The sequence below is a fragment of the Esox lucius genome, chromosome 8 (genome assembly GCF_011004845.1).
Source record: "Esox lucius isolate fEsoLuc1 chromosome 8, fEsoLuc1.pri, whole genome shotgun sequence".
In the NCBI taxonomy this organism is placed as follows: Eukaryota; Metazoa; Chordata; class Actinopteri; order Esociformes; family Esocidae; genus Esox; species Esox lucius.
The window spans coordinates 24,941,309-25,070,926 of record NC_047576.1 but is presented as its reverse complement, the minus strand read 5'-3'; the positions used below and the strand labels follow the sequence as shown (position 1 = coordinate 25,070,926).

At 42.8% G+C, this 129,618-nt stretch overlaps 3 protein-coding genes across 4 annotated transcripts; 2 read left to right on the top strand and 1 right to left on the bottom strand.

Annotated features, from left to right (window-relative positions):
* Nucleotides 1-63,332: 63,332 nt before the first annotated feature.
* Nucleotides 63,333-71,664, top strand: LOC105011881 (aquaporin-4). Its single transcript, XM_010872317.5, has 5 exons — nt 63,333-63,675; nt 64,427-64,907; nt 68,933-69,097; nt 70,051-70,131; nt 70,274-71,664. The coding sequence occupies exons 1-5, from the start codon at nt 63,584-63,586 to the stop codon at nt 70,526-70,528; spliced, it is 1,074 nt and encodes a 357-aa protein (XP_010870619.2). The 5' UTR covers nt 63,333-63,583; the 3' UTR covers nt 70,529-71,664.
* A 3,470-nt stretch (nt 71,665-75,134) lies between these two features.
* LOC105011882 (BTB/POZ domain-containing protein KCTD1) lies at nt 75,135-100,230 on the top strand. 2 transcript variants are annotated; one of them, XM_010872319.3, is made up of 5 exons: nt 75,135-75,212; nt 96,452-96,636; nt 96,780-96,924; nt 97,806-98,111; nt 99,191-100,230. In XM_010872319.3, exons 1-5 carry the CDS (start codon nt 75,204-75,206, stop codon nt 99,350-99,352), a joined length of 807 nt encoding a protein of 268 aa, XP_010870621.2. In that variant the 5' UTR covers nt 75,135-75,203; the 3' UTR covers nt 99,353-100,230. The 2 variants fall into 2 exon arrangements, with proteins under 2 accessions (XP_010870621.2, XP_010870620.2); XM_010872318.3 differs by lacking the exon at nt 75,135-75,212 and adding an exon at nt 93,126-94,739.
* Nucleotides 100,231-109,004: 8,774 nt separating this feature from the next.
* taf4b (TAF4B RNA polymerase II, TATA box binding protein (TBP)-associated factor) lies at nt 109,005-128,963 on the bottom strand. The gene is made up of 15 exons (XM_010872320.4): nt 128,225-128,963; nt 127,086-127,219; nt 126,867-126,968; nt 126,133-126,291; nt 125,617-125,739; nt 120,444-120,533; nt 120,110-120,274; nt 119,039-119,174; nt 115,773-115,866; nt 115,489-115,658; nt 113,238-113,368; nt 112,666-112,791; nt 112,135-112,191; nt 110,803-110,910; nt 109,005-109,459 (listed from the first exon to the last, which is right to left on the bottom strand). The coding sequence occupies exons 1-15, from the start codon at nt 128,751-128,753 to the stop codon at nt 109,316-109,318; spliced, it is 2,268 nt and encodes a 755-aa protein (XP_010870622.2). The 5' UTR covers nt 128,754-128,963; the 3' UTR covers nt 109,005-109,315.
* Nucleotides 128,964-129,618: the final 655 nt, after the last annotated feature.

Sequence of the window (129,618 nt, the reverse complement as noted above, 5' to 3'; positions counted from 1 at the left end):
AGGATAAATCATTGATGCACCTTCTACTCTCTCTCTCGTCCATTACAGTGGCTCCACTACTCTGTCACATGGTGTAAAGGTCTAATACATTAGTTGCCAACTTGTGTGGTTGTATACCACCACATCCTCGACTCTGTCTTGTATGGTTCTACACTACTACACCTTCCAGCTCTCCATCTTGCATGGTTCTGTACTACCACGTCCTCCAGCTCTGTCTTGTATTGTTTGATACTACCACAACTTCCAGCTCTCCAACTTGTGTGGTTCTATACTACCACATCTTCCAGCTCTCCATCTTGTATGGTTCTATAATATCCACATCTTCCAGCTCTCCATCTTGTATGGTTCTATACTACCAAATCTTCCAGCTCTCCATCTTGTATGGTTCTATAATATCCACATCTTCCAGCTCTCCATCTTGTATGGTTCTGTAACATCCACATCTTCCAGCTCTCCATCTTGTATGATTCTACACTACCACATCTTCCAGCTCTCCATCTTGTATGATTCTATACTACCAAATCTTCCAGCTCTCCATCTTGTATGGTTCTATAATATCCACATCTTCCAGCTCTCCATCTTGTATGGTTCTATAATATCCACATCTTCCAGCTCTCCATCTTGTATGGTTCTATACTACCACATCTTCCAGCTTTCCATCTTGTATGGTTCTATACTACCACATCTTCCAGCTTTCCATCTTGTATGATTCTATACTACCACATCTTCCAGCTCTCTATCTGGTATGGTTCTATAATATCCACATCTTCCAGCTCTCCATCTTGTATGGTTCTATACCACCAAGTCTTCCAGTTCTCCATCTTTACTTCAGCTCTCCATCTTTACTTTTCTACAACATTACTACTACCAACTCACATGCTCAATTTGTTCCACTACAGCAGGCCACCTCAGCATCTCCAGGTCCACACTCCAGAATCCTAGGCTCTGGAAATTCTGTCAATCACCATTTTTTCAGTACTGCCTTAAACCAATAGGACTAGCCTTAGCCCCTTCCTGCCTTTCTATTTTATGTACAGTATGCCTACAGTATCTTGTGTTGCACTGATGTACAGTAGTCTTGACTCCTGTAATGCTAGTGACTTTGTAAAGTATCTTTGATAAGGGCTATATAAATCCCATATAGTAGTATTATTCCACCAGCGGTTGAGTTTTGTTATCGTCTCTCTCAAAATGATGGTTCCATCATTTTATTTTGGTTAGTGATAATACGGGTGTTTTTGTCCTGTATGTGTTCTGTATGTGTGTCTGTGTGCTATGGCTCTCCGTATCACAGTAATAACAGTTTCCTCCAGTCCTTCCCTCTTCCACTGTGTGAAACATTGAAAGGAAATCTAATCAGAACTGCCCCCCGGAGAGACTAGTTCATGTAGAATTTATCTGACAGGGAATGCTCATGTTAACATGTTCTCTTAGGAGGCTGTGTGTATGGGTTTTTGTGTGTGCATGCACGTACGTAGGCATGCGTGCGTTTGCGACAAAGCATGTGACAGTGTGTGTGCTTGTGTGTGAGTGACAGAGATGGTAAGCCATCTCATAGTCTTCGTTCCCTCTCTGTGATTTTAATGAGTCCATATTAACTGCCACAATGAGTCCATATCTGCCATTTACAGCTTCTAGACACTCCCAGTCCTTCCATCTAAATGTAGTTCTGTTAATTAAATCCTCCTTCTCCCCTGCACCTTTAATCTCCCTGCTTTCCTCTCTTCAAGTTCAGGCCTCTTCTCTTCTATCTCTTCCTCCTCTGGCTGAAACTCTTCTCCCGCTCCTCCTTGATTTTCTTTCTGCACTCTGTTCTTGTTATCTCCTTTTGTCTCTCCCCCTTCCACTTTGCTGTCCAATCCACACTCCCTACTTTTAAATGTTGGATCAAATATAAACTTAAGAAATAAACACCGATTCCAATCCATACCTTTCCTTCTGTTACACTTTTAGTAATCAATATTCAGAATGATCTCTTAAAGAGACATAACAAGGTTTGAAGTTATAGTTTTCTTGCACACACTGAATATGTGCAATTCAACCCTAGAAAACACACATGCTTAGTCAGTTTAGACCTTACGCTATAATATATCATTATTTTATGATATTCATACAATGGATCATTTAGCAATTCTGTTTTAAGTTTTAGGATCTATGTAGGTATACAAAACATATATAGTCCCTTGCCAAAGTATTCAAAACCAGAATTAAAAATGGTACATTGACATTTTGTGCTGTTTGATATTTTATTTTAAAATAATGACACTGAATTGAAAAGAAAACTCAATAATACTGCTTGCATAAGTATTCAACCCTAAAATAGTAACATTGGGAAGAGCCATCTTTCAGATCAATAAGAGCTTTAAGTATTTTGGTAAGTATGTACTGGCTTTGCACACAGTGTCAGAGCTATTTTGACAAACTGTTCTTGTCAGATTTGATCTAGGTTGTTCAGGTTGGTTGGATAATGCTTGTAAACTCCACTTTCCTCTATTCTCACTAGGATTGAGATCAATAGTTTTACTGGAGCATTGTAGGACATTAACCTTTTGGTCATTGGTCTAATTCAAGGTTGCTTTGGCCTTGTGCTTGGTATCATGGTCCTGCAAATTTCCTATAAAGCTGCTCTTTCCATGCTTCCTTCAATTTCACCAAGATGCTCAGCCCTTGCTTATGAGAAGCAGCCCCACACCATGAGGCTGCCACCACAATACTACACAGTAGGCAACACACATAGTGCTTTGGATTTGGCCAAAAAGCACTATCTTACCACCTTATCATCTGACCACAAAGTATTTCCCCACATTGCAACTGGGTCACATACTTTCAAATTATACTTTTTGAGTAACGGTTTCTTTCTTGACACCCAACAATAAAAGCCAGATTTATGCAGAGCTTTTGATATGATTGATATGTGGACCATTATTCCACTGTCAACCAATGAACTCTGTAGCTCCTTCAAATTGTTTATTGGCCTTTTTTGAAGGATAGACTATTCTAAGCAGTGCTTATGTGTTGTGATGCAGCTTCCTCTACCTGAGATTTGCTTGTTGGGATATCCAAACACTTGGATTATATTTTGTATTCTTATCTCAATTATGGATTTGTATTAATTGATGACTAAATTCTTTAGAATGCTCTTTGTTACTCATTTAACAGTGGTTTTATCCAGAAAATGTGACAGCCATTTGTTTTATCTGCACAGGAAGCCACTGGGTTTGAATACTTATTCTAGCAACATATTTCTTATTTTTCTTATTGAAAAATTTCCCAGTCCCAAATAATTTAATTTGAATGTCAGTCTTTTAAAATAATTTATCAAACAGAAAGGACTTTCAATGTCCCATTTGTAATTCAGTATAAAGACTGATAGGTCAGTGGGTTGAATGCAAGGCAAGGAACCTTTTTGAAATTAGAGTATAATATGCATTTGTATTGGTGCATAGAAACACATTGAAAAACACATTATCATCATCATCTTCCGCTTATCCGGGGCCGGGTCGCAGGGCCAGCAGTCTAAGCAGAGATGCCCAGACTTCCCTCTCCCCAGACACTTCCTCCAGCTTTTCCGGGGGGACACCGAGGCATTCCCAGGCCAGCCGGGAGACATAGTCCCTCCAGCGTGTCCTAGGTCTTCCCCGGGGTCTCCTCCAGGTGGGACGGGCCCAGAACACCTTCCCAGGAAGGCGTTCCGGAGGCATCCGAAACAGATGCCCAAGCCACCTCAGCTGACCCCTTTCGATGTGGAGGAGCAGCGGCTCTACTCTGAGCTCCTCCCGGGTGACCGAGCTTCTCACCCTATCTCTAAGGGATCGCCCAGCCACCCTGCAGAGAAAGCAAATTTCGGCCGCCTGTATCCAGGATCTTGTCCTTTCGGTCATGACCCAAAGCTCATGACCATAGGTGAGAGTAGGAACTTAGATTGACCGGTAAATTGCTAATTTCGGCCGCCTGTATCCAGGATCTTGTCCTTTTGGTCATGACCCAAAGCTCATGACCATAGGTGAGAGTAGGAACTTAGATTGACCGGTAAATTGAGACACGCTCTTTCTTCACCACGACAGACCGATACATTGACCGATCCATCTGTCAATCTCCCGTTCCATCTTTCCCTCACTCGTGAACAAGACCCCTAGATACTTAAACTCCTCCACTTGAGGCAGGCACTCTCCACCAACCTGAAGTGGGCTAGCCACCCTTTTCCGATTGAGGACCATGGCCTCGGATTTGGAGGTACTGATTCTCATCCCCATTGCTTCACACATGGCTGCAAACCGTCCCAGTGCATGCTGAAGGTCCTGGTTTGAAGGGGCCAACACAACAACATAATCCGCATAGAGCAGAGACAAAATCGTGTGGTCCCCAAACCTGACACCCTCCGGCCCCTGGCTGCACCTAGAAATTCTGTCCATAAAAATTACGAACAGAACCGGCGACAAAGGGCAGCCCAACATGCACTGGGAACAAGTCTGACTTACTGCCGGCAATGTGGACCAAGCTCCTGCTTCGGTCGTACAGGGACCAGACAGCCCCCATATTCCAGGACCCCATATTCCTGAATCCACAGGATGCTGTGAGGGACACAGTCGAATGCCTTCTCCAAATCCACAAAACACATGTGGATTGGTTGGGCAAACTCCCATGAACCCTCCAACACCACGTAGAGGGTATAGAGCTGGTCCAGTGTTCCACGGCCCGGACGAAAACCACACTGTTCCTCTTGAATCCGAGGTTCTACTATCGGCCGTATTCTCCTCTCCAGAACCCTGGCATAGACTTTCCCGGGGAGGCAGAGAAGTGTGATCCCCCTATAATTGGAACACACCCTCCGGTCCTCCTTCTTAAAAAGAGGGACCACCACACCGGTCTGCCATCCCAGAGGCACTGTCCCTGACCGCCACGCGATGTTGCACAGGCGTGTCAACCAAGACAGCCCCACAACATCCAGAGACTTGAGGTACGCGGATCTCATCCACCCCCGGTGCCTTGCCATTAAAAAATAAAGGAAAACACATAAGTTCCTAATGTAATGCCTCATTTGGAGGGTTTTGGGGTCGAACCATAAGCCATAGGAAAGATACAACTTTAGCAAAGAAATACTAGACAACAATAGACTTTTATTGCAACCAGTAAAAAACAAAGCAAGCCAAGTTTGTAGTGACTGTGGTGAGCTAAGGAGGGGGCTTGAAGAGCAGCTAATGAGGGCCAAGGCCATCTTTGTTGTGAGAAGTGGTCAATACTTGGTTCCTGTAGACAATGTTGTATGTGATATCAGCATGTTGAGATGGGCCTACCCCTAATCTTATAACACTTTGATAATCCAAAAACGTATGCCAGGGCCCAATTTGCAGATCTTAGCTCTGCATTTAACAGCTGCATTTAACAGCAATGTGATCCCAGTACCTCTGGGATCCATTTCACCATGACTTTCTGTTAATTTCTGGAACATGATATTTCGTAGCTGCAATGAGATTAGCAATATGGCATTGCAATATCATTTGAAGGGCTTTCTGTTTATTATAACGGCAAAAACATTATAACAATGAATAGTCAGGCAGAATTTCAGAATTATTAACCATGCATGCCTAGTACTGTGTAGAACAGGACACTTAGATTTTATTCAACTAGCTAACTGGCAAATCCAGCATTATCTGTCTGGATTTCAAGCCCTGCCTTTATATTATTAAATTCTGTGGTTAGTCTGGGCAGACTGGAACATAAATATATTTCACAGCTAGAATCTGTAGTAGATCATATGAGCTAGAGTAAAACAGTGATGTCGCCAAGTTAGGTATATCTTTTGAAATAAAATCTCAAAATAATTGTATTTGCAAGCTATATGAGTTATGGTTTGGTTCACTGCTGTTATAAGGTATTTCAGTCAGTAGGGGTGGCTCAATCATTTTCAATAGATTCATGGCGTTGAGCGGAATTCTACTTAACTAGCTATATTATATTTTGTGTTGGCACTATGCTGTCGTGTCCAGGTTGAAATTTGAGATGATACCATAAACCCAAGTGTGTAAATACAGTGACATATTTAGAGGCAGGGCTGGGTATTTGATAGACATGTTAGCTAACAATAACTAAGTGAATTCAGGATTCCTCCAGAAAACACAATGCAGCATGCTACGGTAACGTGTTTAATCATAGATCGTTGCAAATCTGAAAGTATTATGTTGGTATCCTAGAGACGTTTAACTTTGTCATATATGTATATAATTATAATTTTATTCTATTAAATGTGCACTGTAACACTGTGTGTAGCTTAATTTCGGGGCCACAGATGGCTTTTGGCAACGCATACCTAAAGGCATTCTCCCAACACTAATTGCTGCTTGAGTGGTAGCACAGAGTAATGTATTCCTTCTGTCCTGTAAAATTAATTTGTACAACCTGGGGCTATACAGTAGAATCCCGTTTGCATCTGTTTTGCTGGTTTATTTGCAGACAATTTTAGCTATCAGCTATTGATCTGCTTGTTTTATTATCCCAGCTGTTAGCTAAGCTTGTCAGTGAGAAGTAACAATGCACATGATGTCACTGACCTGACAGTTTCATGATGTCAGGGCCCATCGGTCAGTAGGGAAGATTACAAAATGTTTCTAATGTTTCTAGTTGGAACATGCTTAATGATCATCTCAGGTTAATAAACAGATTTGCAATTTATTTGTTGTTGCAGTTCCACTAATGATATCATTTGAAGGATATATGTTACAACATTTAGGTTGTAAATGATATGGTTGGATTGATGATATCATATCCCCGGTCTGAGTGAGATGTCAAGAGGATCACTGCTTTGACAGCTCTGCCTCTCCCTGCTGTTTTATTTAAGATCAGTGTGTGTGGGAGGTTGTCAGTAGGAGTCCCTCATGAACTTAACAGATGGGCCACATTTTCAAACATACACACACACACAAACACACACACTATAAAGCACAGATTGGATATTTCCTAAATCAAGACTGAATTGTGTGTGTTTTGTGAATTTGAAAATGATGTTCTTATTTTGAAGAGAGTGTTCATCTACAATACTGGACAGTGGCAATTTGAAACACAACAACAGAAGGATGGGTCAAGTTAACAACAGATTAATAGATCTGTTACTTATGTCTACTGTATGTTAATAAGTAATTCAGATAGCAGACACAAGTAACAAGTAAAGCAGTAAGGAAATTCCTGCGGTCTTATAGAACTATGTTATTAATATTTACATATGTTTCAGTTTGTTAGAAGAAAGAGTCTGGCCCCAAGGACTTTCAATAATATAGAAGACCTTAAACTTTTTTTCAGAAGAGGAGAAGGCGATTCTCTCCCATAAAGTTCAGTTGAGGACGGGTTAGGAAATAGGTGCTTTCACCATTCTCCTCTACACACACACACGGGCACACTGTTCACTGAACAGCCCTCTTTCTCACTCTTCCCCAACTTGCTCTCTCTCGTTCCCCCACTCTCTCTCTCTCTCTTCCTCCCTCTCCCTGCGTTGTCAGAGTCTGGCGGGCGGGTGTGCCTGCTAGGGTTTAGTGGCTTGATGCCCCGGGTCCTGTGCAGGGAGTACAGGGTAGAGGGAGCAGTCTACAGGAACAGCCTCTAGGATTTATCTCCCCAGAGCAGGTGTGAGTCTGTGTGTGGGTCTGTGTGTGTGTGTGTGTGTGTGTGTGTGGGTGGGTCAGTGTATGTGTCAACCATTGCTAAACCCTGAAGGCATGAAAGCCTGAGCAGAAGCTTTATCACAGAAGGGAGGGAGGGATGGAATCTAGTGGAGAGAGTCAGAAAGGGGGAGAGAATGAAAAAGGGACAAATAGAGGGAGAAGAGAAAATGAATATGCCAAGAGCAGTTATGCAGAACAACAGCTCCTGACTATATACTGGATCTTTATGTTTGTTAAATATTAGAGGCAAAAAATAATCAATATCCTAAAACATAACTTATCAAAATTGAGAAACGACAAACAAAAACAAATTAATTGTGTGTCTACCAGAGTGTGACCTGTTTCATACTGGGCCGTTACTTGTCCAAGTCAGTTAGTGTCATGTAGCTTCAACCAGTAATATATTTTTGCCAGTGCGTCTGAACATTTTGATAGCAGCAACATGTCCTCCATTGCCGTTAATGATTCCTATGCAGATGTCCACTCAATCAATCAAATGTATTAATTTGTAAAGACCTTTTTACAACAGCAGTTGTCACAAAGTGCTTTTACAGAAACACCCGGCCTTAAACCCCAAGGAGCAAAAAACAGTAGTGTTGAATTTCAGTGGCTAGGAAAAACTCCCTAAGAAGGCCAAATTTTAGGAAGAAACCTAGAGAGGACCCAGGCTCAGAGGGGTGACCAGTCCTCTTCTGGCTGTGCCAGGTGAGATATTAAGAGTCCAATTGGAATAATTAATAAATGCATGTGGGCTAAATCCAGAGTCTATTTAAATCTAGACTAGGTCAGAAGAATGATCAGATGGACAAGGACAGGGACAGCAATGGGCCCCCAAACCTGATACTCCGCAGGTGTGGACCAGGACAATGTGATTTGTTGACACCACAAGGAAGTAATATGTACTAGGATGCATAGTTTTGTATTGTCCTGGTACAGCAGGCTTGCCTCATTTGGAGCACAGACACAGGCTTGCTGTTATTGCCGTCAACTGGGTTACTATTCACTGTCCATATTTAAGTTCATCCTTCCCTGATGTATTTTTGCTGTCATGTTCCGGTATAGTGTTGTTTTTGTTTTCATGTTGTAGTTTCAATTTTGTTATATTTTCGTTCTCTATTAAAAGTCCTCCCTTCGCCTCTAGCCTGAACATTACAATAATTCTGTATGCTGATCAATAACCAATGTTTGTTCATTTCATTATTTCTTTCTTTACAGAACTTCATTTAATAAGGAATTGGCACACAAAAAAGCGCTAACATGGTGGCCGTTCTAAAACTTAGCCAAAATCGTTCATAGGTATAGCTTCAACTGTTGCCTGGTTTTAACCATAGCAATCAGGCAACTTAGACAGAATGAGCAACACCAGCAATAGAGAATGTCCCCCAAGTTGAAAATGTTTTTTCCATCTGAAAATAAACCACAGAATGGAAAAAAAATATTGCTATAAACTAAAGCAGCTCTCTCTATCAAAGTTGGACATTGAGCTTAGGGATTAGCTTCCCACATACACAGAGACTACAGGATCAGCTCAAAATTTGCACATGTGATGTTGCAAATGCAGGATGGAAGTAGGGTCAGGTTTAAGAGATGGCGGATACATCTTTGTTGTGTCCCAACCAGAGAGGATGTCTGTCTTGTGTAGAATGTAGGTGTCGTTCCAGTAACTATTTCAGGTAGCTACTAAGCAAGAGGGTTCAGGGCAATCTTAGACTCTAGATGGTGACAACTTTTGAATTTCCTATTGAGTGTTTAAAAACAAGTTAGGTGGCTATCCAGTTAGCTACAGTATAGGTCTGGTGAGTGTGTTTTTACTTTGCAGCAGAAGCCAACATGTCTGTGTAAGAAATAAAATAGCAAGAGCTTGAATGATAAGTGCTTAAACTGCTTTTACTGGCTATGGTACAAAAACAAAACAGTGAGAATTGCATTTTTCTCTTGCTCCACCTATGCAAAGAAGAAATACATTTTATTTATATATATATTCTGTTGTCTTTTCCAAATTTTTATGACTTGCATCAGTGCATCAACCCCTCAACTTTCACGAGATAGCTTTCCTTTAGTGCTGCAGGAACCAGCATATGTAGCCAGCGCTTGTCTTGTGATAAAATAAGTGCAGGAAGTGACAAATCACACATTAGAATTTTATGTGTTAATTTGTAACGCTGTTTTCGGATCGTTCTAGTCCAAGTCAAGCACTGAAGGTAGCACAAGATAGGAATCTCAACAGTGCAATCATTACGGAAGGCATTTTCTGAAGGAGGATTTTGTTGCTTATCCCTTGGTGGAACAATTGGACATAATTGGGGAGTTTGTGGGAGACAAGGATTTTCTTCTGAGAGTAAACCTGATGCAACCATGTGCAGGCAACATATAAAGTGAAGGATTTGACTATGTCACAGAACACAACATAGTATTAATGGTACTCTTACATAATGGAAAGACTTTTCAATGTTCTTCAGGAATTGATGACGACAAGAAAACCTACAACTACCACCTTTACAGATTGGCAGGAGTTCTGTGAATCAGCCGATGGGAACATTGATGAATACACAGAATCTGTCTCAGCACATACAGCTCTTTTAACAGCTCTTTTAAGAGAGCACTACACCATTTTTTTTCTTTCCAAAGAAGTTGGAAAGGAATGTTTTGAGCGAGGAACAGAAGGGTTAAAATTAAGAGACCACTGCAAATTGAACGCTTCGGTTCCTCACTCAAAACTTTCCTTTTCAACTTTTTGGATGTTGTGGTCTCTTAATTTTTTCCAGGGCTGTATCTCCAAACGCATTGACAATGTCGTCACAAGGGCCAACCAAAAGCCCTGGGTAAATGGTAATGTTCGTGCTAAGCACAGAGCACGGTCCTCCGCCTATAGCTCTGGAGACCTGAAAGCTTTGAGGAGATATGACTTACGGAAGGCAATCAGCGATGGAAAAAGAATACAAGGATAAGTTAGAGTCCAACTACCACAGCTCTGACCCCAGACGCATGTGGGGAGGACAGCAACACATAACAGAATACAAAGGAAGAAATAGCAATGATGCTCATCCCTGACGAGCTCAACACCTTCTATGTATGGTTTGAGGCGACCAACACAATTCTTTCGGTGAGGATTGCTGAGGACCAGGACGACTACACTCTGTCCCTTACCACAGTTGACGTGAGGAGAGTTTTTTAAAAAGTGAATCCACGGAAGTCACCAGGGCCAGATGTTATTCCAGGCCATCAGGATTTGCGCTGACCAACTAGCGGAGGTTTTCACCTCCATATTCAAACTCTTCCTGTGTCTGTCTGTAGTCCCCTCCTGCTTCAAACAGACCACCATCATCCCTGTACCGAAGAAACCCTACATAATCTTCCGGACACGATAACCGTCCTGTTGCACTGACTTCCGTTATCATCAAGTACTTCGAGCAGCTGGTCAGAACTCACATCTGCTCCACCCTTCCTGACACCTTGGACACCCTTCAATTTGCATACCATCCCAATAGATCTACAGATGATGCCATCGCCTTGCCAACAAATCTGGACTAGGCGACACATACGTGAAGATGCTGTTTGTGGACTACAGCTCTGCATTCAACACTATTGTGCCCACCAAGCTTGTTCCTAACTTCAGGACCCTGAGATTAAACAACTCCCTCTGCAATTGGATTCAGGACTTCCTGACTGGCAGACCCCAGGTGGTGAAAATGGGCAATCTCACCTCCTCTGCACTGACCCTGAGTACTGGTGCCCCACAGGGCTGCATACACAGTCCCCTCCTGTACTCCCTGATCACGTATGACTGCGTGGCCAAACACAGCTCCAACATCATCCTCAAACTATTAGTAATATTTCCATAAGTAAAACAAAAATGTATTCGTTAGTGCACTGTTACTCGCTAATGGCAAAGACTAGCATAGAAAGAGGACGGAAGATATGTAACAGCTCATTTCAACACAACAGCACAAGGATTTCGGAATGATTGCGCTGGTCAACATAAGCTAAGTTTAGAAATTACGTAGAGAAGTTTACTTCAGGGAATTATAGTCTTACATTAGGTATGCTATGTTGCTAATTAGCTCGTACACATTTGTAGGGGTAATTTATGCAAATATGTTGACATTCGTCACCTTGTTCTGATGCATCCCTATTGTTATCTTCCCCTGTTATTTCTTTCACCAATTTTCTTCACCTTGTATGTCATCTATGGGCATGTTCTTTGACATATCACATGATATGTGATTAAAGGTAGAAAACCAGAGCTAGGAAACAATCATGGGTCTGACAAGCTAGTAGTTCTGTTGGTTTAGCCACTTTGTCCAACAAGGTGGTGCAATTATTTATGAATACATTTGTTTATTAACAAATTATAGTTGTTTATGATTTTTCTCCCTCTTCATAAATAATTGCTATTTCCTTAGCTCTTAGGAGGAGTACAGGAGAAGCTTATCTCACAGCCTTATCAGACATTCATACTGTGATTATATTACATTCATTGATTGCACCTCCCTCAATCATTCGGCTCCTCGCTATGGTTTTCAACATTCTACAGGTGCTACAGCCTTGGGATGGTCAGAAGTAACACCGGCTGATTGTCATTTTGTGTCGGAGCTTGAAACATGATTAAATTACAAAAGTTGCAAATATTTAGTAGAAAACTTTGCCATCATAATCATGTCATTGCAATAATTTAGATAGACGGCAATGCCCAAATCTTAATCAGTGCTCATTGAGGATGCATTGAGCAGAATTGATCAACCACCAATGTGTTTTCAGTCTGGCATAACCGTGCTAATTATAATGATAGCAATAGATATCACCAAATATTCCGTCACAATTTCTAACATCCAGTTGATTTTCTAAATATAAGGTAACAATCCCGCTACAAAAGGTATCAACAAGGTATGAGTTGGATGAGAAGAGTACATACTGCATTTGGCATGTTGTTGTCTCTTATGTCTCAGTTGTCACAAAACCCACTCCTCATGAATTACTTTATTAAAAGTTCATTTGTAAAATGATAGCTCATTAACAGTTAGCAATAACATTTCTGAATGCTTTATCTTATTAGCATCAGTGTTCATATTTTGCAGTTATTTTGCCCGCTGGTCTGAACACAATATCATGTTAGTGTTGTAGATATGATAATTTTTCACTACCTCACATACACTCACCTAAAGGATTATTAGGAACACCATACTAATACTGTGTTTGACCGCCTTTCGCCTTCAGAACTGCCTTAATTCTATGTGGCATTGATTCAACAAGGTGCAGAAAGCATTCTTTAGAAATGTTGGCCCATATTGATAGAATAGCATCTTGCAATTGATGGAGATTTGTGGGATGCACATCCAGGGCACGAAGCTCCCGTTCCACCACATTCCAAAGATGCTCTATTGGGTTGAGATCTGGTGACTGTGGGGGCCATTTCAGTACAGTGAACTCATTGTCATCTTCAAGAAACCAATTTGAAATGATTAGAGCTTTGTGACATGGTGCATTATCCTGCTGGAAGTAGCCATCAGAGGATGGGTACAAGGTGATCATAAAGGGATGGACATGGTCAGAAACAATGCTCAGGTAAGCCGTGGCATTTAAACGATGTCCAATTGGAACTAAGGGACCTAAAGTGTGCCAAGAAAACATCCCCCACACCATTACACCACCACCACCAGCCAGCACAGTGGTTACAAGGCATGATGGATCCATGTTCTCATTCTGTTCACGCCAAATTCTGACTCTACCATCTGAATGTCTCAACAGAAATTGAGACTCATCAGACCAGGCAACATTCTTCCAGTCTTCAACTGTCCAATTTTGGTGAGCTCGTGCAGGTTGTGCGTGTTGTGGCTTCACAAATGCTTTGCTGCATACCTCGGTTGTAACGAGTGGTTATTTCAGTCAAAGTTGCTCTTCTATCAGCTTGAATCAGTCGGCCCATTCTCCTCTGACCTCTAGCATCAACAAGCCATTTTCGCCCACAGGACTGCCGCATACTGGATGTTTTTCCCTTTTCACACCATTCTTTGTAAACCCTAGAAATGGTTATGCGTGAAAATCCCAGTAACTGAGCAGATTGTGAAATATTCAGACCGGCCCGTCTGGCACCAACAACCATGTCACCCTCAAAATTGTTTAAATCACCTTTCTTTCCCATTCTGACATTCAATTTGGAGTTCAGGAGATTGTCTTGACCAGGACTACACCCCTAAATGCATTGAAGCAACTGCCATGTGTTTGGTTGATTAGATAATTGCATTAATGAGAAATTGAACAGGTGTTTCTAATAATCCTTTAGGTGAGTGTATACACTCCTTAAATGGACAGCAATATTTTGCTTAAATTAATTTTAGCAACATTTTCAATCTGTGTTAAATCTCCATGGCAAGGTATCTCATAGTGATGGGCGGAACGACACTTTCCGAAACACAGAGACAATCAAAACATTTGTGTCGAGGCTTTACGAAACATTTGAAAACATTTACTCATCACTGTCATTAAAGAAAACAAATCTAAAGACCATCTGGATGTGATCTGGAATATTCTTGCTCAGTAGTCAACAACACTACGCATTATGTCTCTAATTAAGTTGTTTAAATTGAAACATTTCCACATCAATTGCTAAATAAGTTGTTTATTAGAGATTGGTGTTTGAAAGTGTTGGCACCGATCAACACAGGTGCTCTGGCTCCCGGAGAACTGTGGAAACCTGCATGTTGCATACAAGCACTTTAAAATGAGTACTATCTGGGCCAAATTTAAACAATTGTTAGACAGCTAACTCTAACATTCTCTCAGTAATCTCACATATTTCTCTCTTGCAACAAATTGACAGAATTAATTCAAAGTTGTTGGTAGGATATTGCCACATCATTTTCAAAACTTGAGACAGTCAGGTGTTGGACACTCAACAGACACTGATTTCATTCAATATCACATGACAAAGTGTTTTGACACCTGCCGTCACGTGACCAGAACTGTTTTGGGAACATTGTTCCAATGCAGTGAGTGTTGGAACAGTGTTGAAAAGCTCAAAACAGTATTGAGCGTGTATGCATAGCAGCCCATCACTACTTGAGACATTGTTCTGATGCAGTGACTGTCGAAAAGACCAGAACAGCCCATCACTAATTCCCAAAATGTTTTTTGGATGATGTTGACAGAGCTATATAAGATGCAGTAAATGAAAGGAAGGGAATCATTTAAAAAGTTTTGTTTCAAATTGAAAAATTTCACCAGGATTTGACCTTACCAGCTGAGCCACTGCTGAATTTCACTTGCGACATCAATACTGAAATTGTTACTTTGTCCATTGGAGGTCGCGATGAGCACTGACAAATTACAATAGACAATGGAATATATCTATGGTTACTACTGAAGAGGCAGCCTTACAACGTTGACGCCACTCATTTGAAGTAGTGGGTAGTTTTCAGAACCTGAGATGGTTAATTGTTTGTGACGGAACTACACAGGTTTTGTTCAATAAAATGTTATCTTTTGACACCCGGCGTCACGTGATCAGAGTTTTTTCTGAACGTCCAAAAACGACAATAAATCCTTGCTCTACACACCTGTACAATCTGTCTTTGCATAAATTAATGGACAGTAATGCAAAAGTGAACAGGTGTGAGGATATAAAAAAGAATTTAACAATCGGGTGCAGAAGTTAAATATTGTAACTACAATCAAAGAGCACAAAGAGCAAAGAATGTAAGGGAGACTTTTTTAAAGTTACTCTGAACCCATGCTAAACCCCCTATAGTTGATACGTACCAGTATGTGTACTCCGACGCTGGTTATGGCACAACAACAATGTCTTTGAAAACAAAGGTTTACAGAGCCTGCTGCTGTAGCCAGACTGTAGGCTACATTCCCAGATATTTTGTACTTTTCACCCCTACTGAAAATCTAATAAATTTGATTATCCATGACATAATTACCAGACATATTAGAAGGCAAGCTAATGTGATAGCGAGTAGGTTACTAGTAGTTGGCTTAATGCAAAGTTACAACAAATCAGTATTAATCATTATTTTTTCCCATAAGTGCCGCCAACTATATTTAGATGCAAACTTAATTCAGCACTCAACTTTCAGAAATGTAGCTAGATTGTTTGAATAACGGTAAGTAGGACTGACCTTATAATAAAGTATTGCCCTCTTGAAAGTCGAACACGGGAGGCCCACGTGAAAGGCTGTGTCGCTAACCGTTACACCATAGAGCACTAAGTTCAATGCGTTTCAGTATAGCCTCTATCCTGAACATATCCATCTAATTAGCCAGTAAAATAAAATTTCAGGTTTCAGCCAGCAAAGTTTTTGTCAATACAGAATAATTCACAATACATATTTCGCTTCGCCTGCGAGGAGATACAAACTCAGGGTCTACAGTTCACAAGTCCACTTCTCTAACCACTAGGCTATTTAACAAGGGGGCAGTTAGTCAGTCAGTCACCCAGTAAGAGACATTCTCTCTTTACAGCCGGCTCCGGTTACGCGGTCCAGCAAAAACTAGGTTCTAAGCAAAGAGACTAAGATTAACTAATGCTATGTCTTTGTTTAGTTTTTTTTTTTAATAACCTTAAAATTATCTCGGCCCTAACTAAGAGCAATAGTCTGGCTTGTTTATTTCTCATCAGTGAAATAAGCCATAAAATACAGTGGGGCAAAAAAGTATTCAGCTACCAATTGTGCAAGTTCTTCTGAGAGAACTTGCAAAATCCAGAGAATCTCATTGTAGGATTTTTTATGAATTTATTGGTAAATTCCTCTGTAAAATAAGTATATGGTCACCTGGATTTCTGGCTCTCACAGACCTGTAACTTCTTCTTTAAGAGGCTCCTCTGTCCTCCACTCGTTATTAATGCTACCTGTTTGAACTTGTTATCAGTATAAAAGACACCTGTCCACAACCTAAAACAGTCACACTCCAAACTCCACTATGGCCAAGACCAAAGAGCTGTCAAAGGACACCAGAAACAAAATTGTAGACCTGAACCAGGCTGGGAAGACTCCATCCATCCATCTTCTTCCGCTTATCCGGGGCCGGGTCGCGGGGGCAGCAGTCTAAGCAGGGATGCCCAGACTTCCCTCTCCACAGACACTTCCTCTAGCTCTTCCGGGGGGACACCGAGGCGTTCCCAGGCCAGCCGGGAGACATAGTCCCTCGAGCGTGTCCTAGGTCTTCCCCGGGGTCTCCTCCCGGTGGGACGGGACCGGAACACCTTCCCAGGAAGGCGTTCCGGAGGCCTCCGAAACAGATGCCCAAGCCAGGCTGGGAAGACTGAATCTGCAATAGGTAAGCAGCTTGGTGTGAAGAAATCAACTGTGGCCATAGGCGCCGATTTATGTTTTCCTCCGTGGGTGCTCATAGGCGCACGCCATTTATATATATATATATATATATATATATATATATACACACCTATATACCTATATATACACACCTATATATACCTATAAATACACCTATATATACATATATAAACGCCCTACGCACACCTATTCATTTACTTATTAATAAAGCCGTAAAGTAGATCTTTCAAAATTTACCACTTATCACAAATCCAGGATTGGAGATGAAAAGTTTAACTGACACGTAGGCCTAACCGCGATCAGTTCATGGGAAATTAATGTTTTGCGCTATTATCTAAATATCGATTAAAAAAACGACACATAGTTTCTGGGAGTTTCTCCCTAATTTCTGCTACGAGTTTTTGATAGTGGCATTTTTTCATCTGAGAAACACTGTGATTGGTGGATAGGGAGCACCCGGAGCAGGCGACTGGTTATGTCGCTGTCACTAACATCGACATAACCAATCACAGTGTGACAGACGCTTTACATATCACCAACGGCAAGTTTAATTTTAAATGAATGTAGCCTACTGGCGGACTGGCGGTCTGGCACACGTGGGTGCTCGTGCTCGGTATTTTCGTGGGTGCTCGCTATTTTCCGTGGGTGCTTGCAATTTTCCGTGGGTGCTCGAGCCCTGGAGCACCCACGGTATCGGCGCCTATGACTGTGGGAGCAATTATAAGAAAATGGAAGACATACAAGACCACTGATAATCTCCCTCGATCCGGGGCTCCACCCCGTGGGGTCAAAATGATCACAAGAACGGTGAGCAAAAATCCCAGAACCAGTGAATGACCTGCAGGACCTAGTGAATGACCTGCAGAGAGCTGGGACCAAAGTAACAAAGGCTACCATCAGTAACACACTACGCCCCCAGGGACTCAAATCCAGCAGTGCCAGACGTGTCCCCCTGCTTAAGCCAGTACATGTCCAGGCCCGTCTGAAGTTTGCTAGAGAGCATTTGGATGGTCCAGAAGAGGATTGGGAGAATGTCATATGGTTAGATGAAACCAAAATAGAACTTTTTGGTAAAAACTCAACTCGTCGTGTTTGGAGGGGAAAGAATCCTGATTTGCATCCAAAGAACACCATACCTACTGTGAAGCATGGGGGTGGAAACATCATGCTTTGGGGCTGTTTTTCTGCAAAGGGACCAGGACGACTGATCTGTGTAAAGGAAAGAATGAATGCGGCCATGTATCGTGAGATTTTGAGTGAAAACCTCCTTCCATCAGCAAGGGCACTGAAGATGAAATGTGGCTGGGTCTTTCAGCATGACAATGACCCCAAACACACCGCCTGGGCAACGAAGGAGTGGCTTCGTAAGAAGCATTTCAAGGTCCTGGAGTGGCCTAGCCAGTCACCAGATCTCAACCCCATAGAAAATCTTTGGAGGGAGTGGAAAGTCTGTGTTGCCCAGCGACAGCCCCAAAACATCACTGCTCTAGAGGAGATCTGCATGGAGGAATGGGCCAAAATACCAGCAACAGTGTGTGAAAACCTTGTAAAGACTTACAGAAAACGTTTGACCTCTGTCATTGTCAACAGCGTGTAAATAAAAAAGTATTGAGATTAACTTTTGTTATTGACCAAATGCTTATTTTCCACCATCATTTACCAATAAATTCATTAAAAATCCTAGAATGTGTTTTTCTGGAGAAAAAAAATCTCATTTTGTCTCTCATAGTTGAAGTGTACCTATGATGAAAATTACAGGCCTCTCTCCTCTTTTTGAGTGGGAGAACTTGCACAATTGGTGGCTGACTAAATACTTTTTTGCCCCACTGTATGCTATCTGCCGAACCCTCCTTTCCAGTACCTTTGAGTGGACTTTCCCAGGGAGGCTGAGAAGTGTGATATACCTGTAATTGGCACACACCCTCTGGTCCCCCTTTTTGAACAGGGGAACCACCACCCCGGTCTGCCACTCCTAAGGCACTTTCCCTGACTCCCACGCAATGTTGAAGAGGCGTGTCATCCAAAACATCCCCTCCACATCCAAAGTTTTCAACATTTCTGGACGGATCTCGTCAATCCCCGGAGCTTTGCCACTGTGGAGTTGTTTGAATACCTCAGTTACTTCTGCCATGGAGATTGACAATGCTTCCCCATCAGCCTCCAGCTCTGCCTCCACTATAGAGGGTGTGTTAGTGGGATTTAGGAGTTCCTCAAAGTGTTCCTTCCATCGCCCAATTACCTCCTCAGTTGAGGTCAACAGTGTCCCATCCTTGCTGTACACAGAGGGGAAAACCGACCACTCAGGTTCAATAACCCCAACCTCCACAGGGATGCCAGAAACGCTCCGCCGGAGGTGTGAGTTGAAGATCTTTCGGATGGGGGCCTCCTCCAGACGTTCCCAGTTCACCCGCACTACCAGTTTGGGTTTTCCCAGTCTGTCTTCCCCCACCCCCTGACCCAACTCACCACCAGATGGTAATCGGTTGACAGCTCCGCCCCTCTCTTTAACCGAGTGTCCAAAACATGCGGTCTCAGATCCGATGACACAACCACAAAATCAATCATGACCTTTCTGCCTAGGGTGCTCTGGTACCACGTACACTTATGAGCATCCTTATGTTCGAACATGGTGTTCGTTATAGATAATCCATGACTAGCACAGAACTCTAACAACAAACGACCACTCAAGTTCAGATCAGGGAGGCCGTTCCTCCCTATCACAGCTCTCCAGGTGTCTCCATCATTGCCCACGTATGCGTTGAAGTCTCCCAGCACAATTATGGAGTCCCCTATTGGAGCCCCATACAGGACTCCATTCAGGGTCTCCAAGAAGGCCAAGTACTCTGAACTGCTGTTCGGGGCATATGCACAAACAACAGTCAGAGATCCCCCCCCCACAAACCGTAGGCGTAGGAAGGCGACCTTCTCATCCACTGGGGTAAACTCCAACATAGCGGCACTCAGCTGGGGGCTTGTGAGTATCCCAACCCCTGCCCGGCGCCTCACACCCTGGGCAACTCCAGAGAAGAATAAAGTCCATCCCCTATCCAGGATTCAGACCCCAGCGGTTCCTCCCATGAGTGGTGGGCCCATAGGATGGAAAGGGGGGTGCCACGTTGCTTTTTCGGGCTATGTCCGACCGGGCTCCGTAGCAAACCCGGCCACCAGGCGCTCACCGGCGAGCCCTCCCTCTGGGCCTGGCTCCAGACGGGGGCCCCGGGCTTCCTCCGGCCAGGGTAACTCTTCCTCGTTTGTGCATAGGGGTATTTTGAACCATTCTTAGTCTGGCTCCTCCCCTGAGACCACTTTGCCATGGGAAACCCTACCAGGAGCACTAAGGCCCGGACAACACAGCCCTCAGGTTCATAGGAACACACAAACTTCTCCACCACAATAAGGTGATGGCTCCAGGAGAGGTTTAAAATATCAATGGCTCAAAATAATGGAGAAATATTTTCTGGAACCGCTTGTTAGCAATCCATAGAGCAAAAGGTGGCAGACAATGAATTTAAGGAGAGAGAGATTGGCCATAAATCTCCAATTTACCCCTGTCCCCTACATATCTGCTTAAAGTGCAAGTATGTAAACCCGTTGTCCCATATTGCTGATGACACTACCAAGAGTGACTTTCCCAGAGTGGCTTGGGGTTTAATAAATGCATCAACTTCAGGACATACTCTTGACATGTATAATCGTCCACTGTTATATGATACATTTTCATTTTTAAACAAATAAACATCATCAACAATTGAATATTTAAATTCCATTGTCATATGTATCACAACTTGAAATCACATGTAAACTAATGAACATGTCATACCATTAGGTACATTATCCATTCTTTTGTGTACAAGTTCAAAAATAACACAGTGCCTCATGGAATTCCACTTCGTTAGACGCTTGCTATCAGAGTGTTAGACGCTTACTATCCATGTAGACTCGCTTGAAGGGTTCACCAGATGGTCTAATTAGCCACTACACCCTGGCTCACCCTCACAAATGGAGGGAAAGGGTGGACTGGAGGATGGAGGTGTTCATTTGGCATTTACCATGGGCCTCAGTTGAGTTAGGGGAAAGACTACCCACGTTTTTTTGTGGCCCTTCACAGTTGCCATGGCCCTCTGCTGGTGTAAGGAAGTAAAAATCCTCAGAATCCACAGTTGCCACGCCCCTCTACTGGCATAAGGAGGTAAAAATCCACAGTTGCCACACCCCTCTACTGGCATAAGGAGGTAAAAATCCACAGTTGCCACGCCCCTTTACTGGCATGAGGAGGTAAAATTCCATAGTTGCCATGCCCCTCTACTGGCTTAAGGAAGTAAAAATTATCCGAAACCACTGTTCATTGTCATTCAAATGAGCTACACAATGACTTTATAATTCTTTTTTTATTCTCTTAAATTAAATGACAAATTAAATGCCATGTTTTCTTGTCAGCTGGGAATGTTGTTTGAGGTGTTTAATACAACATATACCATATTGCATAGCTATATAAAAACAGGTTTCTATTCTACAGAGGCATGTTTGTAATCTCTATTGACTGTATTTACCATCTGCACATTCTGTACTTACTAATATCTATCTATACTTTTAGTTGCAGGATGAAGTTAGGGTAGGGTGTGCTATAATCTTGGTTACCTATGACATAAATATATATAAACGAAAACATCTGGAGGGGTTTAATTACCGTTATTGTTAAGTCGGGCTTGGCTCCAATGTGAAATATAATATAATAGTAATGTGAAAACATTACTTCCGTTTCCCATTTATTCAACACACATGAAAACGTGAGGTGCCATGAGGATCTATGAGGGCGTTCTATGCTCATATGTGTTCAGCACAATAGCCTGAGGAAGAGGTAATTACACGCCTTATGTTGATAGGGATCCTTTATGATAGAAAGGCCTTTCAGGGCCCAGGGCCTGATTGCCACCCACTGCTACTTCTTTAGACACTTTTCCCACAATTGTCTTTAATGGTTGCACCTGCAGTTATGATAAAATCATAACTTTTTTAATCTTTAGGAAGAAGGAACTGAGATTATGTAAAAGTTGTGTCAGTGTAGGGCTGCATCAAATTAATTAATTAATGAATGTGAAAGTGTGTTTAGTGCAATGTTCTTCTTGACTGTACATTTTTCTAAACTCAATCAACCCTCCTCTACACTGACACAGTTAGAAATATTCATAGCATTATGCGGGACAAAGTACTTTCTTTTTTTATTTCTATTGAGAGAAGATATCAACCTGAACAACCAGTGTAAAAGGAGTGCACAGTATTTAGGTTTCCATAAGTGCACTAACCACAATTCAAATATTTTGTTTTATTAGTATTGTTCACAATAACAGTATGCTCCATTTTCAATCATGTTGTATAGTCGTCTTCAGTAGATTAATGTGTTGCTATGCTGTAGCAGAGAAGGGAATGAAAGTGTACATACTGCTGCCTACAGGGCAAAAGTATTAGCAACACTGAACTATTGGACAATTTGAGAGGATAGGGTAAGGAATGATTCAAGCCTACTCTTCCCTCCTTGACCAAATCGGCCACGTTCGCCTTTGACTTTCCCCACCAGAAACCATCATGACATACAGGGCAAATACCAAAACCAAATCTGAACAAACAATATTCAACATTCATTGACATTTAAATAGCATGCTGGCCAATTTGACCTACAGATAATGGGTTGTTATTTTGGGGGGGCCTAGAGCTTTCCTGAATGTTGACTCTGAGTCATACCAAATCACGTGTTTCTCTACTCTAGGATTAACCCACAGATAAAAGGGAAAACCCAGTTTGGTAGTGAGGACTAGCAGCGTGTCAAGCATCTCAAACAGAACCAATTCAAATTCTTGTTGATGAGTGAGCAATTTGAATGAAATTATTCAACAACATGTGTACGTGTCCAATTATTTTCAAAGACTTGCACACACAATACATTGGGTTTAGGTGAATAATGTGTTCATACAATCTCTCTCTTGGGCTTAAAAAGAATGAGTTGTTGTTGTAAAATATATGGTTTCCTCTCCCCAACCATAGTTGAAGCAATATATAGCCTACAATCAGTACATTTATTTTTTTTGGTGGCACTTTAGTTCTTTCATCCCATGAAAGAGCATCCTTACCTGGTCGAAGGTGGGCAAATTGGTCAGTAGCATCTGGAAGATATAAAGGATGCTGTCTGCTAGAGAAGCTGCTGGGTTTGCTTGTTGTGAGGGCTGGGTTCGCCTGCGTGTTTTTGGTTTTGTTACGTTGTTTCTGTGCTGTCTTGAACGTAGCCTGCTTTCCTGTATTGACATCCTGATTTATTCACACAACAGGCCTGACCATATCCGTCACGTCAGCCGAGTACTACAATGCCACCGGGAGCTTCAGCTGTACGTCAAGGCTGAGAAGAGCAAGTTTCACGTTCCCTCCTTCACTTTCCTGGGCTTTGTGCTGACTCCCGGTGGGGTCTGCGTGGACCAGAACAAAGTCACCACCATTCGTGAGTGGCCCCAGCCAAAAACATTGAAGGAGCTCCAACGCTTCCTGGGCTTTGCAAATTATTATCGCAATTTTTTCAGGAACTTCAGTGCGATAGCCGCCCTCTTTACCGCCATGACCAGACAAAAAAACAAAACCCTCCAATGGAACCACTCTGCCGTGAGTTACCGGCCTTGGAGGAGCGGAGGCATTGGTTGGAGGGGGCTCAACACACCTTTTTGGTCCTCACAGACCACCATTACCTTGAATACCTCAAACAAGCTAAAAGGTTAAATCCCCATCAGGCCCGTTGGTCTCTTTTTTTCAACCACTTTCAATTCCCTGTCACTTATCAACCCGGTAAAAAGAATGGAAAGGCGGATTCCCTATCCAGACAATACGACCTGCCCACAAGCACGACCGAACCAGAGGGAGATTCGGACCGTGATAGAAGATGGTTTAATCCCATTACCACAGCTCCCTAATGCCATGGACATGGCTGAATGCCTACTCCAACAGGTTTTCCGCCTGTACAGCATAGAGTGTCAGATAGAGGGCCACAGTTAATTTCCCAGGTCTGGAAGGCCTTCTGTGTCCATCTGGAGATCACTCTCAGTTTATCTTCCGGCTACCACCCCCAGACGAATGGGCAGACAGAACGCCTGAACCAGGAACTGGGGTGATACTTACGGCAACAGTGGGCACGAAACCCGACCGACTGGAATCGCTACCTCCCCTGGGCTGAATATGTGCAAAATTCCCTCATTCATCGCCTAACCCCATTCCAATGTGTTTTAGGGTACCAACCTCCACTGTTTCCTTGGGATTCCAGTTCTGTCCCCGCGGTCGACCAGTGGTTTAAGCGCAGCGAACAGGTCTGGGAGACAGCGCACCGGCATCTGGAACTGGTCTCCAGGGCCCAGAAGAATTTTGCTGATCCGGCGCCCACCCCTGTGTTTCACCTGGATCAACGGGTGAAACAGCAGTCGACCCGGGACCTCCGGCTCCGTACTCGGTGCAAAAAGCTGAAACCCGGGTACGGGTCTCCAGTTCCCCCGACAGAATCGGATCAACTCCACCTTCCACGTCTCCTTTCTCGAGCCGGTGCACTACAGCCCGCTGCATCCTCCCGTCGCTCACCGCCCTCCTCCATCGGACGTGGGCAGGGAGCCTGCTTACGCTGTCCAGGGCCTTCTGGATTCCCAGCGTCGGAGTAATGTTTCACCGGGAGTGGCCGGATCGACCCGCTCCTCGCACTCGGGGTCGGCCACCTGGCCGGACTCCCCGTCCGTCTTCCCTGTCTGGTCATCAGGAGCTTCCCGTGGAGGGGTACTATGAGGGCTGGGTTCGCCTGTGTGTTTTTGTATGTTGTTTCTGTGCTGTCTTGAACATAACCTGCTTTCCTGTATTAGTCGTCATTAGTTTCACCTGTGTTTCTGTTCATCCGCCCCCTCTATGTTCCTATTTAGTTCAGTCCTGTTTTTAGCATAATTTGTGAGGTATTGTGTTTTCACCACTTTACTGAGCCCTTTCTGGTCTAGCTTATTCAAGTCCAGACCACTGCCTGTCCGTTGGTATGTTTCACCTCCATTCTGCTCTAGTCCTTCTGTACCTCCGCCTGATCTGACCTGCCTGTGAACCAAATTATTGCCTGCCCTATTTGTCTACGTTTATTATTAAACATAGCGCTCTGCGTTTTGATCTTCTCCCCTGTCCATGTATTCCTGACACTAACAGGCAGTTACTCTAGTCAGCTGGACCACTCAGCTCTTATAGTTTCCAATAACTTTAAAAGCGCAATGTATGTTCTGGAGCAAAAAAATGCAACAGAAACTCAGAAGAATCCGATTTGTAGTTGTTAGAAAAGGCGATTCTTGAGAGACCATACTCACTCTTTAATCCTTTTCCCGCCCCTGTGTAAAAAGGAGTTGTGTAAGCAAGTGGGGACTTCTACTATAATTCTAAATCCATGAACTTTTTGGAGAATGGTGACGAATCGGGTCGCAACTCAAGCCGCAACATTACTTTTTAGTCTGATTGCATGTACTGACTATGATGATTGTATTACACAATATCCACCACTATGCGTTTCATGTACTGATTCCAGTACATCCAACAAGTGTGAAGTAACTAGACAAAATTTTACCTTACACTTATTTTACACTATTACCTTGGTGAATGAGAATACTAGCCATTGAGACATAACTTTTCAGAAATGTCTAAATTATGTAAATAAATATCAGTCAAGCTTTGTACATTAGCTAGCTAGTTGTCAGAACACACTCACCCTGACCAGCTAGCTACCTTGCTAACCTAGTTAACTATCCAGGCTTGCTATGTTTACCAAATGTCAATATATGAATGGCTTCTTATTGAGGCAGCTACTTAGGCTCCAACTAATTCAGAATTGGGTATATTATAACGATTCCCTTGCCTCATCGCACTTTAGCAACTCCTTGTGTCTTGGCCGCCTATGAGCTCAGACCACGTAAAAGTCCAAAAGGGGCTGAACAAATCTATGGTTTGTTGAATTTTGAAAGCTTTTGATTCTATTTGGCATAAAGGACTACACTGTTATTGAAAGGTATGGAGTAGGTAAAACATGATTACATATAGTAATTCAATCCATGTCAATATGTCCATATGGTCACCTTTAAAATTGGCAACAAAACGACACAATGATTTAACCAGGCACAAGAATTTTACCATGCATCTAATCTCAGCCCTGTGCTGTTCAATAGTTACATCAACTAATTGGCCGGTATTCTTGAAAAATCAGTCACTGGTATTAGTATCCACAATTCAGAGGTTAAATGCCTGCTCTTTACAGCCGAGCTGTACTGGCTCTCACCCAGCAGGGCCAGGACCGGCTAGAGCAGTACAGCCAGGCTACGGCCCAGGCAGTAAACCCCAAAAAGACTACAGGATTTTCCGGAGAAGATCCAGCTCTTAGGGAGTTAGGTCTAAATCCTTAATTGGTACAAAATATATAAAGCACTGCACACACTACAACTATGTAGGTTTAAAAATAAGCTCCACTGGACACCTAAATGAGACACGAAAGAGAAGATACGCGAAGCGTTCTATTCCTTAAAATCCAATGGAAATGGAAATACCAAGAAACTTGTGGTCAAAATGAATGAGTTGTCATTTAACTAATTGCATTTAATGGCAGTGAGTTATAGGGTCCACTTGCAAAACAAGATTTGACTCAATGGCACCAGCACTCCAGTAAATACGGATTGCGGAGTCCTGTAAGATTAATTCTGTCCAGAGGATACCTACAAACAATGCAGGCAGGGCAGAATTAGACAAATATGCACTAATAGCAATGATATACAAGAGCAAGTTCTAAGCATCTAAAATAAACTGAACCACAATTTCACACCCTGCAGTACCAAAGACTTCATTTTGTATGCTGTAGTTGTCCTGGGGCCGACCCACCAGCATACTGAACCCTTAGGATCAGGACATCAATCAGAATAAACCCGACTACAATGCAGAACAAAACTTCATCATCCACTGGAAAACACAAACACAACGCAAAATGGAGTATTAGCTATCCCTAAATCAACAGTACACGGTAGCCAATTATTTGAACATAGTTACTGATAAAAACTTGACAAAATACAGGGCCAGTGAGCACAGCTTTGACATTTCAAAGGGATAGAAACAGGTAGAGGAAAGTCTGTGCAATCCCTGTACCACAGCAGAACCTGAGACAAAACTGCATTTGTGAATTGGCAATACACTACCTTGGTACCTGCCATAAGATAAGGGTCCTTGTCTGACAGACCAACAAAGCATATATAAAGAATTAGAAACGATATAAAGAATTAGAAATGATATAAAGAATTTGAAACAATATAAAGAATTAGAATCAATTTAAGCATTGCCCTTTACAAGTCCTTTCTGCTTGAGACATAGAGAATGAGGACTCTTAGGCAGTTTCCCACAATACAATGTAGAGCACAAAAGTGTCAGGAAGTCAAGAATCAGAAACCCTCAGATAGGAGCTCATCCACTGTCAGTAAAGGCCGGAAAGGTTTGTAAGACTGTTGTGCAGGAAAAGTCCTATCTGCGTATCAAACGGCACTCTACTATATTTCCGATTTTTTGCATTTCTTTTGACTATTTTTTCAGGTCCCATATAGGGCTCTAGTTAAAGGCTGTGCAATACATATAAATGTAGTCTGTTTGGCACACAGGCTAAGCACATTTCCTGGCCACTTAGGAAGCTTCGATCCACAAAGTTTCCAACATCCTTAACCCAACGACGCGAACATGGCTTACATATTGCACATAACTTATATAGTTCTTGTTATGGAGGCATTCTGACATACAGTCCCAAATGCAGCAGCCATCAGCATGTTGGCTGTTCCATTCCTGTCCTGTTCCACTCTTCTTCCCTAAACTCCCTCCTTTCCTCTTTTCTCCCCACATCCCTCTCACCTATTCTTCCCTGTCCTTCCTCTCCTCTCTTTATTACCTCCCCTTTTATAACAACTCCTGTCCCAGGTCACACAACATTGCGTGAGATGGAGAGAGAGACAGAGCGAGAATGAGATGGGGAGATGGACAGAGGAAGAGAGATAAGGGGAGGGAGGGGTAATGTTGACATAGGGAGAGAGCAAGATTGGGAGATGGAGACAGAAGGAGAGCAATATGGAGAGAGAGACACTGGAAAAGAGAAATGGGGAGAGGGAGATTGACACAAGGAGAGAGATGGGGAGAGGGAGACCAACACAAGGGGAGAGATGGGGAGAGGGAGACCGACACAAGGAGAGAGTTGGAGGGAGACATAGAGACAAATGCAAAAACATACAGTATATCATTAATAAAACAAGTATCACACACATAAACACACATTTACCAGTAGAAATAGCTTATAATTCATGCTTTTTCAACTTTCCAATAATCTGGTTGTTCTATTCTCTTGTACTAAATATTCAGACAGTAGATCAAACAAAAAGCAAAGTAAATGCATTTGCATTTGCTAATACATTATATAGTTAAGACAATAGTTAAAGAAAAATATTAGGAAAGAAAAATCTAAATAAAAAATATTCTCACAAATACAGTAAAATGTTGGCATCCGTTTTATAAATGCCTTAACACACTCCAGACTGTTGAAGCCACTCGGCCTCGCGTCTTCTCACACAGCTGATGTGTGCAGTTATTCCCTGGCAACGCACAGGAGGGTGTTAATACTTACATATCCTTTCGAATAAAGTGTAATGTTCGCTTTTCTTCCACTTTTCTTCAGTTTTATTTCTTATTTTCCACTTGCTTTGGTGATATTAACACGTAGCCCAGGCTAATGAAACACTTTAAGTTGAAATTTTATTGAAAAAAGAGAAAAACGGTAGGAGGGACAGACAGAGAGAGAGAGAGAGCGAGAGGACAGTGTGACAGCAGGTGATAGGTGACAGGTTGCATAGAGAGGCAGCGGACCGGGTCAGGAGTTGCCATTGGAGACAGTCTGCCGCTGCCTAATTAGGAGTTTGCTCAGACTCCAAGGACCTTTAAATAGTACACTCATACTCTGTGTCACTTTATAACACACAAATACACACCGTCTCACTGTGACACACACACACACACACACACACACACAGACTTTCATGAGCCATCATTACTCTTGCTGAATACTGTGACAGGCTTGCACAGAAACACAGACCCAATTTAATTTCCATGGAGACATCAGTGTGAGAGACGAGGGCTGAAAAAAGAGAATCATCAGAATTGGAGCATTTGTTCTGTTCAACTGGCAGATCGGATTTAGCCTTGAAGCACTGCGTCGACACACACGTACAGATAGACCAACACACAGCAGAAATAAACAGAGCAACATACAATATTCTCTTTGTATTTCTGAAGTCTCTTCTCCCTCTCAGAGGCTCTGTGTCTCAAAGACAGATGGAGAGAGTCAGAACCGTGCCAGGGCTCATATCTCACTATGTACCTATGCCAGGCTAATTCCATGCAGGGAAGAAGAGAGAAAGACAGATAAGGAAATAAGGGGAGAAGAGAGGGAAAGAGAAATTACAGGAGAGAAAGAAAGAGAGAGAAGGGAAGAGGTAAGGCGCAAAGAGTTGGAGTGACGAAAAGTGAGAAGAGAAAGAAGGGAGAAATGGAGGGAGAAGGAAGGTAACGGATTTTCTCACTCTTTCATGTCTGCCTTATCTTGCATATTCAGTCAGGCCAATCAGACTGGTTGCCATGGCTACAGAGAGGGCTTGTTTCAGTGGAGACAGAGGGATGCCTGTCCTACTAACGGAACACAGCCAGAAAGTAACTCACCCTCCAATCTCCCCCTCTGCCATGACTCTCTTTCTCGCTTTCTCTCTCTCCCTTACTACGAGCTCCCTACCGCCCTCATCTCTCTCGCTCCTTCCTTCCTCCCTCTCCCTCACTCATCCCTTTCTTTTTTCTTTTTTTATACCTCTGTTCATAACCTCTCACTCTCCTTCCCATTCTCTCTTCTCCCTGCCATCCTCTATCTCTTTCTCCTCCTTTTTTCTCTCTCTCCTCCCTTTCTGCTTCCCTGTGTGCTTTGGCCTGTAACCTCTCTCAGTGTTAAGCTCTAATTACTGACATTTCTCCAGAGATATGCTGCTGCATTCTGGGTATTTCAGCACCTTTCATTCCATCAGTGGAGTGCTCTGAAAGGTCAAAGACCAGAAGACGGTCTGAAATGAATCAATGAGGCGACCTTTCATTTTACTGTGTGTGTGTGTGCGCGCGTGTGTGTGTTTGGGTGCATTTCAATATCTTTGCATGTTTTTCTGTGAGTAGATACTGTCCTTTGGGTAGCCCAGGTGAATGAACTCTAGAAGATTGGTCTAACATGATTAATCCATGGAGGTCACCACCAGGCCCTGTGGGTCCAGTGTTGATAGGACTGGTTAGTTTTGGTTGTGGTCAGTTCCATGTTAACTCTAGGTTTAGTCAGTAAATTAACAGAATTTCTCATTCAAAAGCAATTAGAAACATTTGAATTGTTTGGACTTTTAGTTTACTTTGTAAATTGCCTGAATTTAAATTGCCCACAACCCCTGGTGGTTTTAATTAACAGAAAATTAGAGCAAACACACTCAAATTATTTAATGCAGCCGGTCTGCCCCCTCTGGCAACTGGGGGTAGTGATTGTATTCAACTGGGTGATGGAATGTGCAGTAGGTTATATATTTGTTCACCTCAAGCCAACATTCTGGACATGGTATTTCTGATATATACATACACGCTATCCTCACAATTAGGTATGACCAGTGATTTCTGAACTTCCAGGTTTGACACAGACATTTTAGTCAATTACATATCCTTTTTTCCTCTGGTTGTGCAGCCATTTGTAGAGCACGCCTCAGTCCCTAATTACTTAGGAAATGAATTAGGTTACAAAGCAATTACACAGGTTTCTACCCCTCTAGGCCACACAATGAGAGAGGGAGGCTCTCTGACAGGTGATTAAAGAAAATGGACCTACATACTAAAATGAAGCGTTCTTACTGTGTTTGTGTGTGTGTGTGTGTGTGTTCAAATAATTGTGTATGTAGGATTTGGTTAGGCCTCTGAGAAATCACACACCATGCGTGCCGCTCCCTGGGGCTTTTGTGTAAATGACGGCAATGTGTTGTTACAGTAGCAAAGATGTTGGCGATATTACCAGAGGAACGACTGCCATTACCAGTCTCTATCAACATGGGAATGACAACCATAAAAGAAAGAGGGATTCTGCTGACCTCCTTTATCTTTTCTCAGTCAGCGAGTGGATTTCCCCCATCCCATGGGAGACAGGGAAAGATGAATGGAAGAATTAAAGAGTGCACTGCCACTTTAACAGAGTTGGAATTTTCGAATCTCACCCCCCCAAACTGAAGTGTCTCCACACTTAAGAAACATGGTACTACAGGAAAGAAAGCTATAATATTAAGCCTCTACACAGTAACATCTTCCCGCAGGAGTGGCCATTTTAGTTTATCTTTAAATAACCTGTTTATTCCCCCAGAATGCTGTGCTTTCCCATGCGAGGTTTACTCAGAGAGTGTCAGCAAGTGAAGGCGACCCACAATTCCTTTCATCTCACAACGCTTTCATTTATAATTCAGTCCCAGTACTACACTACACTATGTACGCAAACACACACACACACACACACACACACACACACACACAGGGAGAAACGTCACCTTAATAATCTCAAGCTTTACTTTTCAACTTCACTGTCATAATCATCACAGTCTGTGCTCCAAATGACGTCCTATACTTTATTTACTGCACGGCTGTTGACCAGGGGTTACAAGTGTTTTACTTTGGAAGAGTGTGCCATTTGGGACCCTGTTCCTCTTTAGTTATTACTCAGAGTATGTTTTTTTTAGTTTCTAAGTTGCTTTGAATTACAGATTCATATATAGATATTTATCTCATTATCCAAAAAGAGAAGATGGGGGAAGTTAATAGGAACATGAGTTTAAAATAACTCCTCCTAATTCTTTATAACTTAAATAGTGAGAGAAAGACATATGTTCTTTTAGAAGGTAATACATCATTAGATGAAGTTATTAGAGTAGTAATGCTAATTATTTAACCTCTAGAGCGACAGTGTTTCTATGGCTGCAGGAATCTAAGATGAATACATATGTTCTCCATGGGTGTGTGGGGTCTTCAAACGTTAAGGATTTTCAAATAAGATGTGAGTCAGCCCACCTTTGGGAGCAGAGGCAATAATATGAAACACTTCATGTAGTCTGTAAAGTGGTCTCATGGTGGGGTTGTATAGTAGGTGATGGAGGAGTGCCCATGTAGTGTGTGAGTCTGGCTGAGTAAAGTGCCTTCATGATGCTAGGTGAGTGTGTGACTAGATTTTTGAAGTACATTCTTGAATTGGTGTGTAAGTGTGTCAGTTTTTGTTGGAATATGGTCCATGCTGAATGAACTGTGTGCACTTGGCATTTTGACAGTCCTTTCAGTGCAGCTGCAGACAAAGCCCCCACAGAAATATAGCATAGACAATTTGTCAGATGAATATAATATTTTGTGAAGATATTTTTATGCTTTGAATCACCCTCAGTATTATTGTCAACAGAAATATATGATGTTTCTTAACTTGTCAGTGTGGATGCTTACAAAATTATTATTACTGAATAAAATGAAAAGCAATAGATGGGTCATACTCCAAAGAAGGAATGCTAACTTCACCTGTTGCTAATGATGAGAGGTTAGCTACTATGTCTTAGGTGGGACTATCTGTTACTCACTAGTATGCACAATTAATTCAGATTATCTGTAATCATGTAAAAGGTAATGCAAGGTAATGCAAAGTTTCTAGTATTGAAGTCTGGTTGCCAACACTTGAGTTGCAAATGACAATAACCAGCAGCAAGTGTGGTTCATGACGTACTACTAGGAGCTACCTACTAGCTACTATACTAGCTAATATAACTAGTGAGCAGAAGTGCAAAAAGTAGAAGTACTATGCCATGTTCACTAGTTTTGGGATATTCCTTAATCTAGACCAAGAGGACCAGGTAAAGGGAGTTCATAATTAACCATTGACCTAATTGATAATTTTTCACTCCTCCTTTTCATTTCATAGATTACATTTCATTGATTGGTTAATTGTGGACTGCCCTCACCTGTTCATTCAACTCTTAAACAGTTGAACACAGTCGGATCCAGCCAAGTACTTTCACTTTTAATCTTTCGCAACTCTGCCTGCTAGTACGCTATAGATTATCTAACTAGCTAACATTAGATAATACATCCGTCGGTGTTAATCTAACATTAGCTAAACCTCCAAATCCTTACTTTCACTGAGTTAACATTAGCTGTATAACTTAGCTGGCCAAGAGTCTGGTGACATGGTTGAACATGTTTTTTAATCAACTTTCATCAGTGGTGGGATTAAGTGAATAAGGAAGATGATAATTGTGTAGGGGATGTGGTCAAAAGAGCAAATTGTTGAGCGCCCAGACAGAGGTGGAAGGTTCTCATCTGGACAGAGTGGGGAAACAAAGGATAATTAATGAAACCAATAGTCTTAGAGAATTAGACACGGATGTCATCACCATTCTTTTCAAAATGGTTAGCAAAGTAATCTGCAGAGAGGGAAGGGGGCAGGGGGTAACAATAGCTTACTGGGCTTAGGAAGTAGAAAGTAGCTTTAGCAGGATATTGGCAGGAAGAGAAGGAAGTCTTGATTTCCTACATTTTTGGTGAACTGCATGCAGCCCTTACCAGTGAGCTTACAGTGAGACACTTAGCCATTGAGCTGGAATGGAGGGCAGAGCCCACCGGGAGGTGAAGGAGCACAGAGTTAAAGAATGTGGATAGGAAGGATAGTAGTGTGGAAGATGTAGGCTTAGGAAACAAATGGGAGATTGGTTTAGGAGATGAGAGAAATGATAGGATAAGTGGTTAGTAGTAGTGGAGAGAATATAAATATTGAGACAGCACAATCTGAGTAGAGACTAAGGTAGGATTGGAGGAGGGAGGATACAAAGTAGTGATCAAAGACCTGGAGGAGGCTTGCAGTGAGGTTAGTTAAAAGACAGAACTTGGTAAATTTGACGTCAAGTGCAAAACTCCCTTCAACATACGGCTATTAACTCACACAGTGTTTTACTTGGTGTACTTCCTCTTATCACTGTCCAAAAAAAGAACTCTCTTTCAATACAAAGGGCAATGCAGATACGTTTACACACGCAGGAATACTTACTTCATCCACATCGTCTCTCTCTCTCTCTCTCATTAACTCACACACACACAAACACACACACACACTAAGGCACTACTCCTGAGCCCCACTTTCACAACTACTGGCTGAAATTATACAAAAAATACACAGTGTATCTTGAAGGTTTACAGCGGGGGAAAAAAACAAATATGTGATTAACCATGTTAGAAACAAATGGAGATAGACAGTGTGTTAACACATTGAATTTAATAGCACTAGGGGTAAGACTCTGCAGACAAAAGAAGGATGTGCAGAGTCACCACATTCAGAGGCAGGCCTCTTACTCTGTTCTCATCAGCCTCCTAAATGATTCTCAATTCTTGAAATAGGGAACCATTTAAGGATGCAGCCCTGGTCAAAAGTAGTGCCCCACACAGGGAATAGAACGTCATTTGATACATATTCCTTTTGTTGTAGGGTGGTGTTACCTACTGTACCTGTGTACCTGCCAAAGGCTCTATAGACTGCATTGATTTTCCTCTTTTCCCAGTCGGAGCCCTTCTCTCAAACCAGCAGAGTGTGAAGGGCAGAATTTCGAGTGGTTTTTGTAGTTTTGTTCTGTCAGCCAGAGAAGGGTCTGAGCGTTTCCAAAAGGGAGAACTCAAAGTTGTCTGTGGGTCTGACAGTTGGCGGAACAAAGGGCTTGGTCATCGCATCGCGCCGTACGCCACTCAGGGCCGGACGCACGCAAGGCAGCCCACACGTGCACGCTGGCCCATACAGCACATATGTCATTGAGATGTCTCATCTAACACATCCGGGAGGCGGAGACGGTTCACATTCAAAATAATACTGTTGCCCCGGTCCTCAGAACATGAAAGTAGGCCTTGAGAATCAGCCACTAGGGGAAATGTTGATCATTGTGTTAGTGTGATTGGTTGGAGGCTTGTTTGTGGAAGCGGGTGAGGGATGGACTGAAAAAGTTCAGACCCACTACTGTGCAGTTCCTAGTCATGGTACCTGACACATTTTCAGAATATTTTCTACATGCCGTATCTATTCAAGATGTCAGGAATTTAATTTTTGAACCTTCCATTTTGACTGGATATGTAATATGTTGTTTGTATGTGCATCTTCTGTAAGTAGACTCAATATAATTGCCATGAAACTTTAAGTTAGAGGTTTTGATAACATGGGGTACATACATAACATAGTACATATTATTTTGGGATCCAAACGTGTTATTGTTATTAAATCTGACTTCCCACTGAATGCTTGGAGACAATGAGCATTTTACCTGTAATAATATCAACATGTACTTACACCTATTCCCCTAATATTAATACTGATATGAAAAGTCGGAACTGTGCCAAAATCTTTGTCTAAAGACCAAAGCTTCAGCTCTTAAATATTTCTACTTTAAATGTTTAATGAGATCACTTGACCTTTGCATCATAAGAACAACAAAATAAGAGGGACCTTATACTACATCAGCTCCTATTCTTTTATGCTTTATGAATACAGCTATGTACACTGGCGAGAACAAATATTTGATAACCCAAAAATCCAGAAAACCACATTATTCAATTTTTAAGTAATTAATTTGCCTTATATTGCATGACATAAGTATTTGATACATCAGAAAAGCAGATGTATCAAAAACTTCTGGCCCACTCCTCCATACAGACCTTCACCAGATCCTTCAGGTGTCGGGGCTGTCGCTGGGCAATACTGGGCAATTTCAGCTCCCTCCAAAGATTTTCTATTGGGTTCAAGTCTGGAGACTGGCTAGGCCACTCCAGGACCTTGAGATGCTTCTTACGGAGCCACTCCTTAGTTGCCCTGGTTGTGTGTTTCAGGTCGTTGTCATGCTGGAAGACCCAGCCACGACCCATCTTCAATGCTCTTTTTTTTTTTTTTTTTACCTTTATTTAACCAGGAAAATACTCATTGAGATTAAAAAAGGTAGTGTCCTGGTCAAGACAGGCAGCAGTACAACCATACATACAACACAGAATACACAAGAACATAAAACAACTAAATTAGCAAATCCATCAACCACAAATCCTTAAAATATAATGCAGAACAACTACAGCCAGATGTGGCTTCTTCCAAGTCAATTAATATCCTCTTAAAAGCAACCAATGGGACAAGCTTATTTAGTTTCAAATGTTTCTGTAACTTGTTCCATGCAGAGGGAGCTGAAAACTTAAACGCCTTTTTTCCCAGCTCAGTTCTAACATTTGGTACAGACAGAAGAAAAAGATCCTGGGAACGAAGATTGTAAGTCCCAATATTATTTGCACTGATGTAGGTCAGAAGGTGGGATTGAAGAAGACCTAAAATAGCCTTATATATAAAAACATACCAGTGTTGAAGTCTCCGTGTTGATAGAGAAGACCATCCAACACGTTCATACAGTTCACACTGGTGAGTGAGAACTTTAAGACCAGTGATGAACCTCAGAGCTCCATGGTATACAGTGTCCAGTGCATGTAAACTTTGAGACGAAGCATGCATATATAAAACATCACCATAGTCAAGAATAGACATAAAAGTACCAGCAACTAACCTCTTTTCAGATTTGAATGAGAGACAGGATTTGATTCTAAAATCAAATCCTTACTGAGGTAAGGAGGTTGTTGGCCAAGATCTCACGATACATGGCCTCATCCATCCTCCCCTCAATACGGTGCAGTCGTCCTGTCCCCTTTGCAGAAAAGCATCCCCAAAGAATGATGTTTCCACCTCCATGCTTCACGGTCGGGATGGTGTTCTTGGGGTTGTACTCATCCTTCTTCTTCCTCCAAACACGGCGAGTGGAGTTTAGACCAAAAAGCTCTATTTTTGTCTCAGACTACATGACCTTCTCCCATTCCTCCAATTTTAATCCATGACGGCGTAGTGTGTTACTAATGGTTTTCTTTGAGACTGTGGTCCCAGCTCTCTTCAGGTCATTGACCAGGTCCTGCCGTGTAGTTCTGGGCTGATCCCTCACCTTCCTCATGATCATTGATGCACCACGAGGTGAGATCTTGCATGGAGCCCCAGACCGAGGGAGATTGACCGTCATCTTGAACTTCTTCCATTTTCTAATAAATGCACCAACAGTTGTTGCCTTCTCACCAAGCTGCTTGCCTATTGTCCTGTAGCCCATCCCAGCCTTGTGCAGGTCTACAATTTTATCCCTGATGCCCTTACACAGCTCTCTGGTCTTGGCCATTGTGGAGAGGTTGGAGTCTGTTTGATTGAGTGTGTGGACAGGTGTCTTTTATACAGGTAACAGGTTCAATCAGGTGCAGTTAATACAGGTAATGAGTAGAGAACAGGAGGGCTTCTTGAAGAAAAACTAACAGGTCTGTGAGAGCCAGAATTCTTACTGGTTGGTAGATGAACAAATACGTATATCATGCAATAAAATGCAAATAGATTTTTGTTTTAGATTCTGTCTCTCAAAGTTGAAGAGTACCTATGATAACAATTGCAGACCTCTACATGCTTTGTAAGTAGGAAAACCTGCAAAATCTCGCCACTGTATCAGATTTACCCACTGATCACCGCACTTGACAACCGTAAGCCATATGACTTACCATGGCATTTCATGTAAAACAAGGGCTTGAAACTAAATACTAAAGGTTTAAAAATGATTTTAGTATCACACTTGTAAAAACAATATAAATAAAATGAATTGGTCTCAGTTAAAATAAAATAGAAATGTAAATAAAATAGAAATATTTTCTCTGTTTTATTTAAAAGCTCAACTGACAGTTTCCCCATCTGCAGCAAGTTGGTGAAACACATTGTTGGTGGATGAGGTGAGTTTTTCTATATTACCGTGTAAAGTGCATTGAGCATCTAGAAAAGTCCAAAACAGATTAATAATAATATTTACCTTGTATTTCTAGCAGTTCAGCAGAATATGTACAGTATACAGCTCCAGAAAAAATTAAGTGATCACTGCACCTTTTTCTTTCTTTTCCAAAAAAGTTGACAAGGAACGTTTTGAGTGAGGAACAGAAGCGTTCAATTTGCAGTGGTCTCTTAATTTAAACCCTTCTGTTCCTCACTCAAAATCTTCCTTTTCGACTTTTTTGGAAAGGAAAGAAAAGAGTGCAGTGATCACATAATTTTTTCCGGAGCTGTATGTTCATACAGTGCAAGTAGGAAAACCCTTTTAAACTTGTTACCTTATAGTTTTATGTTTCTTTAGCCTTATTATGGGCCAGGATTCAAACCAATAACCTTTCAGCCAAACAACCGTACTATAATAGTCACTTTGCTACTTTTTTTTTATTACAGGTGGAGCCAAGGGTGAAATTGGACGGGAGAACAATAAGCACACACAGTCGAAATAGACCTATGGGGAACAGAGCTCCTGTACTTCCACTGGCCAGCAGTTTAACATTTGAGGATATAATTAGAAAGTGCTATCCCACTTCCCAAATCCCAATTTAGCACTTGGGGAGAGTAATAGTGAGACACAACCATATCTGTACAACTACCCAACCACTGAAATGTTTAACAGTGTCACTGCTTTGTTATCCATACACCATCCTGTAACTTTAGAAATGTAATTTTAAATTGTTTTTGAGAAAACAATCAGTGGAAACATTTTGGAAACATTTAGGAAACGTTCTGATATTGTTCCCAATGTTGTGACCATGAGAGATTGTTCACAGAACGTTCCAATATTTGTAACCTTCAGAGAACATTCTCAGAACATTCCTAGCATTGTAACCTTTTGAAAACATTTCTAGTACATTCCAACAACTGCCAAAAACATTTTAAGAACATCCATTTGAATCTTTCTGGAAAATTGGTACATTGTTCAGAACGTTCTGGGAAACTACTGTTGTTAGCTGGGTCAACATAACATGGTGTAAGCGGCTTGACTTGTTAGAACTGGATCCAGGTAAGGTATGGTGGACCCATTGGATTTCAAATACAACTATAATTCCCATCTTTTGTTTAATATCTTTGCTTGTGACAGCATTACGTTTTTTTCTGTTAATATTTTGACTCAAGGCAAATGATCGTTCCACCATAATCACATCTCCTATAGATATTTGTGTCAAAACAATTGTTATCAGCACTTCAGAATTGTGTCAGTTTGTAAGATCTACTTGAATACATGCACATTCATTCAGTGTGGACAATGGGGATATAGAGTGTGGGGTCAAGGTCTCAAGAACGGAGCACGTTGTTGTCCTGAAGGACACCTATAGACTCTGCTTCTTTCATTAATGGTTAAGTGGAGGAAAACAGGTGTTGACATGGATCTGTTTGTCTCCCTTCTTAACTTCGTCTTGCACCAAGGTGTGTGTGTTTTTGTGTGTGTCTTTCTTCTCACAACCACTAATGAAACCAGACAATGTGAAGTTGGGGAGTTGGGAAACAATTCATATAACCTAACATCAGAGGATAGGGTAGGAAGACAGAAAAGAGAAATGTAGACAGACAGAGTTCAGTGAACAAAACCCATGTAGGTGTATGTATCTATGTGTATTTCTCTTCCCTAATTTTAAAGAGGGTTTTAATTAAATAGTGGTACCTGTTTCCTGAGTCGTCTCCATGGAGACATGCAGCAAGAGGTTGAAATTAGGGAATCAAAGAACTGTCAGACAATCACAGTCATCCATCTCAGAAAGAACCATGTTAGATCAATTACATTGCATTAGCACTAATTATCCTACAGTGAAGCCAATTAACTCAGCCTTGTCAGAACTCCTGACATGTAAAATGGAAAGGTTTTTGCACTGTTTTGTTAATAGTCCCTGGCCTAGAAACCATCAGGATTTTGTTAATGGTTTAAATCTGATCTGCTAAAGGGAGGGCACAATCTCTGAGGTACTGTGAATCACTCTGTGGTGATGGAGAGAAACAGGAAAATGATAGACAGAGACAGAATAGAAAGAGACAGTGAGGTTTGTAGGCGAACAGAGATAGGATAACTGTGGAAAGATGTGTTTATGTTTAATAGACTGGTTCCCTATGAAGTGGTGCAAAGTGGGGGAAGGCAGATGACAGTGGTCATGTCTGGAATCATGGACAGGGTAGGAGAGCGCCAACATATACTGGGAGATATTTATATATTCATATTTTAATAAGAAAATATAGCACGCATCCCAAGTGTGCATTTGCCAAATGGCTCCACATTCCTTATTTACTGCTTCACTCTAACCAGAGCCATATGGGTGCTCTCCAAGACACAATTCTTACTGAATCACACTTGATAAACCAACAGACATTATAACAGTCATTGTTACAGTCAAAGGTCACATGAATTTCAAGGATATAATAAAGATGTTTTTACAATTTGGCCACAAGGAGGTGCAAATAACTTACATGAAGTTCACAGAATGCGTGACATGACACGCACCATCAAGTGAATCAGGTGCTCCCCACTCCCCAACTCTCCATTTCAATTGAACATCCTCTCCGACTCGAACTCACCTTCAAAGACCAGTTTATAAGGTCTGATTTATTAATGTTTGATCCCTACAGACCAGAGTTGGATGGAGAAGTAAGTAATTCAGGTAATCTCCATATTGAGGTAGCAGGCTAAATGTTCTTCTTCAGCAGGACAATTAACTGGTGGATCCCTCTTGATGACCCTTGGGGAATCATGTAATCCTTTCTGAACGCATTTTAAGCCCTAACCAGTTGGCTATTTTAAAACTGAACAGACCTCAATAACGATGCAAGTTACATCCAAGTTTAGTCTTCTATCCATCTGTGTGCTACAGAGTTCCCTATGTACCTTCTCTCTCTTCTTGATTTATTGATTTTGGCCACATACTGTATGCTTAAGCTAAGGTCATCCATCCTTTAGAACATAATTTACTAAAGTGAAATGATTAATCATTGTTACGTGAGTTTCGCGAGGCCATACCTTCAAATTATATCACGCCTCCATGGAGGGTTGGAAATTTTTATATTTCAAAAATATTTTGAATAGAGTGAGGGCTCCAATCACTAGGATTACATTAAGATCCCCAAAAACAAACAAAACATTATATTCAATGTTATATTCTTTTTAAAACAGTCCCCCCATTCCCATTACTGTTAGGTTCTGTTTTTGTTCAGGTTTGGGTTTTGCTTTTGTTTGTAAACGTGGCCTTTTCTGTTTGATTTCAAACGTAGCTCATCCTTTTGTATTATTGTTTACACCTGTGTCTTGTTTGCCCCCTCGTAGTGTCCCTTTTTGCTTTTGGTTTGTGGGTGTTTAATGTTGACGACGTGTCTTTGCGTCTGTTCAGTAAGCCATGTTTTCTTCTGAGAACCTCTGCACCTGTGTCCTGCCTCCATATCAAGGCGTGACAATTGTTGGTTAAATGGTTGTGATCACTAATTGCAACTTTTTTGGGGAATGGAAATATTTATATGGTTAATATGCTTGTGTGCTAATCTGTAGAAAATTTACAAAAACATGGAAAATGTTTTATTCTGTTTTAGATGTGTGCTCTATTCACAAAATAAAATCAATAACTCCAATTATAATTCCTCTGCTTAAAAATGTTACTGAAATATTTTGGCTTGCCTAACTCCAGGCTATGGTAACATATTTCCTAGTTTGGTCAACAGTCTGTGATGTTTTGAAATTGAAAATGAGAAATCAATGATACATTCTTCCTCCTCTGATTCAACTAACCAAGGGTCAGGTTCATATTGTGTACTCTCAAGGAATCTCTGTTGCATATACATGTCAAAAATTGCAAAAGGACAGTTTCATTGAAATGGCAGTCAACAAGATCCACACTCTGTTACAGTGTGTTTATTTTCTTTGTATGTTTTTGATTATGTTTACTAAAACGGTCAAAGCGATTTAGGGAAAGCGAGAGTTAGTGGTCATACCATTTCAATTGTTCATGTCACTTAATTTGAGATCTTAAAATGGTTGTTTCCCAAGAACCCTGGCTGGGGCATGTGAGCAGTGTGAGAAGTGATACTGTTATACTGTACAAATGCCCGTTTTGTGTAGCCTGGCCTAGTAATATAATATCTAGAGGAGCCTTCCAAGCATAACAGACTGGAGAGAATGCTTTAAGTTCTTGTGATACAGTCACTAAATACTTTTGTTCACTGAATACAATTCAATTATTGATACAGTATTTACTCATCATCAGCCAATTTGATAGCAATTAGTAGTTTAGTTAAAAAGACAAATGCATACTTTTTTCAGCCCAAGGAGCTTAAATATTTTGTCTCTTTTTAAAGTGTTTAAATAAAACTGTCTGTGTATTATTTGCCATGTTTTTGTCATAAAATGTTTTTACATGACGGAGAAATAACCCCACCACAATTCAAGAATGGGCTTTCCATTTCCCGTCCTTTCTCCCTCTACACTGCAAACTGATATGAAATGTATTAACCATTCATTTGTTTGTTGTAATCCTCCTTGTGGTGCTTTCGAATAAATGTTATGAGACCTCACTACTGGATTTGTCTAGTGGACACAGTCAAAATCACAGGGCCACCAAGTGTTCATGAACAGACCCTTGCAGTGTTTCATGCTGTGATTGTAGTCCAACTCTTTGGTGTGTCTGTGTGTAGTCTCAGTGAGGCACCAAGCAGATATCGTACACACCAGGGAAAGGTCATTCCACTGTTAGCGCTCTCTTTACCGCCGCCTGCCTATTGGATCTCAGTTATCTAATCAGTCATTTTTGTATATATCAGAGGCTTTACAAGGTTGACTTAGCCACTGTTTGTTGTGGAAAGACCAAGGTGACATTTCAATCACAGGCCGGACGTTGTCTGCCACAACGTAAAGGTGAGCTGGAAGACAAACAAACAGTGGATCACACACCCACACACACAAATGACTAAGAGGGTTTTCACGCAACGAAAGTTTTATTTTGAAGAATGAGACTTGAGGTCAGTGGCATATGTTTCATTATACCTACGCCACACCTTTTGAAAATGGCATTCTGCAATCACCCACTTTTTATCAACATAACTCTATTATAATAGAGGCTCAAACTCTGAGATATTTTTTATGACAAAAATAGGCTTGGGTGGGTTTGATTTACAGATAGGGTTGTACAGAAGAAATAGCGCTTTGGCAGGATTTCTGTGGAATCCGCGGGTGATTGGTCGGTATACTTTCACTAAAGTTTGGCAGACCTGGCAGGCACTTTGCTTTGAGGTAGTTGCTGAAAAGTTGATGCACACAGAGTGTTTTTTTTTTAAACCGGCAACCATGTTAGGTGTGGTTAGGCAAAGGTTATATATGTTAACGATAGATGCAAAGTATTTTTAAGCTTGCTAGCTAACGCAGAACCCCCAATTATTGGCCACCTTACTATTTTGTCCAATTACTTAAAATGTTTCACAATTGTTTTGGCAAGTTTTTTTTAAACAGTCTTAACATTCTCTAAACTGTAAGTACAATCATCACAACTTTTTCATGGGACATCACAACTCTATGGCATGTCTGCAAAATGTAGTAATTCACCCAAAACCTTTAATTCATGCTTCAAAACCTAGTTATTGGGTCGGTAAATTGGCCAGTGCCAAATAAAAAAATTCTCATTGTGTGAGCCATACTGGTCAAAATGTTTAGATGTTTTTTTCACTATGGCAGTCAACCCTGGAAATGTTTGTTATATATACATTTCTGTTTTGTTCTACTTTTTTGTCTAGCTGAATGCTGATGTGTATCACACTGAGCTTTTTAGATATCAGTTTACAATTCTGTAGTACACATAAAAAGGATATGCACATTTGTATGTATACAGTAAATTTTGCAATGTGTTACATGTAAACAGAACATTCACTTTTGTATGCCAATTTCTGCATAATTCTTACATATTAAGTCATAGATAGTGAGTTGAAAATTCACCACAAAATGACATCCATGGAAACAAAAAAACTGCAAGAACAATGAAAAATCCTGCAGCAGAAACTTTAGAAGTTGTGAAGAGTATGACAATTTCGCTGAGAATCAACTAATCAGTTTTGATCAGCAAGCCATGTGCATGTAGGTATTGTGCCTATTGTAGACAACTGTACTTATTATTTTGCACACATGTGCCAGAACACATTCAATTTAATTAATGAGACATTCTAATCTGGGGTGAGCAGTAACTAATTGTTCAGAGATTTGAACATACTGTTTTGAAATTAATAATTCTCATTCGAGAAATGAGCCAAAATGATTGAGAAAAACAGTAATATTTGCTTTTTTGTGTTAAATTACAGATCATAGACTTATCTGAAGTGTTAACTGGAAGGTTTTAGCTACCTTTCATGCCATTTGGTATAGAAAAAAAGATCTAGTCTGTCGCTTGTCTAAAACAATGACATTATTAACCTCCAACATCTCGATAAAAATGGAGGTGGGCAAGCTGAAAGGGTATATTTAATAGCACAACGTACAGTACTGTTGTTTTCCAGTGCATTTACATTTTGAACTTCACATGATTTATTCCTCCAACCGTTAGAAATGGCCGATAATACCGGGTGCCAATAATACATGGACATTAGATAACATTTTGTTCACTAGCTAACAAAAAATCTTACACAATAACGCCATGTTCACCCCACTCACAGCTAGCACCGAGATGACACCAGCCAAGAAGAGACTTAAGTTAGACATACAGGTGCTTTTTTCTATATAAAGACAAAGTGAGTGTTACAGCTAGCTATGAGAGATTAGAGGATATTGCTAGCTAACTAACTAGCTTAATAGTAGATCTCTTGAAAAGTTAGCTAACATAACATGTACAGTGGATATAAAAAGTCTCCACACTTCTGTTAAAATGCCAGGTTGTTGTGATTTAAACAAATATAAATCATGTCAGAACTTTTTCCATTTTTAATGTGACCTATAATGTAAACAATTCAATTGAAAAACAAACTGAAATCTTCGAGGAAAAAAAATAAAAATAATTACAATAACCTGGTCGCATATGTGGCTGTGTTCAGAATTAACCAATCACATTCAAAGTGTGTAATGACTTATAGAAGTCATTACACACCTGCCATAATTTAAAGTGACTCTGATTAATCACAAATAAAGTTCAGCTGTTCTAGTAGGATTTTCCTGACATTTTCTTAGTTGCATCTCAGAGAAAAAGCCATGGTCCGCAGAGAGCTTCCAAAGCATCAGAGGAATCTCATTGTTGAAAGATATCAGTCAGGAGAAAGTAACAAAATAATTTCCAAAGCATTAGATATACCATGGAACACAGTGAAGACAGTCATCATCAAGTGGAGAAAAGATGACACAACAGAGACATTACCGAGAACTGGACGTCCTTCCAAAATTGATGAAAAGACGAGAAGAAAACAGGTCAAGGAGGCTTCCAAGAGGCCTACAGCAACATTAAAGGAACTGCAGGAATTTCTGCAAAGTACTGGCTGTGTGCTAGATGTGACAACAATCTCCCATATTCTTCATATGAATGGGCTATGGGGTAGGGAGGCAAGATGGAAGCCTTTTATTACAAAGAAAAACATCCAAACCCGGCTGAAGTTTGCAAAAACAAACATCAAGTCTCCCAAAAGGACGTGGGAAAATGTGTTATTGCTTTTGTTTGTAAACGTGGCCTTTTCTGTTCTGTTTTTGTCCCTTGATTTCAAACGTAGCTCATCCTTTTGTATTATTGTTTACACCTGTGTCTTGTTTGCCCCCTCGTAGTGTCCCTATATAAGTTCCTCCTGCCCCAGTATTTCTTGTTGGTCATTTTGCTTTTGGTTTGTGGGTATTTAATGTTGACGACGTGTCTTTGCGTCTGTTCAGTAAGTTAAGTAAGTTTTGTTTCTGAGAACCTCTGCACCTGTGTCCTGCCTCCATGTCAAGGCGTGAAAATTGTTGGTTAAATGTCTGTGATCACTAACTGCTACTTTTTTGGGGAATGGAAATATTTATATGGTTAATATGCTTGTGTGCTAATCTGTAGAAAATTTACAAAAACATGGAAAAAATGTTATTCTGTTTTAGATGTGTGCTCTATTCACAAAATAAAATCAATAACTCCATTATAATTCCTCTGCTTAAAAATTTTACTGAAATATTTTGGCTTGCCTAACTCCAGGCTATGGTAACATATTTCCTAGTTTGGTCAACAGTCTGTGATGTTTTGAAATTGAAAATGAGAAATCAATGATACATTCTTCCTCCTCTGATTCAACTAACCAAGGGTCAGGTTCATATTGTGTACTCTCAAGGAATCTCTGTTGCATATACATGTCAAAAATTGCAAAAGGACAGTTTCATTGAAATGGCAGTCAACAAGATCCACACTCTGTTACAGTGTGTTTATTTTCTTTGTATGTTTTTGATTATGTTTACTAAAATGGTCAAAGCGATTTAGGGAAAGCGAGGGTTAGTGGTCATAGCATTTGATCTAATGAATTCACTGCCTTAAATGAGGCCTCTCCTCCTGGCTATACTAGTGATCATATCCCTCGTGCGTCCCGAAAAGGAGGGGGTGTCGCTAATATGTATGACAGTAAATATAAACTTACCCTAACTCTCAAACATATCACAGAGTTTCATTCTTTCGAAGTTTTACTCATGAAAGTTAACCAGGCCGATAAATCATTTTACATAGCTACTATTTATAGGCCCCCCAAGCCATACACATTGTTCCTCAATGAGTTTCCAGAATTCTTGTCTAACCTTGTAGTCATGGCAGATAGTATTCTAATTTTTGGCGATTTCAATATTCATATGGAAAACTCCAATGATCCTCTTCAAAAAGCCTTTGAAGCCATAATTGACTCAATGGGTTTCATCCAACATGTCTCAGGTCCAACACATTGCCACAATCATACCTTAGATTTAGTCCTGTCACGAGAAATAGATATTGTAGATCTAATAATTTACCCCCAAAATCCTGGATTATCGGATCACTGTCTTATTACATTTACTGTTAAAACAAGAAATCCACTTGCCCCCCAAACAATGAGTTTCAAAAGCCATACTATAAATTCTCAGACTACAAATAAATTCCTTGATATTCTTACAAGTTTGCTCATTAACGACAGAGTAAATAAATCTGTAAACGATCAAATCGAGGATCTAAACTCAATACTGCGAAATACATTAGACATAGTTGCACCACTAAAAACTAAAGAAATACGCAACAAGAAACTTGCTCCCTGGTACACCGACAATACTAGAGCACTTAAGCAAGCCTCCAGAAAATTGGAGCGAAAGTGGCGGTCCACCAAGTTGGAAGTATTTAGACTAGCCTGGATAGACAGTACACTACAATACCGAAAATCACTCAGGTCTGCTCGATCAGCTTATTTCTCCAACCTGATTGAGGCGAACAAAAACAATCCAAAATTTCTCTTTGATACAGTTACAAAGTTAACAAAAAAGCAAAGCTTAGCAAGTGAAGTGGGTCTTCACTTTAGTTGTAATGAATACATGAACTACTTTGATGAAAAGATCGTCACCATTAGAAAACAAATAACTGATTCCTTAAATAGTTATGGTCCTCAAAATCTCAGTTGTCCAAAAAATTTCCTGAACCTCCCTGACCAGGTGCCAGTGGGGACACTTGAATTTTTTGATACCGTATCGCTCGACACATTTACAAAATTTGTAATGAGTTCTAAACCCACAAACTCTCAGCTAGACCCGATTCCTACAAAATTACTTAAGGAGTTATTTCCTGTGCTAGGTCAGCCAATGCTGAACATAATAAATTGCTCCCTTTCCTCCGGATGCATACCAAACTCACTAAAAATTGCGGAAATTAAGCCTCTTCTAAAAAAATCTAATCTAGATCCCGACATATTAAACAATTATAGGCCAATATCGAACCTCCCTTTCCTCTCAAAAATCTTAGAAAAATGTGTTTCCCAACAACTGAATGCCTTCCTAAAGACAAAAAAGATTTATGAAATACTCCAGTCCGGTTTTAGATCCCATCATAGTACTGAGACTGCACTCGTGAAGGTAACAAATGACCTTCTAATGGCCTCAGACAAAGGTTCCGCATCCGTCCTGCTTCTTGCTTCTTGATCTTAGTGCTGCTTTTGACACTATTGATCACTCCCTTCTCTTAGAGAGACTGGAAACCAATATTGGGCTACGTGGACATGTTCTAGCCTGGTTTAAATCTTATTTATCTGAAAGATATCAGTTAGTTAGTGTGGATGGCATATCCTCTGACAAGTCAAAAGTATGCTTTGGAGTTCCTCAAGGCTCGGTTCTGGGCCCATTATTGTTCTCACTATACATGCTCCCTCTGGGCGATGTAATCCGAAATCACAATATTAACTTTCACTGTTATGCTGATGACACACAGTTATATATTTCAATGAAGCATGGAGAAGCCCCTAAATTAGCTATTTTGGAAGCATGCGTTTCAGATATTAGGAAGTGGATGACAGAGAATTTCTTGCTCTTAAACTCAAATAAAACAGAAATGCTCCTTTTAGGACCCAAAAAACAAAGAGCGTTGTTAGCAGATCTCACTGTGAACCTCGACGGCTGCATGGTCGTATCCCAAAAAACTGTAAAAAACCTTGGCGTTACCCTTGACCCTGACTTCTCCTTTGAAGAACATATAAAATATGTCTCAAGAGTTGCTTATTTTCATCTTCGAAACATTGCAAAAATTAGAAACTTTCTATCAAAAACTGATGCAGAAAAATGTATCCATGCTTTCGTTACTTCTAGATTAGATTACTGCAATGCTCTTCTCTCTGGTTATCCAGACAAATTAATAAATAAACTTCAATTAGTGCTGCACACGGCTGCTAGAATCCTAACTAGAACAAAAAATTTTGAACACATTACTCCTGTCCTGGCATCCTTACATTGGCTGCCTGTTAGGGTTAGAGCTAAGGTTAGGGTAAGGTTTTACTCTTAACCTATAAATCAATACATGGACTTGCTCCTACTTACCTTGCTGAAATGATCCAGCCATACATACACGTAACCTTAGATCGCAAGTTGCAGGGCTTTTAATTGTACCTAGAATTTCTAAACAAACAGTTGGCGGCAGGGCCTTTTCTCATAGAGCTCCACTCCTGCCAATTAAGGTTAGAAATGCAAACTCAGTGCAAACTTTCAAGTGTCTACTAAAAACTCATCTCTACAGCACGGTTTATAATTAGGTGTAGCCTGGCCCGGGGGCGTGAAGGTGACCAGTAGGCTTGATACTGTCCACCCTTGCTGTCTTGCCAGGTGGGCTCTCGTCGCCACTGGGATGCCCTCCCTCCAATGCCTTTCGGGGGAAGAGTCACTGGCTTGTTGTTGACTCTCTGTTGCGCACTTGTGGAATTGGGCTGTACGCCGCTAGCAATACTCGGCCCTCATTCAGGGGGGTTGCGGTTGGTGGGTGTCCCTTTGGTTGATGCCTGGCAATGTGGTTGGATTGATTTCCTGCCTGTTGGGCCCTGTCCGGGGCCTCCCCCGGGTAGGGCCACAGTGTCACCGGACCCCCCCCCCCCCCCCCGTCTCAGTTCCAAGGTGTTACGCTGCTATATTATTGTGCTGGGGGATATGAGGGATGTACTACTAACTTTTCTCAGTTTCCTCCAGTTTTAAATTTTAGAAGGAGATGAGGTCCTGGTCCGGGGGCCCGTTGCTGTCCCTGTCCTTGTCCACCTGGTCATACTTCTGACCTAGTCTAAAATCAAATAGACTCTGGATTTAGCCCAGAGAAATGTATTTATTATTCCAATTGGACTCTTAATATCTCACCCGGCACAGCCAGAAGATGACTGGTCACCCCTCTGAGCCTGGGTCCTCTCTAGGTTTCTTCCTAAAATTCGACTTTCTTAGGAAGTTTTTCCTAGCCACTGAAATTCAACACTACTGTTGTTTGCTCCTTGGGGTTTAAGGCCGGGTGTCTCTGTAAAGCACTTTGTGACAACTGCTGTTGTAAAAAGGGCTTTATAAATAAATTTGATTGATTGATTGATTGATCTGATGAAACCCAGGTTGAACTTTTTGGCCATAATTCCAAAAGGTATGTCTGGCGCAAGAAGAAGATTAATGTTTTGGAATGGCCTAGCCAGAGCCCAGACCTGAATACAGTTGAACATCTGTGGGGTGATCTGAAGAGGGCTGTGCATAGGAGATGTCCTCGCAATCTGACAGATTTGGAGCACTTTTGCAAAGAAGAGTGGGCAATTATTGCCACGTCAAGATGTGCAATGCTAATAGACTCCAACCCTAATAGACTGCTGTAATAAAATCAAAAGGTGCATCAAAGTATTAGTTTAAGTATTAGCATAAGTGTGCACACTTATGCAACCAGGTTATTGTGAGTTTTTATTAAATGTTTTTCCCCCTGAAGATTTCAGTTTGTTTTTCAATTGAATTGTTCACGTTATAGGTCACATTAAAGGTGGAAAAAGTTCTGAAATGATTTATGTTTGTCTCATTCTTTTACATCACAAGAACCGGGCATTTTAACAGGGGTGTGTAGACTTTTTATATCCACTGTAGTTCCCTTCATAGGTAGCTGCATTTAACATTTCAACTTAATGTGGATATTATAGATCAGTTTCTGGAGACGTCAATCTAGATCAAGCTGTTCATGTGGTTGCAACCTGGTTTCACAGGACTAAGCAAACTATTTTATGTAAATCTTTGACAGCCAAATTTGTAAGATATATTACGTTAGGTAAAGTAACATCAGAAAAAAAATGGTTGGCCATGTTACAAACCCGGATCCTTCCGCCCCACAGATGGGTGCTCTACCCATTGCTCCAAACAACTTCCTGTTGAAGGTTGCGAATAGTGGTGTTACAACATTAATATGTTACACATAATTATTTTTTCTTCTAATCCTAACCCAAACCTTAACACTAACCTTAACCCCAGTGCTGTGATACCTAACCCTATCCAAACCTTAACCCCAGTGCTGTGATACCTAACCCTGACCTAACTATGACGTTAAAATGCCTTTATTATATATTGTAGCGACCTTGGCAAGGCCAATACTTGTCCACCAAAATCCATAAACTATGTGTGGAGCAGTAGGCAGGGTTCCTGCCTTCAGAGCTGAATGTTGCCAGTTCAAAACACTGCTTGTGTGTTTTGTTCAAACTCGTAATGAATGATACATTTTAATAGCGTTCGTAACATTTGATACATTTTAATAGCGTTCGTAACATATTATATGTTTTAATAGAATTTGTAACATATTTTACGTTTTATTCAATTCGTAATGTATTATACGTTGTGGTAGCGCATTGTAATGTAACCTAACATAACATAACATATCATACGAAATTGGGTGCCATGGATTTACGTAAAATAGTCTGCGTAGTCCCCTGAGACCTGGTTGCAACTATTCTATTCTGCATTTTAGCAGGATCAGATGGTGACCGTGACAAAGGTCCCTGTCACAGCAGGACCAGACAGCCAGGGAGAAAAGGTCAACCATGGAGCAGAGGTGAAAAGTTGATGCATAGCAGTAGTCTATAAAAGTGGATAACTCAAACAAAATGTGTATGTTATAATGTGTAGCCCATATCTTGAATGTTGTGTTGGAGCTTGGGAGGTGAGGTTGTGAAATTCAAGTACAGTACAGACAAAATGTACATGTAGATCACATTATCAGCCACACACATTGAAATATAGAGGTCTGCATAGTAGCTCTTCACTAAGACCACACATAGACAATATCTTAACAGAGGGCATTATTTTTGCAACAACAGCTGTTTAGCTAGCTTTTGGTGGAGCATATTCACTGTTACTGCGCAGTAAGTTGAGCAGCATCTCTAACCGTATTTCCTTTTGTTTGAGAGTTTGACTAGTTGACTCAGCTACATCCTCAGCTAGCATTTAAATAAAAAAATGTAAATATCTTCCTGAAATGCACAGTACTAAGAGTAATGTCTACATGGAAATCTCAAACCTCGATGACACCAAATGCGCCAATGCGCTGTGATATACCGAAAGTTAATTCATTTCAAAAAGAACGCTGCGATTGGCTTGCAGCATTGCAGTGCAGAAACAGTTGTAGAACGTTTGGTATGCGTTGGATTTATCCAACGTATGCCTCAAATTGCATGTGTGGAAGCAGGGCGGAAGTAGTAACTTTTTCTTGTAAAAAACTTGAAAAACTACAACATTAATAGTATTTTTCAGAAAATGTATTGTGCAAGCTTATCATGTTTGACAGCCTATAATATAATCTCTCTCTAAAACTAAAAGCTTGGAGTTTATTACAATTACTAAATACTCAAGATAGTACTGAGCTTTGGCTTTTAGGAGAGGAATTTCATAGCTACACTCATCTGGACCAAGGCCAATACAATCAACTGTTCCAGATACAGTAGTAGGAGCTCAGGCCCAAATGGACACCATGTAGCGCGATTTAATTTATCAAGTTGAACGCCTGGTCATTTGTCTCCATTAGGAAAAATTATTCGTAGTTTTTAAAACCGTAACTGAAATTAGGAACTAAACACTCCAAAGTAAAGTGCTTGTAATAAAGCCCATGTTATGTAACCTGCTTTCACAATCTTTATTGCGTTCAGTTTTCATGAGAAATGGGACTGATAGAGAGATGAAAAGTCCATAAAGTCTAAAAAACATATGGTTATGTTAGCAAGCTGCTAGCTAGCCAATAATTGGTAGCCTTCCTAGGTAGCTACTTGACACACAATATGCGAAAAAATTCTCTCTCAGTTTTATAAAAAGCAGCATGCAACATCCATGGAGAATCAATGCATTCTGAGTAATTGGGTAGCTGCACAAAATGTTCTGCAAGCTTTCTGCTTTGACGCTGTAGGTGTGATCAAGGCAGCAAGAGATTTTGAACAGTGAATCCATAATCAGTTAATGTAGCCACATGTATATTGTGTGTATTATTTAAGTTGTGTTTTGACACATGGTTGGACCCCTAAAAGAGTATTTGCTTTGGCAGCAGCTAATCGGAATCCAGGGCTCCATACAAAAAAATCCATTAAGGAGCCATTGGCTCCTATAGGGGGGAAAAACAGGCGCCAACATTTTTTAAGAGCCACATAACAATGCACTTACTTTTATTCACCTTGTTGTGTGCATGTCTCTCCTCTTCCGACTTATGAACTATATACAGTCAAATTGTAAAAAAAAATCGCAGAATCTGAGCCAGTGTCACTGCCACTGACCATGATTATGTCCATATCACATGGCCACTTAGTGTAGTTTGGCCATCTCCTCTTCTTTTTTGCAGAAACCCAGCGTTTGACACATGGTTCAGGATCAAACTGTTCAAGTGATGGGCCTTCAGTGTTGATCCTGATCAAATCTTCCAAGGTTGACACATGGAGTGAATTGCGTAATTTAGATTTGATCCTGTTTTGAGCTGAAAAACCACGTTCACACTGAGCAGCCGAAATTGGTAGGACAAGCATTATCTCAACTAGATGCAAACCATTAATATAGCAGACGAATAAATAATCACAACATAAGGCTACGGCATATGAACTGGAGATTTTATCATCATGAACCGAACCGTAGCCTACTCGCCTCACAAGCCTGAAAAATTTGATCTACAGAAAGCTGTTTTTAAACAGAACTATCAAAATATATATATATATATATATATATATATATATATATATATATTTATTTTCAAGAATATATATATATCTCTTTTTAAGAAGGGGGACCGCAGGGTGTGTTCCAACTACAGGGGGATCCCACTTCTCAGCCTCCCCAGTAAAGTCTATGCCAGGGTACTGGAGAGGAGAATACGGCCGATAGTAGAACCTCGGATTCAGGAGGAACAGTGTGGTTTTCGTCCGGGCCGTGGAACACTGGACCAGCTCTATACCCTCTACGGGGTGCTGGAGGGTTCATGGGAGTTTGCCCAACCAATCCACATGTGTTTTGTGGATTTGGAGAAGGCATTCGACTGTGTCTCTCGCGGCATCCTGTGGAGAGTGCTTCGGGAATATGGGGTCCTGGGTCCTTTGCTAAGGGCTGTCAGGTCCCTGTACGACCAAAGCAGGAGCTTGGTTCGCATTGCCGGCAGTAAGTCAGACTTGTTCCCGGTGCATGTTGGACTCCGGCAGGGCTGCCCTTTGTCGCCGGTTCTGTTCGTAATTTTTATGGACAGAATTTCTAGGTGCAGCCAGGGGCCGGAGGGTGTCAGGTTTGGAGACCACACGATTTCGTCTCTGCTCTTTGCGGATGATGTTGTTTTGTTGGCCCCTTCAAACCAGGACCTTCAGCATGCACTGGGACGGTTTGCAGCCGAGTGTGAAGCGGTTGGGATGAAAATCAGTACCTCCAAATCCGAGGCCATGGTCCTCAGTTGGAAAAGGGTGGCTTGCCCACTTCAGGTTGGTGGAGAGTGCCTGCCTCAAGTGGAGGAGTTTAAGTATCTAGGGGTCTTGTTCACGAGTGAGGGAAGGATGGAACGGGAGATTGACAGATGGATCGGTGCAGCTTCTGCAGTAATGCGGTCGATGTATCGGTCTGTCGTGGTGAAGAAAGAGCTGAGCCGCAAGGCGAAGCTCTCGATTTACCGGTCAATCTACGTTCCTATTCTCACCTATGGTCATGAGCTTTGGGTCATGACCGAAAGCACAAGATCTCGGATACAGGCGGCCGAAATGAGCTTTCTCCGCAGGGTGGCTGGGCGATCCCTTAGAGATAGGGTGAAAAGCTCGGTCACCCGGGAGGAGCTCAGAGTAGAGCCGCTGCTCCTCCACATCGAGAGGGGTCAGCTGAGGTGGCTTGGGCATCTGTTCCGGATGCCTCCTGAACGCCTTCCCGGGAAGGTGTTCCGGGCCCGTCCCACCGGGAGGAGACCCCGGGGAAGACCTAGGACACGCTGGAGGGACTATGTCTCCCGGCTGGCCTGGGAACGCCTCGGTGTCCCCCGGAAGAGCTGGAGGAAGTGTCTAGGGAGAGGGAAGTCTGGGCATCTCTGCTTAGACTGCTGCCCCCGTGACCCGGCCCCGGATAAGCGGAAGAAGATGAATGAATTAATGAATGATGAATGAATATATATATATATATATATATATATATATATAGCCTAATCCATAGGAAAGGTGCATTTCTCTCTTGCGCGTTCACTAGCCTACTGCAAAGATCGCAAGTCAGTAGGCTATCGTCAACCTAATCTTTGCAGCCTACAGAAAACACTTGTTTATTAATAAACAATTAAAATGTCTCATTGCAAACCATAGACACTAGCATGTAAGAGGCACAAACAGCGGAAATTGCAGGCTCAGCTCGAAATGGCTGTTATTTCAAATAGAGCATATTTTAAACTAATCGGTTAACCGGTTTCAACCCGGCTAATGAGGCTTGGCAGTCGGTCAAGAACATTTTTAGTTTTCGCCATAGTGGAAGGGGGCCAGACTATGTACAAATGAATGACGTTAACAAAACAAATGAAGCGATAGGCTACTGGTTATAAAACATGCAGGTAGGATGCACATTTTACAATCAAAGGGAGTAAATTAGTATTGTTGCCAATGGCGACCTTGGCAGAAATTTCACTCGCAAATAAATATATTTGGTCGCAAATGCGACTATTTTATATCCCATTGACACTCTTTCACATTGCCCAGAAGCACATGGAGTCTTTTTTTTAGGTATGAAAGGTGCTGGAAAGGAATTGCCAATACATATCTTTTCTGCAATGGAGGGCAGTATTTCTTATGCTCTTTCATGCTGTGACTTGACCTGTGTCTTGACATATGATGCTAGCTTGGGTGAACCAGTAAATATTTCCAGGTGTAAATGGTGACCAAATCAGACATTTACAAATATTTTTTCTACACAATGCTGAAAAATTCCTGCAATTTATATCTGAAAGTGATCAAATATTTATAAGGATTTTATGCATAAAAAATTTACAAGGTTTTTACTAAATGTGCAGTTAAGGATTTTTTGCTAGGGAAGGTATTCTTCTTGAGGACTTTTTGGGCACAATGAATGTATCTCCATTCATGGTACTATTTTCTCTAACCTCGAATATAACCTTAACCCCAAACCTTAAGTCTAAACTTTAATCCAAACTGTAAACCCTAGGTCTTGCTCTAAACCTAACCAAAAGGTTTGTTTACTTTAAAAGACAACATTCCTTGCTTTACAGACACACACATGAATTTGTGCACATACATAAATGCACCCATATTTATTTTAAGTTTTATTTTCAGTTATGTACAGTAAAGTATTTTTTGTTTTTATCCAATAATTAGAAAAAAGTTATTTTCCCATCTATTCTGGTGAAAGAAAACAGGTCATTTTCCAGATATCATTAGAGCAGGGCCGCCAGGTAGATTCTGTTATTTGTTTTCCTCTCTAAATCAGATAGTATCTTCTTTTTTGTCATTCTACATAGTGGAGGTATGAGCCAATGCTTTTAATGCTCAAATCGCAATTAAGAAGACAGATGATATGAAGACTCTGGCTAAGAACTGCCTCTTTTTAGCGCTTCCAGTGCTTATCCCGTTTATGTGGTTTTACATAGTAAAGATGTAACGTCCCTGCACTTCTGAGGGTGTGTACATCCATTTCCAAGCTTCCTTTGTCAGCCAACAAGCAGGGAAATCAGTTATCTGTTTCTAAGAATTCAGAGTGGCCAAGTGGTCTGTTCCCCAGTATATACACACACAGTATAAAATCCATGCTACCCAAAGAGAGAGAGAAAGAAAGATAGTGAGTCCACACTGCAGAATCAGTTATAGTCTCTGTTGACCTGATCTTTTATGTGTTGCTGAAGGCAGGACCCAGTCTGCTCACACTGTGGTGATGACACACTGGCCCATTTGAGACTGGAGCACTCACACTTATTCATTCATAAGCTAATGATTTTCCTTTGATTATTTTAGCACATCTCCCTTCGGTGCTAACCTGTATCTGTTCCAATCACAGTGCTGGAGTTCTCAATGTACAGTATATGGATTCTACTCCGCCTATCCAGCAATGAATAAATAACTAACTCACTGGCACAATCCAGCTCCCAGCCACCAGTCTGTCTGTGTAGAGCCATATATATATTTAAAAAAACAACTTATTACATAACAAATATTTACATTATATCTTTATGGCATGTCATATTTGAGGTAAGTTAGTAACATATAATATTGAATGTGAAAATGGCATATGTAGCATCATTGCAAGTTTAATGAGTCTTGTGAAACAATGCAACAATAATCACTGAAACAGTACATACATCAAAATAACTACTTTTATTGATCAAAATTATTATTGAATACTTGCGGGAAAATGTTTAACAGGCCAATAATTAAAAAGTTGGCATTTACTTTTACAAACAGTCCTGACAATGAACCAGTGTTTTAATAAAACCAAAACAATTTATTAATTAAAAAGTAGATTAACAACAACCAAGTATTTGCACAATTAATGCTAAGAACTTTCTAAGTGGTTTGTAATTTCTGCATTTGTTTCTTTGTGCCCTAGTCTCTTTGTGATGATAGATATATGTACATGTCATATTTGTGCTGTTTAAACTCTGAAAGCTGTACATACAATAACCCAAGCTATTTCATTGGTCTTTTTCTGAAAGGGTATGGAAAGTATATTTACAGTTTGACTGAATATCTGATTCCCCCTAGGATTTAACAGTGACAGCTGACAGACAGCTTGCTGTTGCTTCTGCTGAGCTGGAGGTTGTGTGCATGCATGTGTTTGTGTGGTTGTTTGTTTGTGTGCATTTATGTGCGTGTGGTGTGCATGTGCATACCACGAGTCCTCATGTATGTGTCACTGTGTTGTTATGTTTATATGTTAGACACATGCACACACACACACACAGTGCACACACAAACACACAATTCCACACAGTCAAATTCAAACGCTCAGAGAGACCTTTACACACATTCATATTCAGGACAGGAGGAAATTATCAATGATCAGGCTGTGGAAATGTCAGAATCAATCAGCCAGTCCCTGACGAGCAGAACATTCCCTATGGCAAGGGAGAACAGAGAAAGGAGGGGGAATGAGAGGAGAGCGGGAACAAAGAGAGAGAAAGAGAGAGGGAGAGAGAGGAAGGGTTATGGTGAAAGAGAGAAACAGAACAAATATAGTCCGTAATCTTGTTTGGTTGTGGTAGTCTACGTTTTAAAGGACTTTGCTGCCCTCTATAGGTGTAGCTGAGAGACAGATTCCCATTGTCTGATGCTAGTGTTCTGTTTGACCGATGAATACAGAACGCCATTCATAACACTTACTGATCAACTTCAATCCTGTGGGAATATAGGTTGAATCAAATGTGTAATCAACACCTTAATAACCATGACTGGGAGATGTGACCCTCCAAACTACTGTAGCAGCAGCTACTCTTCTTGGGGTCCACAGAAAACACAAGACATAACAACTGAAGCTGGTTTGAGTGTGTTAGTGTATTGAAATCCCAATGTCCATCATGTTTGAGTATGTTTTAATATCTGAAATCCTCAAGTCCAATATGTTTGATTATGTTTTAATATCTGAAATCCTCAAGTCCAGCATGTTTGAGCATGTTTTAATATCTGAAATCCTCAAGCCCAACATGTTTGAGTGTTTTGGTTAATGCAATAGAAGTCAACATACCCTTATTGAAAATGAAGCTTTGGTTCATGTAAAGGCTGAAATGAAAACAAATCATGTCAGATATTGTTCACCTTTAATAACATAAATGGATAATTTCTCCCAAAAAAAACTGCCAATGCCTTGTTGTGTAAGTGTGCTCCCCCCACATCTAAAACCCCTTTTTTATCAAATCTAAAACCCCTTTTTTTATACTTCCTGGTGGGCACTGTATGTAATGACTACAGCTCAATAATGAGGTCTGAACAGGCACAACAGAACTACTTAACTGCAGAGGTCAAAAGCAGTTAGTGGACCAGTCAGCTTAGAGTGGGTGAAGTTCCAACTAGAGGTGTCCAGAACAGGCACCTCATGGCCCAGTGTGAAATCTATTTTATATATGGCCCTACCCTAGTACTGTAAATAAAAAATGCATACACTCCATAACATTTTGAATAAAAAGACACAATAATTGTAATAGTCGTAATCCTGTCTTCATAAGCATGGATATCACTTCAGCATGGTTTTGTTTCTTTGTTACTCAGAGTTTCAAGGCAGAAGGTTAAAACACCTGACGTTGGCTCTCTCGCACATAGGACCGAAGACCGAAGTCCAGAAAGCATCTGTGATTCCTCAACTTTTTGAGCTAAAACACTACATTTTTTTGATTGAGAAATAACCAAGATGATCTGCAAACAAACTCCCCCAAAAATGCAGGAGACTATCTGTTGGGCCATGTTATATTTGTATGTTACAATTCGTCTTTAAGCACAATAGCATCACATGACAATTTCATTTAATTTATTTTATTAAGGAGGCGGATAGGATACCTATATACTGTAGGTATTATATTTAATCAAAATTATACATAATATGCCGATCTATAAAGAATTCCATGTGATAACTTAACACAAATCACAAATGAATTGACAATCACTTTTGTTGTATGCACTGTAGCACTGTGTGTTAATGAAATCAATTATATTTTTTCAACATCACACTGACAAATCTCCTAGTGTCAAGCGTGCAGGCATTGGAAAGGGCTGTGAATCACAGTGTTTTTTCATGTTTATAAAAAGCAGTTTGTATGACGCATAGCATTATATGCCAATTTTATTTTCTAACAATTCTGTTTTCTTTTTCAAACCAAAATATCCTTCAGCTCCAAATTAAATTGCTAAATGATCCATTCTATTTATGATCATTCTAAAACAGTAGCTTACCGTAAATTTGAAATAAAGGTGAAAATATTTTTAGGAATACAGCAATTCCATAATGTTAACTTAGTACAAGTCACAAATTAAGGGAAAAGGAAGGCTATGACTTCATACAGCTTTGGGACTCACCGACCAGCAAAGACAAGCTCATTCTCCCTGCCTGTTTCATTACACTAAAATCAAGGATGGCTGCAGACAATTCTAAGCTGGGAGAAATCAAAGAACTTCAACATTTTGACACTATATTTAAAATGATATCAAATATATCCAAGACATTCCCCCAACAGGTTCTGTGCCATCGCACCACACCATCACAGTTTGAGATTACAACCCTACAATCAATCTGTGAATGTTCTTCAACATTTTGGTGTTTTGTAACCGATGTCCCTCACAGTTTGGATGCTAGAACTGTATGTGAAGTGGACAAACGTACAGGTAGCTACATATGTCTTAGTATCTTAATCAGATAATGCATTGTTTTTATGGCTCAATTAAGTTGGGGAATAGCTGCTTGGACCCGAAAGGAGCCTGACCACACATTAAGCTTTCCTAAATGGAAGCATTGGCATATGACTTCACTTTCTATATTAACTTGGAAGAATGATGATCCCAACAGACATATCCCATTCAAGCCCTGCAGGCCAGCAATGCCAGCGAGTCCCAACACCTTCTCTCCCTCACATTGAGCATGGACACCTGGTCTTTATCGTCTTGCCCTCACCTGTGTTCCTGATCACTGTCCCTATTAAGGTTTCACATTTCCTCATCACCGTTTGAATTTTGTATCACTGTAAGTTGTTCTGTTTTCATGTTTCTGATTTTAAGTTCTTTCAGTTTTTACTTATTTTATTAAAGTCCCTCATTCTGCCTGCACCTGTGACCTGCCTCGATTTGTAACGTTACAAGACATCTGTTTTAGATGTACAAATACACCCTGTGACGGAGCATTTTCAGACATAATAATGTATGGCGAGTAGACCCACAACTGATTCAAATAAAAATAATTGGAGGGTATATTAAACCATATTGATAATTACATTTTCACTGCAGTGTACACTCACAGCCAATAGCTGAGTTGGCCTCAATAACACTCACTTGAAATGAAAACAGTAAATGCAAATAAAAACACTCATACCTATACAAAGCAAATGTAAAATGTTACACAACCATCCCCCTATTGTTGACCAGACCTCAATCTGGTGCATGAACGCGTTCACAGGACTCTTTCTCTACGGTTTTCTGTGGCTACATGACTGCCTCTGTACTTGTACTTGTTCAATGAAAATAAGGTTGAATCTAATCTAATCTGGCACGTCTGACATAAACATTCTCAGTTCACATAAAGGACATTTCTAGGTGTCTTGAATATGATGTGAAGAAGTGTGTTTTTTGCTCTATTTGATAATGCTGTCTCCCTCCATTTTCTTAAACCTCGCTCCCCTCTCTATTTGATAATGCTGTCTCCCTCCATTTTCTTAAACCTCGCTCCCCTCTCTATTTGATAATGCTGTCTCCCTCCATTTTCTTAAACCTCGCTCCCCTCTCTATTTGATAATGCTGTCTCCCTCCATTTTCTTAAACCTCGCTCCCCTCTCTATTTGATAATGCTGTCTCCCTCCATTTTCTTAAACCTCGCTCCCCTCTCTATTTGATAATGCTGTCTCCTTCCATTTTCTTAAACCTCGCTCCCCTCTCTATTTGATAATGCTGTCTCCCTCCATTTTCTTAAACCTCGCTCCCCTCTCTATTTGATAATGCTGTCTCCCTCCATTTTCTTAAACCTCGCTCCCCTCTCTATTTGATAATGCTGTCTCCCTCCATTTTCCTAAACCTCGCTCCCCTCTCTATTTGAGGCAAACTTTTGGGGAACTGCCATTGTCAGGCCTCTCCACCGGCGTATGAAAGAGGGATGCTTTGTAAGTGGTTGAGGGTGGGTGGGAATGGGGAGTGAGGGGGAGGTGAGGGTTTTAATGGGTCTTGAGAGGGGTGGAGGGGGACCCGTTCCAGGCCTCTTCACCAGCCTCTATTCAGAACCATTGATTTGGCTGACTGGACTGGCCTGTGTTCGTTTCTGTGGGGTTTCACTCTTTCAGGAATCGGCGGCATGGAATGAATGAGTAATGTCTCTGCTGACTCTTCAGGCTCACACCAGCGAGATACCCACCCAACCTGCCATGTACACTGTGAACCCCACGGAACTGAAAGCCCTCAAAATGACACTCTCAAAACACATACTGAACGCCTCGAACACAATACTGGGGAGCCACGAAAATGCTGAATGAATCTCCAAGAAAATGCTGGGTGGACTCTTCTGCTACAAAAGGTAAATGTTGCTGTGTATTGGAGAAAAGCCGATTGCAGCTTTGACACATTAACCTCACACAGCACATTCATCCACTGAAAATACACAGTGTCACTCACTCTCATGTCCCAGTCCGTTCCATTTACATCATGCAGTACCATTCTCTACTGGCCTCTCTCTGGTTGGACTTTTGCCATTTTCTCTCTTTCTCCTGTCTTTCTTTCCCCCTCTCACTCTCCCTTACTCTCTCTCTCTCTCTCTCTCTGTCAACTTCCTCCACCTCTCTCTCCTTCTCCATTTCTCTCACTTGCTCATTCTCTGTCCTGTCAGATTTGGTTCGGCTCAAACTCTCTTTGTCTGTATACCAGGTTCCTCTAGAGGGGGTGGAGCTGCGCAGTTAGGGAGGGGAAAGGGTGGGAAAAGAGGGGAGGAAATGGGATGGGGGGAAGAGATTCTGGAAGCAGGGAGATGGTGAGGGAAATTGTTAGCAATATTTACAGTGTTTTGTCTCTGTGGTTTGTGAGGTTTTAATCATAGTTTGAACACATGTAGGATACCCAGGGAACAGTTGGCACCTGCCATTAGGTCAGCTTTAATAATTGAAAATATAATTGAGATACTATTGAATAGCTTATATAAATATATTATACATAATATATTTTTTATTGTGTCTGGTCTGCATTTGTTTTATTTGTGGTCAACATCTGTGGTTGTTTCATCTGTGGTTGTTGGCTCAGAACCAGCCTGAAGACTGTTCATTTTCTGGTGATTCTTGTTGATGCATCAGGAGGGAGCAGCCCTTTGAGAGGGTTGGGGGTTTGGGGTCATGAACACCGAAGGCATGCAAACAAAACCTAAAAAGCCACATGCACAGTCAGGGCGGGCTGCATCGTAGGTATGACAACTGACAGCGGAGGAGCAGAGCACCTGAGGTACGAAGGGCAGCAGGGGCCACGTCTTTTAAAAGGTGCTTCTGAAATAAGGTAAAATGTAGATTAAAATGGGCCTAAATCACTGTGTAGAGTGAAAAGATATGTCATTATTTACATGTAATATATGAAAAACGGTTAATTGTATACTGTCCCCACAGGATAATCAGTTATATTTTCAGGAGGGTTTTTGGTACCTAAACTAAAGTATTATATTTCCTGAACCTAAAGGGCTCTACGTGAAACTAAAAGCGAGCCGACTGTGTTGAATATGTGCAGTTAGGACTATTTAAATCCTTCAAGGTCCCATCCAAACTCACAGCCTCATGACACTTCGCAGCGCCAGACACGTAAGCTGTTAAAACGGGAGTAGACAGTCCGTATATTTCTATAATGACAATAGGTCTGTCTTCGAGTCGCGTCTGTGCCAAGTGCGCTATGGAATCGACCACTTTCGTGCGCATTGGAATATAGGGATTTGGAATAGACCACTTTCGTGCAAATTGGAATAGGGATTTGGAATAGACCACTTTAGATATACTTGTTTTTATAGGTTAGCATAATTGTTCGTGGGTGGTATGCCATCAGAAATAGGCCTACGTTTGAGTGGAGATTATACACGGGTTAATGTTTCAGAACATCTTAACATTTCAGAAAGTCTAAGTTCCAGGTAAGTTTGAATTTTTCGGTTAAGTTCCCGTTCCATTTGTCTAAAAGTGTGACTATTTTTATTCCGTGGTTATATGGAAAGTCCATTATTTTCACCACATAAATGAAGAGCCTATTGTATACCATTTATGTGCGGTGTCCCATTTGCAGTTTAATATAATATTTTCTTTACAACGAAAATAACATAATTTTGTTGTTGTTCGTGTGGGTATATTCTCTGTTTCTCACTAGTTTTGAAAGTCTCTGGGAGTCCTTACAGCACGTCACACTCAAATTTGAGTTGTTTACGAACTTTCCTTTATTTCCCATCGTTTGCTAACAGTAATTCCGAATTCGCAGAGCAAACCTCTAATGGACAGATTTCCTAAAGAATTACACGCGTTACTTAACTAGAAAGGCAGAGCACATCGAACTCGGCTCATCATGGACAGAGAGGCTATTATAATCAGCAATAAACTGAGCAATGGCCTGTATCAGCAGCGACTTTGATGGTTACAGAAAAAACATCAACAACAACACTCAGAATCAGAGGCATCATCTTTATTCGGGAAGTGTCTTGCCAAACTGTTCAGATTCGTTGAGTGGGGGGGAAATATCAGCTATGAGTGAGTTCTTTGCATGTTCTAACGTCTCCTCTTCATTCTCTCTTTTACTTTCTTCACCTCGATCATTGCCTTGTTATTTTCTGTTATTTTCCTCTCTCCCCCTCTCCTCTCCTTCGTCCTCTAACTTTTCTCTTTCACCCTTGCTAGGACCTGTTGGTCGCGTTGTGTAAATCCTTTTGGAGCCAAAAAGTGCAGACACATCTCATCTCTTTCCTGGCCCGCGTTTTGCCATAGAGAACGGATCATGGTGGCCTTCAAGGGTATCTGGACGCAGGAGTTCTGGCGTTGCGTCGGGGCGGAGTTCCTGGCCATGATGATGTTCGTCCTCCTGAGCCTGGGTTCCACCATCAACTGGGCGGTTAAGGAGGAGCGTCCAGCCCAGCCTGACATTGTCCTTATATCTCTTTGCTTCGGACTCAGCATCGCTACCATGGTCCAGTGCTTTGGACACATCAGCGGGGCCCATATTAACCCCGCCGTGACCGCTGCGATGGTTGTGACCCGGAGACTAAGCCTCGCAAAGGCTGTGTTTTACCTCCTTTCCCAGTGTCTGGGGGCTGTGGCAGGGGCAGCTGTGCTCTATGAGGTATCTCCACCAGCCGTCAGGGGCGGAATGGGCGTCACATTGGTAAGGAAAACGATCGGTTTGATTCAGTCGATCAATTCAGTCAGTCGTCCTGTATGTCATGTCATGTCATGTCATGTCATGTCATGTCATGTCATCATGTCATCATCTTCCGCTTATCCGGGGCCGGGTCGCGGGGGCAGCAGTCTAAGCAGGGATGCCCAGACTTCCCTCTCCCCAGACACTTCCTCTAGCTCTTCCGGGGGGACACCGAGGCGTTCCCAGGCCAGCCGGGAGACATAGTCCCTCCAGCGAGTCCTAGGTCTTCCCCGGGGTCTCCTCCCGGTGGGACGGGACCGGAACACCTTCCCAGGAAGGCGTTCCGGAGGCATCCGAAAAAGATGCCCAAGCCACCTCAGCTGACCCCTCTCGATGTGGAGGAGCAGCGGCTCTACTCTGAGCTCCTCCCGGGTGACCGAGCTTCTCACCCTATCTCTAAGGGATCGCCCGGCCACCCTGCGGAGAAAGCTCATTTCGGCCGCCTGTATCCGGGATCTTGTCCTTTCGGTAATGACCCAAAGCTCATGACCATAGGTGAGAGTAGGAACGTAGATTGACTGGTAAATCGAGAGCTTCGCCTTGCGGCTCAGCTCTTTCTTCACCACGACAGACCGATACATCGACTGCATTACTGCAGAAGCTGCACCGATCCGTCTGTCAATCTCCCGTTCCATCCTTCCCTCACTCGTGAACAAGACCCCTAGATACTTAAACTCCTCCACTTGAGGCAGGCACTCTCCACCAACCTGAAGCGGGCAAGCCACCCTTTTCCGACTGAGGACCATGGCCTCTGATTTGGAGGTACTGATTCTCATCCCCACCGCTTCACACTCGGCTGCAAACCGTCCCAGCGCATGCTGAAGGTCCTGGTTAGAAGGGGCCAACACGACAACATCATCTGCAAAAAGCAGAGACGAAATTGTGTGGTCCCCAAACCTGACACCCTCCGGCCCCTGGCTGCGCCTAGAAATTCTGTCCATAAAAATTACGAACAGAACCGGTGACAAAGGGCAGCCCTGCCGGAGTCCAACATGCACTGGGAACAAGTCTGACTTACTGCCGGCAATGCGGACCAAGCTCCTGCTTCGGTTGTACAGGGACCTGACAGCCCTTAGCAAAGGACCCAGGACCCCATATTCCCCAAGCACCCTCCACAAGATGCCGCGAGGTACACAGTCGAATGCCTTTTCCAAATCCACAAAACACATGTGGATTGGTTGGGCAAACTCCCATGAACCCTCCAACACCCCGTAGAGGGTATAGAGCTGGTCCAGTGTTCCACGGCCCGGACGAAAACCACACTGTTCCTCCTGAATCCGAGGTTCTACTATCGGCCGTATTCTCCTCTCCAGTACCCTGGCATAGACTTTCCCGGGGAGGCTGAGAAGTGTGATCCCCCTATAGTTGGAACACACCCTCCGGTCCCCCTTCTTAAAAAGAGGGACCACCACACCGGTCTGCCATCCCAGAGGCACTGTCCCCGACCGCCACGCGATGTTGCACAGGCGTGTCAACCAAGACAGCCCCACAACATCCAGAGACTTGAGGTACTCAGGGCGGATCTCATCCACCCCCGGTGCCTTGCCACCGAGGAGTTTCTTGACCACCTCAGTGACTTCAGCCCGGGTGATGGACGAGTCCACCTCTGAGCCCTCATCCTCTGCTTCCTCAATGGAAGAAGTGACAGCGGGATTGAGGAGATCCTCGAAGTATTCCTTCCACCGCCCGACGACATCCTCAGTTGAGGTCAACAGCTGCCCACCTCTACTGTAAACAGCGTTGGTAGGGCACTGTTTCCCTCTCCTGAGGCGCCGGATGGTTTGCCAGAATCTCTTCGAGGCCAGCCGATAGTCCTTCTCCATGGCCTCACCGAACTCCTCCCAGGCCCGAGTTTTTGCCTCCACAACCACCCGGGCTGCAGCCCGCTTGGCCTGTCGGTACCCGTCAGCTGCGTCAGGAGTCCCACAAGCCAACCAGGCCTGATAGGACTCCTTCTTCAGCTTGACGGCATCCCTTACTTCCGGTGTCCACCACCGGGTTCGGGGATTGCCGCCTCGACAGGCACCGGAGACCTTACGGCCACAGCTCCGAGCGGCCGCTTCGACAATGGCGGTGGAGAACATGGTCCACTCGGACTCAATATCTCCAACCTCCCTCGGGATCCAGTCGAAGCTCTGCCGGAGGTGGGAGTTAAAGATCTCTCTGACAGGAGACTCGGCCAGACGTTCCCAGCAGACCCTTACAGTTCGCTTGGGCCTGCCGAGTCTGTCCAGCTTTCTCCCCCGCCATCGGATCCAACTCACCACCAGGTGGTGATCAGTTGACAGCTCCGCCCCTCTCTTCACCCGAGTGTCCAAGACATACGGCCGCAGGTCAGATGAGACGACAACAAAGTCGATCATCGACCTGCGGCCTAGGGTGTCCTGGTGCCACGTGCACTGATGGACACCCTTATGCTTGAACATGGTGTTCGTTATGGACAAACTGTGACTAGCACAGAAGTCCAATAACTGAACACCACTCGGGTTCAGATCAGGGGGGCCGTTCCTCCCAATCACGCCCCTCCAGGTGTCACTGTCGTTGCCCACGTGGGCGTTGAAGTCCCCCAGTAGAACAATAGAGTCCCCAGTCGGAGCACTTTCCAGCACCCCTCCCAGAGACTCCAAGAAGGTCGGGTACTCTGCACTGCCGTTCGGCCCGTAGGCACAAACAACAGTGAGAGACCTATCCCCGACCCGTAGGCGCAGGGAAACGACCCTCTCGTTCACCGGGGTAAACTCCAACACATGGCGGCAGAGCTGGGGAGCTATAAGCAAACCCACACCAGCCCGCCGCCTCTCACCATGGGCAACTCCAGAGTTACCTCTCCAAGAACTGCCACCTTAACGTGGTGGAGGGGTTTGAGTACCCGAGTGACCCTAGGAGCTATGTTGTCTGGGGCTATATGCCCCTGGTAGGGTCTCCCAAGGCAAACAGGTCTTAGGCGACGGGTCAGACTAAGAGCGGTTCAAACCCCCCTTAATGAAGAACAACATAATGAGTACCGTGACGTCGCCCGGTATGGCGCAGCCGGGGCCCCACCCTGGAGCCAGGCCCGGGGTTGGGGCTCGTATGCGAGCGCCTGGTGGCCGGGCCTTCCCCCATGGGGCCCGGCCGGGCTCAGCCCGAACGGGTGACGTGGGGCCGCCCTCCCGTGGGCTCACCACCCACAGGAGGGACCATAAGGGGCCGGTGCGAAGAGGATCGGGCGGCAGTCGAAGGCAGGGGCCTAGACAACCCGATCTCTGGACACAGAAACTAGTCGTCCTGTATTAAAAAGCTAATGTTTTTTCCATCTGACTGTTTTTTGACAATGAAAGTATAGTTTGCAGTAAGGTCCCAGGTAACATTCTCTGGAAGACCTTTGGGTAGTTTGCAGTAAGGTGCCAGGACGTTACTAAACACCACGTCAGGACATTCTCACGACATTCTCCTTAGATTCTCCTTTTGTCTTTATAATGACAATCACAAAAAAGCATTTATTAATAAATAGTTAACTCATCCTTTATTAATATTACTGAAATTTAAAGTATATTGAATAGATGACTGACTGAAATCATGCATTAGATAGTTGCATAAGAGCATGGCTCTTGAACTGCCATTGGTATTCTATATCCATCTTGGTGATGTCTACGTTCAGACATTCTAGCAGTATCTGATCTTTAAGGTTTCAGAATGTATGATAACTACACAATACAGAGCAGTGACAGCTACTGATTGGCTGTGTAGTAGAGGTGGAAAATGGTGATGGAATTTTTATACTGACAAACATGTGTCCCTTCAAGAAATAAATGATTGCTCAAAGAAATAAATTGTATACTCATCTTTCGCTCAGTTAAATGCAGGGCAGGGATACATAATAGTGGCAAAACATGGGTTTTAGTGCACTATAAAGTGTTCTATTTGGGACTCAGCCCATACAGCATGTCTAATGCATGGGTGCTGTATGCTTTCCTATTGGCTAACCAAGGTCACCTGACTCTCCCCAGGTAAACACCAGTATTTCTGTGGGCCACGCCCTGGTGGTAGAACTCTTCATCACATTTGAGCTGGTCTTCACAGTGTTCGCTACCTGTGACCCCAAACGCAACGACCTGAAGGGCTCGGCCGCCCTGGCCATAGGTTTCTCTGTCTGCATCGGACACCTGTTTGCTGTGAGTAGCACCTCAAATAGCCAACACAGTACACAGCACTTTATCAGTCAGATTCACTAACTCGACCTATAGCCAATTGCCCTAACTCTAGGGCTAACCATAGATCTAACCCCAACCCTTGACTCAAACCTAACCAGTTTTAGCCATGGATATACCGTTTTTAGTAGAAAGGGATGGTATATTAGTGGTAATGTTTAAAGTGTTCAAGTGAGCTTTGAGAACTTCTATTGCATTTTATCTTTTTTAGCACTTCAGATTATCTCATTGTGGCCATTGAGTGTAAAATCATAGATAAGACGATTTAAAAAATAAAAAATAGAATGAAAATTATGTAAAACGTACAAACAATGCTATTCATTTTTAACGCTTTCAAAGCCCTTACACTTTGAAGAGTAAGTAAAATGCCATTTCTTCTCAAGATACAGCTCCCTGAAAAAACTAAGTGACCACTGGACCTTTTTCTTTCCTTTACAAAAAAGTCGAAAAGGAAGGTTTTGAGTGAGGACTTTTTGAAAACTTCAAAACTTTTTGAAGTTTAAACTCAGGTAAATCTATAGATAAAATGTTAACCAAACCATACATTTTATTATATGGTCATAACCATTTCTTATTGTTAACTGTACCATATTACTTTCCTGAGCTTATTCATTGTCTATTGGCCATGTTACCTGTTCATATTTCTAGTATATTTTCAAAAAATAAGTAAGCACTTTTGAAAATGGGGGTCATCATTCACCCAAACTTGCTCCCATCACTGAACCTGGACTGGTCTATATTGAATGTGGTTCTGTATGGTAATCAATTTGCAGAACAGGATATATGCTAAAAAAGGCAAAGGTGGCTGTTTATTGATGTATTTGTTTCAAGGATGAGTGGTAGTGCTGTGGGATTATTAAAGAAAGTTAACATTATGAGGTTTTTGAATCAGTCATACTGTGTCCTTCATGGTTCAGATTCCCTACACTGGTGCCAGTATGAACCCTGCTCGTTCACTTGGGCCTGCTGTGGTCACCTGGAGCTGGGAGAACCACTGGGTAAGAGAACAACTGATACACAACTACATACAACCACAAACCACTACACACAGCCACATACAAACTACACACAGCCACAAACAAACTTCACACACACAGGTCTCTGCACTATATGACCAGTTGTTCCTCTGTCTCCCCTCAGGTGTACTGGGTCGGCCCGTTGCTGGGAGGTGTGATAGCTGCAGCTCTATATGTCTACCTGTTCTGTCCAGACCCTGAGATGAAGAGATGTTATACTGAAGTCCTCTCCAAGACCGGCTTCAATTCCTCAAAATACCATGATGTTCAGAGCAGTTTCAGAACAGACTGCGACAAACTGGTCAAAGAACTGCCTTTCACCGTGATGGATGTGGAGAGAGCTGAACAGAGGGAGAGGGAAGTTCTCTCTTCTGTATGACTAGTGAGGTGTGCTGAGAGAACAGAGCACACCGCTGTACAGTCATCTGACCCTGACATATACCCTTCCCTTAAAGAGACTGACCTGTTGTCCTGACTGTAAAATATACCCTTCCCTTAAAGAGACTGACCTGTTGTCCTGACTGTAAAATATACCCTTCCCTTAAAGAGACTGACCTGTTGTCCTGACTGTAAAATATACCCTTCCCTTAAAGAGACTGACCTGTTGTCCTGACTGTAAAATATACCCTTCCCTTAAAGAGACTGACCTGTTGTCCTGACTGTAAAATATACCCTTCCCTTAAAGAGACTGACCTGTTGTCCTGACTGTAAAATATACCCTTCCCTTAAAGAGACTGACCTGTTGTCCTTACTCTAAAATATACCTGTCCCATAAAGAGACTGACCTGTTGTCCTTACTCTAATATATACCTGTCCCATAAAGAGACTGACCTGTTGTCCTGACTGTAAAATATACCCTTCCCTTAAAGAGACTGACCTTTTGTCCTTACTCTAAAATATACCTGTCCCATAAAGAGACTGACCTGTTGTCCTTACTCTAAAATATACCTGTCCCATCAAGAGACTGACCTGTTATCCTTACTCTAAAATATACCCTTCCTTTAAAGAGACTGACCTGTTTTCCTGACTCTAAAATATGCTCTTCCCTTAACTAGACTTAACTCTTGTCTTGCCCTTATAATATACCCGTCCCTTAAAGAGACTGACCTGTTGGCCTGACTCTAAAATATGACCTGACTCTTCCCTTAACCACACTGACTTCCTGTCCTGCCACTGAAATATACCTTTTCTTAATGACACTGACCTCTTAATGAGACAAAGATGAATAATGATTATTGGAGGCAGACTGGATGAATGTATTCTACTGTTGCTATTGCTTTTCCTTTGTTTTATCGACTTTCTACATTTAATCAGACTCATGCACGATGACCCTCCTCAGTCTTCAGTTATTAGTCTAGTGTAATTGATGTTATTGTATATAAAGCAGATTATGATAACTGCTAAGCCATGTTGGACATGCCTGGAGTTTCATATCAGTTTCCTTCCCTGAGCTGTGCTTCAGCACATTGTGGTACCTCATAACAAATAAAGTTAGCTGGCTGATGGATTGGTTAATTTAGTAATTGATTACTTAATGTTGGTCCCAAAACAAATCCCATGCACGTTAAGAGGCTTCCACACCGACAAGGAGCAAGGCTTGTGAGAAAGCAAAGCTGCTGAAGTCCACGGGAGCGCTCCACATGTTCTGGTCTTGACGCCAAGGCCATAGCCATGGAGTCAACATTGGGGGGACCAAATCAGCCAGGAGTCTGGGGGTCCCCCAAAGTAAAACATTCAAAAATGTTTAAAATATTTATAAGACTCTTAACCATCAATATTCACACAATCTGATATCACTGTGTTGGTGTTGTTCCTACAACATCATAATTAATGTTACTCCAAGACCATCATTGCAACTGACCTGTAGTTAGTCGGTTACCCCAGTCCAAATATTTTTGACCTAACCCTAACCTCAGAGACAGCTGTGCCTATACCTAAGCTCATTGGTAACTTTGCCTAAACCTAACCTCAGTTCTGCCACCATTAATTATGATGTTGTCGGAACAACACCAACATGGCGGTATCAGATCGGTCATCAATATTTGCTCCTTTTCTCAATCAACTCCATGTCATCTGCTCTCCCTACTCTGTTGACATCCTCATACCCTCTCTCTCCCTCTATTTACTCTGAACGCACCGGAGTGAACATGAAAGAAATATCAGTAAACAAGTGGTGTTTTTGCCATGATGTTCAGGAATGGATTACTAACCATTTCTGATCTGAATGGCAATGAGTATTGTATAAATAAACATTGACTCACCTCTTGTGCTACTGTATACTTCTATCAGCTGACTGGTACTCATTTTCTCACTGCTCTCAACTTTTCTGTTATGTGGCAGCCCAAAAACCTGATGAATGTCACTGCCACCCTTCCTCTTGTTCATGACGACACTAACTGTGAATGAAAGCTGACTAATAAAACTGTTTGCACTTTAATCAAATAAACACTAATAATGCTATGTCATAAGCAAATAAAGCTATACAGAGTACTATACGAATATGCAATTAATGACAATGACTATTGTCTGCACAAATAACATGCAGTGCAACATAAATGATTGACACTTTACTTCATGTGGGCTTTCTGACATTTCAAAAATTCCAACAAATACACAGTACATAAAGAAGTTATGAAGTTAAGTTTAGTTTTGTCAGTGTTGGAATGTAATGTTTTGAATATTTGATCGGGTGATTAAATGTTTAATCATTTAACTGCCATATCATTTAATTTTGTATTTTTAGGTTATGCCATTAACTTCATGCTTTTGGACTACATTAATTGACTTTCAGCAATGTCTGTTGTGCTCTTTTGGACCTGTTCTACTTGTAATTTATGTTATTGAATCAACTTTTAGGATAAGGGTTAAATTAAACCTCAGATAATCAATTCCAAGACATGTAACACTTATATTCCATCCCAACAATGTTTAAGTCCATAACCGCAAATTAAAATTGTGCTTGTTCCAATTTATATACATCAGTGGGCGTAAATTAATATTCAGGAACCCCCATATTAAGTAACGCCCCTGACTTGCGGTCTGCAGACATACATTATTGTCTTCAGGGTTATTAAACTGCAGTTGGATCTGTGTTGAGGCGTACCTACTACTACCTAACAGTAGAGGGCAGCAAAAATCTCAGTAAGACTTATAGCCTTTCGTGTTTAAGGGAAAGCACAAGCGTGTGCAATATGCATTTGAATAAGTCGTGTGTGTGTGTGAGGGAGAAAATGAGGGAGAGAGAGAGAACATGTATTGTGTGTGTGTTTTTGTGTGTGTATGTGTGCATATGTGAGTGTGTGTATAGAAGGCCATTCCCAGGACAGTGCTTAATGAACTGTGATGTTTATACAGGGGAGCCCCCCTCTCACACAGCTCTGTGTTCTATCCTCTGGCTATTTCTATTTATTAAAATGTAAAATATAATTGCTCCATTAAAATGAATTCAAGGGAGAGAAAACACAATTAGCCTCATTAAAAGTTAATTGACCAGAGAGACATGGAAACATGGAGAGACAGGGACACACAGAGAAGACATGGAAACATGGAGAGACAAGGACACACAGAGAGACATGGAAACATGGAGAGACAGGGACACAGAGAGAGACATGGAAACATGGAGAGACCGGGACACACAGAGAGACATGGAAACATGGAGAGACAGGGACACACAGAGAGACATGGAAACATGGAGAGACAGGGACACACAGAGAAGACATGGAAACATGGAAAGACAGGGACACACAGAGAGACATGGAAACATGGAGAGACAGGGACACACAGAGAAGACATGGAAACATGGAGAGACAGGGACACACAGAGAGACATGGAAACATGGAGAGACAGGGACACAGAGAGAGACATGGAAACATGGAGAGACCGGGACACACAGAGAGACATGGAAACAGAGAGAGACAGGGACACAGACATAGACACACAGAGACAGGGACACAAAGATAGGGAGAGACACAGAGATAGGGACACAGGCAGAGACAGGGACACAGACAGGGACACAGTGTCTGTGACAGTATCTTAAACACAGCTCCACAAAAGCCAGATCAGTTGTTAGGGACATCAGTATTATGATTCTCACTTCCATATCTGATTCCCTCTTCTCTTACATGTTTTTTTTCTTTCCCCACATCTCTCCACTGTCCTGAATGTCTGATTTCCCCCCTCTTTTCTATCTCTTCGAGCTTCAACTGGCCGCCTAATTTCGAAAACACAACTGGGATCAATAACCCTTTGATCTGCACTTCAGTAGATCTACGTGCTGCACGCTTTATTAGGCGGCATCACAATGGCAACATTAACCTAACTAAGAGAGATAATAATGAAAACATACAGCAGTGCAGGTTCGAAAGGCAAACACATGTCAGGTCTGCAGCATCTCTACTCCACACAAACTTTACGAATTGTTTTCAGAATAACAGACGAAAATCTCCCCTTTGATTTATAATGGCACTATTGATGGTTCCAGTGTCTAAGAACTGATCTCTGATGTGGGGTTCACATTTGCTCTTATCAAGCACTTTAGAAAGTGGCGTTTGACAAAAGTTATATTTTACAGATAACCACCATGATCTGCTATCTCGCTCAATGGCACAACAGTAGGTCTGCATTCATTAGAAGAAAACGCCTGTGGGAAGTCTCCGTCAAAAAACTAATCATCTCGATAACATCAGCTTCTTCCGCCGCAAGCAGCGCAAGGCGACCAAAGAGCCATGAAAATAAGATGGATAGACTTTCCAAACAGTCCTGTACAATATATTGCTTATTATTGTAAACGTAAAAGAAAATAAAAACTATCGAAGGAGTCCAGACTTATATGTATTTCTGTTTGTGTTGCTGTCTCTTGCGTGTAGGCCAGAGAATGAAGGAATAGTCTACGCTAATTGTCTCCTGATCTTATCCTGGGGCTAGCTGAGCCTAGAAGCCCCTGTTCAGTTCTATGATGTTGTGTCTTCCCTCTCTCGCTATCCTAATGCATTTCTCTTTGGAGCGCCGCGGAAGAAGCATACCGGTATTCATAGAACGCCGAGGATTGATGTTGTATGTTTCAGGTAAGAACTGTGAGATTTACTTCGTTTTTAATTTTGTCGCACAGGTTGTGTAGGTGATTGGTGAGAATGATGTAGGCTAGGTGAGCAGCAGTGTTTTACGCATGTGCTAGGATAGTGGACAAGCAGTTTCCACGTACCATTATTCGCAACTTGTGGTGAGGAAATTCCGAGCTCGGTAGCCCTGTTAGATTTCGTTGTCAATGGTCCAGCACTTATATATACGAAGTATGATAATGAAATAATGACAACATTTTGTTGTACTTTTTGTTGTACTGCAGTTGAATTGTTCACAGTGAGCATCTAATCATACATGTTGCATATTTCCACACACTTTGGGACTGTGTGTAGTGGAGCAGCCACTGTATACGATGTGAAGTCAGCCCCGAGCCATTCAGTTGTTTGGCTTGTCATTAATAATGGATCCTACAACTCATTAAAGCTGAAGTGACAGTTTGCTGTTTATTCCCGATGGCATAGGGAGAAATGCATGCTGCACATTACTGTGCTCCTGCTCTTTATGCCTCTTCAGGACAATAAAATGTTTCAAGAGGATAAAATACCAGTTATATCAAAAAGTATATTATTTTAGTATAGTAGGCAAGACATTTGAAGTGTTGTGTTATATTGATGTATCATTATGTCTTGTCATGATTGTGCAGTTGTATACTGAAGGAAATGTGGGTACTGGGTGATTCCATGGTAAAAAAAATAATAATAATAAGAAAAAAGGTAAACCTCAGCATGCAGACAAGTTTTTAACTTTGTAAGACATCTTGTTACAATTTTTATCACTTGGCAAGATGCTTTGAAACTGGGGTCCAGTGAATCTCCATTATAACCTTATGAGTTCAGCAGTATTTCTCAGTGATTTCATTCACAGTTAAAATACTAAGCGCATTTCTGCAAAACAGTTAACACAAATCTGGTTTTGTCACAGCATATACAAACAATACCCTTGAATGTGAACCTATGCATGTCTGCATGTATACAAAACCATAGCTTTATAGTAAATTTGTTGTCAGTCATGGCCTTTCCATGAATGAGGCTTGGCAGCAGGTCCAGCACAATGTCAGGAGATCAGCTGTGGCATCAATAGTAGGAATATTCAGGAATGACATTATAAATATATTGAAATGTCTTTGTTTTTGCTGTGATTTGTTAGCTTGGTATATTTTATTTGCATCATCTTCCGCTTAATCCGGGGCCGGGTCGCGGGGGCAGCAGTCTAAGCAGGGATGCCCAGACTTCCCTCTCCCCAGACACTTCCTCCAGCTCTTCCGGGGGGACACCGAGGCGTTCCCAGGCCAGCCGGGAGACATAGTCCCTCCAGCGTGTCCTAGGTCTTCCCCGGGGTCTCTTCCCGGTGGGACGGGACCGGAACACCTTCCCAGGAAGGCGTCCCGGAGGCATCCGAAACAGATGCCCAAGCCACCTCAGCTGACCCCTCTCGATGTGGAGGAGCAGCGGCTCTACTCTGAGCTCCTCCCGGGTGACCGAGCTTCTCACCCTATCTCTAAGGGATCGCCCAGCCACCCTGCGGAGAAAGCTCATTTCGGCCGCCTGTATCCGGGATCTTGTCCTTTCGGTCATGACCCAAAGCTCATGACCATAGGTGAGAGTAGGAACGTAGATTGACCGGTAAATCGAGAGCTTCGCCTTACGGCTCAGCTCTTTCTTCACCACGACAGACCGATACATCGACCGCATTACTGCAGAAGCTGCACCGATCCGTCTGTCAATCTCCCGTTCCATCCTTCCCTCACTCGTGAACAAGACCCCTAGATACTTAAACTCCTCCACTTGAGGCAGGCACTCTCCACCAACCTGAAGTGGGCAAGCCACCCTTTTCCGACTGATGACCATGGCCTCGGATTTGGAGGCACTGATTTTCATCCCCACCGCTTCACACTCGGCTGCAAACCGTCCAAGTGCTTGCTGAAGGTCCTGGCTTGAAGGGGCCAACACGACAACATCATCCGCAAAGAGCAGAGACGAAATCGTGTGGTCCCCAAACCTGACACCCTCCGGCCCCTGGCTGCGCCTAGAAATTCTGTCCATAAAAATTACGAACAGAACCGGTGACAAAGGGCAGCCCTGCCGGAGTCCAACATGCACAGGGAACAAGTCTGACTTACTGCCGGCAATGCGGACCAAGCTCCTGCTTCGGTCGTACAGGGACCTGACAGCCCTTAGCAAAGGACCCAGGACCCCATATTCCCGAAGCACCCTCCACAGGATGCCACGAGGGACACAGTCGAATGCCTTCTCCAAATCCACAAAACACATGTGGACTGGTTGGGCAAACTCCCATGAACCCTCCATCACCCTGTAGAGGGTATAGAGCTGGTCCAGTGTTCCGCGGCCTGGACGAAAACCACACTGTTCCTCCTGAATCCGAGGTTCTACTATCGGCCGTATTCTCCTCTCCAGAACCCTGGCATAGACTTTCCCGGGGAGGCTGAGAAGTGTGATCCCCCTATAGTTGGAACACACCCTCCGGTCCCCCTTCTTATAAAGAGGGACCACCACCCCGGTCTGCCATCCCAGAGGCACTGTCCCCGACTGCCACGCGATGTTGCACAGGCGTGTCAGCCAAGACAGCCCCACAACATCCAGAGACTTGAGGTACTCAGGGCGGATCTCATCCACCCCCGGTGCCTTGCCACCGAGGAGTTTCTTAACCACCTCGGTGACTTCAGCCCGGGTGATGGACGAGTCCACCTCTGAGCCCTCATCCTCTGCTTCCTCAATGGAAGACGTGACGGCGGGATTGAGGAGATCCTCGAAGTATTCCTTCCACTGCCCGACGACATCCTCAGTTGAGGTCAACAGCAGCCCACCTCTACTGTAAACAGCGTTGGTAGGGCACTGTTTCCCTCTCCTGAGGCGCCGGATGGTTTGCCAGAATCTCTTCGAGGCCAGCCGATAGTCCTTCTCCATGGCCTCACCGAACTCCTCCCAGGCCCGAGTTTTTGCCTCCACAACCACCCGGGCTGCAGCCCGCTTGGCCTGTCGGTACCCGTCAGCTGCGTCAGGAGTCCCACAAGCCAACCAGGCCTGATAGGACTCCTTCTTCAGCTTGACGGCATCCCTTACTTCCGGTGTCCACCATCGGGTTCGGGGATTGCCGCCTCGACAGGCACCGGAGACCTTACGGCCACAGCTCCGAGCGGCCGCTTCGACAATGGCGGTGGAGAACATGGTCCACTCGGACTCAATATCTCCAACCTCCCTCGGGATCCAGTCGAAGCTCTGCCGGAGGTGGGAGTTAAAGATCTCTCTGACAGGAGACTCGGCCAGACGTTCCCAGCAGACCCTTACAGTACGCTTGGGCCTGCCGAGTCTGTCCAGCTTTCTCCCCCGCCATCGGATCCAACTCACCACCAGGTGGTGATCAGTTGACAGCTCCGCCCCTCTCTTCACCCGAGTGTCCAAGACATACGGCCGCAGGTCAGATGAGACGACAACAAAGTCGATCATCGACCTGCGGCCTAGGGTGTCCTGGTGCCACGTGCACTGATGGACACCCTTATGCTTGAACATGGTGTTCGTTATGGACAAACTGTGACTAGCACAGAAGTCCAATAACTGAACACCACTCGGGTTCAGATCAGGGGGGCCGTTCCTCCCAATCACGCCCCTCCAGGTGTCACTGTCGTTGCCCACGTGGGCGTTGAAGTCCCCCAGTAGAACAATAGAGTCCCCAGTCGGAGCACTTTCCAGCACCCCTCCCAGAGACTCCAAGAAGGTCGGGTACTCTGCACTGCCGTTCGGCCCGTAGGCACAAACAACAGTGAGAGACCTATCCCCGACCCGTAGGCGCTGGGAAACGACCCTCTCGTTCACCGGGGTAAACTCCAACACATGGCGGCAGAGCTGGGGAGCTATAAGCAAACCCACACCAGCCCGCCGCCTCTCACCATGGGCAACTCCAGAGTGGTGAAGAGTCCATCCTCTCTCAAGGAGTGTGGTTCCAGAGCCCAAGCCGTGCGTAGAGGTGATCCCGACTACCTCTAATCGGAACCTCTCAACCTCACGCACTAGCTCAGGCTCCTTCCCCGCCAGCGAGGTGACATTCCACGTCCCTAGAGCTAGTTTCCGTGTCCAGAGATCGGGTTGTCTAGGCCCCTGCCTTCGACTGCCGCCCGATCCTCTTCGCACCGGCCCCTTATGGTCCCTCCTGTGGGTGGTGAGCCCACGGGAGGGCGGCCCCACGTCGCCCGTTCGGGCTGAGCCCGGCCGGGCCCCATGGGGGAAGGCCCGGCCACCAGGCGCTCGCATACGAGCCCCACCCCGGGCCTGGCTCCAGGGTGGGGCCCCGGCTGCGCCATACCGGGCGACGTCACGGTACTCAATATTTTTTTCATCATTAAGGGGGGTTTGAACCGCTCTTAGTCTGACCCGTCGCCTAAGACCTGTTTGCCTTGGGAGACCCTACCAGGGGCATATAGCCCCAGACAACATAGCTCCTAGGGTCACTCGGGTACTCAAACCCCTCCACCACGTTAAGGTGGCAGTTCAAGGAGAGGATATTTTATTTGTATTCTCTATATACAGCGTAATTGACATTGTAAAGGATAAAATGGAAAATGGTAAAGTAAAGCCTTTTGTTTCTAGATACTCATGCATTTGAGTGACATTCCGCATTGGAAAACATACAGGCCATGTTGTGATAATATCTTGACTTACATGGTACATACTGTAATTCCATCCATCCATCATCTTCCGCTTATCCGGGGCCAGGTCGCGGGGGCAGCAGTCTAAGCAGGGATGTCCAGACTTCCCTCTCCCCAGACACTTCCTCCAGCACTTCCGGGGGGACACCGAGGCGTTCCCAGGCCAGCCGGGAGACATAGTCCCTCCAGCGTGTCCTAGGTCTTTCCCAGGGTCTCCTCCCCGGTGGGACGGGACCGGAACACCTTCCCAGGAAGGTGTTCCGGAGGCATCCGAAACAGATGCCCAAGCCACCTCAGCTGACCCCTCTCGATGTGGAGGAGCAGCGGCTCTACTCTGAGCTCCTCCCGGGTGACCGAGCTTCTCATCCTATCTCTAAGGGATCGCCCAGCCACCCTGCGGAGAAAGCTCATTTCGGCCGCCTGTATCCAGGATCTTGTCCTTTCGGTCATGACCCAAAGCTCATGACCATAGGTGAGAGTAGGAACGTAGATTGACCAGTAAATCAAGAGCTTCACCTTGCGGCTCAGCTCTTTCTTCACCATGACAGACCGATACATCGACCGCATTACTGCAGAAGCTGCACCGATCTGTCTGTCAATCTCCCGTTCCATCCTTCCCTCACTCGTGAACAAGACCCCTAGATACTTAAACTCCTCCACTTGAGGCAGGCACTCTCCACCAACCTGAAGTGGGCAAGCCACCCTTTTCCGACTGAGGACCATGGCCTCGGATTTGGAGGTACTGATTTTCATCCCCACCGCTTCACACTTGGCTGCAAACCGTCCCAGTGCATGCTGAAGGTCCTGGCTTGAAGGGGCCAACACGACAACATCATCCGCAAGAGCAGACCCCATACGCAAACCCCATATTCCCGAAGCACTCTCCACAGGATGCCGCGAGGGACACAGTCAAATGACTTCTCCAAATCCACAAAACACATGTGGATTGGTTGGGCAAACTCTCATGAACCCTCCAACACTACGTAGAGGGTATAGAGCTGGTCCAGTGTTCCACGGCCTGGACGAAAACCACACTGTTCCTCCTGAATCCGAGGTTCTACTATCGGCCGTATTCTCCTCTCCAGAACCCTGGCATTGACTTTCCCGTGGAGGCTGAGAAGTGTGATCCCCCTATAGTTGGAACACACCCTCCGGTCCCCCTTCTTAAAAAGAGGGACCACCACCCTGGTCTGCCATCCCAGAGGCACTGTCCCCGACCGCCACGCGATGTTGCACAGGCGTGTCAACCAAGACAGCCCCACAACATCCAGAGACTTGAGGTACTCAGGGCGGATCTCTTCCACCCCCGGTGCCTTGCCACCGAGGAGTTTCTTGACTACCTCTGTGACTTCAGCCCGGGTGATGGACGAGTCCACCTCTGAGCCCTCATCCTCTGCTTCCTCAATAGAAGACGTGACGGCGGGATTGAGGAGATCCTCGAAGTACTCCTTCCACCGCCCGACGACATCCCCAGTTGAGGTCAACAGCTGCCCACCTCTACTGTAAACAGCGTTGGTAGGGCACTGTTTCCCTCTCCTGAGGCGCTGGATTGTTTGCCAGAATCTCTTCGAGGCCAGCCGATAGTCCTTCTCCATGGCCTCACCGAACTCCTCCCAGGCCCGAGTTTTTGCCTCCACAACCACCCGGGCTGCAGTCCGCTTGGCCTGTCAGTAACCGTCAGCTGCCTCAGGAGTCCCACAAGCCAACCAGGCCTGATAGGACTCCTTCAGCTTGACGGCATCCCTTACTTCCGGTGTCCACCATGTAATTACATTACATAAAGGGTTAACCATGTTAGGATAATTATAGTTTTTTATTTTATTTATTGTGTTCTGGTATAAACTGACTGAAATAACCTTTCATGAGATAACAAGTAATACGTTTCAATGGATGTATTTGATTTTGTGTAACGTATTTAGTATTCTGAGACTCTTAGTGCATTTTGCAAATAGAATTAGTAATTTTCACCAGAAATGCTCATTTTACCTGCTAAATGTTTAGTTCTAGTTGCTCAAAGGTTCTCATGACCAATCAAGAAAAACTGTAATCTTTACAGTAAGAATCTTTAAGTAGTTAAATCTGACTAATCAGACACATTGCCGTAACACTGTTGATCTTCCTTGAGAAGTGGACTCCAATCATCCTTGAGGTGATTAGAGTCCACCGAATCAGCAAATTCAATTTGATTGGACATGATTTAGAAAGGTACACCTCTGTCTAAGTAAGGTTCCACACTTAACAGTGCATCAGAGCCAAAACCAAGCCATGAAGTCCAAAGATTTCTCTGTGGCCTATATGGTAGAGTGGCTTAACGGAAGCCAATCCTGACTAAAGGGCATATGGCATCCAGCCTGAAGGACTCTGAGAGCATGAGGGAAAAGATTCTCTGGTCTGATGAGACCAAAATACAACCATTAGGCCTGAATGCCAAGCACAACAACTGTTGAGGATAATACCATCCCTGTAGTGAAGAACGTTGGTGGGTGCATTATGCTATGGGGATACTTCTCAGAAGCATGGACTGGGAAACTAGTCAGGCTGAGGGATAAGAAAATAAACAGAACCGAATACAGAGAGGACATTAAAGACAATCTGATTCAGAGCGCACAGGACCTTAGACTGGGGTGAAGAAAGTGAAGGGGTCTGAATACCTTTTGAAGACACTGAATATATACAGTACACATTTAAATAGTTACATTTAAAGAAAGAAAACAGAAATGAAATCAGATGGATAATCCAAAGGTGGGGAGTAAACAAGTCCAAGTAACAAAACAGTAAACTTTCAGGCCAAAGCTGGCCTGAAAGTTTACTGAATACATAAGAAAGAATCAACCACTTAAATAAAAACTACAACTCGTTATATCATGAAAAGGTTTTTAAATCAATTCTTACACAGTGGCACTATAAATATTAAGTACAACTATCAGTATACACTAACAAGGCTAAACATCTTGTGATGACTGCGCCATCTGCTGCCTCTTCCCCCCCTGTTTTGGGCCGGATTTGGCGTTCGACGACACCGGCCATCTGACACCAGCACCCAGTTCATCATTCATCCCACCTGTCTTGTTGATCACCCGCACCTGATTCCCATCTAGTAATAATCCCAGTCATTTATATGTTCCCTCTGTTTCCCTCGTTTTGGTGTGTGATTGTCTCCGTTGAAGCTACGTCTGGCTTCTGTGCGCTTTATTATTTTCTTTACAACCTTTGGTCAAGATATTTACCTCTTGCCTGTGAGGATACGGAAATAAACTCTTTAAATTGACTCCGCTGCTCCACTCCTTATTACGAAGCCTGACACCTCTTTGCTATGTCTGTGCCATTTGTTGATACTATATTGAAAGTATGTACCATAAAAGGCTGGTTAACATACAGTTAGGTCCAAAAATATTTGGACACTGACACAATTTTCACAACTGGCTCTGTGCACCACCACAACGGATTTAAAATGAAACAACTGAGATCTAATTGAAGTGCAGACGTTTAGCTTTAAAAACAAGGGGTTGAACAAAAATATTGTGTGAAACATTTAGGAAATGCAACCATTTTCATACACAGTCCCAATATGTCAGGGCTTCAGATGTAATTGGAGAAAGTAACACAATCATAAATAAAATGTAATTTTTAATACTTTGTCGAGAATCTTTTGCAGGCAATGTCTGCTTGAAATCTGGAACGCATGTACATCACTAAACGCTGGGTTTCTTCCTTTGTGATGCTTTGCCAGGCCTTTACTGCAACTGTCTTTAGTTGTTGTTTGTTTGTGGATCTTTCTGCCTTAAGTTTTGTCTTCAGGAAGTGAGGTGCATGCTCAACTGGGTTGATATCAGGTGATTGACTCAGCCATTGGAGAATATTCCACTTCTTTGCCTTAAAAAAGTCCTGGGTTGCTTTCGCAGTATGTTTTGGGTCACTGTTCATCTGTAAAGTGAAGCACCACCCAATCAACTTTGCTGAATTTGGCTGAATCTGAGAAGACAATATATATTCGGCTGCTTCTGTCTCCTCTCACATCATCAATAAACACCAGTGATCCAGTGCCATTGGAAGCCATGCATGCCCATGCCATCACACTGCCTCCACGTGTTTTACAGATGATGTGGTATGCTCCGGATCATGAGCCATTCCAAGCCTTCTCCATACTTTTTTCTTCCCATCATTCTGGTACAGCTTGATCAAAGTTTCACCTGTCCAAAAAATGCTGTTAGAGAACTGGGTTGTAATCTGGCTTTTCTTTTCGTGAGGCTTATGAATGGTTTGCACCTTGTGGTGAACCCTCTGTAATTTGCTCTTCTGAAGTCTCCTCTTTATGGTAGACTTGGATAATGATATGCCTACCTCCTGGTGAGTATTCTTCACTTGGCTGGATGTTGTAAAGGGGTTTTTCTCTACCATGGAAAGGATCCTACTATCATCCACTATGGTTGTCTTCCTTGGATGTCCAAGCCTTTTTGTGTTGCAGAGCTCACCCATGCATACCTTTTTGCTCAGAATGTACCAAACTGTTGATTTGGCCACTCCTAATGTTCCTGCTATCTCTCTGATGGATTTTTTTTTTTTTTGTAGCCTAAGATGGCCTGTTTCACTTGCATTGAGAGCTGCTTTGACCACATGTTGTGGGTTCACAGCAATAGCTTCCAGTGGCGAATACCCCACCTGGAATCAACTCCATACTTTTTACCTGCTTAACTGATGAAGAAATAACAAAGGAATTGCCCACACCTATCCATGAAACAGCTTTTGAGTCATGTGTCCAATTATATTTGGTCCCTTGAAAAAGAGGGGGCTACATATTAAAGAGCTATAATTCCTAAACCCTTCCTCCAATCTGGATGTGAATATTAAAAGCTGAGAGACTGCACTTTAAGTCCATATTCATCATTTAACTGTAACTTGAATATAATATAGTAAACAGCCAAAATAACATAACGCATGTCAGTGTCCAATTATTTCTGGACCTAACTGTATGTATTATCATGGCATGGCCTGAATAGTTCCTTAAAATCATTTTACCAGTGATGACTAGTGCAGAAGAAATGTCACTAAATAGCAAAAATAACCAGTAATAAAAGGCTTTATTTCACCTTTTTCCATTTTTTCCTTTACAAATTAAGTACTGCTTTATACAGACAATAAAAATCACTGCAAAAACAAAGCAATGTCAAAAATCTATTTTACATATATTGTACTCTGTACAGTATAGAAATACTGAAATACACTGTGCTGTAACTTACCTATTGTCATTCTTGAATATTCCTGCTATTGATGCCACAGTTGACATTCTGACATTGGGCTGGATCCACTGCCCAGCCTCACTCACAAAAAAGCCACGATTGACAAACTACTGCCTTGAATGTGAACCTCTTTTGCACTTATACAAAACTTCTTTGCATAACTGTTCAATCAGCAATCAGTCCTTATTCATGCATAAAGCAGGTAACCTCTGAGCTGTTATCTGCAAGAATGGACCAAGCAAGGGGAAGTGAAGAGTGGTTCAGATGTGTGGTGATAATTTAGCTCAAAGGAGAATACAAAGAACTATAGTTTTAGATTAAATTTGTGTCACGATAATTGAATGAATTTCACCTAAAACTACAGCTCTATGTATTTCATTTCGAGCTATTCCACAAGCATGAATCTGAATCCCTTTTCCTTTCCTTAGCTTAATCAATTCATGCAAATAGCAACTGATAGGTGACCTCCTTTATCCTTGAATAATGAGTGATTGCTGATTGAACCATTATGCAAAGAAGTTTTTATACGTGCAGAAGAGGTTCACATTCTAGGCAGTAGTTTGTCAATCATGGCTTTTCCATGAGTGAGTCTGGGCAGTGGATCCAGCCCAATGTCAGAATGTCAACTGTTCACAAGGGATTTACATTCAAGAGAGAATTTGACATCAGCTGCGAGTAATTGTTTGAATTTTGTTTGGCATTATTTAATCAGTTGAGTTTTGCATCTTTTGTAGAGTTGTGTGTACTGGGTTGCAATAAAATAATATGCTGTGCTGTGCTCATTAATTTAGAATGAAGATCAACTGGACCCCAGGTTCATTAAAAGTAGCCAAGAAATAGTCAAAAATGTATTTATCAGTTAAACAGGAAATAAATAAATACAATGTAACCAATTTTGAGCACCCTTGTTCACAATATGAGCATGTTGTCCAGTACTAGTTAATTTCTTAAGTGTACTGAGTTTCGTTTAAGAGTTCATCAGACTTGTACGCATTGGCAGATGTTTTATGACAGGAAATGTAATATATACAGTTGTGCTCAAAAGTCTGCATACCCTTGGAGAATTGGTAATATATGTACCATTTGTAAAGAAACATGAGTGAGCAGGCAAAATACGTCTTTTATTTCTTATGGGATTCACATTCAACTGTAGGTCATAACAGAATGGCACAATCATAAAACAAAACATGCCAACAAATAAAAAAAATTAACTGACAGCAAACTGACAGCACACAGTATTTTGTAATAGTTGTCTATGAGGCTCTGAATTCTTGCAGGTGGTATAGCTGCCTATTTGTCTTGGCAAAATGCCTCCAGGTCATGCAGTCTTTGGTTATATTGTAACCGCATGTTTGAGATCTCCCCAGAGTGTCAGTAGACTGTGATGGCCACTCCAGAACCTTCAACTTTTTCTGCTGTAACAACTGGAGGGTCAACTTGGCCTTGTGCTTAGGGTCATTGTGGTGCTGGAAAGTCCAAGAGTGTGCCATGCGCAGCTTTCTTGCAGAAAAATGCTAATTGTCAGCTAACATTTTCTGATAACATGCTGCATTCCTCTTGCCATACATTTTCACAAGATTCCCCCTGCCTTTAGGGCTCACACACATTGTTCACTATAGGCCTTGTTGACCCCTCTCCAAACATAGCACTTATGGTTGTGACCATAAAGCTCTCTTTTGGTCTCGTCACTCCAAATTACAGTGTGCCAGAAGCTGTGAGGCGTGTCAAGGTGTGGTCGAGCATATTATAAACAGGCTTATTTGTGGCATTGGCGCAGTAAAGGCTTCTTTCTGGCAACTCGACCCTGTAGCTCATTTTAGTTCAAGTATCGTCGTATTGTGCTCCTTAAAACAAGCACACCGTCTTTTTCCAGAGCAGTCTGTATTTCTCCTGAGGTTACCTGTGGGTTTTTCTTTGTATCCCGAACAATTCTTCTAGCAGTTTTGGCTGAAATCTTTCTTGGTCTACCTGACCTTGGCTTGGTATCAAGAGATCCCTGAATTTTCCACTTCTTAATAAGTGATTGAACAGTACTGACTGGCATTTGCAAGGCTTTGGATATCTTTTTATATCCTTATCCATCTTTATAAAGTTCCATTCCATTGTTACACAGGTCTTTTGACAGTTCTTTTCAGCTCCCCATGGCTCAGTATCTAGCCTGCTCAGTGCACCCACATGAGAGCTAACAAACTCATTGAGCAGTGGCAGAGCTTAGCTTTCTCTCCCATGGGTGCGAACAAAGCCCCAGAGGCCCCACCTGACCCAACCCCTCCACCACTAAAATCTTACTACTGCTACCAGATTTCCCAATTAAAAGAAAGAGAATATTAATATTTAATACTTCCCAAAAAATACGTAGGTTTCATGTACCATAATGAACAGACACTTGTTATTGGGCTACAACAAAAATGTACCTGCAGTTACAAAACTTTACTGCTAGCTGCTGTTAGACCTGGATCATAGCTGTATTCCCCCTTCGCTTGAAGCTGTGATGCTGCTCCCATCCTTGTAACGTCAGATCTTTCCATCTTCTCATGCTTTTGCTTTTCAACAACTTTACTAAATACGTTTCTCAAGGGCATATCATTATATTAATACTTTGAATAATGTATCGCTTTTATTTCCACGTAAAATGTTTATGTTTTGTTACTAATGCTAACTATCTTCTACAGTTAAAATCTTTAGCAAATGGGCTGACAAGATCTGACGTTACAGCCAGGGTTGCCATATTTCACTGCCATTATATTGCTCAACAACCTGCGGACTGCACATAAAAACTGCACAAAAGTTACTTCTTCTATACAACCCTATCCGCATCTGGCAACACTGGTTACAGCCCCATGGTCACATATTGGTCATCATGCAAATGCAATATGGAATAACAAAACAAATATAGAAGTTTATCACTTCAATGTCAACTAAATAGTATCTAGCAAAAAATCATAATATCATTTTATTTTGCTTGCAATATTTTTTTCAACCTTAAGATACACGTCTTCTGGGGCCCTCTGATTGGCTGCCATGGGTGCCACGCACCCATCACACCCATTTAAGCTCCACCTCTGTCATTGACTATTTATACACAGACACTAATTGCAATTTAAAAAGCAACAGGTGTGAGAAATTCACATTTAATTGCCATTTTCACCTGTGTGTGTCACCTTGTGTGTCTGTAACAAGGCCAAACATTCAAGAGTATGTAAACTTTTGATCAGGGTCATTTGGGAAATTTCTGTTATCATTATGATTTAAAAAGGAACCAAACTATGTGATAATTAATGGCTTCATATGATCACTATCCTTAAATAAAGGACAGTTTGTTTTGCTTGATCAGTCATATTTTCTAAATTAATGCCAAAATGTCACTATTTCTGCCAGGGTATGCAAACTTATGAGCACAAATGTACATTATTGTTTAAAGGAAAGGCATTTGGAAAACATTTATCTCACATTAGATTTCATTTGATTTTGTCATTGAACAGTACAAGTACAATAAAACGAAATGCAGTTTGCATCAAACCATAAGTCCAAATAGAAAAGGGCGGGAAAGTATTAGTTTATGTTACAAGTGGAAGTTATAGATGTGCAATAAAGGCAAATACAATGCAAATGGCAATTCTAAATGACCAAGGTGGCATGAATGTGCAACTGAAGGTGCAACTCTAGGTGGATGTGCAACTCAAAGTGGCATGTGCAACTGAAATGCAGAGAAAGCAGGTTCCCAAGGTTGACACGTAACAATTGAAAACGTATCAGATTTTGTAAAGCAAGGTCTGAATCCAGTAGTACAAAGAGAGTAGTGCAACAAGGTCCCTGAGAGGCAGTACTAAGCGGTGGGTGGGTGGGTATGGTTAAGCAGGGTTACAGTAGCTGGAAAAAAACGGTCCCAGAACTTGCTGGGGCAAGAGAAATCTTGCCCCAGCAAGATGGCTTCGAGCTGGGCCTACGATGGCTTCGAGCTGGGCCCAAGTGATGTGATGGGCGGTTTTCAAAACCCATTGCAAGGCCTTCCAGTCGGCCACAGAGATATCCACCAAACCGCACTGTGGCACAGTTCGTCAGAATGCTCTCGATTGTGCAGCGGTAAAAGTTCTCAAGGATCTTAGAAGACAGATGGGCCTTCTTCAGCGTCCTCAAAAAGTACAGGCAGTGCTGTGACTTTTTGACCAGGGTTGAGGTGTTGAGGGTCCAGGAGAGGTCCTCGGCGATGTGGACATCCAAGAATTTGAAGCTGGACACACTCCACTTCAGTGCCATCAATGAGAACTGGAGCATGACTGCAGCCTTTAGACTTCCTGTAATCCATAATGAGCTCATTGATCTTCTTTGCATTGAGATCCAGGTTGTTGTCAGCACACCATGCCGCCAGGCACTTGACCTCCTCCCTGTAGGCTGACTCGTCATTGTCACTGATCAGGCCTACCACCATGGTGTTGTCTGCAAACTTGACGATGGTGTTGGAACTGTGTACAGGAACGCAGTCGTGGATGAAGAGGGAGGACAGGAGGGGTCTCAGCATACAGCCTTGTGGAACACCAGTGTTCAGGATCAGGGTGGAGGAGGTGAAGTTCTCTAACCTGACTGACTGGGGTCTGTTGGTTAGGAAGTCCAAAGTCCAGTTGCAGAAAGAGGGGCTGATCCCCAGGTCATGGAGTTTGTTGACCAGCCTAGAGGGGATGACCATGTTGATTGCTGAGTTAAGTCTATGAATAGAATTCTCACATAGGTGTTGGTTTTGTCCAGGTGGGTGCTGGTGTTGGTTTTGTCCACACTGGAACATCTTGAAACTTTCAATCTGAAGCTAACCTTCATTGCAGCTTTAATTTGTCTATTTTGGGTTTTCCCTTTTACCATTGTGATATCCATAATGGTTGTAAATATAATGGATGAGGATATTGCTCTCCTCGGGTACTGCCTTTGACCTAGGTTTTACTTAGCTCTAGTTTGCAGTTTCTGGATGTTCTTTGCTGATACAAATATAAAAAAGGTATTGACAGTCACATACAAGTACACCAATTGTGTTAAAAGAATATTGTCAAGAAAACAAATTCTGGTGGGTGCACCACAAAAGGACGGAATAACTACTGTCTGGGGTCAAATGTTTGGTTAGAGGTCAGAGTCAAGATTAATAAAAAAAAAAAACTCAGAGTAAGAGAACCACATTTGCAGTTTTCTGCCTACAATTAATTTGGCTGGACATTTAAATAACTTTATTCCCCCAGATCTGCCACATCCATAGTGGTGGCTGTCCTAAACTAATAATGTAAAGGTTTGGTGTTCAGCTAAGAATTACCTCTGAAATTACTATTCATGTTTTGATGTGGGTCTTACAAACAGACTTTTGACAATATGTTTAGTCTCCCAAAAAGCTTGTCCAATTAATGTAACATCCATAATGCTTTTTATATGCTTTACTTTTCCAATATGACAGCACTTGGAAGCCTGATTTACTTGGATACCCATGGCCCCCAAGAGGTATAGTGAAACGTTAAGGTTGTGATTTTGGATATAAATCTAAAATCCACAATGCTGGCATCACTCTTATAATGCTAATTACATTGCTTATGTAAGAGATATAGCTGTACTACTGGCTGGCTAATCCAATCTATAGATTTCAAGTCTTTCGCCAATTCTTTGTTGTGGCATGCATGGCAGGGATAGATATTGTATGCATACAAAACAGAGTTCCTGTATAGTATGTGGGGTTTCATTGTGTGTCGGTTCAGGTAGTGGGTTCAGTGTGTATGTGTGTCTGCACTTGATGTTTGACTGGTGCGTACATGGTTTTGCAGGTCTCTCCCATGGGACAGTAGGTCCTTGGCTGTGTCCTCATTAGAAAAGCCTAATTGTTGTTGTCAAGTATGAGTGCGAAGGGCAGGTATAGCAGAAGTTGGAGCTTTCTGTTCATAGGAGGAAACACACAGAGGCACACACTCACATGCACAAACAGTGTATACGGAATATTCACACACACACACACCTCTCCTCTTCCTGGGCAGCCCTAGGCTATGGTAGCAGCTCTATCACACCTTGGTGTTCATTTCCCTGCGTTTTGACAGGGAGCCTCAGAGCGAGTGAGGGAGAGGCTTGTTCTTTGTGTAAGTGCTTTTTCTTCTACAACTTCTCTCTATCTCTGCAGATTAGTCAGGGAGTAAATTACCTGCCTGCACACAAAAAAAGTGCAATCCTAAACACTTTGCTGCCAAGCGGCGCCTAGATTTCCTTTTGAAGAGCGGCCATGTTATTTCCCACAGCCCCCAAGGCACTCCTGGCATGCAAATCATCATAAAATTTAATTTAGAACTCTAACGTGTATTCTGGGCCACACTTCTTATCAGCATCTGAACAAGCGGCATACAAATCAGCCTGGGATCAGACTCCACGGCAAAGGTCTCCACTTAAAGGCCTGGCTAATTGCTAATTGGGTATTGAGGTGTGAAACGAGGCGCCGCTAAAGATAATTTATTTTTTCTTCTTCGAAATGTTTCAGCCTTCCTTCCTGGTGACATGCCCTGGAGCTGGAACAGTCAGAGACAAAAGTACAGCTTTCACAATGTTTCAGAAAGGATGGCCACTGAATGTTTCTGTAGGATTAGGTTGACTCTAGTTGCATATTCCTGTGCTAGCTTCAGACTCAACGTAATCCTGAACAGAGACAGCATTGGCCATAGGAAATGTCCATTCTAAAGGATTATTAATTTAGGACTAGGTCCAAGGTCATTCATATTCGATCCCCCAGAAATGTTGACACATTTCCTATCACAGAAGACGGTATTCTGTGCTCTGCTGGGGTGGACTGAAATCGATGCTGTTGCGTTTTCTAATTGTAGTAAGTGTCGTTAGCACTTGAAGTGAACATGCCGTGTGCTTCATTTACAACGTCACACATGACAACCCAGCACTGTCATATGAAGCAGTGGAGACAAACAGACAGTCTGAGATTTGTCAACTGTCACATTAGGTTTTAATTTAACTGACAGCTCAGTTAAGCACATGGCTTCTTACAGGACTTCCTGTGTTGTTATTCTGAGTATATTTGGGGAGGAGGGCCTTTAACATTAGCACTCTATTGCTCCTTAGGGAATGGGACCTATAGCGTACGAGTCTATGAACCTTCTCACGGGCAACAATAATTAACTTACATGCCAACATACATTAAACTGTAACAGCCACGGCATTATGGGAGACAGGTTCATCTATAGCTGCGTTGTGACAATGAAGCTACATAAGAGCAGCATAAGAAGTATGAACTGTCACAAGTGAAAAAGAGCTGAGCTATGAACCTGTGTAAGAGCTCATGAAGTCTTTATGGCTTGTAATAGCAGCTTTGTATGGAGGACAGCATGTATCAGGCTGTATCAAGGTCATGGGTGCCCACGGGAGAAGCAGTGCTCTACTGCTCTCAGCCTGAAGGTACGGCCGGCTGATGATGTTCTATATTAACAAGAATAGAATAGAATTGCTTTGCACTTCTGAGGCCTTGGTACAACACTCAAATCAATTTGGCTCTAACAACACACTTCACATCCAGCGCTCGGGAGATGAAGTAGCCTCCAACCATGACAACGACAAGCATGAAAGTATGTCCAATAAAGTTTATGTGCTGTAGACGTTTCCCAAGGGACCCGTGTATCTCTCATGTCCTTGTGTAGCAAGCACTGTGTGAACATGCTGCATGTTTTTTTATGTTATGGAAGATGACAGAGGACATGTTACTGCAGTTATTGGCTACAGTGTGGCATCTAGATGTGCACTCAAATCAAGATGTTTCAGCAACAGTGCTAAAATAGGCAGGTGTGTATTTTTTTCAGGTATCAAACAGCAGATAGGAAACCCTGTGATATTTTCATGCTGCATGTGAGTGGTCCAATATGCAGTCCAATACTGCAGCCTTTTTTTTGGGAGCGCGCTCCCTTAACCCACTCGCAGCGCTCGCTCCCTGCACCTTTAAGAGCGCGTGCCTAGCTGAAGGTCACTAAACACAAAGCTCTCACAGCTCTGCGGTCCAATATAGCGCATGCGCTCTGCCTGAGGACTGCTACACAGACTGCAATATGGCGAGAATGCCTGTCAGCGTAGACTGCTCCAGCGACACGGCGGGGACAGAACGGGAGGAGCACATGAGTTGCCCGGAGACTGAGATAAGCGGAGATGAGGAGGATGATGATATCCAGGAGGTGGAGATCACTGGGGAGGAGGAGTACGGGGAGGATGTCGAGCTGGAGTGGGAGGCAGAGTGCGTGGACCCCGGCAGCTGCTCCGCTATGGAGACAGAAGCGGTCCTTATGCGCAGTACAGACCAGTGCAGCGGGTTGGGACCGGGAGCGGGGGCGTTTTATAACACCGGACTGGACTCGGATCTGGAGGGAGACCTGCAGCGGTCTGACCGCTCCAGACTGAGCGAGAACACCCGCCTGGCTACCAGGTACGCGGTCCGGATCTTCCGGGAGTACCTGAGTGAGAAAGCCCAAAGTCCGGACTTTGAAACTCTGGACAAGGATGCGCTCTGCGCGGTCCTGAGATCCTTCTACGCGGAGGCGCGCTCGAAAAGCGGCCAGCTCTACAGCAAGTCCTCGCTCATCAGCATACGGAGTTCTCTGAACCGCTACCTGAACGAGCCGCCCTACAATCGCACCCTGGATCTCACCAAGGACCCAGAGCTGCGCAGCGCCAACCTGACCCTGGCCGCCGTCATCAGAAAGCTGGAAGAGCAGGGAGCGGGTCCAGTCGTGCAGAAACAGGCTATAACGCGGGCGGACCTGAGAAAAATATACACATCAAGTGTGTTTAACACCGATACACCGTTCGGGCTGCTCAATAAAGTGTGGTTTGAGACATGCATGTATTTCTGCACGAGGGGGAGAGAGAATCAGCGCGAGCTAGAGGAGGATTCATTCGGACTGGCCACAGACGAGGATGGGAGAAAGTTTATCTATTTCAAAGCACTGGGGCCTTATCACAAGTCTCGCTCCGCTTCCTGGACTAAAAAAAGACCAGACACGGATGATGATACGCTGCCGCGCATGTATGAGACTGGCACGGAGTTTTGTCCGTATGCAAGCTTTGTGAAGTACGTCTCAAAACGTAACCCGCTGTGCAAAGCGTTCTTCCAGCGACCGCGAGACCACTGCTGCGCCAGCGACATGACATGGTATGAGAACAAAGCCATCGGTAAAAACCTGCTGGGCACGAGGATGCAGATGCTGTCGCGTGCTGCCAAGCTGTCAAAGACCTACACCAACCACTGCATCGGCGCCGTTTCCATAGCGACGCTCAACAGCATCGCTGGTATTGGGTCGAAGTTAGTGTCGCTTCACGTTGCCTCGGAAACGGTCAATGGCGGGCCACAGTCTCATCTCCAGCTCGTGATCCCGTATGTCCGACAGGTCACTGACTCTGTGGAAATGAAGCCGCAGAGAATAACACGGAAAGCTCGTGCTCTCTGTCCGGGTGCCCCCTCCGGACCTCCCTCTCCTAAGAAGCTCTGTGTGCGTCCAGGGGAATACGAGTCCCCAGTGGTCATAGTGGTCGGAACTGAGCCCGTGGACAACCGACCCACGGAGCCCCATTGTCTGCCACCTCCTACTTTACCTGCTGGCATGGTAACTTCACAGGTAATAGAGTTTCAGAGAAAGATAATAAGCTAATAAGACATAATTATTCTGAATTAAATTGAATGAATGACTGCAGTGTCCAAAACATCCTGAGATGAATTCTTGTGTAATAACAAAATGTGTAATAAGTGTGTGGAATGTATAATGTCCCCATTTGGTTTAGCAGCATTTTCTTTGTAGATCAAATCTTAGTGTATAGAGAGATTTTGCCTACACAATTTTCCAATTACTGTGCAGGTATAGACCTGGAAGACAGGGCAATTCAACTCACTTCCTGAAGGGCAGAAACACTTTTGATTTTAATTCTCTCCTTCTAATCAGGGAGTAATATAGACCCGTGTGACACCAGGTGAGTGCTGTTATAACTGGATATGTGCAGGGTTGTGTCCATCTGTGTTGGAGGGAGTTTCCATTGTGATTGCACTTTTTCTGGCAAAGGCCTTTAAGGCTCTACGTGTTAGGGTTAGGGTGCCGTTTGGGACACCACCTGAGTGCAGAGGAGTGACTTTTTTCTGGGACTTGGCCTTTTGTTGCTGTGGGTGATAGTGCCTCAGGCCCACAGTTACTCACCATGCACCACAATGGAACCCGCAGGGGGACAGGCAGAATGTGCAAGCTCACACACACACACACACACACACACACACTTGCCCAACACTAATATTTTCCTATGCCGCTATAATATGTATTTCACCCCCCTCTCCCTATTTTACCAGGTAAATTGACTGTGAACAATAAAGGAGAACACACCATGGCTCACTATCTTCTCTTTCTGTAATAACAGAATGTGTGCTATTGTGTGCATGTGTAAAAGTGCCATGGGACACCCCAAAAACCTTTTCTCTGAGCCTCATTGCAAAGTTCAATAATATAGCAAAATTATCTGCCAGCCTCACAGGAATGTGCTTGTCACCTACACTTTGGCGTTGTATGAGCGCAAGTAAGTGTGTCCGTTCTCTTATAAGTTCAATTTCTGGGAGCCATTCCTCTCAAATGAGCCTGGCTGTTGTAGCCCTGAGGAGACGCACACATCTGCTCCAGCACTAACAGCTTTGCTCATCTGCTTTCTGCTTTCTCAGCTCCATCCAACTCTGTATCTCTGTATATCTTCCTATTTACCGTTTCCTCAGCTTTTACTCTGCCTACAGCCATTGCTGTCTCTGTCCCACACTCCACTTAACCATAGTAAATGCTGACCAGTAGACTTTATAGCTTTCAGTTTTCAGCAGTCATTCAAAACTTCCTCTATATGGTAACACCTTGTTTTAAATTAACCAAACCTACACCATAACGCCTTTTTACACCAAAACCTCTATGTTAACAGGTTTTTGTAAATAACTCAAACCTTTCTCAGTATGGTAACACCTTATTGTAAATCTCAGACCTCATCTGTATTGCAGAGGTGCTCTTTTATCCACACTCAGCCTTCGTCACCACCAGCCCTGACACACTGGCCACACGGTCTGTGAAAAGGCCTGAACCGCTGTATGTAATGTACAGCATCATGAGTTGTCGCTGATTGCGCTCAAGGCGTGGACAGAGTATGAATGAAATCCCAGTCTAGCACTGTGCGCTGCTGTCCTGTCAGTGGCTCAGTGAATAATGGCCCCCTCCAGTGAATAAAGGAACGCCTCCTTGCTCACTAATGTGCGGTATGCGGGACTCACTTCTGTGGACATGAAATATATCTTCTCCTCCTCCTCCTTCCCCAGGACAGCCGTGTTAGCAGCATGGCCAGCCGGCCGCCGGTCTCCCAGTCCCCTGTCTCTCCCCTGGGTTCCGGGGGCATCCCCACCCCCCCCCAGCTCACCAAGACCAACGCCCCAGTGCACATCGACGTAGGAGGTCACATGTACACCAGCAGCCTGGCTACACTCACCAAGTACCCGGAGTCACGGTAATTAACACGCGCGTGAAGACACTACCAAACAACTTTAGTTACGTAATCAAGATTAGTGAGTCTGTACCTCAGCCTTGCTCAAATGAATTCCTGTCAAACACGAACAACCCCACTGATGATGGGGATATTCTTCCTCCCAGGATTGGTCGTCTGTTCAACGGGACCGAGCCCATAGTGTTGGACAGTCTGAAGCAGCACTACTTCATTGATCGAGACGGACACATTTTCCGCTACATCCTCAATTTCCTGCGGACCGCCAAACTCCTTCTCCCTGACGATTTCAAAGTGAGTCGCCCTGACCCTACCCGTAACAGAAGAGTAGCTAGAAATGTGTTTGGTGGTTGAGTCTGCAGACATGTGAATGAGCAGAAATGAAGCTATCAATAAATGATCTAATAAAACATAGAATATATCTACTACTACTACTACTTACTACTAAAGCTTACTATTGCACACAGACCCTTTAACGCCTAATTCTGCAGACCTAACCATGATTTATTACAATGTAAACTGTGAGCTGCAGAAGCAACTACTACTCAATCACAGAACACATCTGCCTGTTGCTGAAGCAGCCCTGGTGAGACTTTTGCCCAGTTTTCAAGTCACAGATTAAGACTAGCCCTAGACTCAATGGAAAACACCCATGGTAATTACCTTATTTTGACCTGGACTAAGCTTAATCTCTGTATAGGATACTGCCCCCTAGTGTTTATTCCAGTGAACCTGGCCCAGTTGTACTAGTGGTTAATTACTGTAAGCAGCCGCTGTGTATAATTTGTTTTTATTTTTTCAAATTAATTATGGGAAGTATTTTGCTGTTTTAAAAAAAAGTTATTATTATTGTTTTTTGTTATTATTGTTTTGTGTATTGTCGCACTACCAAAACAGGTTTGTCTTCAAATGGTATCACAGTTTCACAAATTGTCCAGTCAGCAGCGATGCCTTATTTTATGTGTATCCTAATAGGCAGTTAAAAAACATAAATAACAATAATGTCAAAACTGCTCAAAATGGAATGGCCAGGCTCTCCAGTGAGTGGGCGGTGACCACGTACAGCCACCCATTCCTATGCCCTGGTCTGTATTAACACTGACCATGTACTGTATAACGTGAAACGTTGTCGCTAACTCATTTTTGGAAGAACCGGATTCATCCATGTGTTGCAGGAATACTCTCTACTCTACGAGGAGGCCCGCTTCTTCCAGCTCTCCCCACTGCAGACGGAGTTAGAGCGCTGGAGGAGTGAACGCCAGGCCATGAGCGTTTGGCGTGAGTGTGAGTGCGTGGTGGTGCGGGTAACTCCAGAGCTGGGCGAGAGGATCACTCTGAGCGGGGACCGGGCTTTGATCGAGGACGTGTTCCCGGAGGTCGGTGACGTCATGTGCAACTCCCTGAACGCGGGCTGGAACCACGACTCCACTCACGTCATACGCTTCCCACTCAACGGGTACTGTCATCTGAACTCTGTACAGGTACCATTAGAGCTACTACCCTTGCAATACCACAGAATAACCATGAAAAAGCCCTAATACAACCCCTAACCGCGGATAAAAAAACTACTTGTTAATGCCCTACAACCCCTCAGAACATGAAAATACTTTACTACAACCCCTCGCAACAGATAAGGTCACTTCAGCTCACGTCACATTAATGAACCCACATCAACGCAGGTTTTATCACATTAACCAGTAGGCCTGCCTTGGAGCCCTCCAGTAACGTCCTTCTGGGCCTGAGCAGCCAAGGGAGACGAAGATGAATCTTGTTCAGCTATAAAACGTGTCAATCAGCTGTGTCGGCCGGAACTGTAGAAGAAGCAACAATCGCAGACAGAGAGGGAGGCAGACAGGAGGCAGAGAGTGAGAGGGAGGGAGAGGGAGGCAGAGAGTGAGAGGGAGGGAGACAGGAGGCAGAGAGAGAGAGGGAGGTAGACAGGAGGCAGAGAGAGAGAGGGAGGGAGACAGGAGGCAGAAAGGAAAAAATAAAGAGTTGGAGAGAGAGCGGGTTGAAGGCAGATGCAGGTTTCTAATGTACTGCCTGCAACAGTCACACACAAAGAGGAGTGAAAAGGATAGAGGCAAGGAGGAACAGATGCTCCTTCAGGGCATGCTTATGGAATGTCATCTTACAGCTAAAGAGCTCATGTTCGCCAATCAAATGGCACCCTTTTTCCCTATTTAGTGTACCACTTTTGACCAGTGTCCACAGTAGGGTGCCATTTGGGACATACCATATTCTACTTGTAAAAGGGGTTAAAGACTGTCACTGCATGTCCGTGTTTGTGTGTTGTTCTGTGAGAGGGGTCTTTTCCGTGCCATGTCTGGCTTCTGCCTGCTAGGTCTGGAGAGAGAAAGGGACGACCAGTGTAGGGCCTATAGTCACAGTCTGGGCTGTTTGTTTGTCAAATTTGCACGTTCACACTTGGGTTGACTTCCACAGACTGGAGTCCTGCATGACCATATTAGGACTCCAACCTAAATCATCCAATCTCTGAAATGACCCCACCCCCGTTTTCAAACGCCGCGTTTGTAATCCGTGTGTGTCTGATTGACAGGTGTTGGAGAGGTTGCAGCAGAGAGGGTTCGAGATCGCAGGGGCGTGCGGCGGAGGAGTAGATTCCTCCCAGTTCAGCGAATACGTCCTCCGCAGGGAGGGGAGGAGCAACGGGACGCGTGGCCCCATTCACGGCAGTGTCAAACAGGAAGTGTTGGACTAAGCCTCGTCCATGTCTGATGTCAGCGGATGGTTTGGTCAAGAGGAGCTAAATGCTTCGCCTCTATCTCTAAGAAAATGCCAAGATGGTCTGACCTGAAGTTTGTTTTAGAATTTTGGGGACCAAACAGCACTGTACCTACAGTTACAGGAGAGCAGTAGAAATAGGACCTGCCTGCCATGAAACATGAAAGTCCCTAACCAGGCGTTATGTGGCCAAACCACAATTGACGCCTCTCCCATCAAGCAGGGAGTTAAAGCACAATGAGAAAAGCAATTGCTCAACTGTTTTCATACTACTTGTTTTCATACTACTTGTTTTCACATAGGATTATTCTGTTTTATAGTATCAGTAAGATAATTTATGATCCTTACATAAATGTCATTAATCATAAAAGTGGGATGAAGTCACTGAAGAAATGTTGATGTGGAGAAAAGGTACTGATGGAAAATTAAATACATCCAGTTGAATGTAAAAAAGCACAAGTGCCAAAATACACATCAGTGCTTGTCTGGGAAATTTAAACCAACTTGAACTAAATAGAAGAAAAGACGTTATGTGAAGATACTGTTGTTGTTATTATTGAGGCATTCAATGGAAGTTTTCCTTCCAATCAATTTTGTAAGTCAGAATTACCGTTTTCCCAGTTTGAAGTGTTAATTAAACTCTTGACGATGGAATTCTGAATCTTTTGAGTTTCTTCAAAAGATTTCAACATTTTATATTCATTACACTGATAATAGATTTTGTCAGAGATTAAAATGATGCATGTTTGATGCTGAGCATTAGAGCAGCAAACAGGATTTGAGGCCTGTATCAAAATCATCTCGCAGAGTCTTACTAGAGGAAATCAGATTTAAAAATGTATGGATGAATGTAACACAAGGATGTAAATAAATGTTTCATACCAAAACGTTTGTATTACAATAATTCAGGAAACTAACTGATACATTCACTCAAATGTTAATTATAAACCAGTCTTGCTCTGTAGCAATCAAGAGAGGAGCCTTTCACAAGACCCCTGTAATCTAAACCTATCCTCAATTCATCAATGGTGAAATTAAAACAAGAAAGTTTAGAGGGATTTTAGCATCAACTTTGCCTTGCATGATAAATATCCCATTTGCTTCATATTTTAGTAACAAGTAGTTCATGAATATGGATGAACATGTCATGAATATTAACTAGGCTAAATTGCCTTCGTCTTCCTTGACAAGCTGTCAGGACAGAGTTGCTTGCCTTTGATCTGAAACAGGAAGTAGTGGGACGCATGATGAACTTGTTAATGTTACCAATGAAGACAATCAATAATTCAGCAGTTTCCAAATTAATCAGTAATTGTGAATTAACCCACTTCTCAGACTATTTGCGCAGGATGAAACTGCCACAGCTATCGTAAATCAAAAGGTCTAGATAGTGTAGCTCCTGGTTTTTTAGCCAATTCTGTTCTGAATTATTACAAACATTATATTTACACATATATCATATATACTGTATACTGTACAAGATTCATACTGTACATCATACACACCTGTACTTCTTGAGGAGGCTGTCTTGCCAGATCCTTGTGAACTTCTACCACTGCACAATCGAGAGCATTCTGATGAGCTGTGCCACAGTGTGGTTTGGCGGATGCTCCATAGCCGACCGGGAGGCCCTGCAACCGGTGGTGAAAACCGCCCCGCACATCACAGGTGCCCAGCGCCCAGCCATCACAGACCTCCAGCGAAAGCGGTCTCTGCGTAGGGCGTGCGGCATCATCAGAGACCCTTCACATCCATGCCACGAACTGTTTGCCCTCCAACCATCAGGCAAGTGGTACAGGTCTCTTCATTCCCGCACCAGCAAACTCAGGAACAGTTAATGGATAATGGAGACCGCTCAACTAGCATCTGTAAAGATCAAATTTATTTTACAAAAACAAAGATCCCACAAGTCCAACAAATTGTCAATGAATGTGGCGCTGCGTTCTACTACTGCATCGCGGTTCTATTGTGAGCAGGCTCCAATCCTTATTCGTGGCCTACCAAATGTTCTTGTAAGACCTGGAAAGGGCAATGGATACAGACCGTGAGCGGTCCCAGTCAAGTGACGGGACCAGATCGATCGCTACCGACAGGCAGGTTGGCTTCTTACACTGACAACTTGTTTGTGGGTTCTTAATGTTGTGGTAAAATGTACTGCAATAACTGGTGGGATTGTTGAAGTGCTGTACGCTGCCTGCTGTTGCCTACCTCGCTTCCTGCTAAACTTTTTCAAATTTACTCTATAAAATTTTACTTCAAGAGTTTACCAATGCAATATTTTTATCTATTGACCTCTTATACAACTTTTCTACCCCAGGGCTCTTTTTGGATACAATTAACGGAACAACTCACCCCTGAACACCCAACGCTATGTATCATTACTATGCCTTATCACTGTAATTGTTGCAGCTACAACACGGAGGAGAACTATCGTCTTCAGGTAAAGATAGCAGAGTTAGAGGCTCGGCTTCAGACGCAAATGTCAGGCAAGGAATATATTAGTGTAAAAATGAGAAAACTGCATATGTGCATCCTATCTGGAGTGCTGCTCTTCTTTCATCTTTTATCTTCTATTATCTAGGAACACTCACTCCTATGCAGAAGATAGGGTGCAGGTCAGGCTGCAGGCTGTTAGCCAGCCTGCTAGCGTAGTGGAGTCTATTGATAGCATAGCCAGAGTAGTTATTACAGTTTTACCTATTGCCACTGTGCCATTGTTCCAGGCTGAGAAAAGTTAAACAAGGTAGTGCTAACAATAACAACCTTATTAATATAAAGTCTTCCTCCACCTCGTATGACTGTATCAATGACTGTATCACCTCACATCTCAAAATGGGACTCCTAAATGTTAGATCCCTTGCTCCAAAGGCAGTTGCAGTGAATGAATTAATCTCTGATCATAAACTAGATGTTATTGGCTTGTGTGAAACGTGGCTAAAGCTTGATGAATTCACTGCCCTAAATGAGGCCTCTCCTCATGTTTATACTAGTGATCATATCCCGTGCATCCCAAAAAGGAGGGCATTTTGCTAATATTTATGACAGTAAATATAAATTTACTCTCAAACAAATCTTTTCAAGTTTTACTCATGAAAGTTAACCAGGCTGATAAATCGTTTTACATAGCTACTATTTACAGGCCCCCCGGGCCATACACAATGTTCCTCAATGAGTTTCCAGAATTCCTGTCTAACCTTGTAGTCATGACAGATAGTATTCTAATTTTGACGATTTCAATATTCATATGGAACAGTCCAATGATCCTCTTCAAAAAGCCTTTGAAGCCATAATTGACTCAATGAGTTTTATCCAACATGTCTCAGGTCCAACACATTGCCACAATCACACCTTAGATTTAGTCCTGTCACGAGAAATAGATATTGTAGATCTAATAATTTCCCCAAAATCCTGGATTATCAGATCACTGTCTTATTACATTTACTGTTAAAACATGAAATCCACTCGCTCTTGTTAGAAATTGGCCATTTCGTATAGTGGTTGAAATAATTACCGAATACCGGTTGTCAAGGGAGAGAGTAATTCAATTATTTATTGCAGCATTTGATAGTCTATCAGCTCATGCTGTTACAGGCTCAGTCTCTTCTCTTCTCACTGTAATGTTGGTTACAAGCTGATATATACATTGAAGGGTGTGTCTACCTAGCAAAGATCAGGTTTCCAAGACAGTAACCCCCATGCCAAATGGTCAATGTAAACATTCCTGTGGTTATCAGAGAGCAACCTACAGAGAGATAATCCAAACAGAGATGTTTCTGTTGTTCTCATTATAGGCACATCCACTTCCAATGAAACATTGTAATTGTTAATGTTCAGATTCCACACTCTGCAAACAATGAGTTTCAAAAGCCATACTATAAATTCTCTGACTACAAATAGATTTCTTGATATTCTTACAAGTTCGCTCATCAACGGCAGAGTAAATAAATCCTCAAACGATCAAATCGAGGATCTAAACTCCCACTCTCATCTTCATCCGCTTATCCGGTATCAGGTCGCGGGGGCAGCAGCTCCATCAGGGGATCCCAAACTTCCCTTTCCCGAGCCACATTTGCCAGCTCTGACTGGGGGATCCCGAGGCGTTCCCAGGCCAGTGTTGAAATATAATCTCTCCACCTAGTCCTGGGCCTACCCCGAGGTCTCCTCCCAGCTGGACGTGCCTGGAACACCTCCCTAGGGAGACGTCCTGGGGGCATCCTTACCAGATGCCCGAACCACCTCAACTGGCTCCTTTCAATGCGAAGGAGCAGAGGCTCTACTCCGAGTTCCTCATGGATGACTGAGCTTCTCACCCTATCCCTAAGGGAGAAGCCAGCCACCCTTTTGAGAAAACACATTTCAGCCGCTTGTACTCACGATCTTGTTCTTTCGGTCATGACCCAGCCTTCATGACCATAGGTGAGGGTAGGAAGGAAAATTGACCGGTATATTGAGAGCTTTGCCTTCCGGCTCAGCTCTCTTTTCGTCACAACGGTGCGGTAAAGCGAATGCAATGCCGCCCCCGCTGCTCCGATTTTCCGGCCAATCTCCCGCTCCATTGTCCCCTCACTCGCGAACATGACCCTGAGATACTTGAACTCCTTTACTTGGGGTAACGCCTTATTCCCTACACGGAGGAGGCACTCCATCGGTTTCCTGCTGAGGCTCTGTTCTGGGTCCCTTACTCTTCATTATTTACATCCTCCCCCTTGGTCAGATCCTCCGCCACTTCAACCTTAATTTCCACTGCTACGCTGATGACACACAGATTTATCTCAGCACCAAATCTCTTACCAACCCACCTCTGGCCCATATTGAATCATGTCTCTCTGAAATAAAAATATGGATGCATCACAACTTCCTCAAACTCAACAGTGAAAAAACAGAACTTCTTCTCATTGGCACCAAATCCACCCTTAGTAAAACTGGCACATTCTCTCTCACCATTGACAACACTGTAGTTTCTCCTTCCCCCTGTGCTCGCAACCTTGGGGTCATCCTTGACTCCACCCTCTGTTTCGAGCAACACATTAAACAGACTGTCAAATCATCTTTCTTTCATCTTCGTAACATTGCAAAACTCAAATCCTCCCTCCCCCCACCTGCAGCTGAAACTCTGATTCATGCATTCATCTCCTCCCGTCTTGACTATTGTAACTCCCTCTTGTCCGGCATCAACTCCTCATACCTCCATAAGCTCCAAATGGTTCAAAACTCTGCTGCGAGGCTTCTTACTCATTCAAAGTCCTGGCAGCACATCACCCCCATCCTCTGTGAGCTTCACTGGCTCCCTGTCAAACAGCGCATTGAATACAAAATACTCCTCCTGACTTACAAAGCCCTCCACAAACTTGCTCCCCCCTACCTCTCGGACCTTCTTCAACACTATCAACCTTCACGCTCACTCCGCTCTTGTACAGCAGGCCACCTCATCATCCCCAGATCCAAGCTACGGAGCTTTGGTGATAGGGCATTCTCCAGGGTTGCTCCCCGGCTCTGGAACTCACTGCCACAATCCATCCTTGACTCTGACTCTCTTAACACCTTCCGACTCCGCCTTAAGCCATTTCTGTTTAAACAAGCCTTCCCATAGCCCCTTTGTTGTTGTATATTTTATTTCTCAGTGTTCTTTGTTTTGCTTGTTTTTGTAAAGCGTCTTTGGGTCATTGAAAAGCGCTATATAAATCCCATGTATTATTATTATTATTATTAACCATGGCCTCAGATTTAGAAGTGCTAATCCTCATCCCAACCGCTTCGCACTCGGCTGCGAACCAGTCCAGTGAGTGCTGAAGGTCACAGACCGTTAATGCCATCTGGACCACATCATCCGCAAAAAGCAGCAATGAGATCCCCAGCCCACCGAACTGCAACCCCTCCCCACCCCGACTACACCTCGATATCCTGTCCATAAAAGTTACAAACAGAATTGGTGACAAAGCGCAGCCCTGGCAGAGGCCAACCCCCACCTGGAACGCGTCCGACTTACTACCGAGATCCAAACACAGGATCTAAACTCAACACTGCGAAATACTTTAGATACGGTTGCACCACTAAAAACAAAAGAAATACACAAAATAACTTAAGGAGCTAGGTCAGCCAATGTTGAACATAATAAATTGCTCCCTTTCCTCCGGATGTGTACCAAACTCACAAAAAATAGCGGAAATTAAGCCTCTCCTAAAAAAAAACTAATCTGGATCCCGAAATATTAAACAATTATAGGCCAATATCGAACCGTATGTTCCTTGTACCCCTGGTTGGGAACCACTGCTCTAACAAGTCAAAGGTATGTTTTGGTGTTCCTCAAGGCTCGGTTCTGGGCCCATTATTGTTCTCACTATATATGCTGCCTCTGTGTGAAGTAATCCGGAATCACAATGTCAACTTTCACTGTTTTGCTGATGACACACAGTTATACACTCACCTAAAGGATTATTAGGAACACCATACTAATACTGTGTTTGACCCCTTTTCGCCTTCAGAACTGCCTTAATTCTACGTGGCATTGATTCAACAAGGTTCTGAAAGCATTCTTTAGAAATGTTGGCCCATATTGATAGGGTAGCATCTTGCAGTTGATGGAGATTTGTGGGATGCACATCCAGGGCACGAAGATCTCGTTCCACCACATCCCATAGATGCTCTATTAGGTTGAGATCTGGTGACTGTAGAGGCCATTTCAGTACAGTGAACTCATTGTCATGTTCAAGAAACCAATTTGAAATGATTCGAGCTTTGTGACATGGTGCATTATCCTGCTGGAAGTAGCCATCAGAGGATGGGTACACGGTGGTCATAAAGGGATGGACATGGTCAGAAACAATGCTCAGGTAGGCCGTGGCATTTAAACAATGCCCAATTGGCACTAAGGGGCCTAAAGTGTGCCAAGAAAACATCCCCCACACCATTACACCACCACCACCAGCCTGCACAGTGGTAACAAGGCATGATGGATCCATGTTCTCATTCTGTTTACGCCAATTTCTGACTCTACCATCTGAATGTTTCAACAGAAATCGAGACTCATCAGACCAGGCAACATTCTTTCAGTCTTCAGCTTTGGTGAGCTCGTGCAAATTGTAGCCTCTTTTTCCTATTTGTAGTGGAGATGAGTGGTACCCGGTGGGGTCTTCTGCTGTTGTAGCCCATCCGCCTCAAGGTTGTGCGTCTTGTGGCTTCACAAACGCTTTGCTGCATACCTTGGTTGTAACGAGTGGTTATTTCAGTCAAAGTTGCTGTTCTATTAGCTTGAATCAGTCTGCCCATTCTCCTCTGACCTCTAGCATCAACAAGGCATTTTCGCCCACAGGACTGCCGCATACTGGATGTTTTTCCCTTTTCACACCATTCTTTGTAAACCCTAGAAATGGTTGTGCGTGACAATCCCAGTAACTGAGCAGATTGTGAAATACTCAGACCGGCCCGTCTGGCACCAACAACCATGCCACGCTCAAAATTGCTTAAATCACCTTTCTTTCCCATTCTGACATTCAGTTTGGAGTTCAGGAGATTGTCTTGACCAGGACCACACCCCTAAATACATTGAAGCAACTGCCATGTGATTGGTTGATTAGGTAATTGCATTAATGAGAAATTGAACAGGTGTTCCTAATAATCCTTTAGGTGAATGTATATGTCAATGAAGCATGGAGAAGCCCCAAAATTAGCTAATTTGGAAGCATATGTTTCAGATATTAGGAAGTGGATGACAGAGAACATCTTGCTTTTAAACTCTTGCTTTTAAATTTTAGGACCCAATAAACAAAGAGCTTTGTTAGCAGATCTCACTCTGAACCTCGACGGCTGCATGGTTGTATCCCAAAAAACTGTAAGAAACTTCTGTGTTACCCTTGACCCTGACCTCTCCTTTGATTATGCTTATTTTCATCTTCGAAACATTGCAAAAAATCTTTCTATCAAAAACTGATGCAGAAAAACTAATCCATGCCTTCGTTACTTCTAGACCATATTACTGCAATGCGCTACTTTCCGGTTACCCTGATAAATCAATGAATAAACTTCAATTAGTGCAGCATACGGCTGCTAGAATCCTTCCAGAATCCTAACTAGAATCCTGTACTAGCCTCTTTACACTGGCTGCCTGTTAGGGTTAGGGCTGATTTTAAGGTTTTACTCTTAACCTATAAATCAATACTTGGACTTGATCCTACTTACCTTGCTGAAATGATCCAGCCATACATACCTACATGTAACCTACGATCGCAAGATGGAGGCCTTTTAATTGTACCTAGAATTTCTTAACAAACAGCCAGAGGCAGGGCCTTTTCTCATAGAGCTCCACTACTGTGGAATGAACTGCCAATTAAGGTTAGAAATGCAAACTCAGTGCAAACTTTCAAGTATCTACTAAAGACTAATTTCTACAGCACGGTCTATGATTAGGTGTAGCCTGGCCAAGGGGCATGAATGAGACCAGAAAGGCTTGATACTCTCCACACTTGCTGTCTTGCCAGGTGGGCTCTCATCGCCACTGGGATGCCCTCCCTCCAATGCCTCTCGGGGGCAAAGTCACTAGCTTGTTGTTGTCGTCTCTCTGTTATGCACTTGTGCCATTGGGCTGTACACTGCTGGCAATACTCTGCCCTCCTTAAGGGTGGTTGCGGTTGGTGGGTGTCCCTTTGGTTGATGCTTGGCAATGTGGGTGGATTGATTTCATGCCTGTTGGGCCCTGTCCGGAGCCTCCCGCAGATAGGGCCATAGTGGTGCCGGACCCCCCGTCTCAGTCCCAAGGTCTTACGTTGCTATATTATTGTGCTGGGGGAGTAGGGTCAGTTCTCATTCTCCACTATAAATCCTTGTTGACATGAGGAATGCATTTTCTGAATTTTCCCAGTCTCCTCCCATTTTGAACTTAGGAGGACATGAGGTCCTGGCCCACACCTGCAGAGTACCTGGCTTGAAAGACCTATTGCTGTCCATCTCCAAAGTCCTCCTGGTTGTGTTGCAGATCAAGACGATACCTGATGATTTCAGCTGACACCTCCCCCTCCCCCGTGTTGTCCCCGTCCTTGTCCATCTGGTCCTGCTTCCGACGTGGACTAAGTTTAAATGGACTCTGGACTCAGCCCACATGCATTTAGTAATTATTACAATTGTACTCTTAATATGTTCACCCAGCACAACCAGAAGAGGACTGGTCTCCCCTCTGAGCCTGGGTCCTCTCTAGGTGTCCTAGCCACTGAAATTCAGCACTACTGTTGTTTGCTCCTTGGGGTTTAAGGCCAGGTGTTTTGTAAAAGCACTTTGTGACAACTGCTGATGTAAAAAGGGCTTTATAAATAAATTTGATTGATTGATGGTGAAAATCTGGCACAAATTACTGGGAAACCAAGCATCCCTTCATTTCAATAGCGAAGCTAATGCAGTGCCTAAAGCATATTTCTGCCGTATTTAAGAGGTAAACGTAATGAAGAATCTCTTAAAACAGCCAATACACCCAACCCTGAGACGCGCACACACACCCCGAAGGACCCAGATTTCCTGCAAGCAATTACCTAAAGGTTAGAATTATTCACAAAAAAATCTTAATGCATGAGTAATATGGAAATATGCTGTAAAACTACACAATTGAGCAGCCCACTAGGTTTGCAATTAATATAGTCATTTAATTAATCACAGGTTTACATCAGGCCAAAAATCTGAGATAAGAATGGCTGAAATAGAGATCAGTTTGGGATTGAAATGAAACCACAGCAAAAACAAGAAGGGGAAATAAAGAACACAGTAAACTGACATCAACAACCCATTGAATCCCACTAAGGGTCGAAGATCACTTGTTATCCTGCTAGCCTGAATCTGTCAGCATGTAAATACCAGCAGAGGTGGGTGACTGACTGCAGAGAATGGAAAGGCACACGGAATCCAGCACAAAATAGTGGGAGGTTCTCAGGCATTGAACCACATCTTGTTTGTGTGTTTGTTAACTAAGCAGGGCCTTGTAGAGCACCAGAGAGTGTCGCAGAGGAGGGTCTTGCTCCAGGCAGAACAGAAGGTCCCTCAGAGAGACCCGGGTCACCCGCTGAAACGAAACCCGCGGTACAGGCACGGTACCACCAGGAACCACCTGAGAAAATGGAGGGGTGGTGAAGAGATGAATACAGCCACTGAAATAGCAAAAGGGTTATCGATGTATACAAGAAGACCAAAAGCTTCCTAAACATTTTCATAACACCACTATGCCAATTTGCCCCCATTTTTCCATTCACATTCTGAACCACTAGAGCAACACAGAGAAAATTAGAAAGGTTAGCCTTTAGTGCTGCAGAGAAATGACACGGAGAGAGGGCAGGAGAGGAAAACACCTCAGGCAGTAGGGTCCTCTGGGTAATGCAGTTCAAAGGCAGCAGTTAACAGAGCTTCATCTCTAAATCAATTGCTTGCAGGGCAATGGATTTAAATAAACAGAGTTAAATTAGACACTCATTAACCTAAACTAACCGTCCTGCGCATGTCTGCTCTTCTGCGATACAGTCTGCCCTGAATGTTGTTTCTTTAACGGAGTAGGGTTTCCCATCAAAAGTGTCCAATCATTTTAACCAATGGGATAAATCTGAAAACAATATCTGCATTTTGACCATTGTAGGAAAGTCTCCTCTTGGAGGAGAGTGCATTTTCCAGCCAGCAGTTGTGATTGAGCTTGCAGATAACAACCTTCCAAAGAGAACCATTAGGGCACAACAAGACAATGCAACACTGTCCAACATCTGACCCAACCACCCCGGACCACTGCTCATATTTTAGTATAAGCTTTTTTTATTAATGTAAAATACGTGTTTTTGTTTCTCAAATGTCGACAGAGCATTGAGTACTGAGAGAATGTGAATATACTGTGTGCATACAGTTAATATATATTTTGTTTTCATATTATGCATTATCATTAGTTTGCTTTATTGGAGTGAAACAGATTTATTTATTCAGCTCAGACATGCTTAGTAATTTTTTGAAAATTCACAGACTTTGTCAAAACCTATAGATTTAATTCATTTAACCAAAACATGCATTGTTCAGCACTTATTATGATAAGTTACTTTCTGGACATAACATAATATAATGTATGTTACTATATAACAAATAATGTTAGAAGACCAAACTCAGAGATTCATAAAGACATAAAGAATTATATTTTTCACCCACTCTGGGCACAAAACCCTAACAATTTAGTTGTTTTCATAACATCAGGGCTTTTCAAAAACAAATTCCTTCAAAATATTAGTAAAACAATTGTATATATTAGCTTAGCACTACACAGAAAAATAAAGACAAAAACCTCTGAGGGTGAACACAGGCATTCCTTTCCCACTTGGCACTCCAAAAAGCATCAATAAATCACTCAAAAAGTACATAAACAAGCCATATACAGCAAAATACACCCAGTGATAACCAAGAACATCCTTCCATTTCCAGTACCTGACTTCCAGCTGAGTCCAGGGGTCTTTTCTTGCGTGGTCCGATGGCAGCAAGGGCGGTGAGGTTGGCTTCTCTGTGCTCTAACTGAGCTTGTTCCAACTGCTGTAACTAAACAGACCGAGAGAGAGAGTGCAGGTTTTGGGAAAGTGCTCGACAAGGAAATACTAAAACACTGTCCATCTGAGGCCATATCTATAGAGCGATAAACAGCAGGCCAGGCCAATTAAATAATACACCAGAGACATGTTAAAAGAAAATAGAACTTTCTAGATTATGTAGACAATTTCACAGGCTACACACACACACACACACGGCTATCCTCATGGGAACCAGAAAATAGAAATTGCATGCTCCCTTGCCCTAATCTTAATCCTAAACCTAACCTTAACCTCAATAAAGTAACATTTATGCCTAAACTTTACCTAGATGTAATGCCTAACCTTAACCCTAAACTTAACCAACAATGCCTGGACCTTAAAGAAACACCAATTCTAACTAAAAAATGAATTGTAAGTTTGACCCTAAACCTAAACCCTGGCCCGGAAATTTACTTTTGCCTCATGGGGACCGGCAAAAGGTCCCAATGAGTCAATTGTTTTCTGGCTTTACTATACTCATGGGGACATTTGGTCCCCATGAGTATAGTTAGACCTCACACACACACGCATGCACACACGCCTTAATTTAATTCAGCACTGCCTGCTGCAGGCCAGAACTCTACTAGAAACAGGCTTGATTAAAATGAACTTCAATTAGAGCTGCACAAGCTCTGGGACTTGGATGGCGTTGGTAACGTGTGGCGTATAGTCTGATGTGGATGCACGCACACAGAAACACACACTGTGTAAATGAACAGATTTTGTTGGTTTCTGCTTTCGCCGTGGAGAGACCTCTGGGAACATCGTCGCCATAAGCGATCCAACAACAGAGAGAGAGAAAATAACCTCTCAGAGTCCCTCCTCTCATCGCTATATATTACCCCAGTACCTACAGCTGGCTCCATGTCGAATAGCCATGGACCAATCCACCACAACCCCAAGCCAAACATTAAGCAAACACCCTGATTAACTCACAAACATTTGTCGCGAAAATTGCATTGCATTTCAGAATTCCCAAACAGTTAGATGGGGTTCATCCCCACTGCGGCGGTGAGCATTGTCTTCACAGAAGAGAAATAAACGGAAGAACAGAGCTCACTCAGCAGCTATCAGTGAAATCACAGACGGGAAGCGTGTTGTCGCGCCTGGGGACGTCAATCCCGCCAACTGTTTGAAAATGGGTCTGATTGAAGAGTAAAAGCTGGCAGGAGAAATTCAGTGCGAGCAGACACACCTCTCTGGCACGTTGTTTCAGCAGCTGCTGATCGGGGTCCTCAGCATTACAACGACTCTGTGAAGAGGAAAACACACAGGTCAATCACCCTCCCTAACCAAGTCCATTTACACATGCTCAAGACCTGGACTCGTGCCCTTTGTGGGAGACAAAACAACACTGACCTGCACTGAATAGAAAGGGGTGGTAAACAGAAGGAGATAGAAGTGGAATATACACGATTTACAGACAACATAAATGGGGCATCTGTTTCGCGGTTTGGAGGTGGCTTGGTCGTGGTGAGGATTTTCCTGTTAGTCTCCATGGAAAAGATGGCCGGTTACTTGGAGTCACAGCACTGGGAAATAAACTGTCCAGGTGGAGGGATTTACTACTGCCGCCTCTCTAATGATATGTTTTTTGGAACGGGCGTGACCTGGTGGGAGGGGTTGGCCATCTTCCCTGCACACATCCTTAAGGATTGCCTGGGAGACATTCATTCGGGTGGGAGCACTGCTCCCTGTATTTCATCTAGACCATGCAGACAGGTACCCTGGCGATGCGGAGCAGTGCCTCCCTCTCATCATTGTCTCTTCTCTGTTTCTCTAGACGCTCCAGCTCTTCCAGGAAGCGGAGCTGGGAACGAACATCACTGATCTGAACGTGACGGAAGTCCTCCTGCACAGAGAAAACATGATGATTCTTGTGGATGTAAAACTGTAGTGAAAAGTGTTACGGCTATATTGTAATTGCGAAATGGTGTTATGGTCATAACGTTGTAGTAAAAAGGTGTTATTGCTATAGTACAGACGTGAAACGGCGTCATGGGCATAACATTGCAGTGAAATGGTGTCAAAGGAGTAACGTTGCAGTGAAACAGCAAAACAGGCATGGCTGTAACGTTGCAGTGAAACAGCGTCATGGCTGTAATGTGGCAGTGAAACGTTAGAGGAATTCAACCACTGCCTTTCCTGCTCCTGAATGAACCCTTTCTTTGCCCTTTTTAACCTACTTATTGTTTTGTTCATTGGGGGAGGTGGGGATTCACACCATAAGTGACGTTAATGTATATCTTTAGCATCTTTGTAGGGTAGCGTATAGTGATGCAGGGTAGGACAGAACACCTTTAGGGCTAGCTGGCGATGCCGAGCCACGACAGTGACTTTCTCAAGCAGGTCTCGGAGTCGCTCCTGGGTGGCCTGAGACACCAGATTGACCACATCTGACCCAACTTCGGACATTCCCAATGCCTTACCTGCGAGAGAGCGAGAGAGCGGGGATATAGAAACAGAAAATAGATTTTGAAAGAGACAAAAGAGAAGGAGAGGGGAAGGCAGAGAAATAAAGAGAAATGGTGAGGGAAAAAGTTAAGGTTAAGAAAATTCAATTTCTATTCAACATTGCTCCCTGCTGGTGGACAGATCAACGACACCATTCTAAGGCAAAAAAACAAGAAACCAGGCAAGCCTAGATCAGAATATCAAAATATTGCCACCTCGAGATTCAAACCCGGGTCGCTCTTCTTAGCTGGCTCCGCTTACGCGGTCTGGCAACAAATTAGTGCAGCATTTTTTGCCGCAAAGAAACTCTGGGAATAATTGTTTGGCTCTAGCCGAATCACTGTACAGGTGCTGGTCATATAATTAGAATATCATCAAAAAGTTGATATGTCAGTAATTCCATTCAAAAAGTGAAACTTGTACATTTTATTCATTCATTCATTCCACACAGACTGATATGTGTATAATGTTCATTTCTTTTAATTGTGATGATTATAACAACTAATGAAAAAGACCAATAAAAAAAAAAAATGATTTTTTGAAATGTTGGCCAACTGAAAAGTATGAACATGAAAAGTATGAGCATGTACAGCACTCAATACTTAGTTGGGGCTCCTTTTGCCTGAATTACTGCAGCAATGCGGCGTGGCATGGAGTCGATCAGTCTGTGGCACTGCTCAGGTGTTATGAGAGCCCAGGTTGCTTTCAGCTCTTCTGCATTGTTGGGTCTGGCGTATCGCATCTTCCTCTTCACAATACCCCATAGATTTTCTATAGGGTTAAGGTCAGGCGAGTTTGCTGGCCAATTAAGAACAGGGTCCTTAAACCAGGTACTGGTTGCTTTGGCACTGTGTGCAGGTGCCAAGTCCTGTTGGAAAATGAAATCTGCATCTCCATGAAGTTGGTCAGCAGCAGGAAGCATGAAGTGCTCTAAAACTTCCTGGTAGATGGCTGCGTTGACCTCAGAAAACACAGTGGACCAACACCAGCAGATGACATGGCACCCCAAACCATCACTGACTGTGGAAACTTTACACTGGACTTCAAGCAACGTGGATTCTGCCTCTCCTCTCTTCCTCCAGACTCTGGGACATTGATTTCCAAAGGAAATGCAAAATTTACTTTCATCAGAGAACATAACTTCGGACCACTCAGCAGCAGTCCAGTCCTTTTTGTCTTTAACCCAGGCAAGACGCTTCTGACGCTGTGTCTTGTTCAAGAGTGGCTTGACACAAGGAATGCGACAGCTGAAACCCATGTCTTGCATACGTCTGTGCATGGTGGTTCTTGAAGCACTGACTCCAGCTGCAGTACTCTTTGTGAATCTCCCCCACATTTTTGAATGGATTTTGTTTCACAATCCTCTCCAGGGTGCGGTTATCCCTATTGCTTGTACACTTTTTTTCTACCACATCTTTTCCTTCCCTTCGCCTCTCTATTAATGTGCTTGGACACAGAGCTCTGTGAACAGCCAGCCTCTTTAGCTATGACCTTTTGTGTCTTGCCCTCCTTGTGCAAGTTGTCAATGGTTGTCTTTTGGACAGCTGTCATGTCAGCAGTCTTCCCCATGATTGTGTAGCCTACAGAACTAAACTGAGAGACCATTTAAAGGGCTTTGCAGGTGTTTTGAGTTAATTAGCTGATTAGAGTGTGGCACCAGGTGTCTTTGACGATATTCTAATTATATGACCAGCACCTGTATAATTGAATAACACCTACCTGAGGTACAGTCCACCTCTCACACCTGGACCTTCAATAGCAATATTAGTGAGAGGTGGTATTCTGTATAAATGCAATGTCCTACCAAAAACAAACCAACCAAAATATTTTGTTTCGCTCATTATTTCACTTTGCATCATATAGGGGGTCATCCTACTTTGCCAAAAGTTATAAAACACTAATTTAAAATATTATTCTGCATGTTGTATATAAACAGGATATATCCTAAACTCTCAGCAATGTTAGATAAAAAACAAAAAGAAACAGATGGACCATCGAGAACCAAGAGTTTCCTCAAAAGCTGATGGAAATACCAGAATAGACAGATACGTTTGGGGTATTGAGATACATGTATAAAGAGGGGGGTTGTGGATACCGGTATGGAGGATGCATGTATGAAGTGGGCCTGGGGCCAGGAAGGGTTCATCACAACAGGACTGCACCACAGAACCCACTAGTTCAGAGTTGGTTGCTAGGATACGGGCATTCTCCTCCGTCAGGTTGACCCCAGCCATGGAGGCGACGTCGTTTATGTCATCCTCCTCTCTGACATAAACAGTTTAAAGAAATACCTCTCAAGAGAAATGCAGTGTATGGACCCTCTATACAGGTGATACTTTGCACCACACAACAGGCTCTGGTCACCAAAGTAGGCTTTACCTGAAGGAACTAACACTTTCCTTGAACAGGTGTCTCTGGGCTGGAGGGGGTGGGACCTGGAAAGGAGTCCGTCTGACAACAGCACCTAATGGAACTAAGAAGACACGCTGTTTTGGCTCAACACTGTGTTAGACCACCAAATCTTTGCATTTTGCTTGCTTTTCTCTTGGCTTTTCAATTATTGCAACAGCGCAACTTGCACATTTTAATTTTATGTATTCCAGGTCTCATGATTTATTCTTATGGTAATTTGAATCATTCTTCTCCTCATATGAAATTCTCTACACATGTATGGCTTTTGTGCTTAGCTAGTTATGAGCCACACCTTCCCATCTCCTCCAACCCTCCTCTATACGGGAGTAACCGTGACAACAGTTGGTAGAAATTGGTATAGAATGGGTTCTTGGCATACAGTGAGGGGAAAAAAGTATTTGATCCCCTGCTGATTTAGTATGTTTGCCCACTGAAAATGAAATGATCAGTCTATAATTTTAATGGTAGGTTTATTTGAACAGTGAGAGACAGAATAACAACAACAGAAATCCAGAAAAACACAAGTCAAAAATGTTATAAATTGATTTGCATTTTAATGAGTGAAAAAAGTATTCAAGCCCTCTGCAAAACATGACTCAGTACTTGGTGGCAAAACCCTTGTTTGCAATCACAGAGGTCAGACGTTTCTTGTAGTTGGCCACCAGGTTTGCACACATCTCAGGAGGGATTTTGTCCCACTCCTCTTTGCAGATCTTCTCCAAGTCATTAAGGTTTCGAGGCTGACGTTTGGCAACTCGAACCTTCAGCTCCCTCCACAGATTTTCTATGGGATTAAGGTCTGGAGACTGGCTAGGCCACTCCAGGACCTTAATGTGCTTCTTCTTGAGCCACTTGGCCATGTGTTTTGGGTCATTGTCATGCTGGAATACCCATCCACAATCCATGGATGTTCTCACCCAAGATTTGACGTACATGGCCCCGTCCATCGTCCCTTTGATGCAGTGAAGTTGTCCTGTCCCCTTAGCGGAAAAAACACCTCCAAAGCATAATGTTTCCACCTCCATGTTTGAAGGTGGGATGGTGTTTTTGGGGTCATAGCCAGCATTCCTCCTCTAAACACGTTCAAGTTGATGCCAAAGAGCTCGATTTAGGTCTCATCTGACCACAACACTTTCACCCAGTTCTCCTCTGAATCATTCAGATGTTCATTGGCAAACTTCAGATGGGCCTGTACATGTGCTTTCTTGAGCAGGGGGACCTTGCAGGCGCTGCAGGATTTCAGTCCTTCAAGGTGAAGTGGGTTACCAATAGTTTTCTTGGTGACTGTGGTCCCAGCTGCCTTGAGATCATTGACAAGATCAAGCCCTCCCTTTAAGAGTGTGCTCCTAATCTCAGCTCGTTACATGTATAAAAGATACCTGGGAGCCAGAAATCTTTCTGATTGAGAGGGGATCAAATATTTATTTCAGTCAATTAAAAAAATATTAAATGCGTTTTTCTGGATTTTTTTGTTGTTATTCTGTGTCTCACTGTTCAAATAAACCTACCATTAAAATTATAGACTGATAATTTCTTTGTCAGTGGGCAAATGTACAAAATCAGCAGGGGATCAAATACGTTTTCCCCTAACTGTACATAGTGGGGCAAAAAAGTATTTAGTCAGCCACCAATTGTGCAAGTTCTCCCACTTAAAAAGATGAGAGGCCTGTAATTTTCATCATAGGTACACTTCAACTACGAGAGACAAAATTTGATTTTTTTTCCCAGAAAATCACATTGTAGGATTTTTTATGAATTCATTGGTAAATTCCTCGGTAAAATAAGTATTTGGTCACCTACAAACAAGCAAGATTTCTGGCTATCACAGACCTGTAACTTCTTCTTTAAGAGGCTCCTCTGTCCTCCACTCGTTACCTGTATTAATGGCACCTGTTTGAACTTGTTATCAGTACAAAAGACCTGTCCACAACCTCAAACAGTCACACTCCAAACTCCACTATGGCCAAGACCAAAGAGCTGTCAAAGGACACCAGAAATTAAATTGTAGACCTGCACCAGGCTGGGAAGACTGAATCTGCAATAGGTAAGCAGCTTGGTGTGAAGAAATCAACTGTGGGAGCAATTATAAGAAAATGGAAAACATACAAGACCACTGATAATCTCCCTCGATCCGGGGCTCCACGCAAGATCTCACCCCGTGGGGTCAAAATGATCACAAGAACGGTGAGCAAAAATCCCAGAACCACACGGGGGGACCTAGTGAATGACCTGCAGAGAGCTGGGACCAAAGTAACAAAGGCTACCATCAATAACACACTACACCGCCAGGGACTCAAATCCTGCAGTGCCAGACGTGTCCCCCTGCTTAAGCCAGTACATGTCCAGGCCCGTCTGAGGTTTGCTAGAGAGCATTTGGATGGTCCAGAAGAGAATTGGGAGAATGTCATATGGTCAGATGAAACCAAAATAGAACTTTTTGGTAAAAACTAAACTTGTCGTGTTTGGAGGAGAAAGAATGCTGAGTTGCATCCAAAGAACAGTTACTAGATCTCAACCCCATAGAAAATATTTGGAGGGACTTGAAAGTCTGTGTTTCCCAGCGACAGCCCCAAAACATTACTGCCCTAGAGGAGATCTGCATTGAGGAATGGGCCAAAATACCAGCAACAGTGTGTGAAAACCTTGTGAAGACTTACAGAAAACGTTTGACCTCTGTCATTGCCAATAAAGGGTATATAAAAAAGTATTGAGATGAACTTTTGTTATTGACCAAATACTTATTTTCCACCATAACTTACCAATAAATTCATAAAAAATCCTACAATGTGATTTTCTGGATATTTGTTTTCTCATTCTGTCTCTCATAGTTGAAGTGTACCTATTATGAAAATTACAGGCCTCTCTCATCTTTTTAAGTGGGAGAACTTGCCCAATTGGTGGCTGACTAAATTATTTTTTGCCCCACTGTATCTGGTAAAATAATGGTAAAAGGTGCTCTATTAGGTGTAGACGAAACTAGATTCCTAAGAAAGAACAGGAGACCGACATTCCAAAGCTAGTGGCCTAATCAGATGTAAAGGACAGCATTCTAAACACAGAATCAAATAAACTTGCTAAATTAATCAGAACTAACAAACATGCCAAATATGTTTAAATCAAATCATTACATAAAATATTTTTTTATTTGAAATGTTATCTATTTGAAATGGAGACCCTGGTTTGGCAGCGGTATAGGGTGAACAGCGGTTGTGGTGCTGTGTTCTACATCTAACCTGTGTTCTGGTGCTGTCCTGACTGTAGGACCATCGGTTTGGCTAGGCTCCGGTTCTGAACAGACACGTATGTACGGGCTGGGCCAGAAGATGTCACAGTAGGTTTACACACCACACCTCCAGGCTGCTGAATCACCTGGCAGGGACAGACAACCAGACAACCATCAAAATGGATCCGATCTACTTAAGCAATGAAAAATTATGCACTGTATATATTTATTTGATTGGCCTATATTACATTAAAACATTTAACCTAAAACAGCAAAATAATATAATGTTTGAACACAAATACAGATTATGGAAGTCAATCATGCGTGACTTGATTTAGTTATGCATTTCAAATATGAACAGTCCATGGATATTGCATCCCCTCCCAAAAATCAGACATTTCCAAAATAGGTTTACAATGGTTTCCTGTTGTACTGAATGATTGTCAAATAGATAATTCAAGCCATATTCTGGCAAAAAAAAAGCAGGATTCATTTGTTTTAATAACCACCAGAGGGCAAAACAATCTTGAAAAATGTTAGTAATCAGAACAGAAAGTTCACCAGACATCCGCTTCAGGGAGCACTAACTCAACAGCCGTTGATAGTTGCATTGTCAGCTGCATGATTTGACTGTGTAATTGGTTTACCAAGAGATGACCTTCTGCCAGAGCTCTGTTGTTACAACAGGCCCTATGAGTTTCACCTTGGTGGGAAAGGGACACGTGTGTGTGGGAAAGGAATGAGACGCGTATGCGCGATCGCAAAGTGGGAACTAATGAAAATCCTAATTTTGGTCGCTGTATCTGTAACCTAGTTAGTCCTCGGCCTAGGCCCTAACTAGATTAGGCTTTCCCTTAGGCCCCAAGTGTGGGAGAGAGTGGAAATAAAGACAAAGTGCAGAGGAAAACTTAGAGGTACATTGCCTTCGCACAACAGGGGCTGCACAACACAATGACATAACTGGATTAGCATGTGAACCTGCGGAGAAGACCTACGATATCAAGACTAGACCATTAGAGTGGGTACATTCTGGAGAACCTACAAGCCGTGTGAAATGAGGCGCTCGAAGTATGTGGCTTACCAGAGCAGTAGACTTCATTGGTTGGCCACTGGCAGTGTTGAGGTGGGCAGGCCTGGCATTGGTGGAAAGGAGGGCAGGGGTGCGGCCAGAAGCCTTGGATTGGTAGACCTCCTGGATGAAGAGCTGTGGGTTGGGTGTGAGCTGCCTCAAAACTGGAAGACTTTTCTGGAAGCATGGAGAACAGAGTAGAGAGAAAGGAGAGAGAGTAGACAGGGAGAAGACAGAGGAGATAGAAGAGAAAAAGTTTAGGTCAGAATGTTCAGTTAGTAACAAGCTGAGTTGAATTAACCGGTCATTGGTTCTAAATGCTTTTGCCGTTTCTTAGTCACTTCACCTTGAGGAAAGGCACCAGGTATGGCTGAGGAGAGGACTTGAGCTCCCGGTACAGCTGGTCAGTAAACTCCTCAGGCTCAAGTCTCCCATCCTACAGCACAGAAGCCAATGGGTCAGAAAAAAAAAAAAGCAGTTAAATGACAGTTGAACATTTGAGTGGTTCAATGTATTCAATGACACGATTCCCTTATATAACTCTGAGCCAAGTGTGAACCAATAAAACATTTTAATATAAAAACAAACAAAATCTGATAACATTTGCTCACAGGGAGGAGGAAGACCCCTTTATTTCCTGCTTGTTGAACACAGTGCATAGGATACAAATTAGTCTTACTCAGCAATGTGGATTTATTGGCTCAGTCGTTTCCTCTCATGGCCTCTTCAATCACTGCTATGCAGATGACAACTATTTTTCTCCCCCCACATTCCTTCTGACAATCAGGTGTCCCAATATATTTTTGCAGGCCTGGCATACATCTCTGCTTGTCAGACCACTGCCTCAACAAGATGCAGCTGCTCCTCTTCCGTGGGGAGGCCAGTCCACTCTAAGACCTCTCCGCCAAGGTGGACAACTCTCAGCAAACATCAAAAGTATGACCTCACCTGGCACAGGAAGGGGTGCAGGGCTCGGTCATCACATCTGGATGACTGCGACGCTCCTGTCAATATGGCTCCCCACCTGTGACATGAAGCCCTCTGCAACTTCTCCAGAACACCACAGCCACTGGCTTCTAGATGAAACCTCATCCATTTAAGACTATGGTTATTAACTACAGAACTTCCACTACAAGCGGAACTGCCTGTCGCTACCTTCAGGCTATGCGCAAAGCCTACATCCATACCCAATCGCTTTGTTATGCAACCTCTGGTTTCGTTCCCTAAGTTAATAAGTCGGTGAGGTTATCCAAATAAATGAAAACACACTCCTAATTAAAATATGACTTATGACAGCTGAATGGCTGCATGCACGTCAGAAATCCATTTCAGCAAAAACCACTGCATTTTGGACTTTGAGACTGTGACATTTGAAATAATACCTTTGATGCCCATATCTTTTAGGTGTTACCCTCTCACAAGCGTTAGAGAGGTGGGGAGAGTGATGATCATTTCTTTTAGGGTGAAAGTAAATGTTGTAGATTCACTTTCTTTCAGAATTAATACAACTAAATAATGGGTTACATATTTGGAAGATTTCTTGTATTGCTTTTATTCTTTTTGTCTAATAAAATATTTGAAAGAAAAATAGTATTCCTCAACACACACAAAATCAAGCTTGATTAAATGTGGGATCTGTGTCAGGTCATTGACACGCACACCCACCCTAGAATGGAGGCCACCAACTGTGATCAAACACTGTTCTGAGAATCAAGTATCTTGACACAGATCAGATCTCAGTTATTGGATCCCACTTGGATCCGTGAAGACTCATGGTGTAAACAGGGAAATCACTATTCTACCTTCTGATTGACCCTCTTTTCCCAGAACCAGAGTGAGTGGATTGGTAATGGATCAGACATGAGAGTACGATAAATGACATTCAGGACCATCCACCCACACACCTCCCTTGTTTTTGGTAACACTGTCTGGCATTGCAGGTGTTGCTTCAGTGTTAGCCAAAACAGATATTGCCAAATCAAAATGAACAATATCTCCCAGGCTCTGCCCAACCCAGCTTCTGACACCAGGCTATACCAGACGTGGCCAACATACATCCAACCAAATTCTCCTGTTTTTCAGATTTCACACATAACCATGGAGTCACATCGTGTTACTAAACTGGCAAACAAATATTCTAAGTGAATGAGGATACAAGCAAAAGTGAACCAGTGAACAGTGACATTGTGCAAATAAACAATGATGAACAATGTTAGCAAGTCATCCTAACACAGCTATTTGACTCAAACACATTACTCAGCACATTACTCAGTAGTTTTTCCACAGTACAGACCGTATACATACAAATCCTGATGTTGTACATCTCCAAAAATGGCAGCTGTTAACTTTAAGGCAACTAAAGTAAAACCCAAGACATTATCTGAACAACAAGGTGCAGTCATTGAAATTCCAGTGGTTATATATATATATATATATATATATATATATATATATATATATATATATATATATATATATATATATATATATATATATATATATATATATATATATATATATATATATATATATATATATATATATATATATATATATATATATATATATATATATATATATATATATATATATATATATATATATATATATATATATATATATATATATATATATAACCAAGTAAACCAACCTGAAACAAGGCTGAAAACTTGGAGTATCCCATCCTTGTCGCCATTGTTTACAGTAATTTCCAGATGAACAGAAGAGAAAAGCTGTCGTAGATAAAGTTTGAGATAAATTGGTTTTGTTCGTGTTGCAGAGACACCAACAGGCCTAGAAACTGAAAAAATTTCTCACTGCCCTTCTCTGAAAAAGCCCTTATTCTAGTCAGCCTGCACCAAATGTTCTCTAAACACCCTGAAAGGCTCATAGGAAGACATAACAAAATACAGCATCTATAAAATTGCTCTTCCACCGAATTAAGCACTACTACAAGATATGACAAATATCCATTAACATTCAGGTTGAGACCATTAAACCACAACTGAAAACAGGGCTGCTGATAATATGAAATAAAACTATGGCCCGATATATTGTGGTGTTAAAATGTTGCTCAGTTGCGACCTGATCTATTCCAGGTAAAACCATCCCACACCAAAGCACCTCCAGCCGGTACAGTGGACAACAGTCAGCCAAATCCAGGTGCAGGGACGTGCTGCTTATGACAAATCCTGAATGCCTTCAGCATTTATCAACAGGAAGCACTACGTCACACCAGGCATTGTTGCATCGCCTGCACGAGAATATTATTATTTTTTTGGCCGATATATTCATCCGCAATAGCTCCGTGACAAGGACTGACCAAATTGTGCATCCCCAATACAATGGGGAGAACAAGTATTCAATACACTGCCGATTTTGCAGGTTTTCCCACTTACAAAGCATGTAGAAGTCTGTAATTTTTATCATAGGTACTCTTCTACTGTGAGTGAAGGAATCAAAATCAAAATCCAGAAAATAACATTGTATGACTTTTAAGTATTTGATACATCAGAAAAGCAGAACTTAATATTTGGTACAGAAACCTTTGTTTGCAATTACAGAGATCATACGTTTCCTGTAGTTCTTGACCAGGTTTGCACACACTGCAGCAGGGATTTTGGCCCACTCCTCCATACAGACCTTCTCCAGATCCTTCAGATTTCGGGGCTGTCGCTGGGCAATACGGACTTCCAGCTCCCTCCAATGATTTTCTATTGGGTTCAGGTCTGGAGACTGGCTAGGCCACTCCAGGAACTTGAGATGCTTCTTATGGAGCCACTCCTTAGTTGCCCTGGCTGTGTGTTTCGGGTCATTGTCATGCTGGAAGACCCATCCACGGCCCATCTTCAATGCTCTTACTGAGGGAAGGTTGTTGGCCAAGATCTCATAATACATGGCCCCATCCATCCTCCCCTCAATACGGTGCAGTCGTCCTGTCCCCTTTGCAGAAAAGCATCCCCAAAGAATGATGTTTCCACCTCTATGCTTCACAGTTGGGATGGTGTTCTTGGGGTTGTACTCATCCTTCTTCTTCCTCCAAACACGGCAAGTGGAGTTTAGACCAAAAAGCTCTATTTTTGTCTCATCAGACCACATGACCTTCTCCCATTCCTCCTCTGGATCATCAAGATGGTCATTGTCAAACTTTAGACGGGCCTGGACATGCCCTGGCTTGAGCAGGGGGACCTTGCGTGCGCTGCAGGATTTTAATCCATGACGGCATAGTGTGTTACTAATGGTCTTTGAGACTGTGGTCCCAGCTCACTTCAGGTCATTGACCAGGTCCTGCCGTGTAGTTCTGGGCTGGTCCCTCACCTTCCTCATGATCATTGATGCACCACGAGGTGAGATCTTGCATGGAGCCCCAGACTGAGGGAGATTGACTGTCATCTTGAACTTCTTCCATTCTCTAATAATTGCAGCAACAGTTGTTGCCTTCTCACCAAGCTGCTTGCCTATTGTCCTGTAGCCCATCCCAGCCTTGTGAAGGTCTACAATTTTATCCCTGATTTTCTTACACAGCTCTCTGGTCTTGGCCATTGTGGAGAGGTTGGAGTCTGTTTGATTGTGTGGACAGGTGTCTTTTATACAGGTAATGAGTTCAAACAGGTACAGTTAATACAGGTAATGAGTGGAGAACAGGAGGGCTTCTTAAAGAAAAACTAACAGGTCTGTGAGAGCCGGAATTCTTACTGGTTGGTAGGTGATCAAATACTTATGTCATGCAATAAAAGGCAAATTAATTATTTAAAAATGTGATTTTCTGGATTTTTCCTCACAGTTGAAGTGTACCTATGATAAAAATGATAGACCTTTACATGCTTTGTAAGTAGGAAAACCTGCAAAATCGGCAGTGTATCAAATACTTGTTCTCCCCACTGTATGCGGTTCTACTGAACGTAGCATCACTAACAACACTGTAGCTGATCAGATATTTTTTGTGGGTTTGTCGCAACAAGCTTGGTAGACCCCAGACGGTTGTGTCTAAAAAATCTTATGAGGACAGACATTTGAGATACAGGAACCAACTCATCTGGGAATGACGATTATACCAGGCTTAGGTCACTCATTTTTCCCATTCTAACATTCAATCGAACAATAACTGAATGGCTCAAAGCCTGTTTGCATGCTTTGTATACACTGGACAAAAATATAAAACAATGTTTTGATGCCATTTTCTGAAATAAAATAATCCCAGAAATGTTCCATCCACAGAAAAAACGTCCACCTCACGTGACTTATCAAGAAGCTGATAGAACCACATGATCAATGCACAGGTGCCCTTTGTGCTGGGGACAATAAAATGCTACTGACAATGTGTACATTTTTTGTGTGTGCCATTAATATTTCTGTTTTTTGTGGCAAGCGACGTAGAAAGGGACCATTTTCTGGTACGAAATTAAGTACCAAATAAACTTTGTTGAGTATATATAAAATGCTAAATATTGTATTGCAATATATGCAATAGATTTAGCCATCTTAAATAATATGGTCAAGGTGTGTGTGTGTGTGTTTACCAGCAGGCTCTTGACAAGCTCTCTGACATTTTTTGCCATGTCAAAAGAGTGGGTTCCACTAGAGGCCAGCTTGATCAACGTCACCAAGAAGTTCTTACACTTCTTCACGTTCTCCAGGACCTCCTGAATAGAGATCATAGGAGAACAGGTCAGAGGGCACACTTACCAACAGAAAGAAATACTACACACTAAACTTTGTGAAACGGTTACATCAAAAACCTAGAGAGCTGACCACATCCCTATCTACAATCAGAACATTGTATTTTCGGTTTGACAATATACATTTCTATATGAACATCCCGAAATATCAAACACCATAACAAACATTACAGATGCTATTCAATGCCTGCTTTTGAGAAGATCACAAACATCATGGGTAACTGGCTGATCTACTGGTTTAATGAATCAATAGATATAATTTATGGTAATTTGTCGATAAGTCAGGAGTCGCCTGGAGCTGTCTGATCCACTCGACCAAGACCAATTGCTTTAGACAATCCCGGTCAAAGGTCTCACAGGTGTGATGCTGGGGGTTGTGGCCTTGGGAGTGTTGGTAAGTTTGTTTGGTATGATGAGAGAACTGGGTCCAGGACAGGTGACTGGAACTACTGGGCGAATCACAGGCTGAGGGGTCAGGCTCTGGCTGGTTGAAGGGGTCGGAGCAACACCTACCGCCTGGAGCAGAGTATACACAAACATTTGAAAAGAGTGGTAATGTCCAGTATTAAAGGGGGATAATGACAAATATCTAAAAATGTTTCTACGTTTATAAATTCCTTGAAGTGTTTGTTGGACTTTATGCATGCAACCTTCTCACACGAGGAGAAGGGGGTTGGGCACACACGAGCGTTACATTACTTTGCAACCACGAAATCCATTTGATAAAATTGTGTAGAATAACGATAACCTACATGAGAATAATGCATGTTCTGTCACAGTGAAACACAAAAATGGAGAATCCCAATCAATTGTGGCTCATACTATATACATTTTTATGTAATAAATGTCAGTTACGGGTTTTAAAGCTAATATTTTCAAATATTTCCACCAAAGATGGCTCGTTGGCTTCTGCATTTAGCCTACGAGCCATCTATGGAGGAGATGTTGGAAAGGAATTTACACAAACCTTCCCCTTTAACCCACTATATAAACCACTCATTATTCCCTTATCATAACAACACAAGAATAACACTGTAAATCATTCACTAAACCAGACCTTGACCAGCTGCTGGGACCGGAGATTAGCATACCTTAATAGTTCTTTGGGCTGTGGTCTCAAGGGGGATAGGAGGTGGGAGCATCCTGATCACCGCTGGATTATCTGCTTTTCTCACAACAGCTGCCGTGGACACCTACAACAACACAACATCTGGCTTTGTTTTCACATTAAGAGCTTGAATCCAATGCACACACATTACAGGAAAGTACATAATATACAATAGGTCACAAATTGCCAAACAAACACACACCTGTGTAGCAGGTGGCCTGGTGATAGGAGCAGCCCCGATGCCAGCACTTCTGGCCACAAGGCCCTGGGCTTGAGCTAAGGCTTGTTGGGACACGAGCATCAGCTGACCACTGTCACTACGAATGAGCACCATGCCTACAGACAGACCACGTCACATTAAAGGGCACATTATTTAAAAGTTGATTAAGATCACTGTATTTGTCAACACGCAGTGTCCTAAACTTGCCTTTTACTTTTAGCCATACTTCTTCTAAAGGCATTAGAGAAGTGTTTGGTGCTCCCTGGGGAACTGTTGTTTCCAGGGTTTGCCAGTTCTCTTCATGCATTACTTTTCATGTTAGTTTCGAGATTTGAACTTGCAACCTGTTCCTGTCTTACATCATTAGCCGCTAGTCTACATGTTGCCTCACAAGTGTGCCTTTAGAGGACCTCTAAACACAGAGTAATTAGCAATGAGACATTTCTTAATTCCTTGTGTCCTCAGGTTGCGACCTGCTCTCGATAACTACTCAGTGGAGCTGTTAACAGTTACCTTGCCCATGCCTGACAGCGGTTCTAGAGTCCTACGATACTTCATGAAAAGGTTTTCAAAACATATGTCTCTTTTATATCAGAGAAATCATTTATCAAATAAAAACAATGCACTTAATGTCGCATATTTGTACTGATATATACACTGGGTGCCTCCAACTGAGGAACAACTGTGGCTCTAAAATCTATTCAACCACTCTTGGACTTTCTATTGTGCAACAGCATTAAATCAAAATTGATTTAATCTAGGGTTTTATCAATGATCTACGAAAAAAGTCCACATACAAAATGTATAACTTCTAGTATTGATACTCAATGTATGCAAGCAATAATGTATGCGTCCCCCTGAATATTAGCGTTAGGTAAATTACTAAATGTAAAATAACTTATTGGACTTAGAATGCAGGTGTCAAGGACGATGGTAAACCTGAGACGTTCAATGAGTTTTGAAAAGGAGGTGAGAAAAAAATTTAAGGAACCAGGGAAAGCCAAAAAGTTTGTGCGAAAACCTCATTCTTAACCCAATTTTTGGAATGTCACTACTACTATACTTACCTCCACTTCGCTGTTTTGGTGTAAGTCATCGGTGATGCCTGCGCTGGTACTCACCTGGCGGGATTTGAAAGTTGGCTGGAAGCTGAACAGACGTGGCCTGTGGGGGTTTGATGGTTGCAGCTGGTTGCTGAATGGAAGTTGCTCTCGGCACAGCTATGATTTTACTCGGGTTCATGCGGGCCAGTACCGGTTGTGCGCTCACCGTCACTACTGGAGAGCTCACTCTCGACCCCACGAGCAAAGGAGAAATTGGTCTTGGTCCCTTGGTTGTAATCACCAACTTTGTAGCCGTGTTACTTAAGGTCGGGTTTACGGCTGTGGTAATAGGTTGAGTGCTTGCCAGAACAGGTGAGATGGCCACGGTGGAGGTGGTAACAGCGTGAGTCACTAACAGGGGCTGGTCGGTGGAATTGGCAGCATTTTGCGGCTTTGTTTGACCATGGTCATGGACGTGGGCAGAGGATTCTACTGGAACTTTCACCGAGCACGCAGAAGTGACCGAGGTATTAGCGGTTCCACTTTCTCCATTTGGCTTACTTAAGCAGGTTTTCTTTTCCTGATTTTGAGTTTCGATGGATGACATGTTGAAATGCAAATATTAACTGAAATGCAGTAACATAGTTTAACCAACAAAAAAAACAGCAAACTCGTTGTTTTAATTATCTACCAACAGGGCAATATATATTTAGCCTTAGATATTAATTATTAGTCTATACCCGGCATATAGCATTGCCATGCTGTTTCTTTTTATTCTACACCGAACTCGAACAGACCGAGGGATTCCTCTTATTAATATGCCATTGAGACACCTGCACCGGATAATTGGTGCTACCTTCAAGTCAATCATTTTAACTTCAGCGATTCTGGGAAGACCCTAGAATCATCCATTAGCTATTCTCTTTAATGTAGGAATTTTCAACCTGGCACTGGCCCAGGCGGTTCCAACGTGCTTCAAGACCGCAACCATTGTGCCAGTGCCACACTGCCCTGCAAAGTCTGATAATGGTTTTCAGTTGTTACAGGTACTTGTCTACCTTGGGAACCTCACTGCTGCTATCCCTGCATTACAGTTGCACATGCACCTTGCACATTCAATTTGCCCTAATTGCACATTTAGAATTGCCATCGTACTTGCGTTTTTCAGTTGTTACATATACAGTTAAGTCCGGGAATAACTGGACGCTGACACAAGTTTTATTTTGGCTGTTTACCAAAATATATATTTAAGTAACAGTTAAATTAATGTGCTTAAAGTGCAGTCTCTAAACTTTAATTTGAATGTATTCACATCCAAATTGGAGGAAGGGTTTAGGAATTACAGCTCATAGCCCCCCTCTTTTTCAAGGGACCTAAAGTAATTGGACAAAAGCTGTTTCATGGGTAGGTGTGGGCTATTCCCTCATTGTTTCTTCATGAAAAAGCAGATAAAAGGTCAGGAGTTGATTCCA

Excerpts from the sequence above, each read along its gene's own strand:
- LOC105011881 (XM_010872317.5), top strand. The coding sequence starts at position 63,584 with ATGCCATCAGAAATAGGCCTACGTTTGAGTGGAGATTATACACGGGTT. Across the intron at positions 63,676-64,426 it reads TCAGAAAGTCTAAGTTCCAG|GACCTGTTGGTCGCGTTGTG; the intron begins GTAAGTTTGAAT and ends CACCCTTGCTAG. Across the intron at positions 64,908-68,932 it reads GCGGAATGGGCGTCACATTG|GTAAACACCAGTATTTCTGT; the intron begins GTAAGGAAAACG and ends GACTCTCCCCAG.
- LOC105011882 (XM_010872318.3), top strand. The coding sequence starts at position 93,180 with ATGGCGAGAATGCCTGTCAGCGTAGACTGCTCCAGCGACACGGCGGGG. Across the intron at positions 94,740-96,451 it reads CTGGCATGGTAACTTCACAG|GACAGCCGTGTTAGCAGCAT; the intron begins GTAATAGAGTTT and ends CTCCTTCCCCAG. Across the intron at positions 98,112-99,190 it reads GTCATCTGAACTCTGTACAG|GTGTTGGAGAGGTTGCAGCA; the intron begins GTACCATTAGAG and ends TCTGATTGACAG.
- taf4b (XM_010872320.4), bottom strand. The coding sequence starts at position 128,753 with ATGTCATCCATCGAAACTCAAAATCAGGAAAAGAAAACCTGCTTAAGT. Across the intron at positions 113,369-115,488 it reads TACATGCATCCTCCATACCG|GTAAGGCATTGGGAATGTCC; the intron begins GTATCCACAACC and ends GCTCTCTCGCAG. Across the intron at positions 112,792-113,237 it reads ATCGCCAGCTAGCCCTAAAG|GAGGACTTCCGTCACGTTCA; the intron begins GTGTTCTGTCCT and ends TTCTCTGTGCAG.